This window comes from Papilio machaon, chromosome 12 (assembly GCF_912999745.1).
Source record: "Papilio machaon chromosome 12, ilPapMach1.1, whole genome shotgun sequence".
NCBI lineage: Eukaryota > Metazoa > Arthropoda > Insecta > Lepidoptera > Papilionidae > Papilio > Papilio machaon.
This window is the reverse complement of record NC_059997.1, coordinates 7934820-8078317: the sequence shown is the minus strand read 5'-3', so window position 1 is coordinate 8078317 and position 143498 is coordinate 7934820. Positions and strand designations below refer to the sequence as shown.

Genomic DNA, 143498 nt, shown 5'->3' with positions numbered 1-143498 from the left:
TTAAAACTACCGGATATAACTACTAACCATTTACAGCTAGTGGTACAAATCAACTTTTTTATAACGTAACAATTTAAATAAACAAATTCTTTTAAATAAATATTATTGCTCGGCGAGTGTGTACGCGCCGTTAGCTAGCGAGCCTGTAATTCCGCACAACAATAGTCAGTAATAGCTTTCTTTGTGTTGAAACTCAAACTGCTCGCAAATTTTAATCATGCATTGTATGACTAACGCAATTCAAACTATACGTTTGTTAAGTCTAGTGGGCGATGGTATATTGTGGGAGGTGACCCGTTACAGTACAAGTATTTTTTTATCGAACCTTACAGACTTAACAGCGCATATAATCGATCTCAAACCATTTTATTCGCGCCATTTTTAAGTAAAGTTTTAATTCATTTTTTATACCAGATATTGCCAAACGAGTAAATTGTCACTTGGCATCGTTAAAACAGCGAAGTGACCTCAATAGACTTCTGCGATAAATTGGAAGGAAGCAGATGTTTAACTTTAATGAATTTTTTAGAAAAGATCGGATTGATATGATGACCTGGATTGGGCCTCTGGCACACACAATAATCAGACAAAACTGGGCATTACTTCCACTTGACTCCTCCTCTGTGGGGTCGTTGTATTTTACCCTTCGAGAGGGTCATTCATGGAGCAGCTAATGCAGCCTCTTCTACTGTTAAGGTTGAGTAATATGAAAAATTAAATTTATGCTTTTAATACTCTTTTATATTACCTGTTGCTGGAATATAAACAAGGAACCGAACTCGCAACATGCCACGACATTTATTGCCTTCATTCAAGTTCCTGTTTTGTAAGTTTATAACAAGGAACATTAATAATGTATTAAACTAGTAGTACATATTAGTCACAAGTTACCGAACGTTTTACCTACTCAAACCCTCAATCGTACTGGATTTTATAACGCGCGTTAAAAAAGCGTTCAACTAGAACGAATGCATTACCAAATATATCTGTCCCTACAGCAGCGTATTTAAAACGTGACGTTTTTTGTCACGCTTTATTGCATTTTGAGCACTGGACGAACGGAACAAGATTGATTTTAAAGCGTTCGCTGCTCGAGGCTGCCAACGCCGTGTTATAACGCGGCGTAAAAAAAGCGCCATTAGAATATATATTCATACAAGAATGTGAAGAGGAAAAGTATTTGACGAGGGCAGGGACAAATAGACAAAGGAAATAACCTGTTTCAAATCAGAAGAAGACGATCTCTTCTGATCATTAAATATACACAACAGATCTGCAACCTTTAAATTTGTTGTATACGTCTAATTTACTTCTAGATAATTAATTATAATTATTATAACCCAATTTCGCAATCTCAACTGCATTACAAAACTAATGTACATTTTGCCATATATCTATATACTAGCTTTTACCCGCGACTACGTCCGCGCGGAATAAAAAAAATGCACACAAGATAAAAAAGTTCCTATGTCCGTCTCCTAGTTCTAAGCTACCTCCCCATCAATTTTCAGCTAAATCAGTTAGACCGATCTTGAGTTATAAATAGTGTAACTAACACGACTTTCTTTTATATATATAGAAGATTGGAACACGAACTTTGTTAATATTAAACAGTGTTACAAATATCCCCATTCAACAAAATCATCTATCAAACCTCGAATCCAATTTTTATATCCATCACAAGGATTTATATCCAACTCCGAGAGCGCCCTTTCTCCAAAATGAGCGACATCATCCTCTCTTACGAATTGAAAATAAGACATATAAATGCCTGTCATCAGACCATATTCAAGTCGATCTTTGAAAGTCTGTTCGAATTGTTGCCGAGAAAATACATTTTCAACGTCGATTTTAAAATGTTCCAGAAATTTCTTCAAAGACTCATAGTAGAGACTTTTCAAATGATCCATATATTTCTTTCTAAATTGTCTATCGGTTGCACTAAATATAAAGAATAGAAGATCATTAATTGGACATCCGTAATATATCAGTTGGTAGTCCAAAACTATTACTTCGATTATCTCTCCGTTCTGAAAAAGATAAAGACATAGATTATTTACTTTTAATTTAAAATTACAGCAGCATATATCTTTATTCTATTACTTTAATATAAATACCAAAAGTATATTTAATTATCAGTTGTAAAGTTGTTGATAGAACGATCAACTTTAAAATATCTCATCTATATATAAAAAAGAAAGTCGTGTTAGTTACACTATTTATAACTCAAGAACGACTGAATCGATATGACTGAAAATTGGTGGGCAGGTAGCTTAGAACCAGGAAACGGACATAGGATAATTTTTACCCCGTTTTTTTTTAATTATTTTTTATTCCGCGCGGACGGAGTCGCGGGTAAAAGCTAGTCTATATCTATATATATAAAAGAAAGTCATGGTAGTTACACTATTTATAACTCAAGAACGACTGAATCGATTTGACTGAAAATTGGTGAGCAGGTAGCTTAGAACCAGGAATAGGACATAGGAAAATTTTTACCCCGTTTTCTATTTTTTATTCCGCGCGGACGGAGTCGCGGGTAAAAGCTAGTTTATAATAAAAAGGAAACATACTTACTAGTTTCTTCGCCATAATATTTTGTGGTTTATAATCACCATGACACAATACTTCAATAGGGGAACAATCTAACATATACTCTTGTAAATTACTGTGCATTTTCGGTACTAATTTCTTAACTTTATCTTTCAAAAAATCACTTTCTAAAACATCAATAATTTTACTACACACGTTTGTTATAAAAATATTCCAATCAGCGTCAAATATCATTTGCTGTTTTCTACATTTAATTAATGTTTCATAATATTCCGGAATTCTATTTTCAATAACGAAAGATAAACCGTGAAACTTTGCGAGTTGTTCTACAGTTAATTCTGCTAATTTTAAACTCATGCCGTCATTTCTATTGTAAATTTCAAATCCTTTTCTTGCTAAATTTTCTAATATTATAGCTTTTTCATAACTTTCATTGTATCCTTTAGGTAGATTAAACTTTTCATTATCAGGGACATTTACTTTATTTTGTAAATCAACAATGATATTAGCAAGTTCGTTATAAAAGAATACCTCATTAGAATAAACGTTTTCAATTGAAATAATGCGTATCTTCTTCAATACTTTTGCTTCTTTTATAAACAGATTGGTCTCTTTGTAGCCATCTTTAGTTATTCCGGTAATATCAACTTCATATAATGTTCCCAAAAAGTTACCACCTTTGGATGAAATTATTCGTTTACTAATTTGACATCTATCGTAACCTTCTTTCTTGATAATCCTTATAATTGCTTCTTTTAGATCGTTTGAAAAATCACTAAGAGATATAAAATTATTACACGATTTATTGGAATCGTTAATAGTATGTATAGACATTTTCACACGTAAAACAAACAGTAATATAGAAATACAACTCAGTTACAAATAAGACGTTAAAATAAACTAACTATGTGAGGTAATGGGTAAGTTATTTTATAAAAGGTTTCAAGATTTATCAGATAAGAGCATAATAATAACATCCTTTAGCAAACTATGCATTATCACTTGATTTATTGACTATCTATATGAATATGCTGTTGAAATGCAAAATCTACAGTACGTATGTACATATGTACAGACGCCTTCGTTCGCAATGTTCCACATACAGAAAAAATGTACTTCACCTTCGCATCAACCCTCCTTACAAATAATCTATTACCTTAATCAAATCTAGACTAGATCAAAAACAGTATTTATAGCACGTTTATACCCTTGATATATTTTATGGCCTTTATCAATTTATGTACAAGTCATTCAAATGTAGAACACCGCAAACTACTTTGACTGTACTTAGCATTTTCTATACAACTAATTATCTTATACTAATACATGAGGTTGCAAATGTATGTTTGTTTAAATGCAAACACATCTCAGAATTATGCAGACTCATCTTCCCTACACATCTACGGAAATGTACTGCGACAATTTCATATCAAAATATCAATATTTAAGCTCAGAAAATTTATGATTTTCATTAAGATAACGAGCATGATCAACTAAACCAGAACCTTCTGAATTACATACAATCAAAAATAAATAGCGAAATAGGTTCGTTTGAAACAAATTATTTCTTTTTTTTTATATCATAAGGTAGAAAACGAGCAAACGGGCAACCTAAATGCGCCGCAATAGCGAGGCGACCGTTGCCCATAGTCATCCGCAAAAACAGATGCGTTGCCTACCTTTAATCTCCTACCAACGTAGAAGGGACGCACAGAAAGAGGAAATTCGTCCCACTTCCGCCTTCGGCCTAATTTTAGTCCTCTTTCCCTTCCCATCCTTCCCTAATAAGAGAAGGGTGGGAAGGGAAAGAGGACTAAAATTAGGCATCCGGTACCACACTCATCAGACGAAACACGGAATTGCTTCCAATTTACGCCTGTAATATGTAATTTGATTTTTTTTTAATAAAATAGAGCTGTAATATACAAATTAAACAATATATTTATCTCCAGAGATCCGGATAAGAACTTCATTGTTATTTCCCATTAAGAAACGCAATAATGAGTTGAAAAAAATCCTAAAATCTATTAAGCAAAGAAATGAACCGTTGTTGGGTTTAGAAGATGCCGACTAATACGTCATTAGGGCTCACTAGTATTATCCTAACGTTTTTTCTTCCACTAAATGCTTTCTTATCACTAGGGTTGCCACATTAAAGTAAGTGTTACGCCTTTTTAAAATATGTACATATGTATTTTTAGTAATAAATCATACACAAAATTATCTTTTTTTAAATTTAAAGCTTAACCTCTGACACATAAAATAATAACACACAGAAGTTTTACCCAACAACGGAATTTGTTCACTGGCAACCCTGAAAAATATACCCAAGGGACATTATCGGCTTGCTAATTCGGTTCGTGATTTATACAACCGGATCGATTGGCGCGGGATTAGCAAGTCGCGGATTACCCGCCTCCAAGCACCCCGGGGACTCCAGGACTCCGAGCATTTGTACCAAGTAAATAGCATCTCAATCCCGGCCGTTCGGCCATTTTCATTTTAACCATTATTACTCTATTGAGAATTGTTATTTTGAATCCGTTAAAGATTTACAATGTCTGAAGAAAAGGAACGCCTTTGTTCTTTATTTGAATTTATGTTTTTTTTGTGTTAATGGCTTTAATTGTTTGAATGATGAAAGATGATGTTTATTTATAAGTTCTAACACTTTAAAGTATAAAAACTTGGTATATCCCCCGACTCCGCCCGCTCGGAATTAAAAAAAATACTTAATAAGGGGCCTATGTGTTCTTCCAGACTATGTTCAACATCTGTGCCAAATTTAATCAAGACGTTCCGGAGATACCTTCAAACAAACATCTATCCATCCATCTTAACATTGCCATTTATAATATTAGAATGATTAGCTTGTAAACATGCAGTACAAAAAGCTTGAAGTCCGAACTAAAACAAGCAATATCTTAGAAGACATTAGACAGGAATACGTGCAATTACAACGTAATTGTTAGTTATTACGCTCGATTAGTTGCCAGTAATGCGAAACAACTTGTAGTTACAGTTTTAGTCACAGTGTAAAGAACATATAGAGATTACAATGTCTTAACAAAACCTTTATAATTTTCTCATGCAATAAAAGAAAAATAAGTGAAAATTCGCGACATACTCACGTTGCAAAAATTAACAAAACAATTATTACTTGTATAATATTACTCGTAGTACTAGTACTTAGTAGTACGAATTAGTATTCGTACTACAAAGGTTTTTATCTTACTATTATAAATGCAGATGTTTAGATGGATGGATGTATTGACGTTTGGTACAAGATATCTCCCGAACGGCTACATGCATCTCTATGAAATTTGGTAAAGATGTAGAACACAGACTGTAGAAACACATTGGCTTCTAATTTAGTTTTTTTTAATTCAGCGGAGACGGAGTCGCGGGCGGTAACTAATATTATAAGTTATCGATGGTGACTTAATATGCCACTCTATCTTTAAATAATCTATGCATAGAGTAATAGAGTAATTAACAAAACGCATATTTGTACTGCTACTAGTACTGCCCGGCCGAGTGCAAATATAATTAATTAAACAACTCTATGGAGTATCGTAATCTTTCACATGAAACTCTAGAACTTAAGACATTTAATATGTACAAACTTATTGACGTGTTATACTTAGTGGTTTGAGTGCCGTTATTTGGCAAAGAATTAAGGTTGAAAGGTACCACTACAAAGGACAATTTTCTATACACTTTCTCTAATAAAAATAATTACTAGACGAACTATATAAGATGCGAGGCTCTTTAGATTTGGTGCTCTACAGTTAATCAATTCTTTTGTCAATATTAGCTATATTTCTTTGTCATACAAAAATAGAGCATCAAAAGATTCAAGTATCTTTGGTAGGATTCTGTCTAGTTTGTATTGTTCAGGACAAATAGTTACATATAACAGTCGCTTTGTGGATATTGCGGTTCAGATGATGCTGTATGAGGATGGTTGTTAAGAAATTGAAGAAATCACTGTAGTTTCTTTCCTACTGAAGTATTTACCTACTCCATATTGGTTTTAAGATTAAATACTTATAACTTATATTCTTAATAACTTATTTACACAAATATAAATAGAAAACATGTTAGTTTATATAACGTACGTTGTTATAGAAATAGTATAGCGTCAGTGGCTCAAGGGTTACTCACTTGACTCGTAATATACAGGTCCTAGGTTGGAATCCCACCATGTACCAATGTGTTTTACGATATTAAATTTTTCATATGTACGTTTATCTACAGATACAGAATTATATGCAACCTGCACATATCTGCGAAGACATTCAAGGATATTTGTGAAGTCACCCAAGCTGCACTGGACCAGCATGGTTGACTATGGCCTAGTCACCTCTAACTTAGAATAGGTTCAGAGACTCTCAGTGGGGACGTATAGTGAGCTTGATGATGATAATGAAGTTGTTACAAAGGTGATTTCAATAAAATGTATAATTTAATACAAAAAAACCTTCTGTAAATTTGTTTACCATATACGTAGCGTATCTGCCGTAAGTGTACAAAAAAATATTTTAAGTCGTAACCTCAAAGAGATAAGTCTTGTTGTAAATTGTGAAACATTTACAAAGTGGAAATGCGTAATAAGGAAAGCGGTACTCGTGTATGTATCTGGCCGAAATCAACGGAGCGTTCAAACGAAGCCGCGCAAACGAGGTACACATTTTTCACTCCCTTCCCCTGCTCGTCACCTTTGGGGGTGCGACTTGATTAAAAAAACACGGCTCTATATTTCGCATGAGATATTTATTGGATATTTTAGCAGGATTGCAGGAAACTAAGATTGATTCCAATGAACTTTAAAAATAGATAAGCCCGAATATACCTACCAAATAGAAATAACAAAACACCACACTCTAAAATCGGAAGCCTAAAAGTTAACTAGACTTGTTGTAGTACAGAGTAAGGGTTTAGTAGAGACTATGGAAAAAATACTATCAGGGATGTGGTATGTTTTAAATTTAATAAAAATAATATCAGTATTTGATCCCGTGAGTTCTGTACTCCCTCACTAATCGCGTCTCAACATCGGTTGCCCGAAATCAAAACAAGATTTCCATCGAATAAATATTATGAGACGCGGAGTTTGCTCACATCGCATCCACGCTAAAAGGTTTTCGAGGACTCTTTAGACTTAACGTATGAATATAATTTGGTTCCATAAAGTACTTTTTGATTTATTATTAAATATCAATAAAAATATACCAAATACAAATGTAAAATTGTTGTTAGTTCTTTTATCGTAGTTGCTAAAAATCTTTCACAACTTTTCGCATTATAACCTTAGCAGCTTTTTTTGTTTTTTTATATATTACAAGATGGCAAACAAACAAAAGGGTGGGAAGGGAAAGAGGACTAAAATTAGGCCTCCGGTACCACACTCATCAGACTGTACGCGGAATTACTTCCACTTCACGTCTGTCTTCTGTTTGGTCGTGGTATTTCACCGGGCGAGCGGGCCAATTAAAGCAGCTAAATTGTTTGCTGGAACGAACCAAACTCATTTTCATATCGAAATTAGGTTCGCTTTAGTTCCAGATGTCTTGCGCGGCGATGTGCTACACACCCAAGTGTATAACGAGAAACACAATAAAGTCTTAAAGGTAAAAACATAAAAATATAACATTTATAAAAACCCCACAAACATACACAAGGGACTCGATGCCTTATAGCGGTTATTTTAACGGTTTCACAGACATAAATTCCTCGTCTTCCTGATAATATACCGGAAAATGTTTGAGGTCGGGAAACTGACCAGAATTCCCAACGAATCCCGCGATCCCAATTTAGTTAACTACTTCATTGTTAGTAGTTTAAGTATCTCGCTTATATCAACTTGAACTGGTCATATAGTTTCACCATAAGTTTTAGATTAACAAAAACATCTCTATTTCTCAAATAAAATGCGAGAGATGACAACATGCTTTTGTCACGCCTTACAGCGTTACAAATGCACGTTTTTGTTACTTAAATTAATAAGAAATGTAAAATTAAATTTTATATTTTTTATATAACATCACCGAAACAATTACATTAAGTACACTAACCGTGACTAAATATTATAGATCAAGATGTACACTTTCTATGACTGATAGACACAAAAGTGACAGTAATTAATGACGCAATACGACGATCCGCCACACTGGCGCAGGTGACAGGTGACAGCTGACGTCAATGACAGATGATGCTACAGATTATTAATTACATAATTTAATAGATAATAGCTCGTTAACCAATCTACTTTCTTATAAGGCTTTATACATAAAAGTTGAAGTCCTAAATTTCTTTATGCATTAATGTTTAACCTAACTTAATGATTTCTTTTGTCTAATATGTGAAAATATTATTACATTTCGAAACATTACAAAATACACACGCAGAATCATTAAGTGATCACTAAGACAGACAAGTGTAGATTTAGTATTAGAAACGTAACGTCAAGTAAGTAACCAAATTACTGTTTAGCAGTATATTCAGTATTATTCGTTGCTTTTTAACACGTTAACTGCGGATTGAGGCAGAACAGGCCCAAAGCGTGACTTCTCGCTGGTGCGGCAGTCAAAATCGGGTTGTTTCGCTCTGTGCGGGAGGCTACTAGATCAGTATTTCTATGAGTACGACAGAGTCAAATATATAGAAATGTTTCTCTTGCGATATCTAGCCCAATGTCGTAATTAGATAAAAATGAGGTCCTACAGGCCCCAAACGCACTGAAAATAAATTAATTACGCCTAGTGCGGATTGAGGTCAAATCTATCTCAAAATTTGTAGGCCTCATGGCCGCACTGCACGAAGCGCGGGCGGCGCGGGCGCCGCGCATCCTAGCTTAGTGTTGTGGAAAGTTTCGATAACGTTTCGAGTTTCGAGGACGTTTTGGCAGGATTTATTAAAGATTGAGCGTAGAACTTTATTTTAAAATCCTTAACGTTTTAAACCAATAATACCAAATAAGTCAGATGAAGTACTCATCTGACTTATTTGAAAATGTTTATTGGAGTTATGAGAAACTATGTTGACCTCGGTAAAAATTTTACTTATACCATACAAAACCTAAATTACTGCAACTTTGAATTTTAAGGGGGTGGCCTGTATCTATGATGAACCAAAAGTGCATAAATCGGACACAGAATGTATTTACGAGCCAGAAACACAACACTAATAGCCAAGCTACTATTAACTAATTCTACTTAAATAGCACGATTAATACGTCTTATACTTAATATAATATTCGCACGCACGCACATTCACCACTAACAATACTCAATTATCATCATTATTTTGTTTTGCACATGGGTGTTGCCTTAAAATGTGTGCTCAGTTGTGGATTATTCTTCACTGTTATTTTAAGCAAGTCACAGTTCCATTCGAAGTTTAGTCCATAGTGGCAATTTTTACCATTGTGTGCTGATCATCGTTTTTGTACAGAGAACGTTGAATGTTTTTGCTGATTATTCGCTGAGACGAGAGCAAAAGCTTGCTCTCGTCACACCATGACTAAAATCCAATATTTCAATAACAAAATCCCCTTTGCAATTTTGCCCTTTTTTAAGTGTGGATTGTTTTGCTAATGCTGCAGCATGGGACTTGATGTACCTATTACTCATATATTTTAATGTTATATTTATATTTCTGGTTTACAATTCCAGATTCCTTAATAGTAGGAAGTCTTATCTTCTTTTGGAAAGTTCGAGTTGTTTCTTCGGTGGCCACGGCTGCTATACTGAAATTAGTAACACTAGGTACATACATACATACACACAGACCCACACTCTCACATATGTACTACGCGGTAACGTAAACGCAAACAAGACATATATTAGTATGTTATGCTACTAGGTAGCAAAGTTGATTATTGCGTGCGAGGTGGCATTGTTCAAAGGCGACCTCTACAAGAAAACCGAGCGACCAACAATCATCATGCTCCCTCATACGATGTTTTTCAACACACTTGTGAGTAAAAAAAAAGAAGTAAACGCAAAAACACTTACGAAATCCAAAATAAACAACAAAACTCAAATTAAAAAAAAGGAAATTTCCTTTCCTTTCAGGTATAGTAAAATAACTACGCGCTAGGGCATAATTTGTACCATATATGCCTAAAATCGATGAACGGATAAGTACACGCACAGACAAAGCCACGCACACACACACACAAACACACACGCAGACACACGCGCACGCACAAACACACACACACACACACACACACACACGCACGCACACACACACACAAGAGATCTAAAATATATATTTTATTTCAAGATTTCCTATCGGCAGATGTGCTGATAATTTGTTCCAAAGAGGTGGTCAAAGAAAGCGCTGCGTAGGTTGCTACGAAAAATTAAGATTGACATTGAATGGCACGCAAGCTGCTAAGAAAACTAAAAACATTGTGACTTTTTGTGTCCAGTGTGACAAATCTTTTTGTTTACCATGTTTTAATGAAAAACATTTTCAGTGATTAATACTCAATAAACATTTATCGTAACTACAACTCTCTTTTAATCCCATCACTAGTCGAGGCATTAATTGACCTTCCTTTCAGTGCGATTTGAGGCAGAACCGATGACAAATTTTTAATTTTACTTTATTCATTAACGAAACGTCCTAACTCCAGGCGAAGCTAGATTCATATTATGCACATATTTAAGTTCATAAGAGTGAAGTTTCAAGCAAATATCGTCTAATTTGGAATTTTTAAAAATGTTTTTCGAAAACATAATTTTGTGAGGCAGGAGAGGCCTCAATAGCACTGGAAAAAAGTTCAACTTTGCCACGAACAGACCTCAAACGCACTGGCTGAAAGTTCCGCCAAAATGGCCTCGCAGCTAACGTGTTAATCACACAAGTCAACGGAACATATTGTTAACTTATGTCACACTAATTTATTTTTAAAGATGCCCAGACACTGCAGTTGCATAATAGCGTGTGGTGAGACCTTAATTGAATATAGTATGGCAACATTAATGGCGCTGCCGTCGCTCAGCGGCACGTGTCGCCTGATTGATCAGCGCTAATGTGTTGCCAGCAACAGCCTATATATAGACTATGTTATATTTATTGTCGTATCATTAAGATATTACGTAGACAAATTAGATAACCATTAACTTCCTCAATCCTTAATTTAATTGAAGTTTTGATTGAATATAAACAGGAGGTACAATTTTAGAAACATAAAACTATGGAGTCGTCCGACTTTCCTCTACTCTATGTTAAATAAATAATTAAACTCATTTCTCGTGTTTACATTCATGTGACATGAAAAGTATTTATTATTCAGCATGATAACATATCATTATAATAGTCGCGTGCCCCGTGAACGATGCAACGGAACAATAAATTTTCTAAAGAGAAACTCCAACTTTACGGCGTACGTACCTCCTATTGTTTTCCCGCGTCTTTTGTCATTTAGATGACCGGCTTCATACGACCCCTGGTGTCATACACCCTTCCATACTTTCTAAGTATTCCTCATAGTTTGGTATGACAGTAAGGAGGTCAAGCTAGACTGGTTATATGTACGGCCCTTAAGCGCCCTCTACATTGAGCGGGCTAAAGAGGACGTTTGTGAAGGAACGCTGGGGAGATTTTCGAGATATTTCCGATAAATTCCTAGGCTTTGTTAGTTAATTTTTAGTAAGGGATAGTTAGTTGAGCTAAGCAACGTCTTAAGGAAAGGACTTGCGCCAAGGACTGCGTAAGTGTGGTACCATTTTGCTTACGAAATAATAAAAGGTAAGTAAGTGAAGAGATTTTATAATCTACATCAAGATTTAGTCCCGCTATCGTACAACAAATCTTACTAATATTATAAATGCGAATGTTTGGATGGATGGACGTTTGTTTGAAGGTATCTCCGGAACGGCTCAACGGATCTTGATGAAATTTGGCATAAATGTAGAGCATAGTCCGAGAGAACACACAGGCTTCTTAGTAAGTTTTTTTTTTTTTAATTCCGCGAGTACGGAGTCGCGGGCAACAGCTACTTCTCTATAGTTACAAGTCAAAGTCTGCTGTAACAAATCTTCGACTTACCGATCTTGAACAGAATTAAAAAAAACTAATGCCATAATTTACGACTGTTTTACAGAATAGGGTGATTAGATTTATGACATATGACACGCAAACAAGCGATCAACAATTCATTAACTAATTTATGAAACAAATGAATAAATTAAAACGACACATTTGGGTGTGTTCTGTATTTTTACTACAACTAAATGGTTAAATTGGGAAATAAGCGAAGAAAAATGTTGATAAATCAAAAACTAAAGGAGCACAACGTAAAGACTTTTCACCTGAAATTTGACAGATAATTTGAGTAGATCATTTGTTACTAGAAATTTGGAGCAAATCTTACAAATATAATAAATGCTAAAGTTTATAAAGATGGATGGATGTTTGTTTGAAGGTATCTCCGGAACAGCTCCGCGGATCTTAATAAAATTAGGCACAGATGTAGAACATAGTCTGAACGAACACATATGCTAATTATTTTTTTAATTCAGACGGAGGCGCGGGCGACAGCTAGTAATTGTAATTCACAAAGATAAGGATTAGTTGAGAACCTTTTCAACGTTAGTGGATGTATCAAAACATTGCGAAGTAACGCAAAAGGTATTAATCGTCGGCCAGGGAGCAACTCTCGATGTGCTGCACGTATGCTGGCTCGGCAGGACGTGGCTACGCGACACCACCCATAGACCACTACTATTGGTATGTTAAGAACTCACTCTCAACTCACTTGAAAGACAGAACGAAATTAAAAGGAATCGAAGAAGGAATTCAACATTGTAATCGATCATTTACTTAGTTATAGTACTTTATATCAATTTTTTTTTTTTAGGAACTGTGATCTAATACCTAGTAAAATTTGAACCTAGCCTTATAGCGCGTCTTATAAACATCGAACATAACATGAAGTTGACAAAATCATGTACAACTCTCAACAATCACAATAACACACTTTATTTTCTTTCAATCGCAAAATAATGTGACATTATCGAGTTTTAATAGTATATGAGATAATTAATTGGGCTATGAAGCTGACGCCGCAGCTGGCACCCCACGGCTGGGCTACGCAGGTCATCCATTTACTTTCGCACCACCGTCTAAAAAGGTTATTTATTAGAAAAAGTTCGATAATCTAGTGGCTAATTATTGAGTTTTTGGATTATTTATCGCACGTTTAAGTTTTAAATTATTACAGAATTAGTAGAACGCAAATGAATATCACTTCTTACTAATACTATAAATGCGAATGTTTAGATGGATGGATGGATGGATGTTTGAAGGTATCTCCAAAGCAGCTCAACGGATTTCGGTGAAATTTGGCACAGATGTAGAGCATAGTCTGGAAGAACACATAGTCTACTAATTAAGTCTTTTTAATCCGCGCGGATGGAGTCTCGGGCTACAACTAGTACAAAAGAAAAGTAATCGCAGAATCAACTTTCGTAACAAACAAACAAGTTGGGAGTTTTAATAATACTTAAGAAATGCTTGTAGTTTATCCGAGAGAATAATTCAGTTGGTATATTATTGTACGAGTAGTTTCATCTAAATGTCGCGTGTTGATAATAAACAACATGTGCGAATTTCATTAACTAACAAACAAATCTTTAGTATGTTCTGGTAACAATAACAGTCTGAAAATATACTCAAAGACACACTATAAAACATCTGTGTCTCTCGACTTTTGTTATATTTTTCCTTCTTCTTACACTAAACTACTTATTACGTTTGTTTTCTCTAATCTGGTTATTGCTTAGTATATGTAAGTTATTTCTTATCATATTAAGATCATAATAAACTTAGCGAAAACTACATAAATACTTTTTTTATAATACCAGTACAAATTAAAATTCAGTCGGATTCTTTTACCAGATACGTTACCTACCTACAATCAATGTAGGAGGAGACTCACAAAAAGAGAATATATTCCCTTCCTATGCTACTTCTCCTCTATCAAACCCCCATCATCTTACCATCCTTTGGTTAAAGGACAGGGTGGGAAGGAAACGAGGACCCAATATAGGCCTACGACACACTCATTTGACGAAACGCGGAATTGGTTCCACTTCACGCTTGTCTTCTGGTGTAGTCGTGGTATTTCACGGAGCGAGCCGGCCAATTCTTGTTACAGATGTTGTTGCTGATGTCTACCACTGTTCGCCGGTTCAGCTAAAGGCAAGGTTGCATCGCCGAATAAAAATAATAACCTTTTTAATGATATTTCCATTCGAGCTTAGCTTAAAAATTGCAGCTTGAATATTAGAGAGCATTGTAAGAAACAAAAGTGATGCAGCATTTTAAACGCGCAGCCGAATTGCAATTTGGCGCACGTCCGGTCACAGATACATGCCTTCACCATAAGCTAAGGGAGACTCTACTACGAGTTTTCAAGATTTAAACTCGAACGAAAAATCTTCGTTTTCTTATTGCAATAAAAGAAACAATTACACTACATCGTGATATAATGGTGCTTTAATTGTATAATATTAACTTACATTAACAATACTGTATTAAAATAATTATAATTTTAATTTAGGTATAAAAAAAAATTATGTATTTTCATAAAATAATCACAGAATTAAATAATTTACCAAACACAAAAGAATATAGTAAAGTTGTATCTAATTTTATAAAACAAATGTACATTTTTTTTATTTTTCGATCGAGAACAAATAGTTGCACTGATTAATTTGGCAATAGCTGAGTGTGCGTCTCGCAACCCCTAGCGCACATGAGCCCTCTGTTTGTCCCAAAATAATAATTACATTCCCCAGTTAATCCCTAATAATTAAATCGCTTCTTACGAGAGGGATCTAGTTCAGGATGTTTCTAATTTAATTATAAGATTAACTGCTTTATATAAAATAAAATAAATAATCCATAGATGCAAATAGATTAAGTGACAAAAAGGTTTTTAAACGAAAATATTAAGACAGAGTCACAGAAAGGCACCTTGCACTACTAATTGCAAAAAAAAAATGGAGTCAAACAGCTTTTTTGACATCTTCGTACATGTTTATTACCAAAAACAATTGCATAGTGATTACCAAACATAAATTTGAAATTATTCCAAAATATGAAATACTAGCTTTTACCCGCGACTCGGTCCGCGCGGAATAAAAAATAGAAAACGGGGTAAAAATTATCCTTTGTCTTTTTCCTGGTTCTAAGCTACCTGCCCACCAATTTTCAGTCAAATCGATTCAGCCGTTCTTGAGTTATAAATAGTGTAACTAACACGATTTTCTTTTATATATATAGATGAATTTTAACAATATTTCAGAATAAGTCACTGACGTTTAATAACCTTTTACATATTTAATATCACAACATACTCGTATAAATCTAATACTTTACCCGGCGACATATAGATTCTGCAAAGATATATTGGAATTGAAATAAAATTTAAAATAGACCTCCTTATAGCCCGGATCCAAAGCGAAGATGAATTTCAGTGATGTATCCCTTTCTATCACAATAAATCTCTCGATTTGTTTGAGGCCATTAAACAAGCGTCGCGATAAACTTAATTTTTGTTTAGTATTTGTAACTTTATTACTGTTTTGTTTAAAGCAAACATAAGGTTAAATATCTTTATAAGTGATTTAAAAATGCTCTAAAATGGGATTTAACTTTCTAAACTCAAAGTTTGATGAACAATGAAGCACATGTTACCAACTTTAATGTGGTGATAACGAAATTTACTAAGCTTTACCAGTTATTTTATATTTTAAGTCTCCCAAACCTTTGTTTTCGTGGCCACACATGGCTGAAGTCGCTTTCTCCGTGCGGAAATCCGTCTGTCTGCGGCCTGTCTTTAGAAATCGCTTTGAAATATTACCAGAGTTAATGTGAATGCTCCGATTGAAAAAAACTATTCGTTCAGAAACAACGTAGGCATTTGAACGTGTAGCAGATAACTTTAAAATATTCAATGGAGCAAATAACATCGTTTTTTTAATAACTTTCTTTAAATGTTGTTCAGTCTGTTTTAATAATGGGCAAAAATTTTATTCTACGACAAAGAAAAAATTAAAATCAGTTTGTCTAGACAATGTTCTATGACATTTTTTTAAACTAAACTTAGTCAATTAAATATTTCATTAAAACTTTGTCAACTAAACTGTTAATAAAATTTAAATTAAAAACCTTTAGTATTAAATATAAGTGTAGACATACGGAATGTCTTTAATTAAGCATGTCCAAGCGGCCGGCAAGCCCCGGGCGATCTCAAACTTTAACAATTTGCATGTTATGAGCCAACTTACCCTCAAGTCAAAGCAACGCAACTCGTAGCTTTTTAACTTTTTGTCTCATGTTAAATATTCAATCGCCACAAGCAAATTTTAAACTGAATGTTTTACATTAATTATGTAAAATAATAGTAATGGGTAATAGCGATAAAAATCCATTTTTAATTCATCTTCAATTTTAGAGGTTATTTTTATTTTCCCAAAATCATTCATAACTTTTGGAACGAGGTTCCTTATCGCGCGTTGTGAAAGGGGGCTAGACGGAAAAAATTCTTACGAAAAGTTGTCACGACACTTTTTGCTATAGTAAGTATGTTAACGACGAATGAGCGCTACTTCACCATGGCAACGATGTGACAGTATATAACGAAAATTCATAGAAATAAAATGTACTTCTTGTGAAGACTTAAGTTTTTTATTCATAGAATAAACATTGGTTCCTTCACTAATTAATCGAAAGGAACTTCGTTCCATCAGGGTGTCCCTTGACACCTCTCAAGTTATTTTTTATAGAAAAGATATCCATATGGAGTATGTAATATATTTTCAAGAAGAGATATAGAGGATTTTAAATATTGAAAACAATATTTGACGTATAAGATAACGGTGTATGATACAATCTATAGATCTTGGACTGGAAATTTAAAAAAAAATTAAGGTTAGAAAATTAACATACATTTTTTAATGATATAGCACAATAGTAAATAAGTAATGCAAGGTATTTCTTTTATTAATAATTTATCAATAAATAATATGAGTATATATTATATGTTTTTCTACAATCAGAATGCTGAGCTGATTTTGAGGCAATCTACAAAGTGTTAGTAAGGAAGCGACACAGACGCGCGACGTGACACGAAATAGAAAATAATTTAATTTCCTTCCACGACGTCTCGCTGCATTTCTCTTATCAAGCCGCTATACATTGAACAAATTTCACTTTAAAATATAATAAACAATAATCTATATATCTATATATATAAAAGAAAGTCGTGTTAGTTACACTATTTATAACTCAAGATCGGTCGAACTGATTTAGCTGAAAATTGATGGGGAGGTAGCTTAGAACAAGGAAATGAACATAGGATAATTTTTACCCCGTTTTCTATTTTTTATTCCGCGCGGACGGAGTCGCGGGTAAAAGCTAGTTTGTAATATAATTAATATTTATACGAAAATCACAAGCTACATGTACATTTCGCGTACCTTAATTTCAATATTGGACATCAGATCAATTTATCCCTTTATACCAGGGACATTCATTATGCAGTATGAAAAAATTGTAACGTAGGAACCATGGGGAGTAAACGCTAATGGCAAAGTCAAAATTATATGATGGCACGTCTATGACTCCATTTAACACTTCTTTAGAAAAACTGCACTTACATAAATGATCACAAAGGTTAAGTATGAGTGTGGAGGAGTACACCAGTAGAGGTAGACCTAGAAAGAGATGGATGGATTGCGTGAAAGATTACATGATCAAGAAGGGGGTGACAATGAAGGCAGACAGATTGATTTGGAGGACGGAAACCTGGTGCACGACCCTACGTAAGTGGGACAAGGTCAAGGAGATGATGACATAAAGGTTCACAATCTGTGTAAAGAAAGGAAAGTTTGGATAATTTAGTTTTTAAAATCTATATTTTATATTCTGAATTTCAGAGAAAATGGTTTAAAAAATGCATTTCAAGAAGTCAATACAGTATAAACAATTCGAGTTTTCCATCATCCTTTTGTATTTTAAAGGTAGATAAATATTTTCTGCAAACCACAGAATTCACTATTATCCAAGTCAGTGGGTTGTAAGTTAGAATTCTTATGTAAATTGTATTTTCCGGGATCGCTCTTTTTACTTTGCGTATTCCGAGCACGTGAGCCAATCACGCGCTTCTTGATTCCATGCTCCATTCCAAATTGAGAACATTAATCCAAAATGGCGCTGCAAAAATAAGATGGCTAATATTGACATATTTCTTAACATGTTAGAATTTTTTAATAACAATTTTATTTCATTTAAGCTTTTTTAATTTATTTTTTGCTTTTGCTCTTTTTTATTTTAGCTAAGAAAAACCATATGATAAAAAAACCTTTGACTTAAAAAACTGCTCAAAATGCACATAAAGAAAACTTTGCATAGACACAACTGTGGCATCGTTTCGTGAACGACAAAAGTTATATTTTTGTGGATCTCCTTTCAAACGTAAAAGACACCAAAAACCCATTTCTAATTTTGACATAATTGACGGTGATGATACGAAAACAATTGTCACAAAGATTCAGTAAACTAGCAAGTTATCTTTAGCTATTATTAAATAAAACTTTTCCATACTTTGCTGGTTGTAATGTACTAACATATTCAAAGTTCAAAAGCCGGAGAACAATTAGCCGAAACTTTGACCATTTGCATGTTAAGGACAAAGTTCCTCGGGCGAGCATCGATTCGCCTTATTAAAATATTTATACCTTACAATCTCGTCCACTGGACAACTAGAATTTATTAAATAATAGCGGCGGTCCGAGACTTCGTCAGCACGAAAATTAAAAAAAATATCATATAAATAAAATATGAATAAAATATATAAATAATATATATAATATATAATATAATATATAATATAATATAATATATAATATAATATAATAATATATATAATATATAATATATATATATATATAATATATAAATAATATATATAATATAATAATATAAATAAAATATGGATGCATCTGCTACCTTCCAGTCAGCCGTTAGGAGATCTGGAATAAACGCGACGTTGCGGACAGACAGATATTTAATTCTTTTTTTTAATTTAAATTTGTTTTTCACAGTAAGTATCGCAAAAACAAATGTGTAGTTTTTTTGCTATAACATACAGTCACTCAGATTTTATTAATTATATAGATACTTTGATAAATTTTATAAGATTTTATATTAGGAACGTAAGTAATTACTAAAAAAACTCCAAACATTCTTTCCATCTGAATTTTATATCAAATTCTCCGACGTGACACGATGTGTAATCAAAATTGAGAGCGAATAAAGCCACATTCAATCTGCAATTCATTGGAAATTCACATAAAACTTTCGGCGTGAAAAATAACCTATTTAGCATTCATGTTGCGCGCGCTGTCATTACAATCGAGCACGTCGTCGGTGTTGCAAGTAAAAATAAACGTTTGTGGTAATATTGGATTTAAAATAATAAAATAAGTAACGTCAAAAAATTATACACGAAAGATTTTAAGTTTTAAACTGATAACAAAATCCAGATGGTACGGTTTTTAACTGAGCATATAGTAAAGACGTTCATCATCATCACCAGCTCACTATAGGTCCCCACAGAGGGGCTAAGAGCCTACCCTAAAATCTTAATCTGAGCCTAAAATGACTACCATAGTCAACCTAGGACCAAGTATTCTATTCTATTCTTTCAAGAAGTCTATTCTTTATCTTAGTAGTCAACCAGGCTGACCCAGTGCGGATTGGTTGACTTCACACAGATCTTCGAATTTCTTCACAGATATGTGCTGGTTGTATCACGGTGTTTTCCTTCACCGTAAGAACGTCGGGTAAATAATATATATAAGTAAATTGACCTATCGAAGTAAAGTCGAAAAACATTGGTACATGGCTTAACCTCTGAGCCACCGGCGCTCTAAGTAAAGAAGTTGCATTAAAGTAATTAAACCAGCCTCAAACCGTATAAAAATATAAAAGTACAGTCAGCTTCATAAATATAGTGGCAGTCAAGATATCCAAATATATAGGAACACCTAAAGTGATCAATTATATAAGTACAACCAAAGTCATCAAATTAATTGAAGCATCCACTCTGCTCAAAAACATCGAAGCGTTCACATCGTCATAAATATGAGTACATTCAAAGTGCCCATAATTATAGTAACAGACATAGCGTCAATAGTAACGAAGCATCGAAAGTATGCAAAAATATCGTAACATTTGACAAAATTGAACTCTATCTCTATTCACTTAAGATACACTTTGAAATATACTACATCTGTTAAATTCATTTGACGCTTTGTATCAACATAATAGGTTGTCCAATAAGTTCGTTCCGATTTTCAATAGGTATTTTAGAATAGACCCGAATATATTACAATTATTGAAAACATATGACATGTTTACATAACACATACATACTAAAAAGGGTAACTTCAGCCATATTTTGACAAATGGTAAGACACGATTCGTTCTTTTCTATCAGTTTTATAAAAACTGATTGACTTAATTTTTGCCGAAATACATAAGACGTTTTGCTATAAAATCGAACAAATATAATTTAAAAGACGTATGCCAAAACTTAAGGGCCTTTAAAATTTCCCTTAAAAATGGGCACGAACTTATCGGACAACCCAACATTTTTCTTCTTATTATTATAACGCTTAAAATTTATAAATTTACGATACATGACAGATACCTAATCTATATATATAAAAGGAAGTCGTGTTAGTTACACTGTTTATAACTCAAGTTCGGTCGAACTGATTTAGCTGAAAATTGATGGGGAGGTAGCTTAGAACTAGGAGACGGACATAGGAACATTTTATCTTGTGAGCATTTTTTTTATTCCGCGCGGACGAAGTCGCGGGTAAAAGCTAGTTAGTAATATCAAATTTTACTCTGTCACAATATGTGCTAGTTTCAGTGTTTTACTATTTTCGCCGCAGTACGTTAGTTTAATGGTTCGAATCCCAGGCTTACAAGGTTTTTATTTTTCAATATTATCAATCACATATAGAGCTTGATTTTTTTAATGAAAAGGAAAATTCTGGTAATTTACTTAGAATATGTTTTTTACTTAACACAAACAATTTTAAATTTTTATTTTTGGGGTATTAAATATTTAAATAAAATTAATAACGATTAGGTTCGGCCATCTCGAGATAAAGCGAGTGGGCGGAGAGTGTTTTCACTTGTCATTGCGGACATTGAAATTGAATTCTACTCCTATATCCATATCCTTGAAATACACTTTGAAAGTATACAACTTCTGTTAAATTAATTGACAATTTGTATCAAAATATTTTTCTCTTACTGTTAGGTATCTTCAGTCCGGTTGCAGTAGAATTTTCCAAGCATAGATTAATTACACGTATTCGATGTCGCCTGTGACAGTCCGCGCGGAATTAAATGACGAAACTTACAATAACAAACGTGAACAATAAAAAAACATGCTAATGATGTCTCGGTTAAAAAAAGGGACAAGGAATATTGTGGTTCCTTAATTTTTAAAGATGTCGAATAGTAACCAATAATTGTTGCGATAAAGTTCAATTTTATATAACGCTTTGATAATAAAATAAAAAACCTTAAAAAATATAAAAATAAGTTTGGGATTCGAATCGCCAAAACTGCGTATTACAGCGAGCAGTTAAGCCATAAGGCCAAACTGGCATATATGGTGACAAATTAAAATTTGATATTGCTTATCTATCTAGTATCTGTCATGCGGGACGTAAACTTGTAGTAAATAGCAAAAAATGTTTTGATATAAAATGTCAAATTAATTTAACAGATGTAGTATATTTCAAAGTGTATCTTAAGTGAATAGAGATAGAGTTCAATTTTGTCAAATGTTACGATATTTTTGCATACTTTCGATGCTTCGTTACTATTGACGCTATGTCTGTTACTATAATTATGGGCACTTTGAATGTACTCATATTTATGACGATGTGAACGCTTCGATGTTTTTGAGCAGAGTGGATGCTTCAATTAATTTGATGACTTTGGTTGTACTTATATAATTGATCACTTTAGGTGTTCCTATATATTTGGATATCTTGACTGCCACTATATTTATGAAGCTGACTGTACAATGCTGAAAAGAAACTAACAGTGAAAATGTTGTTACATTAAATTGTAATGTACACTTTTAAGAATAACTTTAATCCATACATACGACAATAGTTAAATTGAAATGTTTGGGCAAGGTTACAATTTTTTGTTTTTTTTTATAAAATTCATTTAAAATATAAAAGATAAAAAAGGTAAAGTTGTTGAACGTTCAGAAATTGATTCTGACGTTTTCCATATTTTCATTTGCACGTTTGCACTTTGCGCCGTCTGATTGAAATAAGTAAATGCTCTCTCATATTCCTTAAAGTAATCTTCTATGTTATATAAAAGGTTTACAATTATTGATAAATAAAACAAAATTTTACAAAACCAAAAAAGTGTAAGTGATATAATTTCCGAACGTATAAACGTCAAAATCAAAATTTTATACTGCGTGTGCTTTCAGCCGTGAACTTTCAAAATTTCACGTTTTCACGTTGTCGTAGTGTAAAGTTTCATAGTGTAATCGTGATTCATTTTTTCGCATTCATCTGTGATGGCTGGGAAGCTGAATAAATTTGAAACTCCCAGCTCCGCGAGTTCCGATAGGTAATTCGTGTGTGTTAATCTAAATGTTATGTTTGTTTGTACAGCTGGTTAGTGTCAACAAAATTTCGATTAAAGGACATTCCTAATCAGTATGAGCTTGTTCTTCATACCGTACGTCCGGTGTACATATACGGAGTGAATCAGTGTTTTATAAAAACTGAATTTCGTAACGCTAAAGCGTAACACCACCTGAAAATATAACCTTCTCATCCATGCATTGTGATTTATTTTTAGACGTTAGTTTAGTACATTGACGGCTTGCTTCGCGCTGTGAATCAAACACGTGCTTCTAATCCCCGGTGATCTTACACACAACTAGATCGCATTTAAGAAGTCAAAAAATTAACAACCATGGAGGCTGCTTCATTGATCGTCCCGAATCCGTAAGAGTTTTCCAAATTTTTGGTTACGTCCTTTGCACAAATGTACTGCACAAAAACTCAGCGTTTGTGGTAAATAATAAACAAATATAAAAAATATCCACCTTCCAATATTATCGTATTATCACAGAAGTGAGATATCTAAACAAATTTTGCAAAAGTACATAACAATGTAGTATATTTGACCTTGTATAGATAAGAAATAATGAGACAACAGACAAACAGATATGATAAATTCATAGAATAGGCAGCATACAGTGATAAAAATAAACAAAGGTGTTGTGTTGTGAGCAATTTTTTAAAATATTCTTTTGTCAACAAAAAATAAACATATTGTAGAGAAACTGTAAAAGATTTGTCTGAATCTATCAATCTGATGTTATTTCATAATATAAAATGTAGAAGACCTTGATCTCTGCCTACCCCTCTGGATTATGGGTGTGAGTTATTGTAGGATATGTGTGAGTTCTGAAGTATTGTTATTGTAGACTTGAGGAATACAAATATTTAGTTTTAATGTACATTTTTCAAATAATAGTGGTAGTGATAACCCAACCAACAATTAAGAATCTGTAGCCAGAAATGAAGGAGGCCTAAATTCAGCAAAGGTTTTTAACTAGCTGATGAAACACTAGAGAAAGATTATAAAACATACTTTCTACTTTTAATTGATGTTACATAATACTTTAATAATTTATTCTGCACATTTCAATGTAAATGCATACCAATTATTCTAATAGCCATTGCTAACTAACTTATAAATGCCTTTTAAATTCACTTTATTAAAATACTACTTGGATTATATGTAAAATTTAGCCTATAAAATGTTTATTGGTAGAATACTAGCCTACCAGATTAAGTACACTTAAATTATATTATTCATCTGAACAGAAATATAAAATACCTGACCATACTACAAAAAAATCTTACTAATATTTTAAATGCGAAAATTTGGATGTATGGATGTTTGCTAGAAGATATCTTCAGAATGGCTCATTGTATACCCTCAATTAATTTTTTTAATTCCGCGGATGGAGTTGCGGACAACAGCTAGTATAAATCTTTGTAAATTTATAGAAGATGATTTAATGAAGAAAGCAATTGAGGTATCAGGTTTTCTCTTTGCCTGGTCAAGTTTAAAGTAACAGATAGATTGACTTTCCTAATCCACATAGATAAGATAATCTAGTGGTATTTCAAATATCATAATAGTCTTTTCATGTATTGACGAGTAATCGAGGTAATAGTCAAACACTTTTAAATATCTAGATTTAATAAACATTATCATCTTACTAATATTATAAATACTAAATAGGTGGATGTTTGTTTGAAGATATCTCAGGAACGGCTCAACGGATCTTGATGAAATTTGTAGAACATAGTCTGGAAGAAAACATAGGCTACGTATTACATTTATTTTTATTTCCTCGCGGACAGAGTCGCAGGTGACAGCTAGTCTGATTATAAATGCATAAATGCAACCAAGCTTTTTACATCAATTAACTTAGTCTTTAATAGTGGACAAAAATATTTTGCCTGAAATTCTTCCAACTGTTTTAGATAGCCTAACATAATAACCACCTTACCTGGGATAAGATGTAATAGATCTGAGATGATAATAATCAAAAGAATGTTATGAAAACTTTGCTAATTTTTTACAAAAGCAATGATTGAATCTAGAAAGATATAATCCAAATAATTTATTGTACAACAAATGAATTACAGTCAAAACCGTTTATGGCAACATCGTACCGGTTAAATTGACCAAAATCAAAGGTCCTGGCTGAATGTTATTACATATCTTTCCTATTAATACCTGTCACCGGTTGTTACAACTATCGGTTTTTACGACTCAATATGAGTAGTCCCTTCGATGTCGTTATAACAGATTTTGACTGTAGTTATAAAAATTTTTTATTTAAGTTTCTATTTGTCATAAATATAAAGATTTCGTTTTTCATATCACCAGATTATTTCACTGCAAGGTCAATAAGACAAGGAAAGTGTTAACAAACCTTGGCACCAAATGTTGTGACACATCACATTTAACGACGGATATATAAATATTTCCTTAATTGAATAATTATAACAATTTCTCTTTTATGTTTACATACTTTCATTTTTTTCTATAAACATCTTTGACACATACTTGCCTACTGAGTTCATTATAATATGTGAAAAATCACAGTGACTTTACTAAAGATTATAGCAAGTATAGAACAATTCACTTATTCAAGCTGGTGAACATAAATCAAACTAAATTACATGGGCACTGTAGCTCTCCACATTAACCATGATTTTCTTAAACCAAAGTCCCCATTTTAAACATATGTTATCTCTGATTTGTCAAAGATAATGACAGGGATTTCACACAGAGACTTTGATTTTAGAAACCAATTGTTATTATCTAAAGAGTCTCACAAAATCCTTGTCACATTTGTGTCTATGCCTAAGTAGGTTTCACAAATGTTTTGACAGAACTACAGTGCTAATATGTAACTCTGGTGAGTGGCCCGGTGGCCATATAACTTTCGTATTAACAGATTCACTTTCCATCCATATGTAAAACTTGGTAATGTATGTTATTAAAAAAAATAATATGTTATTTTGGTTGTACATACTCTTAATAAGTTATTTACGTAGAAATTTTATTAGGAATTTATATATGTTAAGTGTCATATCTGTAAAAATTTTATGATCTTAATTTACTGTGTCTCTCAGTTACCATGAATGTCCAATTACATTTGTATCAAAATGGCAAGTTTTACAATGTACCTATAGATTCACAGTAATATATTGTTGCAGTGATACGGAGCTGGCGTTAGAGCTGAGTGAGCAAGTGTTTCTTGATGAAGAGGACTACTCTCGTGCCCCGGCCTCGCCCACCACAGTACCAAATGTCCGATCTTACCGACCACCTTCTACAGGTATTAATAAATTAATTTATATATAAAATTATTTCAATATAATAAATGTGAATATCTAAAATGAGCTGTCTGTTTTAAAAAACATTTTGACTTCTACATACTTTTAAAATGTACTGTACTATTTTTAGGTTTTTTTTGTAACAACTATTACAAGCTTCAATAGGCGACAGGAAAATAAACGGATACATTTCCTATTGCCTTTCTCTGTCAATTAACCTTGTTATCTCTACAAAAGACCCTGCTTTTTATATCTCTATATGTCAATGTTATTTATAAAGCAGGTCGGTATCGGACACATCACATACGGATTATTTTATTATACTACGTCCACTGTTTCCGCATTAATCGGAATGCCGATGTCATTTTCATACGGAATTTTTTGATTATATACGTGTGCTCGTGAGAATGAAGGAAAGCGAAGAATTCGAACGCATCGCGGAGGATACACGGAGTTCGCGGAGCGTCAACCGCTCGGCAATCCGTATGACGTCACCGGTACGTTTCGAAAATGCGTCCGATGCGTCCGATACTGACATGTGGATAATTAGCATAAAAGTTACACTTTTTACGCATCCTTATTAATATTTTCTAGAATTAAACCACAATAACAATGGCGTCTAGCCAGCAATAACATTTCGATGAATTCATCATATGAATGAATCATAGAACCGGAGGCCTAATTTTAGTCCTTTTTCCCTTCCCGCCATTTTCTTATAAGGAAAGCATGAGTAGGGGAATTGCCAAAAAAGGGAATGCATAGGAAGGGGAAATATTCTGTTAATGTATATCCCTCCTACTTTGATTAGAGGTAGACATCGCATCTAAAATTCCTAAGTCGCTTTGCTATTTCGGTGAATTCAGAAGGCTGATCGCTCCTTTGCCGCCTTATGATATAAAAAAAAACATCATCACTTGATGAATTTGTATATTACAGTATTATTGTTATATTTAACTTATTATATTTTCTATTCATTTCTATCATTGCTTTCTTACAACAGCCTTCGTATTTGAATTGACGACGGCCTCTAAATTTATTCGATACGATTTAAATTACCGACACGAATTCAGTCGTCCATTATAAAATGGTGCGAAAACAGTGTAACTTTCCGCGCCTTTTTTGTTTATTTGACCGTTTTGCTTATTCTTAATTTAAATATGCAACAGTTGTCATTTCTCCCGCCGGAATAGTCATAAGTGAGTAAAAAGAACATTTTTTAAATATATAAGCTAGAAAACATCAAATATTTTATGACTTTTAGGTTATTTAGTTTGAAAATGTTTTTCGTTTTACTCCCACATTACTAAGTGAGAGATTTGTAGTTATTAATCATATAATATGGCATTAATTTTTGTTATAATATATTTAAAATTTTGTGTGAAAGATACGTCATTTCATAATTAAGGGGTTAAACAGTACAATACAAAAACAAGTTCCATCCCACTAATATTTTTTATCTCCTGTCTTACTCATCGAGTATGTCTTCACAACCTCCTCAACATGAGCATCAAATGAAGGGCTTCACGAACAGAATATGGTACACCATAAAAAATCCAAGATGGTCGCCGTCACAAAATGGCGGATGACATATTTTTATATAACCATTTACCTCAAAATGGGTATCAAATTAAAGGATTTGAATACTAATAAATGGTAAAATCCAATTCAAAACATTAAATATAAACTTAAATATGAATTGCTAATAGTAGATATGTTCGTATAAATATAAAATAATAATAACCAGATGAATCAGTAGCACTGAATGCTTTAATTTAGTACACAATAACCTGACCCCATTTCTGTTAATTTATTACATTTTCTTTAATTGATTTTTGCATTTATTGGCTTCTATAAAGAGAAACCTTAAAGTAAACGCTTATGAAATACTAGCTGTCGGCCGCGACTTCGTCCGCACGGAATAAAAAAAAACATAATAAGTAACCTATGTGTTCTTCCAGACTTTGTTCTACTTCTATATCAAATAACATCAAGATTCGTTGATCCGTTCCAGAGATAACTTCAAACAAACATCCATCCATCCATCTAAACTTTTGCATCTATCTATATATATAAAAGAAAGTCGTGTTAGTTACACTATTTATAACTCAAGAACGGCTGAATCGATTTGACTGAAAATTGGTGGGCAGGTAGCTTAGAACCAGGAAACGGACATAGGATATTTTTTACCCCGTTTACTATTTTTTATTCCGCGCGGACGGAGTCGCGGGTAAAAGCTAGTTTATAATATAAGTAAGATTTAGAATAGCTATTGAATAGTGAACCTTCACTTAGTTACTAAGTGCTGTGCCATTATAGTACTTAGTTACTAAGTTAGTACTTGGATAGTTACTGTAACATCATGACTTTAGTTTCCTCGTGAGTGTAGAACTAAGAGTGAGTTGTTTTGGTTATTTGAAATCGGAACACTTTATTTTTTTTTTTACGCTCGCTAATGCTTTTATAGTGAGTTTTAGACTTATATTGCTATTTAGTGTACCAACAAATACGAACCGAGATTTTTTTTTTATTTAGTTATTTGTGAAGAAGATTTTCAAGGTATGTTGTGGTGTAGTGTTTTGCTATTTTTTATCACTAATGCCCTTCAACTATTCTAATATAGCATACGCTAGAAAAATACAGTCGAAGTGATCCAAGTGTCCTTTTACTTTTTCAACAATTATTGTCAAAATAACCTAAAAATAATATTTATTTATAACTTACTCTTAATTCACTCTTTAATGTATACATATTAGTAAAAAAATATGTGAAATCATTCGGCAATTTTTAGTTATTTTAGTTACAAAAGCAAGTCATAAGGAATTGTGAAAATAGTCATTCAAAGAAACATGGATTTATATGTATTTTCTTAGCAGTGCTTCTTAAAAACTCGCCAAGTTTGTTCTGACGTCATCACATGCTCAAACTTTTCTCCGAATCACATTGTAATGCCAGCAATCGTACATTATATCTTTGTAGTTTCTTAGAATTTTTTACATACACTTTGTGACATGTCGTTTACGATATTTCAGTAGTGAATAAAGAATTTATTTATAACTTTATCTAATAAACAAGAAATGAAAACGCAAAAAAAAATACTGAATAAACACGTACGTATCTTATTTTGTTCAGATACAAAATAGTTTATATACTACAGTGTTAGTGCTTCGAATAATGTTCGACATCCCTCAGGCTCCAATATAGCTAAGTCACCGCGTGCTCGCCGCGTGCGCACCGCGTCGATGTCGCAGTCGACGAAGCGTACGGCGGCGGAGAGTATACTGCACGCTGACAGGCGCACCATCTACACTGCTGGTCGCCCGCCATGGTACAACTGCACAGGTGGCCAAGAGGTCGAGCCCTTCCTCATAGGTAACCTCATATCACCTCACAAAATATAACCTCACCTAGTTTAACCTCACAAAACATGACCTTCGAAAACATAACCTAACTTGAATCATAAATATTAAATAACGTTTTTCTATTGCAGGTATCTGTGGCGCTAGTGCCTCAGGAAAAACTACAGTCGCCGCCAAAATTATTGAATCTCTTAATATACCCTGGGTCACCATTGTCAGTATGGACTCGTTTTACAAAGTAAGTAACAACCTATTAACCTTCATATACTTCAACTCTGAACTTAAATTTGTAAAATATATTTAATGTAATTTTTGCAAATTAAAAAAAATTCTTTCCATTCATTTTGAAATGCAATGTTGCCCCAAAATTGTGATCCACAATCGACAATCATTCGGTCGTAATCATTCAATGTAATGAATGAAACAGAGTCAGTGGTGTGTAGGTGTTGAACGAGAAGCAGCACGTGGCTGCGCAGCGCAATGAGTACAACTTCGACCATCCGGACGCTTTCGACATGGAGCTGCTGGTGAAAGTGTTGCAGAGGCTGCGGGAGGGCAAGAAAGTAGAAGTGCCCATATATAACTACGTCACTCACTCCCGGGAGAGTCGCACTGTGAGATAAATACCTTTTAACTTGATTATTTGTACTTTAAACTTCTTAAAGTGTCTTCGCGATTCCAAAATCTTGAAACGTTTTGTACAAATTGTTATCACATTGCTGGCATATTTTCGGTACTTAACCCCTGCGAAAAGTAAGATCTTACTGTATTTAAAATTCTCTTAATTGGTTGCTAATAAATCTACAATAAGGGAGATCCTTAGTGTAAGTTTAAGAATGTACACTAAAGTAGGTCAGTAAAAGGGTACAATGTTTGTGTTGTATAGAAAACGATGTACGGCGCGAACGTGATAATCTTCGAGGGCATCCTGGCGTTTTACAACGCGGATGTGGTGCGCATGTTGGACATGAAGGTGTTCGTTGACACCGACGCTGACATACGTCTAGCCAGGCGTCTTAGACGGTAACACATCTCACACAATCTCATCTTCAGTTCTCTTACTGACATCCCTCAATCATTCCTTTCCAATCTGTTCTCGGATATGTAATTTTTATATCATAAGGTGGCAAACAAGCAAGCGGCCTTAACTACGGTTGTGATGACGGTGGAGGGGATACGTAGAAAGATATTTTCCCTTCCTATGCGTTCCCTCTTCCGTCAAATCTACTTCCTCTAACCATCGCCAACAGATTTCGCTGGCGTCTACCATTATTTTCACAATCCCTTTCAAGTAAATGCTTAAAGAGATCTTTAATTGGAACCAATTGATGACGTACAGCAAGTGTTTGTGTTCTTCAGTGACATAGTGCAGCGCGGGCGCGAGCTGGAGGGTGTACTGAAGCAGTACATGACGTACGTGAAGCCCGCCTACCAGAACTACATAGCGCCATGCATGGCGCACGCCGACATCATCGTGCCCCGCGGCGGCGAGAACAAGGTCGCCATACAGCTCATAGTGCAGCACGTGCACAAGCAGCTGCAGCTGGTGAGTGCTCGTACACACGGACACGTACTTGTACACACAGACAACTGAAACTCTTTAGATATGTTTGTTACAATTTCTTATTACCATTGTACTGTATTACACGTATGTACGTACACAAATACACACGCAATATATATTTTATTTAGTGTACAATACAATAAAATATAAATGAGTGAAATGTGTATGTATGTGTGTGTGTGTACAGCGCGGGTTCAAGGTGCGGGAGAAGTTGGCTGTAGCACACATCGGCCAGCCGCTGCCTGACTCTCTCTATGTACTGAAGGACACGCCGCAAGTAAGATAACATCGCTGCCCAAACACATAAATTCAGATGCATTACCTATCTCTTATCATCCCCTTCTTTGAGTCCCCTTCTCCGTTAAATACACTTACCCTACCCCATACGAGGCCAGGGTGTTTCACTTTGGCTCAGTCACCCCTAACTTGGGGTACGAGACCCTCAGTGGGAACGTATGACTGATGATGATGAACCTACTCGTCCTTTTCTTATAAGAAAAGGGGTGGGAAAGTAAAGAGGACTCCTCTTTCTCAAATTAAGCCTCCGGCATCACACTCATGGTGGAATTACTTCCACTTGACACCTGTCTTCTGTGTGGTCGTGGTTTCCACCGGAGGAAGTCCATTCGTCCAATAGATGTTGATTAATAATAGACCGAGATATGTATTGTTTTTTTTATCAGGTCCAAGGTCTCCATACATTCATCCGCAACAAGGATACGTCACGAGATGAGTTCATCTTCTACTCGAAGAGGCTGATGCGTCTCGTTATAGAGTTCGCGCTCTCCCTGCTGCCGTACTCCGAGCTGGATGTAGACACGCCGCAAGGATTCACATACAAAGGTATGTTACTAGCTGTCGCCTGCGACTCCGTTTGCAATGAATTAAAAAGTCTTAATTAAGTATTCTTTCAGACTATGTTTCATATCCAGGCCAAATTTCATTCAGATTTGTTGAGGCGTTATGGAGATATCTTCAAACATCCATCCATCTAAACATTCGCATTTATAATATTAGTAAGATTTAGTACAATTACTATTTTAACAATAGCAGACGGTAGATTCTAGGAATACTGTTGCACAAACGACAGACGTCAAGTAGAAGTAATTCCGCCTACATTCTGATGTGTGTGTTGCCGGAGGTCTAATTTTAGTCCTCTCTCCCTTCCCACCTCTTTTTTATAAAGATACAATGGGAAGGGGAGTGGATTTGATGCAGGATCTTAATATAGGCAAATATCTGTCTGTAATTTTTTACGCTATTTTGTTTAATTCTGCTGATCACTTGCTCGTTTATCACCTTAAAGTAAAAAACCTAATGGTCGCCTATTTTTCGAAATTCGACCATAATTCATAGTTAAACATTTATCTCATTAATAAAAGCTTTGTTAAATTTCTAATTTTACGTTCTTTGTTTAATTTCCTTAAAAATGGGTACAAAATAAGGACAAGTACAAAGTAACTTGGTGTTATTATCTGATCTGATAATATGTGAACTTGAAGTCAGTCTTTTTAGTGATTTTGGTAAGTATACAAACGAAAATAAACTGTAAGCCTTTGTAATTAAGGTCGCAAATGTGACGTGGAGAAGATCTGCGGTGTGTCAATCCTCCGCGCAGGTGAGACAATGGAGCAGGCTGTGTGCGATGTCTGCAAGGACATCCGCATCGGCAAAATACTCATACAGACCAACCAGCAGACTGACGAACCTGAGGTCAGTTGATATATCGGTTATAACGACCAATAATTTATATCTCCATTGGATTTCCTTCATAGATTTTTCTTAAGCGTTTGATATGGTTGATCATCACTAAATGCAATACAAACTTGTTTAACTTGAATATTTCTGATTTAAATTATTATACTTAAGTTGTAAGTAATGTTTGTTTTTAAAGATTTAAATATTTATTATGTTAAGATAAGTTTTTTAAGGTTTTAAGTTGAGACTTCCTCAGGGTTGCATTTTAGGTCCAATACATACAACTATACTTTTGCTGTTTCCTCCTTTCTATTACTTCAAATTAGAAGAATGTATTGATGGATTATATGAGAAATTACATGTATAGATATAAAAGTAATACATAAGAAAATATATAGGTCTTTTATTAGGAAAAGGAGCTTAAAGTTTGATTTTTGTTATAGTTATACTATTTGAGATTACCGAAAGACATAAAAGATTACCGCGTGATCTTGATGGACGCGACTGTGGCCACTGGAGCTGCGGCCATCATGGCCATCCGTGTCTTACTTGACCACGATGTCCCTGAACATAACATCAGCCTCGTCTCTCTGCTCATGGCTGAGATTGGTGTCCACTCTATTGCCTACGCCTTCCCCCAGGTCAGAAATTAACTAGAATCTAACATTTCTATATTAATTTTTGCTATTTTTGTGGATTTTAAATTTGAGGTTATAATGTGACTAAATTGACAATTGAGTATTCCTAAGATAATTTTAGAAACTGTACAAGAAAATATATAATACTAGCTTTTACCCGCGACTCCGTCCGAGCGGAATAAAAAAATAGAAAACGGGGTAAAAATTATCCTATGTCCTTTTCCTGGTTCTAAGCTACCTGCCCACCAATTTTCAGTCAAATCGATTCAGCCGTTCTTGAGTTATAAATAGTGTAACTAACACAACTTTCTTTTATATATATAGATGTAGCAAAGTTCAAAAGCGTAAGTTCACTTGTAATCTGCATGTCCTGGGTTCGAATCCCGATATACCGATGTATTTTTAGATTTCAGACTATGTTACCAGTTTAAATAAAGGTTTAAATCATTTGTATTATTTAAATCTAGGTAAAAATAGTAACATCTGCATTGGATCCGGAGATAAATGAAAAGTTCTACGTATTGCCGGGTATCGGCAACTTCGGTGATCGATACTTCGGTACTGAGCCACCGTATGATGAGTGAGACGACGATATATAAATGTGATGAGTGCGAGCGAGATGGATAGCAATCCAGTGACGTCACAACTGCTTCAGGTAATGCGTCTTGTGTTTTTCTACTGTTAAAGGACTTTTATTTATAATATATTGTTTGTCTCCGTCTTTTATTTAGCAAATGAAAGTGATGTCAATATTTTATTTATTTAAAATTTGAATCACAAATTTGAATCTTTATGAAGTTTGTCGAATGATTTTTAAATAACTTATATTTTATTACGTCTCGAAGTTTTAAGCGAAAACTTTTTAGTATTTTTAATTTTTAGTGCAATTTTTTTTCTTCGTTTTAGTATTTTTCTTTAGTTACTAAAATGTTAGCTTTTTAATTTAGCATGCAATTGATTTATGGATTTTATTTATTTGACGGTAATATTTAAATTAAAAGGAAAAATTCACTTAAAATTCTCTTAGATTATTTACTGCAGATTGTTAATTTAAAAAATTGTCTTTTTTCACCTATTTATCTTAAAATAATCATGCTTTTAGTAAAAAAAAAACATTTTGAGAAATTCAACTCTAATACATTACAAATAAAGCTGATTATCAAATAACCGAGCCGCAAAAATAATTTTTGATATAAACCAAAATGTATACCCCCAAATTATATTTTATAATAAACCAAAAAAAAAATCCAGCAAAATATTGCATGCTGAAATAGACTGAAAAATTGACTTAAAACTGTATATATTTATAACAAATTATATAAACTTAGGTACATAAGTTAACAAAATGTATTGAATTTCTAGTTGAATCTAGAAAGTGTGCACAGAATTTAATTTCTAGAATGATCTAGTTATTTTTAAATGTTCTTTTTTATGTTTAGGTATTTATTATTTTGATTTCTAAGAGTCAGACTAAATAACTTTCGACATTTAAAAAACTACTTATTTCATATACAGTGTAAACGCTTTATAACGAAACTCTAAGGACTGAACATTTTTTGTCGTTATATAGAGTTATCGTTATATGGAGTGAACAAAAAAACAACCAAATTAACAAGATAACATAACATAAACAATACAGATAATAAATATTTACTGTCTACAAATATGAACACATTTCTTCGTAATAGAGAATGCTATAAAGAGTGTTTCAATATGTGGGTTTTAACGCAAACCAATCAAGTTGCGCTCACTTCAACGTTACAGGGAGTTTATTGTTATAATGGATAACGTTATAAAGAGTTTACACTGTATTATAAATGTACCCACAAAAAAATAGTTACAAGTAAATCTTGGTGCTTTTACATAATAAAAAATACGTTTTTTAGATTACAATTTAACTTTTTAAAGTTATTCATTCCGTTAACACAATACTGCCATTTTACAGTATTTTTTTTATTTACCGTCAACATTACATCTCTCTGATGTGAACAAAAATGTTTTTGCGTTGAATTTTTAACTATTTGCTGATTCTTGATAAACTCAAGGAATTGTAACTTATTACTTAAATAAATTAAAAAAAAAAACAATATTTCTTTGGTCGCTTATAAGCTATTTTGACAGCTGTCAATGTCATCAATTAGGGATGTGAAGTATTACTATGACTGGAATATTATTTGATTTTCAAAATTGATTTTATATTAATTAATTGCTGTCAAGTTAGCATTTTTTTTTTTTGTAAGAGCAACTTTGTATAAAACTTCATTAAAATGTATTTATTTTAAGTTAATATTTTTAAGTCATAAGTTTTAGTTGTAAGGATAATTTTTTTTTTCGACGCTTAATTTATCGCTTAAATTATTTGGTTCCTAAAAACGTTTTCAAGTTATGTATGTATGTAAATTTGTATAGAAATTCGATAGGAACTTTTTTAATAATATTTTAATTCTTGATTTGAGTTATTTTGCTCAAGTTAATTGTCTTTTATTTGGCATTTAAATATATATACCAAATTTTCAGTGATTTCAGATTTATATAAAAAATTTAATGATTTTTTTAAATTATTTCTGTATAACTCAATCGTAATGTAGTCCCATTGTATACAATATTTATACATTGTCTAATGTATTGCACAACCAATACGTATTGTATTTTAAATGTATTATTGTATAAATCGCTGTGAATAAAATTGTAAAAAAAAATGTATTGATGGAAAAAATACACAAAAAATTTAACTATCTGAATATATGCAAATTAAACTTTAAAAAATTGAATCTGAGTTTTTTTTTTAATTCATATATTTTTTTTCTACTTCCTTATTGATTATTAATAAATAAAAGTACAAGATTTTGGTTATAAAAAATATTTTTTATTACCTTAAATATGCTACAAAAACATCCAGATCATTCTAAAAACGACTGCCAACAACAAAAATAAAATAGGCAAAGGGAATTTCTTTTCCCTGACGCTAACTAAACCTGACACTTCCCCTTTCTTCAAGGGTTGCACGACTCCCGCCATCTTTGGCTTGTCTATGGGCTGCCCGACCATAGAGAATTTACTCGCACTCATTATTTTCACTGTGACCATTTTGCCCATATATTTATCCTCTTTAGGAACTAAAACTTGTTCGTAGAATTCATTATGAGCTACAAAGTAGTTCTTATCATGTGATATATCTGTCACGAGAACTTCTTGTACTTCTCCAACTTTGTGACCATACGGTTCATATGAACGGAAGAAATCTGACAATTGTTTGGTACGTTTTTTCACTTCCTGTCCGGGGACCTGCAAAATTTTTATTAGATTATCACTTTTTATATCTATACTAGCTGTCGCCCGCGACTCCGTCCGCGCAGTTAAAAAATGGGGGGGGGAGTTATGAAAAATGTTGGCCTATTCTCAGACCTACTAAATATGCTCACAAAATTTCATGAGAATCGGTCAAGCCGTTTCGGAGGAGTTCAGGTTCGAACCCCGTGACACGACAATTTTATATATCTATATATATATATAAAAGAAAGTCGTGTTAGTTACACTATTTATAACTCAAGATCGGTCGCACTGATTTAGCTGAAAATTGATGGGGAGGTAGCTTAGAATTAGGAGACGGACATAGGAACTTTTTTATCTTGTTAGCATGTTTTTTATTCCGCGCGGACGTAGTCGCGGGTAAAAGCTAGTTTATAATAATCCTTCGAACAGATTGATCACTTTTTTTGTTTGTTTTTTGAAATAACAATATTTTGTATTTATCTATGAGATTTCTTAACTTTATATCATCAATTCTTAATAATATAAATGTGAAATTTTGAATGGATGGATATTAATATGTAAATCCAAAACAACTAAACGAATCCTGATAAAACATGGCACAGAAATTCTTTTCACTTTTTAAAAACATAGACTACATTACTAAGATATTTAATTCCACGCAAAGCCGCAGGCAAAAGCAAATCTTACTAATATCATAAACACAAAAGTTGAGATGGATATTTGAAGATATCTCCGGAAAGGTACTTGATGAAATTTGTCACAGATATAGAAACTAGTCTAATAGAACACATAGGATACTTATTTAGTTTTTTTTAATTCAGCACAGAGTCGCGGGCGATAGCTAGTGTTACATAACAGATAATTGTAAACATATGTTTCAAAATTATTAGTAAGAAAACATTTTTTATATATAACTAGCTTTTACCCGCGACTCCGTCCGCGCGGAATAAAAAATAGAAAACGGGGTAAAAATGATCCTATGTCCGTTTCCTGGTTCTAAGCTACCTGCCCACCAATTTTCAGTCAAATCGATTCAGCCGTTCTTGAGTTATAAATAGTGTAACTAACACGACTTTCTTTTATATATATAGATATAGATAAAGTATAACATTTAACTGACCCTGGTCATCTTGGCTGCAGGAGTACCAGGTCTGGGGAAGAACTGGTTGATGAAGAGTGAGGGGAACTTGTACTTTTTGCAGAGTGTCATCGTGTCCTCGAAGTCCCTCTCAGTCTCCGTGGGGAAGCCGCAGATTATATCTGTGGCTATAGTCATACCCGGCACACTGCATAATGCATAAAAAAACAAGCATTAACAATAAAATTACACAAATTAATAATAACTTCATTAAAAAAACAAGCTATTTTTTAAAGAAAAAAAAATAACACAATTTTATAAAAAAAAAACAATATTTTTCAACATATTATGTCAAAGTGAGATCGTGACAAAACATACAGAAGTTTTATATCTTTAAATGGAAGTTAATTTCTATTTAAATATTATTTTTGTCAATAATAATACTTACTGCTCTCTGAGATATTCAACAACTTGTTCAAAGTCAGCCCGACTGTACTCTCTCTTCATGTCTGCAAGCACCTGGTCACTGCCCGACTGCACCGGCACATGCAGGAACCTGCAGTAAACTTCCTGCTTCAGTAATATTAACCTCACAATCAAAATCTATATTTGATACCAAATATAATTATTCAATTGCCCTCTAAATAATTAAAGATATTTGTTAAAAAGGATCTATGGAACAGCTGAAAAGATCTTGCTGAAATTTGGCAAACATGTAAAACATAGTCTGGAAGAACACATAGCGTACTAAGTTTTTTTTTATTCCTCGTGGACGGAGACAGGCGACATTTACAAGTTAATGCTTCGACAGTACTATCAGGGAAACTAGCAGTATTCCATATTAAAAGCGAGTCGTTTAAATGTTTCGTATTCATTGAGAGGACTTGGAACAACAAGTTGCTGCATTTTTTAGATTGTTTATATGAAATAAGTCAATACAGTAGTACACAACTAATCCCTTTTATGAGTTTGTCTCATTGTAAAGAACAAGACAATTTTTATTTAAGGAGTACACCACAAAATGCCCCGACTGTACTTTATGGTGACTGGAATGATGGAAGATAGATTAATCTGATGGAAAACTTTGTTTACCCCAACATAGAGTGGGATAAGAAGGTGATAACATACTTGTAGACCCTGGGATGATGCATGATGTCAGCCACATCTGGAAGATGCTCCAGAATGTAAGGTGGGTTGGTCATGCCGAGCCGCAGCCGGCAGCCCGCGGGGATGACGGTCACTAGCCGCCGCAGCAACGCCGGCAATGACGTGCCAATGTCGCGTCCGTATGTACCTGAGAGTGAACAAAAACTTCACTCAATCAAGTATTAATATTTAAAACTAGCTTTCACTCCGTCCGCGCGGAAAAAAAATAGAAAACGGGGTAAAAATTATCCTATGTCCGTTTCCTGGTTCTAAGCTACCTGCCCACCAATTTTCAGTCAAATCGATTCAGCCGTTTTTGAGTTATAAATAGTGTAACTAACACGACTTTCTTTTATGATTATTTGCTGGAGAGTAAGTCTGACATTTTTTGTTATGCTTTTTTTAACACTCCTAATAAATTGCAATTCTCCAGTAATAGGAAGAAAAACTGAAAGCTTTAAATATGTGGCGCCAACTTTAAATGTAATCTGCTATCTGTCAAAATTATTAAACATCATTTGAGTGGCTTAAAAAAAATAAGTTGCTATGAGTACAGTCTATGGTACTTTGTATATAAAATAAAGTTTTTTTTATTTGTGATTAATTGGAAATCTATTGTTGGCAAAAAGGAGTTTTTCTCCCATTGATTTGATCTTACGAGCTTAGAATTTGAACATTGAATTATTATATTTTTATCTAAACATTAAATATAATTTTAGTACATACCGGTATCCTCACTCGTCAACCAGATCTCAACAACTCCCTCTGTAAAAGATTGCCGAGCCCTCTCCACTATTTCTTCGGGTGGATAACTTCCTAATTCACCTCGAGCATGTTTGGTCTTACAGTACGTACATTGGTTCAAACATCCCGTGTTGATAGGTATAATCTCTATCAGGGGGTTTTTGCGAACTTTAGGCAGTAAAAGCGATGCCCCTCCCGCTTTTCTACCTTCTCCAGTTTTCTTCTGTCCGAATAGACGGACTGTGTGTCCTGGAAAAAGGTAAGGTAAGAAAAATTAATTTTTCAATACGAAAAACTAAATTCATTGATGAAATTGACTATCTCAATATGTTTTCTTTGAAAAATGTAGCGTTTAACTATAAATTAGAGCTTTAAAGGTAACCAAAAAGTTGACAATAAACATTCTTTCCTGTCCATCTCTGCTTTGATATAAAAGGTGTTAATTCAATTAAAATTATGTAATACTAGCTGTCGGCCGCGACTCCGTCCGGAAGCAATAAAACAAAAACTTAAGTAGCCTATGTATTCTTATAGACTATGTTCTCCATCTTTGTCAAATTTCGTCAAGATCCATTGAGCCATTCTGGAGATACCTTCAAACAAACATTCCCATTTATAAGTACGATAGCAGTCGCCAGCGACTTCGTCAGCGCTTTAAATTCTTTAACCAGCTACCTTACCGACAAAGTACTGTCAACTTCGCCCTTACAGACAGACAAATATTTTACTAATAAGTTTGAATAATATAAAATACGTCCTTGAATTCTTTTGTTTAATTTTATTCTGGTTCACTTTACATCCACAGAGAGTATGCTTGTCTTATTATTGTCGCATTATTCAGGTCAGGCTTATATCTACCTTTAAGAGTCTCCTCCACAATCTCAACAATACGATCAATCTGCTGCACACCAACCACGCTGAGCCCCTGCAGGTAGGGGGCGCGAGGAGCACCCTGCGGTACACACCCAGCCACTACCACATGGATACCGCGGCTTCGGCCTGACTCTATCTCATTCCTGAAACAAAACAAAAAGAATACCAACTAATAAAATCATGCAACAGATGTATTAAAGAATGCAATTCATGGAGGTATAAACCAAAATAACATCTATAACCAACTTGAAATGGTCCTCAGCAGGGCTCTTGACAGTGCAGGAATTAAGCAGCCAGAGCTGTGCATCCCACTTGTCCTCCGTCAGCGGGTACCCGTGTGCCGCTAGCAAGCCTGCCATGTACTCCGAGTCGGAATTGTTGTGTGCACACCCCCATGTCTTTACATAAATCTTTTGTGTTCCTGAAACAGTTTTTTTTTTTTTGGAAAAGCAACCAATGTGACATATTTACATATTATTACGATGCAAATATATTATTTATGGATTCATTTGTTATTTCTGAAAATATGAAAGAAATAAACTTAGGTTACCTGGTACAACACTCTCTAGCACTATCTTTTCAATTGGCTCTACATTCTTTTCCACTTGACGTTTTTTGGATCTTACATTTACACTTTTTCTGCTTGCATATCTCTCTTTAGGAGTTATGTCCTGAGAAGATATTAAATCTTCAATATCATCAATAATTTCACACACAGCACCTGGCATTTTGAAATGTTGACATTGTTTTTTGACTTTGACAATGACATAAGAATGACACATTGTCTTTTTCTAACGTTAAAACAAGTTAGACAAGCAGCCAAGGTAATAATTGTATTTAAAGATTTAGTTAAACACTTGAAAAGTCTAGCCTAGAGCAAGAGAAATTAAATAATAATCTTAATTAAATAATAATAAGGTTGGTCATCCGCTCAATCGTCTTGATACTGTTACGATATTATAACGATATTTAGTTACTTTTTAGTACAAAGTAAAGTAAAAACATACCGTGGTATTAAAAGAATCATTATAATTTACTAGGAAACTAGAATATACCGTTAAGATAATAAAACACAGAAAACAAAGAACAAGTGGAATATTTTATCGCGCGTAAACCCATTAATTTTTAACAATGTAACGTAACAGACTATCGTGATAGTAAAATGATGCATAGTGTTCTCTACAATTTGATAGCTAAAATATTAAATAATAAAAAGTTTTTAATGTGTTAACTTGAAGGATTTTAAAATATACAATAAATGCAATATATATTTACTTGCACTATTATACGAATTAAACAAAATTAAAATATATCAGTTAGTACTACCACTTCAACCTTTGCTTTAAATTACTGACAAGAATGGCGCGAAAATAAGGTGATGCGATATCAAACCGAACTTTAAGAACCAACAATGATATAAAACGCATAGTGCTGTGACAAAAAAATTATATCAATGGAACCCCATTAAAAATCGACACATCCGACTAATAATAATAGAATCATTTAAGTTTACCAATTTACATTTTGCGTTTAATGTAATTCGTAACCTCTTGTGGTTAAGGACTGTTTTACAAAGAAAAAGTTTTGTTATACTTGTATTATTTTGACAATACATCGTACAGCTGCCGTAGTTAATAGTAGCTATACCTTTGCCCTTGCACTTTCGGTTTGTTGCTATTCATTTTAAAAGGTTATCTAAATTCTAAAGGCAAACTCAGGTTTTAATTTTAAGTGAAAAAAAGTAGACTCGTAAGTGCTAACTTAAAGCTGTCGGTTTCTTTTTTCTAGATTATTTTATACGCCTAATACTGAGACTTACCTTGTTATCCCGTCCATAAAAATTACAAATCTACATCGTAAAAGATTTTTTACGATGTAGATATTATATCTTTAGGTTTTAATAAACTTAGCAGATCCTGGATTCGATTCTGCGATAAGCTGTTTTGACCCAAACATAATAAAATATATAACAAAATCACGCTTTACTACTTTCTACTAAACTCCATGAAGCAGCTGCTGCAATCTTAAACAATTAAAATGGGAGCACTGTAAGTAATCTATATATATAAAAGAAAGTCGTGTTAGTTACACTATTTATAACTCAAGATCGGTCAAACTGATTTAGCTGAAAATTGATGGGGAGGTAGCTTAGAACTAGGAGACGGACATAGGAACTTTTTCATCTTGTGTGCATTTTTTTATTCCGCGCGGACGGAGTCGCGGGTAAAAGCTAGTATTTAAATGTATTCTAGTTTAATTTGCCAAGCGTGCGTTCAAGTTTCAAATCCTACCACTATAAACACCATAGCAAAAGCGTTAGCAGGACATATACATGCAAATTTAATTTAATAGACCAATAAAATAGATTGGCTGAATGATTGCCACCAAATAATTAGAGGGAGAAAACGGAGTGAATAACACTTCACTCTCAAAAATTAATCAATTCTTTTATACTGTACAGTTACAGACAATGGATTATTTATGTATTAACAAAATAAACACAAATTTTAAATACATTTGTTCGTTAATATTTTAATGATTATAAAATTTGTTTGTTTTATCTTAATAAAAAATATTAATTAAATGAAAAAATACTTTTTTCGTACTGGCATCATGCAACAACTTCGCTTGCCTCTTGCTTAATAAAAGTGAAGTACATGTTGTACTATTATTATTATAGAATCTTTATTCTTTTGATTTAATTTTGAATTGTCCGTACTAATACGCAAATATGGCTCCCATATTCTGTTTCGAAGTATAGCAGGGGCGATGTATTCAACGCTACGAAACGAGTAACGAACACGGACTATTCAAATCACTCAGTGACGGAACGTTTCTTGACTACGTAGGGAGTGTTGTTGGTTACTTGTTTATGTGTGTGTGAACTTTAAAAAGTTTTGTTTACGTGTTTTGTGATTGACTAATGTAAGTTTATTTTTTACGATCGATTTTACTTTTATTTTATTTTTTTATTTTTAAGGATAATAATTGGGTGTAGTATTTCTAATTAATAGTTTACTTATTAATGTTTTGATTACTATATAAATGCACTTTTGGATTAGATAGTTACAAAGGGTTGTATTGATTAAATTGAATAACTAATTTTGTTTGATTAGTCTTATAATTGTTGATGTTGATATGAATTTAATATACCTAATAATATTTAGTTTATAAATTTGATTATGTTTTGAAATTTAATTGTTAAAATGGAAATTCTTACATTGCAGAATTAGGTGATATATTCGCAAAGCTTGTAGTTTTATGATTGTTAGTCATTAAAAATATTTAATTTAACGAGTAACTACAGACGGACAACATTATTCAATATGCTATTGTTGCAAACATATCAATAGGCTCACAAAATATAATATAAATAGCTATACAATCTATAATTATTATTAAATTTATATAAGAAATGTTTTTTTTTAGTAATACCGCCATAAATAACAAAATATTTCACTAGATTTATACCATATTCTTGTGTCTATCGTGTTATTTTAAACTTAGTTATGGTTTAAAATTTCATTGTTGTCTTAAAACGAACGTTTGTGGTCCCTTTGACTGGTAAAAAAAAGGTCTCGCGTCGCACGCGTCATCGTCTATTGCTCTTTTCGACCACCTGTTTTATTTTCTAGATGACTTTAAAATTTTTGGCTCCAAAAAAACGTTGGAATAATACAATACAGAAATTACATAGATATTTGATATAAAATATGAGTGAATAAAATAAATTCAATTTATATTCTAGTTGTTCCTTATTAATGTACGATACGACGACTATTTTATTTATAAGTGTAGATTTCAGTTAAACTATGAGTTTGTAACATACGCAGAACTTAACTGTTTAATACAATTGTGCGCTTCTGAATATAGTGACAAAGCTTTCTTTTTCAAGTATTTTAAGGTTAGTAATTTATCAAACATTATCTTTCACAAAAGTCCCGTGAGAGATTTTATAACCTAAATATTTCTGCACAATCCTGATAAGAATAAATACTACGGCACTTTGCCTTAACTTTTTAGTACCTTAATTAATGTTCTATTTGTAGTCAAGTTTCACTTTCAGTTGTTTTTTTTATCACTGACGTGTGAACATCACAAATTTGCTCCATATCAGTAATTTTCAAATTTTTAAATGCATTTAAGCAATTGTTTGTATTTTAAAATTTCAATTAATTAATCTATTTGGCATAAATGTTACCGATCAAAAGTTCGTAATTGCAATCGAAAAACGTTGTGTATTTTATACAGAGATCGACTAATTTATGTAATCGGTTTCATACAAAGTAAACAAAATAATTCCAATATAAGATCTGATTGAGATCTATCCGATAAATAAAATTGGAAATCGGATATTGGTTACGGCTGTATTCTTATATGAAAAGAAAAGGATGTGATATAATCTGCCTTCTCTGGGTACACGTGGGAGTAATTGTTTATTGAATTTTTACACACACAAAATCGTATTCAGAGAGCTGTTAACTTCAGCATGTTATGTTTTCTGAACAGTATATCTCAGGTCAGGCGATCTTTCAACCCGACCCGCTTAAAATCAGCGCAAATTGTGCTCTAGTTCACTCTATGTGCTAACTTGTGGATAGCGCACAGTTTATTGTCCGATTTATACTTCCTTTATAAAGTGAAATGTACTTTTGGAATACTGGGCAATAGTTCATTGGTTAAATGCTCTTACGTCATGGGAACTGAATTCGAGTTTCAAATGAGGTTAAATATGTGGAAATTTTATATAAAATCTATCCTCCGGTTATGCAGTAGTCTGTGTCCTTTACCCTGTCGCCTTATACTTGTAACAAACATCTTAAAAATTTCATTATTAATGTTGTTGCTCATATGTTTCATGCACAATTTAGCTAGTTTTCTGATAAGCTGCAACTTGATGATGTCAAAAGATTGCATAAAACATGAAATTTTAACCTAACATTAATTTAACTATTGGATGAAGTAATAAATTTTCTCTTCGTGTAAATAATATCGCTAGATATTTTATATTTGTCCGACAAACTTTCCTATGATTCAACGTATATACATGTACTAACAAAGTAATTTGGGTTACGCATCTATCTTGATGTAAGAACACATTAGGAAAGTGCTATATCTGTATAACTGTCAACAAACACGTCATCTTACTTCTTACTAATATTATAAATGGATGGATGTTGGTTTGTTTGAAGATATCTCCGGAACGGCTCAACGGATCTTGATGAAATTTGGCACAGATGTAGAACATAGTCTGGAAGAACGCATAGGCTACTTATTAAGTTTTTTTTTTTAATTCCACGCAAATACAGTCGCAAGCGAGAGCTAGTATGTAATAATATAATTTTGAATGTGTGTACATCAAAACGAGGTGAATATAAACAAGAAGAAGTAAATCCTTTACAACGTAGTATTCAAAAGAATTTTCGTTAACAAATCATTAATTTTATTAGTGTAGTATAATAATTATAGTAAACTAGCTTTTACCCGCGACTCCGTCCGCGCCGAATAAACGGGGTAAAAATTATCCTATGTCCGTTTCCTGGTTCTAAGCTACCAGCCCACCAATTTTCAGTCAAATCGATTCAGCCGTTCTTGAGTTATAAATGGTGTAACTAACACAACTTTCTTTTATATATGTAGATATAGATACTTAATTTACGAACGAAAAATCATTCAATATCGTGGTGTAAAAACTTGTATTGTGTCTATTCACTACATGACTACTGCTCACACCATTTTACGATATGTCCTAACTGAATTCCTAAACATCTGGATCGATTTCGATACAACGATGCGAGTGTAAAAAGCTCCCGAGATGATAAAATTTGATTGATACGAAGAACAAGTTTCACGATTCTTTTTGCCAGATTTGATCTATTTGCCAGATATTTCACTTTCTATTTTTTCTACAAAAAAAAAGTATAACTTTGAATTTAATATAGCACATCACTTTAATGTGAGAGTCGAATCAATTTTCGACCTACTTAGTAAATTGGGCTTGATAATAAATGTAATAATCATATTGCCGTTAATTTCATAAACAGTAAAGCTAACAACAATTTAGAGTCCAGACGCGACTGTCAATAAAATAGACTAGAGAAACGTCACAGCAACATAAACAATTGTCTATGACCCCGCCATTGACAGCTGGCTGATATAACGACGCTTAGATTTACGATGAATAATTATCCTATTTGTCATCTGTGCAAACATAACGTATTGGATTTTATTGGGTACGCGGGAATTTGTACATAAATAAATCATTAGATAACTTTAACATATAAAAATTAATATTAAAGCTAAAGAGTGAATTAGGAAAAAAGGGATAAAAGTTATAGGTCTTCTGGGATTAATCCTTAAAAATATTGAATGACAATGACGTAAAATGGTTGGTCATATTCAATATTTATTTATCATGTGTAAAACTATTTTTTACTCATAAAAATGAATAATGCAAAGAACTGGCACATAACAAAAAAATAACGAAAAAAAAACAACTGTCACATTATCATTAATGGCGGGAATCGGTTATCGGTTAACCCTTGCAGTAGTGCAATCACCTTGTCACACATTAGATAAATAAGCGAGAAATCGTTAAACGTCGTATGCAAAACGACTTACGTCAGTACGGATCCAGCGAACTAATTGTAGCGACGGCCTAAGTGGACTAGATATCTTTAATTAACGTACACCTACATCCACTATACTTGTGTAACATTTATTAGCGCATGTGCAATAGACAACGCAATTTGTTTTTTTCTACAGCCTTATATTATCTTAAAATAAATAATAGTATATTCAATCAAAAATAACTTGTAGTAGATCGTAAGAATTCGTTAACATTTATGATGTTTTGAGTAATACATTCAAATTGGATTAGACGTATCAGTAATAGTATTAGTTTATTTTATTATAAAACTAGCTTTTACCCGCGACTCCGTCCGCGCGGAATAAAAAAAAATAGAAAATGGGGTAAAGATTACCCTATGTCCTTTTCCTGGTCCTAAGCTACCTGCCCACCAATTTTCAGTCAAACCGATTCAGCCGTTCTTGAGTTATAAATGGCGTAACTAACACAACTTTCTTTTATATATATAGACTAGCTGTGCCCGCGACTTCGTCCGCGTGAAATACTATTTTGGGTAGCATTTTTTTTGGGCTAATTATTTTATTTAACCAACGTGCTATGCTTTGATGTATGTAGAAGAACATAGAAAGAGGTGTGCCCGGACCGCGCCAAATGTAGGTCCTGGGTCTCTGCCTATCCCTCTGGGTTAGGCAGTTGTAGTTGTGGTTTTTACTTAAACTTATAAAAAATGAGAAAAAATATAAAACTTACAAAATATTCACATAAACATCTTCCCATACAAACATTCATCCCCTATTCCGTTTTGTTACATTGCAACCTTGAGGGTAAAAGTTTTACAAATTTAAAATGTCATATTTATTTATATCAAATCAGCAGCCTAAAAAATAAGTTTAAAGCTTCTAACTGTAAAAATGACGATACTTCCATACAAATTTCCACCCTCACTTTCAGCCTCTTATAACCCTTTTTTCGCGTTAAAAAGTAGGCTTTGTCCTTCCTCAGGCTCTAGACTAAATATTGGTAAGGGTAACATCAAAACATATTAAACAAAACGTTCACCAAAACCTTACATATTGCCTAACAAAATTTCATCCCCTATTGATATTTAGCACTATTGGGGGCAAAATTTTTACAAAAATTTAATTTCCTATTTATTTATATAGAATTAGAACCTCAAAAATAAGTTTCAAGCTTCCAACTGGAAAAATGACGATAATTCCCTACAAACTTACACCCCACGTTCAACCCCTTTCAAACCCTTTTTCGCGTTAAAATGTGCCCTATGTCCTTCCTCAGGCTCTAGACTAAATATTGGTAAGGGTAATAGCAAAACATATTAAAGAAAACATTCAACAAAACCTCACATATTGCCAAACAAAATTTCATCCCCTATTGTTATTTAGCACCCTTGGGGGTAAAATTTTACAAAAATTTAATTTCATATTTATCTTTATCAAATTAGCAGCCTTGAAAATAAGTTTCAACCTTTCTACCTGTAAAAATGGCGATAATTCCATACAAACTTTCACCCCCACTTTCAACACCTTCAAACCCCTTTTTCGCGTTAGAATGTAGCCTACGTCTTTCCTCAGGCTCTAGACTAAATATTGGTAAGGGTTACAGCAAAGCATATTAAACAAAACATTCACCAAAACCGAATATATTGCAAAACAAAATTTCATCCCCTATTGTTATTTAGCACCCTTGGGGGTAAAATTTTTCCAAAAATTTAATTTCATATTTATATTTATCAAATTAGCCTTGAAAATAAGTTTCAACCTTCTACCTGTAAAAATGACGATAATTCCATACAAACTTTCACCCCCACTTTCAACCCCTTACAACCCTTTTTTGCGTTAAAATGTAGCCTATGTCCATCCTCAGGCTCTAGACTATCTGTGTAAAAAATTTCATTTAAATCGGTTCAGTAGTTTTTGCGTGAAAGCGAGACAGACAGACAGACAGACAGACAGACAGACAGACAGAGTTACTTTCGCATTTATAATATTAGTAAGGATTAGAACCTCAAAAATAAGTTTCAAGCTTCCAACTGGAAAAATGACGATAATTCCCTACAAACTTACACCCCACGTTCAACCCCTTTCAAACCCTTTTTCGCGTTAAAATGTGCCCTATGTCCTTCCTCAGGCTCTAGACTAAATATTGGTAAGGGTAATAGCAAAACATATTAAAGAAAACATTCAACAAAACCTCACATATTGCCAAACAAAATTTCATCCCCTATTGTTATTTAGCACCCTTGGGGGTAAAATTTTACAAAAATTTAATTTCATATTTATCTTTATCAAATTAGCAGCCTTGAAAATAAGTTTCAACCTTTCTACCTGTAAAAATGGCGATAATTCCATACAAACTTTCACCCCCACTTTCAACACCTTCAAACCCCTTTTTCGCGTTAGAATGTAGGCTACGTCTTTCCTCAGGCTCTAGACTAAATATTGGTAAGGGTTACAGCAAAGCATATTAAACAAAACATTCACCAAAACCGAATATATTGCAAAACAAAATTTCATCCCCTATTGTTATTTAGCACCCTTGGGGGTAAAATTTTTCCAAAAATTTAATTTCATATTTATATTTATCAAATTAGCCTTGAAAATAAGTTTCAACCTTCTACCTGTAAAAATTACGATAATTCCATACAAACTTTCACCCCCACTTTCAACCCCTTACAACCCTTTTTCGCGTTAAAATGTAGCCTATGTCCATCCTCAGGCTCTAGACTATCTGTGTAAAAAATTTCATTTAAATCGGTTCAGTAGTTTTTGCGTGAAAGCGAGACAGACAGACAGACAGACAGACAGACAGACAGACAGAGTTACTTTCGCATTTATAATATTAGTAAGGATGTTTAAACTATTAATAAAATCAGCCGTTAAGTAATTCTTAATTAAAATGAAATTCAATGCATCCTCGCGTGACGTTGTAGTCTATTTTAAATTGATAGAATAATAATCATAACGTCTTGTCTGTTGTAACCATTGTTTGTTTTCATAAACTACATGTTAACGAACAAAATGCTGACATGTATTCATCGTAGCAGTTATTGTTACTTAAATTATTTTAAACATATTAAAACAGTCTTATTACGTTATTTGCAATATTGAAACTAAAAGTTAGGAGACCAATATTTTTTTCAGTCCAAGCGAAAATCTATATATATAAAAGAAAGTCGTGTTAGTTACACTATTTATAACTCAAGAACGGCTGAATCGATTTGACTGAAAATTGGTGGGCAGGTAACTTAGAACCAGGAAAAGGACATAGGATAATTTTTAACCCGTTTTCTATTTTTTATTCCGCGCGGACGGAGTCGCGGGTAAAAGCTAGTTTGTTATAAAATTTAAATTTATTGCCAGCAACAAAAATAATACAATCTCATGGTTAAAACAAATATTTAGAAAACACATTTTTTCACAAACAAAACAACGTAATTAACATACGATATAATTGGTTAACACTTTGATCTATGAAATCTTCAAAGCGTGTAAAAATAAATTAATTATACATCAAATAAGTTCATTAACGTTTAACTAAGTTCGTTACAAGGTTATTATTGTTTCATCTTATTTATTCTATATTTAAGGTTAGGATGTAGTTGTAACAAATTGGTTATCTGTGCAATTGCGAAAGCGCGGGTATCTTTTTCTATCTGTAAACTTTTTTTGGTCCATTCTATTTTGATATGACGAGAAAGAAATTATTGTCTATGCTTATTTTCTGTAAATGTGAAAAAATCGAATGCTTTTTGGTCATAGCCTAGTGACGTACTGTTAGACCAAAATATTTACTAGAGGCGTGATCTGGAGCTCTCGTTTGAAGAGATTGATTCATCGGGATACTAAAATACAAGCACTTGTGGCGGCGTCCAGCGCTATTGCGTCAGTTTGATCGCAGACCTGGTTTTTGTATGAACTATTTTATTGCGCTTTTATGCACCTAAATGGAGAAAGCATGACCTTGAAATAGAATAGAATGAGAGAGGAATAAATCACAAAGTATAGAGCTCTTGGAATTAACCGTGAATTTCAAATAGCGTAACGATGTAACTGCAAAATTGTTTAATTATTACTGTAAATTAAGCAAAAAAGCTTGAATTTTACCGCAAACCTGATTTTGAAATCTTTTATTTTATTTTAACAGTAATTTCTTAATTTTTCGTGTTTATGTTGAATCATTTTAATCTTACTAGTATTAATTAGTATGCGAAAGTTTAGGTCGATGGATAGATGGATGTTTGTTAGAAGGTATCTCCCGAACGCCTCAACGGATCTTAATAAAATTCGGCACAAATGTAGAACATACTCTGGAATGACATAGACTACTTAATATGTTTTTTTTTAATTCCGCGCGTACGGAGTCGCAGGCGACAAGTAACAAGACAAAGAAATAATTTGTGGAATTAAAGCTTTTGGACGACGACCGTGGTATTTTTTTCTTCTTTATTTTAGTGTATGTAACTGGCCACGTACAGCCGTACAGCACAGTTAAAGAGCAACCTCATTCGTTACGCCTGCCTTTGACGTAATCCTCTCAATTGGGATATAATAAAAACCGTATCGAATTTGTTTTTGTGAGTGTTCCGCTCAAACTTCGATATTCGAACTGAAAGTGTGTTAAGTGTACTACCATTATAACTTCCTTTCTGTAAAACACTTTAGAGGTTATGTTTTACTGTTTATATTTATTAGTTTTCGGGGAATTGTGTTTAAAGCTATTCATTTTTTGTAATCAAAAAGTTGTAGAGGCAATATCAACTAATAGAATACCAACTCTGAACATTAACGGATACCTTTACCGTACGAAAGTAAAAAAATTGTTCTATTCATTCTTGTTAATGGTTTTATGGACTTATTAACTAGCTGTCGCCTGTGACTCCGTTCGCGCGAAGTTAAAAAAAACTTAATATGTGTCTATGTTCTACATATATGCCTAAATTTCAACGAGATTCATACAGCCGTTCTGGAGATATCTTCTAACAAACATCCAAACATTTACATTTATAATGTTAGTAAGATAATTTGTGCTTTCGTTGTACTTACAACTCAATTACACAAATATACTGTTTAGTAATAAGTAAGGACTATAATTAACCCATCCTTTACCTTCTGATACAGTCAAGTACATAAGTTATTTATGTCTAAAAACAAACTATTAGGAAGGAGCAAGACATTCACTGGAAGCCTTGACCGCCCACGCATACTAAGTGCGTGACTTTTATACCACATAGTATATTGGTCACCCGTCCGCCTACGACCGCCTTGCATTTGTAATATTTTTTCTTAAATCTAATATTTTAATTTTAATATATAAAATAAAGTCGTGTTAGTTACACCATTTATAACTCAAGAACGGCTGAATCGATTTGACTGAAAATTGGTGGCCAGGTAGCTTAGAACCAGGAAACGAACATAGGATAATTTTTACCCCGTTTTTATTTTTTATTCCGCGCGGACAGAGTCGCGGCTAAAAGCTAGTCTATGATAAATAACACTAATTATATCCTCATTGAGTTAAATAATGAAACATAAATAAACTTAGGTTATAGATGAATTATCTACATTTAAATTACCTTTTATTTAAATCTTCGAAATACAAAAATTCATATCCGTCACATTTCTGTCACTTGTAAATGTTGCTGGCCTCTAGTACCACTAGCTGTTTCCACCGCGATACTGTCCACGACGAATTAAAAAAAAATCATAATCGGTAGCCTATGTGTTCTTCCAGACTATGTTCTACATCTATGCCAAATTTCAGTGAGATCCGTTTAACAGTTCTGGAGATGCATAATAAACATCCATCCATCCGTACATCTAGACATACGATGATTGGCGATTTTTGTTGACTTCTAAGAAAATGACAGAAAGCAACGACTAACCGTCTTAAATAATTAATGAGGAAGATATATAAAGCTGTTCTCTTTCTACAATGGAAGGGTGAGAAATTGAAATTTGTCAAATATAATTCATATTTCGGTATGTGTGATATGAGGTGTACACAAACGTTAGCCAGATAATTATGGCAACCAAACAAAGCGGTCAGGTTACAAGCCAGTTAGCAAATTAATAACGACAAACAGAAACCACTTGATATGGATTAGATTGGCATCCGTCATTACTTTCAGTTTGGGTCGACACACGTTTAAGTAATCATATACGAGGGGAGGTCCAAAAGTTCGCGGAATGGAGGGGATGGAGTGGGGATAGGGTAGCTCGCTTAGTGTCATACTAATTGGGCACTCATAATTAGTATATATATAACATTTCAACCCTATAGTGCCATTCGTTTACGAGTACTCGCCTGCTGAACAAGTCAATCCGGAAGCAAACTGCAACTATGGAGAAAATTGAACATCGCGCTGTGATAAAATTCCTTACCAAGCAAGGAAAAAACGTTCAAACCATTTTAAATGAAATGGAAGCCGTTTATGGAGATCAGTGCCCTGGTAAAACAATGGTTTATAAGTGGCATGGTCTTTTTAAACATGGTCGAGATTCAATTGAAGACGACTCTCGCTCTGGGCGGCCAGCTGACGCCACCACATCAGACATCGTCGAAAAAGTCGAAAAACTTGTACTCGAAGACACACGTTTGAAGAAGAAACAATTATCTGCATTTGTTGGAGTATCAGATACAACTATTTTGCGTATCCTGCACGACCACCTGGGCATGACAAAAGTCAGTGCAAGATGGGTGCCGAGAATGCTCACGCCGCTTCAAAAACAGCAGCGCGTCGACGCGTCTAAGCACTTTTTGGAGTTGTGTGGAGACGAGCCCGTGCAGATTTTGGAGCGGATTGTTACTGGAGATGAAACATGGGTTCATCACTTTGAACCTGAGTCCAAACAGGAGTCCATGCAATGGCACAAAAAGGGTACACCACCTCCCAAAAAATTCAAGGTGTCAGAATCGGCGGGAAAGTTGATGGCCACTGTTTTTTGGGATTGTAAGGGAATATTACTCATTGATTATAAAGAAAAAGGTACCACTATAACCGGAGAATACTACGCACTCATATTAGAAAAGTTAAAGGAGTCAATTAAAGAAAAACGTCGAGGAAAATTGGCCAAGGGTGTGTTGCTTTTGCAAGACAACGCGCCGGTTCACAAGAGCCGAGTTGCCATGGCTGCTCTGCACACACATGGGTTCGAACCACTTGTTCACCCACCCTACAGTCCAGACCTGGCTCCTAGCGATTTTTATTTATTTCCAAATTTAAAAAAAGAGCTAAGGGGAAGGAAATTTTCCGACGATAATGAAGTGAAGGAGGCAATTTCGGCCCATTTTGAGGCCAAAGACAAAAAATATTTTTTCGATGGTTTAGAAAAATTAATTCATAGATCGAATAAATGTATTAGACTTAAGGGTGATTATATTGAAAAGGAAAAATAAATTTATTGTTATATTTCATTGACAACCCTTTCATTCCGCGAACTTTTGGACCTCCCCTCGTATATTAGACGAAGCGATAATTCCTACGTATATAGTCGAATGTCAAAGAGAAATGGTGGGCATTGAAAAGTGGTACATAGATTATGCTTTCTGTATTGTTTTTTTTAATCTCTGTTAAAACAGCCAGTAATGTTAAAGGATCGATATGCACATGTTCATGCCTTTATTTAGTTTAGCAAATGTTTTTTGTAGTTACTAATAAAAGTCTAAAAAACCTTAATGCAGTGGCGGACTTTACTTTACGCGGATACTTTCTTAAAAAAGAATTTCATAACGTTAACTGCTACCAAATCAATTTTTTTTGTTTATATGAATTACAGCTGCTTCAGTTTTGAAGAATTTTCTAGCAAAAAAGTACACAAAATATGAAAACTCTTCTGATATAGTGACCTATTGATGTAAAAATTACATACAGCGTGCGTTAGAAGATTGGCCGTGACCAAGTCTAACCATCGTGTCCTTGTCACATCGACTGTAGTGACATCTGTCATTAAGTATAGGATTAGCAGCAGTTTGTATGCAGATGGCGGACGACCGCGTAATGACAGCCTTGAACATGTCCGATACTTATGCTCTTAGTCAGAACAGTCAGAAACCGAACAAAGGAGATTTAAACAGTAGAACAACCAGTCAGATTACAAAGCGAAATAAAAATGACTGATCCAAACAATGTTGCCAACATTTAACAAAAAAATATTTCACCTTTAAAACAGCTATCTAAATGTGCAGTTCAAATAATTTTTTATTTATCTTCAAAGCATTTCACCGCTACAAATAGGCACAAGTATCATATTTTCGGCCAAATATCTAACATATAATTTTAACCCATACATCTAAATGTTCGAAACATCTCTCAGCCACTCCCCCATCCTTCCCCCAATTCCCCGTACTCTACAGTTATTTGTGGCCAGTAAATTTTGGACAGTGTACCGAGGGTGTCAAACAAACAGCTAGCGTTAGCCGACGCTTATTTAGGGCAAGACTGTCAATCAAAATACGTTACTCTGGCAGAAACATTATAGACATGTTAGCCCGAAAAACTATTACTGTAATACCCCAAAAATATCCTTAGACACTGTTTAATTAAACACGTGTTTAAATTCTTTGCCTTACGCTGATTAACATTATGGACGTCAACGTGGTTATTCGCTTCACAATAAATATATATCACCACACTGCTTTCGATATAAGTATCTTTTCTTATAAGGAAAGGATGAGAAGGGGAGGGATTTGATGGAGGAGGAGATGCATAGTAAGGTTAAATATTCTCTTTTTGTTCGTCTCCTCCTTCCTCCTTAAGGGTAGGCAACGCATCTGCAATTGCGAATGTCTTTGGGCAGCGGACGATTCGCCATTTCGGCGAATTCATGTGGCCGCTTGCTCCTTTGCCACCTTGTAATATAAAAAAAGTACTTTATTACTTATTGATAAAGATCTCATTACGCAAATCTCCTTATAATAATGATTCAATAGCCATGTTTAATAGTCCAAAATCGCGCCCAGTGTTATCGTCACTATATAAATAGGTTGACTTATGTTTAAGCTAAAATATATTTGGAACACTGTCTAACTTTTTTATGATAAGGTCCTTAATGTTTGCCACCAAAATATACGAGTTAATTTATTCTTAAGAACACATATCTGAGAAGAAATTCAATGATATGTGTGAAGTCAACTAACCCGCACTTGGCCAGCGTGGTTGACTATGGCCTAGTCACCTCTAACTTGGGGTAGGCTCCGAGCCCCTCAGTGGGGACGTATAGTGAGCTGATGATGATGATATTTTTCAGTGCCGTATCTAACTGTTTACTTAACACTAAAGTTTACATATATTGATGTTTGTTACCCCCATAACCACTGAAAGAATCTGGATGAAATTCGGAACAGATTACAGTTTAGAACAGAGCATAGGCTACTAGTTTTTTTATTCCCTGCGTATAAAATCGCACTCTTTTCTAGACTAGATTAGAAATAACTGTATTATTGTAGTTTTTAATGTATTTCTGATTGATATGGTGGAAAGAGCAATTATGTCAGTGAACAAATGGACTACGAACATCGTACGAGGAAAAACTGATACGGACACGTATGATTTCACTTGCTAATGTTATATAGTAGTTATAGCGCATCTAATGAATCCGGATGTAAACCGTGGAGTAAGACAATCTATGTTATTTAAAAGCAATTGCACGCAACTCCGTCTGCACGGAATTAAAAAAAACTTAATTAGTAACCAATGTGTTCTTCCAGATTATATTCTATATTAAATGTCTGCCAAATTTCATTAAGATCCGTTAAGGCGTTCCGGAGATAACTTCTAAAAGAACATCCATCCATCTAAACATTCGTTTTTATAATATTACCAGCTGTCGCCCGCGATTCCGTCCGAGCGCAGTTAAAAAAATAATAAAAAATAGATGTTGGCCGATTCTCAGACCTACTGAATATGCTCACAAAATTTCATGAGAATCGGTCAAGCCGTTTCGGAGGAGTACAGGAACGAAAACTGTGACACGAGAATTGTATATATTAGATTAAGATTACTATCTAAATAGCTAATAATATCTATTATTATTAAATCTGTCTGTCTGAATACATATATCTGTCGTTAACGATGTGAGAATTTAATCTAATTAATACAAAAGGAAACTTTTAACAGGTTGCATACTTTAACCGTAAGCTAAAATTAAATGAAACGCATTTCGATGCAAAAACAAACAAGGAATTACAAGATCCAGTTACGTTTGTTTACTTACTTAATCAATATGAACCGATTTCTTTTGTTTCAGGTAAACAATGTACTGACACGAAGACGGAAACCAGATCTACGGCTGGTAGAAAAACTTGATTAATAAGAAGAAAGTTCACTAAAGTTCAAACAATTAATAAAAATGACTGTCATCAATTTGAATCTCTTAAACGTGGATTAATAAATGTCAGTGGCGCTAGTGTAGTTACAGTATAGATTAAAAAACAAAGATGGAGGATTTAATTCACAATTCGACTTTAGACACAATCTATCCTCGGGAGGCGACGATATTGGCTGCGGTTTGTGCCTGCGTGTTCAGTGCTGTTGGCGTATTAGGTGAGGATATTTATTTAATCTCCAATAATATGCACAATAATTTATTTTATATCAAAAGGTAGCACACGAGCAAACGGCCGCTTGGATTCGCCGACATAGCGAGGCCATTGCCCATAGACATCCGCAAATGCAGATGCGTTGCCTACCTTTAATTAAAGGAGAAGGGGACGCACAGAAAGAGGATATTTCCCCTTCCTATGCATCCCCTCTTCCACCAAATCCACATCGCCTTCCCATCCTTTCCATAATAAGAAAAAGGTTGGAAAAGGAAAGACGATTAAAATTAGGCCTCCGGTACCACACTCATCAGACGAAACGCTAAATTGCTTCCACTTCACGCCTGTCTTAGGCACAAATTTGATTAATTAATGATGAACTCAGATTCTTTAATTGGTCGCTAAGTTAGAGCTTTAGTGTAGATTTCATATTTAATCCACATAAGCATAAGTTATTAGTTTTTAGTATCTGTCACTAGGTAAAAATAACTGTGTGTAATAACACGCTTTCACGACCCTATTTTATTTGAACCACCGTTATTGATAACAAAATAGTCCTGTATAGAGATGCCGTTATTTTAATATTCACTGCCATTAATTTTAAGCCAGTACGACAGCCAATTCGTCGTGGGGACGTCCTCATTTCCTTCCCCATAAGTTTATTTTATTCTCCCCTTATTGAAATATACTGTCATTTCTTCACAATATTGAATGAAATTCGGCATTTTGTTAGGGATAAATGAAGCAAAGAATAAAGATTCCACCAGAAAGCACCAATGTGCTGTTGCAATTGTTTTGAAGCAAAAATAATATACTGACAAACATCGTAGTTGCAAACCTGCGCTTTTAGAGTCTTGGGTATTGTTAAAAAAGTAGAATAAAAACTTTTTAGACAAGTCAAAAGTTATTAAAACCAGTTTTTAAATGCATACTTTTGAATCCTTATTCTATAAAATATTTAAAGAGATATGAGGAAAGAAATAGTGGAATATTTAACGGTTTTTTTTAACACGAAGTCCTAAAATATACAGGAAGATAATATGAATCACCAGAACGGATCAATTGTCGCATTCGAGTAAGGCGTGATAATCGTTCAAACGTTCAACATCTACAAACGGTGATTATTTTGTTTACACAATCGATTTATACACGTTGATAGCATCCTTCATGTACAGTAACCATGCATTATTAATTCTTACCAGGATTATCCTTTTTTGTCTTATAAACCGATGACAGTTAATTAAAGATTTATTGATGTTTAGTGGACGAAATTCTTAAAAGAAAAAATCTTTGTAAAGAAAGTCGTGTTAGTTACACTATTTATAACTCAAGATCGGTCGAACTGATTTAGCTGAAAATTGATGGGGAGGTAGCTTAGAACTAGGAGACGGACGGAAGGATAGGAACTTTTTTTTATCTTGTGTGCATTTTTTTTATTCCACGCGGACGGAGTCGCGGGTAAAAGCTAGTTATTTATAACGAGTAAGTAGGAGTATAGTATCTTTCCTTTTGGCATTTAACTCCTAACATTATGAGAATTTCTGATACTATCTAGTTTTCTGCAATTGCAAAACTTGTAAAATAATCTTCTTAACACAGTTACGTTCTACGATTCAATACACTGTAGAATTCTGTCGTACATTTGTATTAATAAATATTGCAGTCACTTTCATTCTTTTTGACAAAACAGAACAAAACATTATGTATGAATTCAAGACAGCGGTCGATTTTTCGGTGAAAGAACTCACTGACCAATATGTTATGTCTCGATTTTATCTACAAATCATGGTTACAGTAACATAGCGTTGCTCCATCCACATTGGAGGGAAGCGATGATATGATATTTGTTTACACCGCGCCATATTGTACCAGGGTGTCATAACAACGAGTGGTTTCTTTGAAGAGGCAATGGATATTTTATCGCATCACGCCATAACGCCCCTACGAGCGAAATAACCTCGGAAAGAATTCGCGTTCATAAAGAACTTTTTAACGTAAATTATCTATTAATAGATTTGTGTTTAAACATGCTATACTGGAGTTTAAAAGCTGTTTATATCTTTACTAGCTGTAGCTCGCGACTCTGTCCGCGCGGATTTAAAAAAACATAATAAGTAGCCTATATATTTTTCCAGACTATGTTCTAAATCTGTGCCAAATTTCATCAAGATCCGTTCAGCCGTTCCTGTGATACCTTCAAAAAACATCCATCCATCTGTACATTAGCATTTATAATATTAGTAAGATTCTTACGTAAGACTATGTAAGCTAGCGACTGTTTAATTCGCAAGTTTACAATCAAATTTCGAGTAAAATTTTTAGTGGAATATTTCGAACAAGTTTTAGTGCAATAAATTTTAACTCAAAGATATTTGAAATAATTGTATGTCTCTAAACTCATGCAAAACATATCTTAGTTTTAATCCATCAAACAGTTGTCTACACGTATCATATTTCAATTAAAGGTCAATATACACTAGAGCATTTTCTCAAGCATTTCTTTGTTATGTAACGTTCTTACGAATAATATAATACAGGTAAAAGCATAGCTTCCAAAGTACGTCTGATTCGTGAAAAGCGGCTCATTGTTTTATTACAAGTAAATGCTGTAGTATATACCCACCTTAACATGCCAGGCAAATATTAATCTCACTCTTTCTGGTATTTTTAATCTATATTCTACGTCTAGTTTTGCTTAAAAAGCGCACATTTTTATTAACTCTGTCCAAGACATTAATGTATAGTGATGTTAGATGACAAAACGGCATTAGAAAGCGATCGCAGGAACGTTAACACGATATAAAACTCTAATATAAGTGTCTACAACTAGGGATGTCTAACATATCGATAAGTATATCGATAAAAACAAAGTACATTGAATAATATGTATTTTGTTTATAATTTTGAGTCATATATTTATAGAAATATTACGTTATTGTATTTGTTTACAGATAATATAATATAATGTCAATTTGCTGATAATTTTGATGATATCATGGATTAAGTCATAACCTGATAATTACAGATGTCGATATTTTAAATTTCGTAACATATGCATTATGCATCTATTTAAGATAGAATAATAATTAATGTAATTGAGAATGTTTGGATAGATGGATGGATGTTTGTTAGAAGGTATCTCTAGAATGGCTTAACGGATTTCTATGAAATTTGTCATAAATATAGGTCTTATTCCATATAATGATAATTTTTATGACAGCTAGTTCAATATAACCTCCATAATAACAACGAACGTAACTTTAGAAATATCGACATTTATCGGTAATGTCACATCCCTATAGAAAACGACTCGTACCATCGATTCGCTGCATTTGCAGCTGAGTAAACAAACTACGTCGCTACATAATGAGATCTCGCGAGATCGAATCCGTAACGTTTTTATCATAGCGTTCTGTTTATTATCACTCCGTACGAACGTTCTTTTGTGCGCTATTTATTTTTACGGGAGAACAACTTGTTACGATGTATTCAACACTTTTATACGTGTAAGTAAAATCTAGACGTTACATTTTGATATAAAAAAAAACTATAGAAACTATTTGCCCACGTCATTTTAAAAATCTGAAGGTTAAAGATAAAACTTATTTATTAAGCAGTGTTTATTAAGAGACGGTAAGTTCATAACTTTTTTTTTGGTTAGTGTGGACAGAAGCATGTCTGTTTTAAAGCTCGCATGGATAAGTCACGTTTGGGACAAAAATGGGTCACAAACTGTTCAATGTATGCGTGTTATAACATTTCTACGGAGGATCAGAAATTCATTTTATAATTGACTAGCTTCTACCCGCGACTCCGTCCGCGCGGAATAAAAAAAAATGCACATAGGATAAAAAAAGTTCCTATGTCCGTCTCCTAGTTCTAAGCTACCTCCCCATCAATTTTCAGCTAAATCAGTTCGACCGATCTTGAGTTATAAATAGTGTAACTTTCTTTTATATATATATAAGAAGATAGCAGATTATATACTTTATTTTTGATTGAAAGAATGTTTTAACAAATTCAAGGATGCAAAGCATTGACGAAATTCACTTTAACATACTAGGAAAACAAAATAAATTTGGACCAAACTAATAAGTTTGGGGAGATTTACCCGATTTCATGGTAAAAGTAAGGGTGAATAACATTAGGGTTGCTGTTAATTCATCACGATGTCAATTTGATGTCCGGAACAGACAGGGGATCGGAGGGAAGGGTCAGCCGGACGCAACAGACAAACAACATCGATCATCTGAAATGGGAAACCAGTACAGTGAACAAAACAATGGTTTCATAGAGTGCGCTAAAACGGATACTGTATAGGTCATTGTTTATAGAGCGTCGGTTGCTCAAGGGTTAAGCGCTTGACTTGTAATCTGCAGGTCCTGGGTTCGAATCCCGCCATGTAACTGAGTTTTTAAATTTTCGTTTTACATATGTACATTTATCTGACGTTCTTACGGTGAAGGAACACTTCGTGATGTAATCTGCACATATCTGAGAAGAAATTCAATGATATGTGTGAAGTTGACTATGGCCTAGTCACCCCTAACTAAGGGTAGGCTCCGACCTCATCAGTGGCGGCGTATAGTGAGCTGATGATGATATACTTTACGAAACGAAAACTCTGAATACCCCTTTTTAAAGAAATTGCGTGCATAGATGAACTTGTTTGATACAGTTAATGTGGTGTTTTCGTCAAATGACCAATGTCGACCAATATTTTACGTAATACCGGCATCGTAATCTTAATACGTTTATTTATAATTAAATTCGTGATAGATCCTAAAGTCCTCACCCAATGACGTCTGAAAATGTGTTATTGAATATAACTTTGTTATAAGGAATAAACTAGTGCTTTATCATGACGTTACCTGTTTTATGTGGTCAAAATCGTGCTAGCCTAAAAGTGTCTATTTACCGTATTTTTCAGAGCCCATACGTCCAAGACCTAAGGGTCATACTTGATCATTGTTGTTGTGTTATTGTTCTAAAGCTATATTAACTTCCTTTACATATAAAACATTCGATAAAAAAAACAAGAAAGCTTTTACATCATAAACAACACGTAACATTTATAAGAAAAATAATATTATTGTGCAATTGAGGAAATCTCCGGCGTAGCTATAGGTCCGTAAGACTTATTACATCCGGTCTCTTGAACTGTGGGGAAAAAAAATAAATCATAGCAGCGATAGACCGGCGCATAAATTTATGATATTTTATTACTCGCATTCAACATTATTATAAACGGCGTGAATAAGTCACGGTTTTAAATTTAGAACTGGTCAGATATAACCTCCTTTATTACTAGTTTTGACATTAATGAGCTTGGATGTAGTTTACTAGTGTTAATTTTACGACAATGCAATTCGAGCATCAAAGTTTCTCTGACTCGTGGCAAAAGAGAAGAAGAAAGTATAGTACATCTACAACTCACAAGGATTTAAAATTATAAATCCTCTTACAAGCAAACCCCTAACAACAGGGAACATTTAAAAAAGTTATATGAATTTACTAATGTTAAATTTTATTAGTAAAATATACTTTTAACATTTACTGTTTTAGTTAATAAAGTAGTTTTGTTTCAATAATTTGTTTTTTTACCGTGTCTTTTTTATATTATGTCTGTGTTTGTTTTCTTTTTAATTTGTAAATGTTTATTCCATAAAACTGGCCAGTGTGTCTTTAACCCGATAATACCAAAAAGGTTGGTTGGTTCGAATGTAAATACTTCTTAATATTGGCAGGTTCGTACGTCGATCTTTATTTAAACTAATAGAGGAAAAATAAACTCATTTCTCGTCGGGTGGTTACATAAAAAAGTAATGTTTATATTCGTAGTGTATTTTTGTACGGCACGCCGTGTGCTTTGTTGTGGCAATAAATAATTATTTTACAGCCTTTTTATTTCGCTATATGCCATATTTATTTTCATTTTTGAATATGCTGTGAAAAAAATTACGTGGGTACACAGAGATCACCTTAGGATTAAGCGAGTACAATTAATTCCAGTTGTCAGTAGTAAAAAAAAAATGATAGCATTTTTACTACTCTCTGCTATTATAACTACTGATTAGTTTTAAAAAAAATAGCTTAATACGAATTTTACGATTTCTCATCTAAAAATAATTAAAATTGTAGAACATAACAACGGGATAGTTCGGGACTTGGATGGGAGTAACAATTACTCAAATTTTCAATTTAAATTGATTAAAAAATGTGTGAAAGAAATTCAAATAATATTGATTCAAATGACTACATATAATTCTCTTAAATATAATAAATTCTTAGTCAAATGTTTAGGAATCCATAGCTTATGCGTGCTTAAGTACTATTATATGAATGTTTCTAAATTCCAATCCAATCGGTCTCGATCGAGTTCAGATAGCCCCCGCAGCACAAACAATAATTGTACGCAATTATGAATACGCGATGGTATAATGACTTTTGTCAGTGTTACCATGTAAAAAATTAAAATTTACGGATTTCATTAAAAAAAATATATCACATTCACATGTTACAAATTGTTGAAGAAATTATTTTTAACTTAATGTAATTTATTGAAACTTTTTTATATTTAATAATATTTCGATTAATTCTTTTTAATTTGTATTCAGTTTTGTTATTGAGTCGTCAAATGACAAGCTTGACCTTCACTCAACCATTAACCAATTACTCAATTTCATGTTATTAATTATGTCGTATATAAAAATAATTAAATATAGATAAAAATAACAACCCAGCGGTGTGTATCAATTAAGTTTATTGCTCCAACACAATTCCATTTCGCAATGTTTACCTTTCACTTTTATATCCTCACCAATGGCGTTATTACAGTATATTTTGCACGTGTTTGACACACCATACTGTGATGTAGGATATGTTATTCATTAACTTTGGTGTTATAAATTATCTTTGTCCTTCTAATCTTTTTTAATTGAAGCATGATAGAGCCCAGACCTATTTTGATTCTTAGAGTAATTAAATTTATTATACTATTACTAGCTGACGCCCACGACTCCGTCCGCACGGAATTAAAAAAAATAGTGGCCTATGTGCTCTTCCAGACGCATCTTATATATATATAAAAAAAAAGTCGTGTTAGTTACACTATTTATAACTCAAGATCGGTCGAACTTATTTAGCTGAAAATTGATGGGGAGGTAGCTTAGAACTAGGTGACGGACATAGGAACTTTTTTTATCTTGTGTGCATTTTTTTATTTCGCGCGGACGGAGACGCGGGTAAAGGCTAGTTTATAATATTAGTAAGTTAATACAGATGATCGAATTATAAAATAAAATCCCGCTTTGCTATTAAATTATGGTAACATGAATTTATACTTTTAACATACGTAATCTACATTGAATGGCGGCTTGACATTAAAGTTGGTATTGTTCATCTTGTGGGATCGCTGGCGTATTATAATACGGATTTAGTCCAAGGCCCGAACTACTTCCATCTGGCTTTAAAAATTTAATGAGGTTCCCCTGCATTTATGATTTTTTCTACATATTAGTATAGTAGTCATATACGTTATGTATAATAATTATAAGTATGTTGATATATATCTAACTAGCTTTTACCCGCGACTCCGTCTGCGCTTAATAAAAAAGATGCACACAAGACAAAAAAGTTTCTATGTCCGTCTCCTAGTTCTAAGCTACCTCCCCATCAATTTTCAGGTAAATAAGTTCGACCGATCTTGAGTTATAAATAGTGTAACTATCCATTCTTGTAAGGCTTAGCCATAAGTGTTAAATTCCATGCCGCGCCATGTTGTAAGTGCACTGTGTCGTATTCAAGGTGTTTTTATAAGGGTTTCCTTATTTTATTATATAAATTTCTTTTCTCTTCCAGGCAACTTCATAACAACGGTGGCTCTACTGATGCACCCAAAGCTGCGCGGTCACGTCACAACAATGTTCGTGCTGTCACTCTGCGTCTCCGATCTTCTCTTCTGTTCTATTAACCTCCCTTTGACAGCCAGCAGGTAATCATAGACAACAATACATTTTACAAGTAAGTCAGATGTTCATGCACTTGGTATAAATAGGCTTGTTTGCATTGAGTTAGAAGATGTAAAAACCTTTAACGAGAATTAAATTTATTAACACTAATCTACCATAGTGCATTTTAACGTAGATATATTTATTTAACTTCAATATTGTTGTTTAGGTACATAAAGCAGCAATGGACGCTGGGCCCGCGTTTGTGTCAGATGTTCGCTTTCGTGTTCTACGGCAATGAGGCCGTCTCACTCTTGTCTATGGTCGCCATCACCATAAACAGGTAAGACTTTTCCCGAGGTAAAACATCGCCATCGCCCCAGTTCTATTATATGGAATTGTAATTACTAAAGACATAAATGTCTCTAAAATTATACCTTATTCAGTCATACAAGAATTTTATCGTGAAACTTAATATTGTGCTTTGTAAGCTATACTTTATACATATTTTTGATGTGAAACATCTATAGGATCACTTGTAAACCGAATTGTTAGCGTGGCGACGCTTGCCGTGGCGACGGGTCGCCACGCTATACTGAGGTATACATTATTATTATAATAATTATTATAATTATTATTATCATTTTTATCATTATTGTCATTGTCATTATTTTATCATTATTATCATTATCATTATTATTATTTATTTAATTATAATATTTTATGCATATTACTTGTACACACATGATGTTTCATATCTGGCAGGCGTCCCATGACGGCTCACAAGTTTTTTTTAAAATACATCTTTCTATTTTTGCATAATTTCAAGTATCTTCAAGCATTTATAATCTTATTTTAGCTAATATAATAAAAACTAAATGTCCAAAAAGAGAAATCCTTTCATACAGTTTTTGTTTTTAAAAGACGTGGAAAGCCGCAGAAAGATAAAAGTACGCGATGTTTATATTACATCATACAGTAACTCAGACAGCAAAGCAATCAATTAAGTTGTAAAAAAAAAGTAGTGGCAACACTGAATTTGAGTAATAAGAGGTGTGAACAAAATTACAGAACGTATCTTTGCTAAGTGTGTTCGATGATTTAACAGAATTAAATTAAATTAAATTTACGGCTTAACTGTTCTTACAGCTTACGCAGTTTTGGCGATTCGAATCCCAAACTATATTTATTTTTACATTTTTTAAGGTTTTTAATTTTATTATCAGAGCGTTATATAAAATTGATATATATTATCGCAACAATTATTGGTTTCTATTCGACATCTTTAAAAATTAAGGAACCACAATATTCCTTGTCCTTTTTTTAACCGCGACATCATTAGCATGTTTTTTTATTGTTCACGTTTGTTATTGTAAGTTTCGTCATTTAATTCCGCGCGGACGCTTGGAAAATTCTACTGCAACCGGACTGAAGATACCTAACAGTAAGAGAAAAATATTTTGATACAAATTGTCAATTAATTTAACAGAAGTTGTATACTTTCAAAGTGTATTTCAAGGATATGGATATACGAGTAGAATTCAATTTCAATGACCGCAATGACAAGTGAAAACACTCTCCGCCCACTCGCTTTATCCCGAGATGGCCGAACCTAATCGTTATTAATTTTATTTAAATATTTAATACCCCAAAAAAAAAAAAATTAAAATTGTTTTTGTTAAGAAAAAAACATATTCTAAGTACATTACCAGATTTCTCCTTTTCATTAAAAAAATCAAGCTCTATATGTGATTGATAATATTGAAAAATAAAAACCTTGTAAGCCTGGGATTCGAACCATTAAACTTACGTACTGCGGCGAAAATAGTAAAACACTGAAACTAGCACATATTGTGACAGAGTAAAATTTGATGTTACTTACTAGCTTTTACCCGCGACTTCGTCCGCGCGGAATAAAAAAAATGCTCACAAGATAAAAAGTTCCTATGTCCGTCTCCTAGTTCTAAGCTACCTCCCCATCAATTTTCAGCTAAATCAGTTCGACCGATCTTTAGTTATAAACAGTGTAACTAACACGACTTTCTTTTATATATATAGATTAGGTATCTGTCATGTATCGTCAATTTATAAATTTTAAACTTTATAATAATAAGAAGAAAAATGTTGGGTTGTCCGATAAGTTCGTGCCCATTTTTAAGGGAAATTTTAAAGGCCCTTAAGTTTTGGAATACGTCTTTTAAATTATATTTGTTCGATTTTATAGCAAAACGTCTTATGTATTTCGGCAAAAATTAAGTGAATCAGTTTTTATAAAACTGATAGAAAAGAACGAATCGTGTCCTACCATTTGTCAAAATATGGCTGAAGTTATCCTCTTTTAGTATGTACTAGCTTTTACCCGCGACTCCGTCCGCGCGGAATAAAAAAATAGAAAACGGGGTAAAAATTATCCTATGTCCGTTTCCTCGTTCTAAGCTACCTGCCCACCAATTTTCAGTTAAATCGATTCAGCCTTTCTTGAGTTATAAATAGTGTAACTAACACGACTTTCTTTTATATATATAGATGTGTTATGTAAACATGTCACATGTTTTCAATAATTGTAATATATTCGGGTCTATTCTAAACTACCTATTGAAAATCGGAACGAAATTATTGGACAACCTATTATGTTGATACAAAGCGTCAAATGAATTTAACAGAAGTAGTATATTTCAAAGTGTATCTTAAGTGAATAGGGATAGAGTTCAATTTTGTCTAATGTTACGATATTTTTGCATACTTTCGATGCTTCGTTACTATTGACGCTCTGTCTGTTACTATAATTATGGGCACTTTGAATGTACTCATATATATGACGATGTGAACGCTTCGATGTTTTTGAGCAGAGTGGATGCTTCAATTAATTTGATGACTTTGGTTGTACTTATATAATTGATCACTTTAGGTGTTCCTATATATTTGGATATCTTGACTGCCACTATATTTATGAAGCTGACTGTACATATACCCGAGAAAAATTCTATCCCCAAACCCAATTTCAATTACGTATATATTACCCTACTTTAATGCATTAAAATACTCACTAACAACAAACATATGATAGTTTGTAAAGAACTCGAAATACTTAGTTTAATAAATGACGTGACGTGTAAACTATACGCCCGTATGTCACGCATTAAAATCTCCCGACAACTTAAACTAACGGGTTATGATGGCAACATACCATTTAACTTCAAAGTGCGTCTATTGTTGTTTGAAAAGTTGCCCGAGTTAAAGGATCCATTTAATGTGTCGGCTGATTTATACAGATCCTTTACGATTATTGAAACAAAGTAATAAATGTCAGCTTTATTTACTACTCTTTTTAATTACTTTTTCTATTCATGATTTTTTTTAAGGTTCAATAAATCTATTAATTATTTTTTTGCCTTGGTACGCAATTTCCGGTTTATTTATAAAGAAACTAGCTGTCGACCGCGACTCCATCCGCGCGCAGTTAAAAAAAACTTCATAGGGGTAAGAAAAATAGATGTTGGCCGATTCTCATACCTACTAAATATGCTCACAAAATTTCATGAGAATCGGTCAAGCCGTTTCGGAGGAGTACGGGAACGAACATTGTGACACGAGAATTTTATATATAAGATAATTAAATAACCAATACAATTCAGTTTTGTAACACCTTTAGCAAGATACATAAGAATTAAAATTTGTGTTAATAATTCAACTTTTATTATAGCTTGGCTGAAAAATATTTTTACTTATTGTCTCCGGTCAGAAAATTTGATTACACTTCGTCTGAGAACATAAAAATGTTAAAAGCCGGATGAGGAGTGACGCGTCCCAGACGGCGCTCTTTGATACACTTCATTTCCTTGTAACCAATTCCCTGACCGAATTTTGTTGTCAATAAATCTTTCAATATATTAAAAGGCAGACACACTTACTTATTTTAATTTACCCCATCAAAGTAAACACCGCTATAAAGACTTTTGGACACTATGGTTTTTATTTCTTGTGAAATACAAATGTAAAAATTATCATACTGTAAATTACTACAGTTCGAAAGTTCTCTTTTTCTGCTAAAATAATTGCATTAACCAAACCAAAATTAAAATAAACACCTCAGTAATTAAAATTACTTATCGCTTTTTTAAATAACACTTAAAATATGAATCATACTTTCTAATCTCACAATGCATAAAGAAAGTTATTAATTATCTGTACCACAGCGGTCTATAATTTACACTGCAATATGTCGGTAAAACAGAGAGAAAACTGGCAACATTGCAGCACAACTGTCATTATGTTTAATGCGCGGGAAAAATAATTTCGTCTTTTAATTTGACGCATGCACGATAGTAAGTTTTTCATAGACATTGCATGACCACAGAGAACGTAAGTATTACTAATAAGATTTTTTTTATTATTTTACATATATAAGAGTAAAATGAATCCTTACATTTTGCTCCATTATTGGCTTACAATAAGGTACGCGTTCATTCCAGTACAAATGAAGTATTGTAGAATCGATCTACCAGTGTTGTTATGTTTGACATGCAAATTTCCTATTTCACCAACAACACAATACATCTTTTGTTACGACAGTCGATACAGGATCGTGTAACAGCATAAATTGTTACTGTGAGTTGCTGAAACAGCTGTACAGAAACATATTGTCATCGCAACAGAGATGGAAATATCATTTTGTAAGTTTAAACCAAAAGTAAAATAGTAAAGTGAGTTTGCCATTTTCAATAAGCTATCGTGTTTTGTCTTTATTACACTTACAGTAACCTATATATTACATACAGCGCCGGTGACTCAGGGGTTAAGCAATTGACTTGTAATCTGCACATCCTGGGTTCTACCCCGCCATGTACCAATGTTTATCGATTTTCAATTTACATAATATGTATCGAGTCAACCAATCCGTACCGGGCCAGCATGGTTGACTATGACCTAGTCACCTCTAACTAGAGGTAGGCTCCGAGCCCCTCAGTGGGAAAGTATAGTGAGGTGATGATGAACCTGTATTTTCCAATGTTTTTTTTTTACGTTTGCCTCACGAATTTCCATCCATCCTTACATTTAAATTAACGTAAAATACATCTTATTTTAATACATTATAGATAGACAATTTTTTTTTCTTTAAATAGATCGGTATTTATTTGACTAGTAACGTACCAAGAATAGTCACAGCATTTGAACATAATTTACGTCTGTCGACATCTGTAAACTGAAATTATAACACAACACAGAGCAGCGCGTGGTACAAAATAAAAAAGAACAGCGAATATATTTACAGATAAAAAAATATCATCTTAAAAATTATGAACTAACATCTTACTAATATTATAAATGCAAATGTTTGGATGGATGAATGTTTGTGTAAATGTATCTCCGGAACAGCTCAACGGATTTTGATGAAATTTAGCATAGATATAGAGCATAGTCTGAAAAAACACATAGGCTACTAATAAAGTTTTTTTTTTGATTCCGCGCGGACGGACTCGCGGGAGACAGCAGCAATATTTACTCCTGATTTGTTTCACTTTAGTTTTTTAACAAACATAGCAATTTCATTAAAGAAAAGGTATTTTTAAAAGTCAATTATAACCGCGAAATATTTTTGTATTTTCTTGACACAATTTTTTTTTGTTTCGACATTTGAAAGGAAGCCCACAGTATTTTTAAGACTTTTTAAAGAATACATTGAAAGTAAATAACGGATCTTAATTCATCATAGCATTAAAATCCTACATCTTAAGTTAGAATAATAGTTTTTCAGTATAAAAACTTCCCGCTACCGCTTATATCTTACGCCGCTCGTTCAACCATAAAAATAAACGTGGTGTCTTCAGAGAGCGGGTCAGTATCCGGAGCACAAGGGCCGCTTGTTCTGCCCTCAGTGGTAACACCGCTATGCCACATGCCCTTCATGTACCTTCAGAATTTTATTCTTCATTTATTAAATCCGTGATATAGAATTACTTTGTTCTTATTATACCGTAAGCTATAAGTCCAAACAGACTGCAAAATCTTTGTAAGAACTTTGAATCTTTGTAACTACAATGTTCGCAAAGGAAGACCCTTGTTTTTTCCATTATTAAAAAAATTACAAAAACTAACATAAAATAAGAATAATAATATACACTTGTTTATAAAATTAACTAGTGATTAAATGCGTGTTTAGATTGCGTGTGGTGTTGCCACATATTTATCTTATCCCGAGCAAACAAGCGCTTTCCCACGCCGCTGAGTGCTTTTCGAGCACCGATAACGTCGCGCTGTGATTGCAGCGACAGCGACAGCGCTGGAAAGAGAATTATGGCTTAATCAAGTACATTATAAGAAGAACGAATACAATTAAAGATGAATTTTGTCTGCGTTAATTGAATCAAATAGAACCTAATTACTCATATTTAAACAATATATAAATTCGCTAACTTTATCAAATTTTACGTCTCTCGTGAAACACTAATTATTTCTAATTGTATAAATAAACATGCTTATTTTGATTGTTATCAGGTACACGTTGATAGCGTACTACGACATGTACTCGCAGATCTACACCAGCACCAAGATATGGATCCAGCTGCTACTCATCTGGTTAGTCTCCTTCGGTCTCATGGTATGTACCAAACTCACACATTACATTTGGGTACGCACCAACCTCATACATATCAATATTCTGCCATGTCCTTTTGCCAGATAAAACATTGTACCTTTTTCTTACTTTCTTTTAACTTCTGCACATATTCTAAGATAGTAGTTATTACTTCCACTATTCAAATGTTCTAGTCGTGTCTCAACTTACCCGTCTATTTGTATGTAAACCATCAATAAATCAAATCCATTTGATTATTCATTAAAACTGTCCAAAAGCGACAATCAGATAAGACAACCATGCATATCCGTGTTGCACTGACACGCACGAAATTATTTATAAGATACTAGCTGTCGCCCGCGACTCCGTCCGCGCGCAATTAAAAAAAAATGGGGGGTGGGGCTATGAAAAATAGATGTTGGCCGATTCTCAGACCTACTGAATATGCTCACAAAATTTCATGAGAATCGGTCAAGCCGTTTCGGAGGAGTACGGGAACGAAAACTGTGACACGAGAATTTTATATATTAGATTACGCTTCTAATAGCATTGGTAATGCTTAATGAATATAAAATGTCTATAACTTAATAGAAACATTAACAATGATTTTTTTTTATAAAGTAATGAATTCAAGTGGTCAATCATGAATATTTGTGACAATCTTCGTATCGACTTCGATAATTATGTCAAAATTAGTATGACATTTTTAGTGTACTTTACGTCCGATGCACTCGATGACGATACGATGGCGATTGTTAATGAAAGCCGGTTATATGCTTATCAATATAATATCAAAATGATTTTACAAAGGTTTACAAAAATTATAACGTGTAAAAAATATATACGACGATGTGCAACTAATTCTGCCGGCTCAATGCGCGGGCGTCGCGGCGGCCAGCTCGATCTTCCCGTGCATTTCCCCCGCTCGCCGCGCCTCCCGCCACCGCTGTTCACGCGCTCGATGCGTGAACATCCTCCGGCACGTTGAAAGCCTTAGCTTTCAAGAAGTAGAAGAGGTCGACGACACGGCTCTCTCTGGTTCGTTGTCATCTTTAGATTCTGAAGTGGGGAGAAGACATAGTTTATTTATAGCCCTTCGTATAATGCCCCTCGAAGTAGTGACGTCAGCCACCCTACTGACGCCATCAGCCCCTGGGTAGAGGCGGCACACGCGCCCCATCCGCCATTGTAATGGCGGTAAGTTCTCTTCCTTTAGTACCACCACGTCCCCGCAGGAGAGTCCTTGTTGCCCGATGCGCCATTTAGTGCGCTGCTGCAACTCGGAGATGTACTCCCGGCGCCATCGCTCCCAGAAGTGCTGCCTTATTTTCTCAATGAGCTCGTATCTGTTTGGTCTAGTAGCAGTGATGAGCTTCGTTGGAATAGACGTAAGTGGTCTCCCAATTAAGAAGTGGCCTGGGGTTAGAGGAGAAGGATCAGTACAATTGGACGAGAGAGGAGTCAGCGGACGTGAATTAAGGATAGCTTCAATTTGCGTAAACAACGTTGCTAGCTCCTCAAACGTCAAAGCAGCATTTCCAGCTACACGTTTTAGGTGAAATTTTGCTGATTTAATTCCGGCTTCAAATATACCACCGAAGTGGGGGGAATATGCGGGACTAAATACAAAATTAATTCCTTCAGAAGTAGCATAATCACTAACAGACTGACGGCTGGATCTAAGCAACCTACCTAGTTCATTTTTTGCACCCACAAAATTCCTGCCGTTGTCGCAAAAAATCTCATGACATTTACCTCTACGTGATATGAAACGCCTTAGGCATAAAATAAAAGCTTGAGTACTTAGTTCACTCACAAGTTCTAAATGTATTGCCTTTGTACTGAGGCAAACAAATAGACATAAATAACATTTAGTGATACGGTTACCACGACCTTTCCGGTTACTAATCATGAAAGGTCCAGCAAAGTCAACTCCACACGAGTAGAACGGAAAACAAGCATTCGTACGCGCTTCAGGTAAATGACCCATTATTGGCTGCATTGTATTCGCTCGTAGGCGAACGCAAACAATACATTGTCTAACTACTTGCCGCGCTAAACATCTTCCGCCAATAGGCCAGTACTTATCACGCACTGACGCTAACAGCAGCTGCTGACCTGCGTGGAACAAACGTATATGTTCATTAATCATTAATAACTTGGTAAAATGATGTTTTGAATCTAATATTATAGGATGTTTCTTATCGAAATTATAATTTGAGTTTCCTAAACGACCACCCACACGAACTATATCGTTTGAATCTATAAATGGAGTCAACTGCAGCAATTTATTTTTTGGTGGTAATTGCTTTTCTTGCTTGAGTAACCCAATTTCAAATGAAAACGATTGTAATTGGCATTTTTTTATAAGTAGCATCACTGAATCATTTATTTCATCTGAGCTTATAGGACCTGAATATTTATGTTTGTTTTTATTACAATTGTTAACAAAACGTAACACATACGCAAATGTTCTGCTTAATTTATTGAAACTGGAGTACCTTTTGAAATCTATAAATAAACTACTGTTATCCGAATTGTCTACTGCAGTTATCAACGAATGTACCTTTAACTCAGGTAAGTTTTGAACCACAAAAGAATTCTGTGGCCATTCAAAACGTTCCTTCTTTAGGAAAGAAGGACCCTCCCACCACAAAGAAGAAGGCAAAAGGTCTTGGGGTTCGATCCCTCTTGAGGCCATGTCAGCTGGGTTCATATTCGTAGGTACATGTCTGTGTTCAAAACCACTTGTTAGCTCGTTAATTTCATTAACCCTATTGCAAACAAACATTTTTAGATTTCTTACATCAGTTCTTAACCATCCTAAGACAACTGTCGAATCTGTCCAAATAGTTTTATAAGTTATGTTAAATCGTAATGACTGTATAATTTTATCACATAATCTAGCTCCCAGCAAAGTACCGAGTAATTCCAATTTTGGTATAGTAATAGGTTTTAGGGGTGCAACTCGTGCCTTTGCGCATAAAAGTCTAACCGTAACCTTATTTTCGTCGTTTATTGACCGTAAGTATACACATGCGGCATATGCTTTCTGTGACGCATCCACGAAACAATGCAATTCTATTGACATGGGGTTATCGCAAAGAACATTTCTGCTAATTTTAATATTAGAAATGTAGTGCAAATTAGAAATAAATTTTAACCACGTATCTAAAAGGTTTTGTGGTATGGGGTCGTCCCAATTTAATTTAATGACCCATAATTGCTGTAAAAAGATTTTAGTTTTAATAATACATGCACAAATTAATCCCAACGGATCAAATATTTTACAAATAGTAGCTATTACAATTTTCTTTGTGACAATTTGCGGTGGCGATTCCACCTTCGAGGGAAATTGAATAATGTCTAGTTTTGGAGAATAATTTAAACCTAGCACGCTGGATTCTTTAGTCAAATCTACCGGGTCGAATACGCTATCATCACAATCAAGCGCCTGCAAACAGTTAGTACGAATCTTTCTTAAAGGGAAACATGCTGAATCCAAAATTCTTTTGACATTTATGTAAATGTGTCGTAATTCACTTTCACTATTCGCACCTGTATTCAGGTCGTCAATATAAAAATCATTTTTTATTATGTTCGCGATAGTGGCGTCATTACACTCCTTAGCTAATTGCAATAAACATCTGGTGCTCAAAAACGGAGCGCTGGCCAACCCGTACGTTACTGTATTTAATTGTAGAATCTTTAAATTATCGCTATTTGGTTCCGTACTAACCGATGCATCCCTCCACAAAATTAACTGTAGGTGACGTTGAGATTCATGCAAGGCCGTTTGTCGGTACATTTTCTCAATATCTCCTAAGAGAACAAATTTGTGACCGCGAAAACGCAACAAAATTGAGAATAGATCAGACTGCACTACTGGACCTACAGCCTGTATGTCATTTAATGACTTCCCCGAAGAAGTTTTGGCTGAGGCGTCAAACACTACTCTTAATTTCGTCGTTTCAGAGTTCTCGCGAAGTACACAGTGATGCGGTAGGTAATTGCCAAACCGTGGGCGATCTACTTCATTTAAATGACCTAATTCCCTATATTCATCTATAAATCTAGTGTATGACTCCTTAAGTTTCGAATTTTTATTTAATTTTAATTCTAAATTTAAGAAACGTTTTTTAGCCATAAAATATGAATCACCAAGACTACTTTCGGGTTCCTTTAAGGGCATACGGACACAAAACCGACCGTCGGATAAGCGGGTCGTGTTTTCTATAAAATCAATTTCACAAAACTGTTCCTCTAAAGAGTATGTTTTTGTCTCTGTAGGTAGTTCTTCAATCTCCCAAAACTTCTTCAGGGAATTATCCATATACGAAAACTGATTGAAATAACAATAGACCTCAGAGTTGGATTGACTCATACCGAGTGGGCCAGCTATCAACCACCCTAATTGTGATTCTTGTAAAGTAGGTTTATTAGACCCTAACTTAATTTGATTTGTACCAATAATGTTCCAAAATACGTCAGCCCCTAACAGCATATCTATAGTGGAAGGCTGGAAAAATCTTGGATCTGCTAGTTGTATACCACACGGAATATCTAATTCGCTAACGTCTATTTCGACGCTGGGTAAAATACCTGTTATCGTTGGCACTAGTAAACAAGAGACTGGAGTACTAAATGTCGATGAACAAGATTGAATCTGGACTACACACTTTCCTGAAATGTTAGTTTTAATATTATTAAGACCGCAAACCATTAATGTTTCACTAGAATTCTTACTGAACCCTAATTTCTCTCTCATAGTTTCGGTTAGAAATGACGATTGACTACCGGTGTCCAATAACGCTCGCGCCTTAACTTTTTTATTGTTCAACTCATTTACGATTTCAACCTGCGCCGTACACAACAACGTATGAGTCATCGTCGTTGCCGATAACGTAATCGATTCATTTTGTTGACTGTTTGCATTTTGTTCTGAACAAGTATTTATGTTATCTTTATGAACCAAAGTATTGTGTTTACCTTTACATATTTTACAAGAACCCTTTAAACGGCACTGATAATTATTATGTCCACTACGTAAGCACTTAATGCACAATTTTAAACGTTTTACTTCGCACATTCTATCGTCATAGTTCATTTGTTTGAACTTCGGACATTCATAAACAAAATGGTTCTGGCTACAAACTACACATTGATATTTTCCCGTAATCGCATCCGAAGCAGCCAAAAAAGATTTCACCTGTCTTTTATTTTGAGAGTGCATAAAATTATTATGTTCCTGTTTATCGGATCTATTGTAATGTGTTGTTTCCAAAATATCTGCTCTATTACGTAAGAACGAGTAAAATTGATCTAACGAAGGTAAATCCGATAGACTATTCTTATATTCTTCCCATTTTATACTAGTGGTGGAGTCCAACTTTGCTGAAACTATGAATATCAACAAGACATCCCACTGATCAGTAGGAAGCCCTAGAGTGTGCAAAGAACTCAAGTTTTTAGATAAGTGATCAATTAAATATCGCAACGCTTTAAACGATTCTTTTACAATTGGTTCAATACTAAGTAACGACTTAATGTGGTTATTAATTAAGATATTTTTACTATTATAACGGTTACATAAAATTTGCCATGCCTTTTCATAATTGTCAGCGGTAAACTCAATTGATCTAATGACGACAGCGGCACTATTTTCTAAGCTTGATCTGAGGTAGTGATATTTATTAATTAATGGAATCGAGTCGTTTTTATTAACGAGGGAATCGAAAGTGTCCCTGAACTCGAGCCATTTCAAATAGTTCCCGTCAAATTTTGGCAAATTGATAGTGGGTAACTTTATAGAATTCATGGAATGTGAACATTGATTGGACATACTTTCGTCATGTAATGATCTCCTTTCTAAATTCACACATTCAATCAATTCTTTAGCCGTGGAAAGAAGAGAAAAGAATTGTGATTCAATAAAATCCCGCTCAGTTAACTGTTCATCGTCATTTGAAGAGAGTAACTCAATATCTGATTGTATAACGTTAAAATCCGACATTAATTCCTGAAATTTGTCAACCCTCAGAGATATTTCTTTGAGTTGAATATTGGTAATCTTTTTTGCACCCGCCTGGGTTAAACTATTAACATAATCTTTAAATTTTGTTAGCCTACCTTTGATAATGCTACGTCTTTTGGCGAGCTCTTTTAAAGTTTCCTTTCCTTCCATGGCTAATTAAAGAAATTAAACAATTAAGCAATGAACTAGGCAAGATAACGAAATAGTCAAACCAGTTATACTCGTAAAGGTTCCGTCGCAGTGATCCAGCCGCCTTTCCGCAGCCAATAATGTTAGCACTCGGATGCTTGATGGGTTCGCCGACCACAAGACAAGCATGAGAATATCTGTAATTTACATAAATGGGTGACGTTAATTTTAGTTGTGAGAATTTGGTAAAAAAAATTTGTTTTAATTTTACATTTAATTTACTGTTTATTTTTGGTATCTTATATTTATTCTAAATATATATTGAATTATTAGTATTTATGGTAAGTATGTTAAACATATACGGTAGGTGTTAATAAAATTTTATTCTTGAAAAGAAAAATAGAAATGCGATTGTACTTTTAGGCAAGCTTTCGCAATAGCCGAAGCGTAAATTACAAAGAATAATAATACTGCACTTGAAATACTATTTTGTAACGCTTTCGGAGCGGCAAGCCGTACGCAAATCGAATTAGGAAAAAAGTGAGAAATAGTGGGTAGGAATAAAATGCCAACTTCCCTTGGGTATCCCGCCAGACGTCCAGCAGTTCTCAGCAAAGTTTTCACTCCACCAGGGCAGAAGGCAGCATAAGCAGCAACCCAATCTCCTTCCGTAAATTCCAGTAACGGTTATCCGTTATTCTTCGATGTTTATCCGAAGATATATTATAGAATTGAGTCGCGATTGTACACGGTCGCCACTAATGTTAATGAAAGCCGGTTATATGCTTATCAATATAATATCAAAATGATTTTACAAAGGTTTACAAAAATTATAACGTGTAAAAAATATATACGACGATGTGCAACTAATTCTGCCGGCTCAATGCGCGGGCGTCGCGGCGGCCAGCTCGATCTTCCCGTGCATTTCCCCCGCTCGCCGCGCCTCCCGCCACCGCTGTTCACGCGCTCGATGCGTGAACAGCGATTGTCACAATTAATAACATGACTTTGAATTTCTTAACAGAATGAATTTTATTCGTTGAAAATTTTTATAACTTTTTTATAAGAATTACCTATTAAATCTATAGGCGAATAATAAATAAAGAATAGAAATAATTCATTGAAAAAATATAATAATTTGTCAACAGCTTTGTAAGTAGCTGCCTTGTAAAACTTTTACGTTGTGTCTTAAATATTCCAGTAGTATGGTTACTTGACCGATAATATCAATTTGTTTGTATACCATTCGCTTATGCCAATCGCGTCCCAAGAATCTATCTGAATACAAAATCTTACAGTTCAAGTATTAACAACAATGTGTGTCCGCCATATTGTAAAAAATTCCGAACGCAAAGATAATTAATTAAGAAAAAAAAAATATTAGCGGCCAATTAGTCAGCGGTACGCAACATTCCCATAAAATGACGACTTCCCGTTTTAGAATCGGAGACTAAACAAATAAATTAAAAAGTCGACGACATCCTTTTACATTTTGTTAGTCACATCGTAATGATTCATAAAAGAAAATATAAAAGCACGAGACGGCGTTAAATGTGCGTTTCCGAACGCAAGTGCTTCGATTGTGAGTCAAGAGGCCGGACGGTAATTAAAACTTGCTCTGGATTAAATTAAAAACAAAACGAATGTCAAACGCAACCCAACATACCTAATATGGAAGGCAACGAATACGACTAATTTTAATTTAGCATTCACTTAAGAAATGAAAAAATCCTAATACAATTTTTTTAATACAATGTTCAGTGAACTATATTATAGAGGTTTTTATTCAAAAAATGGACAGTTAATCTTGTCCGTATTATAATAATTTGATGGGTGACGTAAAAGCTCGCATCATGGATATGAACGGTCAAACAAACACGAGGGCGGGAAGTCGGAATTGGTTCATTGCACCGCCATGGTTATGATACACGTTTAATTGTCCCGAATTAGGAAGCATCCGTGTTGTTTATTAGTAAAGCTAGTCGTGCATTTACATAACTTTTTATTATTATTTGATTTTAGTACATTTTTTTACTGTTATATTTCCTGCATGGTTTAACTTTTTTTTTTACAAATTGATGAATCATATTTGGCTTCATTTAACACTCAATTGTTATAGCTTGGATGGAAAACTTTTTTTGATAATTGCTTGTGTCCTAAGGTGTGAAAGACCCTTTCGTCTATATTGATGAGCCTTATACTCATCTTTCTAAGGGCAAGATCCAAGCATATCTGCATGTACCTTTCACTAATGAGATTGAAAAACAAACTCTGAGATCTTTCTAATTGCTTATTATTTTAATAACGCTACTTTGAAGATAATTACTTCCTACTAATTAATACAAATTAAGACTTATTATTTTTAATAACACTTATCACAATTTTAAATTGACACATTAGCGCAATAGAGTGTGAAAAGTTACGAGGTGTTAGTTAATTTATAGCTGTCATTTAATTGCCGAGTATGTGGGCATTTGTCGGAGAGTGGCAACAATTCGGCTCAATTGTTTCGTTCGGTCGTTACCGAATATAGAATATAGTCGTTACTAGCTGCCTGGATCGTGCGTTTTATAGTATGTTTTATTCATAGCTGTCATCGAGTGAGGTCTAAACGACCCGTACTGGGGGTTCGTGTATTCATTTGTGTATATGTAAATCAGTTGAGACGTAATTGCCGCGTAATTTAAACGATTAAAATATGCGGGATGTATTATTGTTTATTAGGATACAAATAAATAAAGAGTGATGGTGGAAAGTTGCTCATGGGTTCGATGTTAATTTCAAAATAAAAAATATTTTATTACTTTTAATAGACTTTCATAATATTTTTAATTTAAATAATGCCGAAAACAATCCAATGTTTATTGTGTGCCCGCTGTTTTATTTATTAAATATTTGTTCAGATCCCTCCCCTGCTGGGTGTATGGGGCCAGCTGGGTCTGGAGCACGACACATTCTCGTGCACGATCCTGCCGAAGGACGGACTATCTCCTAAGAAGTATCTATTCGTGTTCGGGTTCGCGCTGCCGTGTGTCGTCATCATAGTCTCCTACTCTTGCATCTATTGGAGAGTTCGCGAGAGCAAGAGGAAGCTCGAGGGCCGCAGGTGTGTATGTGGGTGAGCAATCAATTTGTTTACCACAAATAATATTGTTTATGGTGGGAGGAAATTATGTTAACACTGACACAGAACTGTCACAACAATAACAAATGTTGCCAGACTTTAGTAAGCAGAGAAATAGGTGTGAAGGGGAACTTGGGGTACTATACTATTTAAAATTAAATCTCATATTTTGTGAGGTTATGACTCATGATACTTCCTTCTGATAATTCGTAATACGAAATTATTACCTGAATTAACTCTTTTTATTTACAGCAAGCTGAGCGGTCAAACTGCAAGAGAAAAGGAAGAAGATTCCCGCTTAACAACTTTAATGCTGACAATATTCCTCTGTTTTCTCGCCTGCTTTCTTCCTCTGATGATAATGAACGTCACCGATGATGGTATCACTTATCCCTGGCTTCATATCATAGCCTCGATCCTGGCATGGGCCTCCAGCGTTGTCAATCCTCTCATCTACGCGGCAACCAATAGACAATATAGAGCGGCATATGGCAACCTTTTGAAATTCTGCAAAAACAATCCAGTGACAAAAAGAACGACATGGGGAAGTCGAACTGTAGGACATTCCTCAAATTCGCCAAATTATGGGGAAAAAAGAAATCCATTAAATAATCAACCGACAAAATTATGAATTTAACTCATTTTAGCTTTTGTAAATATTGTAAATTATTTTGTATTAATTATCACACAATATACCAATAATGTAACCAAAGGCAAATTAAATTATTGTGAAACCAAACTTCTATACGTAGACCAAACACATTAATTTAAAAATGATTTAAATTACAAGTTTATGATTATTTTAATCAAATTAAACATTAATTTACCGTAAAGATATTATTTAAAATATGTTTTAGGTACTCCAAATGCTTATTGACAATTTCCGTGCTGAATTAAAAAAAAAGAATGTCAAAAATTAAAAGAAAAATGTTGATTAAGCAGTTTTGATTTTATATCATATATTAAAGGTGTTTTTTTTCCTAAATTTGCATTTTAATAAACCGTTTGTAGACTATCGTTATGCTATTTAGTAAATTAAAGAACATTCCGTTATAGGTTAGAATTCTAACAATAAACTACCAAATATTTATAATATATATAAAACAGACTGACCAAAAAACAATATGTTTCATACTTGTTCTTATTTAAGTTATTTATAATATGAGAAATATTTTACGTTTTTCTTTTATTCTTAAGTTGATATCATTTAAAATGATGATTAGTAAAAATTCACTAAACACTTCAATTCAAAAAATACGAAAAGAGCTCAGGTATTATTAAAACAATCGACGCATCTGTTAATTTTGTTTTTTTAAACACATTTTTCACCTAAATCTTACACAAATATTTTAAACATAACTTTGCCAAGACTGATACGAAAAAGTCAATTAGAAATTAATTATAATAATTGTATTTAATTGTAACAAATATAACCAGCAATCATTATTTACTTCAATAGAAATAAATATTTTATACGTATAGGTTATATTGTAATTTATTTCTAGTAATTAATGTAAATCATACCAAAGGTAAATAAATGTATTTGTAAAAAAGTTTTTCATTTTTTTAATACCTATTTTAAATCGACCATTGTCACCTTGATCTTTATTTACATACTAAAGTTTGACAGTGTGAAAGTGGTACTGTTCGTATGAAAGATAATCATATGAGAAACCAATATTTTTGGTCAAAGCCTTGTGGCGTTTCCCCACTGCGCAGGTTAACTGCGCATGTCCGATGATAGGCGGATAAGATGTCATTCAGTTGGAACTAGACAGCTAGCTAGTAAGGTGATGTTATGTATATATATGTAAATAAAGCTTTGGAACAAATGTGTCTTTAGCCTAATCTGTATTTACCATTGATCTCTATAAACGGACAGGCTATAAACTGTTGTATTTTGTGCGTATTTGATTTTCGACATTTTGGCGCTGATAGTCGCGGTAGATAGCAGTGGTAAGGATTGGAAATATTTATAGAGATACAAGCTAGGACCGAGTATATATTCTTATATATTCTTCATCTGAGGATACAAGTAATTGTCGGGAACTTCAACAGACGCGTTAAAGTCAGAATGAAGTATAAATTGTCATTTCCAAGCAATTATCTATCCATTTATAGATATCAGTGGCATTTACCCTCTACATGCCAAAGCACAAAGGTAAAAGCAGTACTTGAAGTCGAGCCATACAATAAGCAGAACGACAGCATTAATTGATGTCACCACACATAATTATGTCCTGCATCCCGTGAACCTGAAAAACCTAATTCAATATAGTACGATTATTGTAGTAAGTAATCATATTTTAAAAACAATATAAAATAGATAAGCCACTTTCATGAAACCTTAATCAAATTTTAAGATCTTACTTGCAGTATTGTTAATAATGAGAGAGAAACTTTAATCAAAGGCGGAATGTCACGATAATAAGTTCTTTCTTTTTATATTGAAAAAAAAAAAAAGTTTTTAGAACAATTATGAAATGCTTCAGGAAAAATACAGAATACTATTTTACAATTTTCTGGCTAATTTTATATTGAAGAATAGTAACACTGTTCAGTTCAGTTCATTGTTAATGGTAACACTGACTTGATTGTCATTATCTGTTTGCGAGTGACAACTGCCAAGTGCTCCCTAAATTAAAGATTTTGGAAATTTGAAGCCACAACATGGCAAAAAGAATAGCACAGAGCTCCGTGAACTGGGCAGCGCTGGCAGAGAGGGTGCCAGCAGAGCAGAAAGCCCATCTCGCCGCTTTCAAGATCAAGTCCGATGGTTACCTTCGTAGGTTAGTATTTGACAAGAATGTTACATAATTTTATCATGTATTTAATTCAACTTTTTTTACCTTTAATGCGAATACTCTTTAAATTAGACTAATATCTTACAAAGGCTAGCATTTAATTAATCATAATTAAGCCAGGAATTATTATTCCTCGTATGATTGTCATACGGTATGGATTCAAGTTAACTATTACTTGATGAACGGCATTAAAATAATGCAAAATATAAGCATGACATCAGAGGTGAGCTTATTAAAATCTATCAATCAATTTTATAAACAGTGGTCATTAAATTCATTGGTACAGTCAGCTTCATAAATATAGTGGCAGTCAAGATATCCAAATATATAGGAACACCTAAAGTGATCAATTATATAAGTACAACCAAAGTTATCAAATTAATTGAAGCATCCACTCTGCTCAAAAACACCGGAGCGTTCACATCGTCATATATATGAGTACATTCAAAGTGCCCATAATTATAGTAACAGACATAGCGTCAATAGTAACGAAGCATCGAAAGTATGCAAAAATATCGGAACATTTGACAAAATTGAACTCTATCTCTATTTACTTAAGATACACTTTGAAATTTACTACATCTGTTAAATTAATTTGACATTTTATATCAAAACATTTTTTTGCTATTTACTACAAGTTTACGTCCCGCATGACAGATACTAGATAGATAAGCAATATCAAATTTTAATTTGTCACCATATATGCCAGTTTGTCCTTACGGCTTAACTGTTCGCTGTAATACGCAGTTATGGCGATTCGAATCCCAAACTTTGTTAATTTTTTCCTTTTTTTTAAGGTTTTTAATTTTATTATCAAAGCGTTATATAAAATTGAACTTTATCGCAACAATTATTGATTACTATTCGATATCTTTAAAAATTAAGGAACCACAATATTCCTTGTCCCTTTTTTTAACCGAGACGTCATTAGCATGTTTTTTTATTGTTCACGTTTATTATTGTAAGTTTCGTCATTAAATTCCGCGCGGACTAAGTCACAGGCGACATCTAATACGTGTAATAAATCTATGCTTGGAAAATTCTACTGCAACCGGCACTGAAGATACCTAACAGTAAGAGAAAAATATTTTGATACAAATTATCAATTAATTTAACAGAAGTTGTATACTTTCAAAGTGTATTTCAAGGATATGGATATACGAGTAGAATTAAATTTCAATGACCGCAATGACAAGTGAAAACACTCTCCGCCCACTCGCTTTATCCCGAGATGGCCGAACCTAACCGTTATTAATTTTATTTAAATATTTAATACCCCAAAAATAAAAATTTAAAATTGTTTTTGTTAAGAAAAAAAACATATTCTAAGTACATTACCAGATTTTTCCTTTTCATTAAAAAAATCAAGCTCTATATGTGATCGATAATATTGAAAAATAAAAACCTTGTAAGCCTGGGATTCGAACCATTAAACTTACGTACTGCGGCGAAAATAGTAAAACACTGAAACTAGCACATACTGTGACAGAGTAAAATTTGATATTACTTACTAGCTTTTACCCGCGACTTCGTCCGCGCGGAATAAAAAAAATGCTCACAAGATAAAAAGTTCCTATGTCCGTCTCCTAGTTCTAAGCTACCACCCCCCCATCAATTTTCAGCTAAATCAGTTCGACCGAACTTGAGTTATAAACAGTGTAACTAACACGACTTTCTTTTATATATATAGATTAGGTATCTGTCATGTATCGTAAATTTATAAATTTTAAGCGTTATTATAATAATAAGAAGAAAAATGTTGGGTTGTCCGATAAGTTCGTGCCCATTTTTAAGGGAAATTTTAAAGGCCCTTAAGTTTTGGCATACGTCTTTTAAATTATATTTGTTCGATTTTATAGCAAAACGTCTTATTTATTTCGACAAAAATTAAGTCAATCAGTTTTTATAAAACTAATAGAAAAGAACGAATCGTGTCCTACCATTTGTCAAAATATGGCTGAAGTTATCCTCTTTTAGTATGTATGTGTTATGTAAACATGTCATATGTTTTCAATAATTGTAATATATTCGAGTCTATTCTAAAATACCTATTGAAAATCGGAACGAACTTACTGGACAACCTGTTATCTTAATACAAAGCGTCAAATAAATTTAACAGATGTAGTATATATCAAAGTGTATCTTAAGTAAATAGAGATAGAGTTCAATTTTGTCAAATGTTCCGATATTTTTGCATACTTTCGATGCTTCGTTACTATTGACGCTATGTCTGTTACTATAATTATGGGCACTTTGAATGTACTCATATATATGACGATGTGAAAGCTCCGATGTTTTTGAGCAGAGTGGATGCTTCAATTAATTTGATAACTTTGGTTGTACTTATATAATTGATCACTTTAGATGTTCCTATATATTTGGATATCTTGACTGCCACTATATTTATGAAGCTGACTGTACAAAAGCAATAATTCGAAAATAATATAGATCTCACATATAACAAATAAACAAGCTCTTAGTAACAAGAAATTGTTACCATTTATGCCTCCTATACAAATTAAATAAAAAAATGTTAATCAATTTTTGATGAAATATAATTTTGACCTTAAAAAAATATTCCAGAGTGCTGGCCAACCCGCCGGAACCTCCAGCGATCAACTGGAGTGTGTACAAGCAGTCGGTACCCATCCCTGGCATGGTGGAGAACTTCCAAAAGCAATATGAAGCCCTCAAGATCCCGTACCCAACAGACACCATGACTGCACAGGTTGATGCCCAGTGGACCCAAGTCAAGAAAGCCATTGACCAATTTGTGCAGCAGTCCAACGCAAATATTGCCAAGTAAGTGTTAAGAAAATATGTTATTATAATAATTCTCTTTTCTCATATTTAACTATTTTACTATTCATAAATTAAAAAAAAATCTTTGTTAGTGTTTATTTATCTCCCAAATACTAGGAAGAATTACGAAATTCTGTATCACAAGATGTTAAAACTCTTTCAGCTTTGAGAAACAAGTTGCGGAGATCAAGGCTCTGTTGCCATACGACCAGATGACGATGGAGGACTTCCGCGATGCATACCCTGAGCTGGCCCTCGACCCTATCAACAGGCCCACTTACTGGCCCCACAACCCTGAGGAGCAAGTGGACTATGTTGACCCGGAGAACAAGGCAGTTGAAGCACAACACTAAAATGTTCGTAACTTGTATAATGTCAAGATATCAGGAATCTAAAGCATATCTACATACTGCTTCGGAATACAGGTTTTCTGTGAGTTCCCACTGCAAAACATCTGTATTTAAATACTTGTCATCTTATATTTCTTTAAGAAACAGGGATAATGTTTTTAATTAGATGTTTTAGTGGTGGAAATGCAGTTAAATACTGTTTTAGTCTTTCTGAGCTGAATAGTATCTCAACATATTTTATGCTATTCAAAATTGTTTCTTGACATTGTACAAAGTTCTTTATTTGAAGTGTTTATGCGATTGTAATTTATGTTGTAGGAATAAAGTGAATCAACAAATTATATTATTGTTTTCTTTTAAAATACACAATTTTATTGTCATATATGAACACATATAACTATTGTTTCTAAATTAATTTAAAATATTATGAAAAATTATTTAATTTCCTATTCAATAGCCATGTGTAAATCAGCTCTGAATCAATGACTATAAACTTGAACCATTGAGCTGCAGTACAATGTAATTGGCAGCTCACAGCTCATCGAGATTTACTATAACTATGCGAGTCGAAGAGCCGCAAGCTGCTACACATATGAGCTGTGTTCTCATCCGCAGATCACAAAATTTAGTCTATTTTAGTTATATCTACTAATCAAATCTAGTAAACTTTAGGAATAATTTCTCTGACCTTAAGAAGTCATGTAAATAGACAAAAAACATTCAATTGGAAAGAAATATAAAAAGCAAATCCATGAAAAATATAGCCATTTTTTTATGTAAAAACTTTGCATTAATCTAACTTTTAAATGCGCATGTTTAGATGGATGTTTGTTTGAAGTTATCTCCGGAACAGCTCAACGGACTTTGATGAAATTTGTCACAGATGTAGAACATAGTCTGGAAAAACACATAGCTTATTACGTTTTTTTTTAATTACACACGGACATAGTCGCGGGCAACAGCTAGTATTATAGTAAAACGTACATGAAAATAAAACAATGCAATAATTAAATGTAATTTATTTGGTAAATTGCACATATTCAATATGCAGGGACATTTTCAACTGTTACAATAATGTAGGAATGTCTAACTGATCTTTGCATACATTAAAATTTCCACTACCATGATTTAAATACATTCGACATATTGACAATGGATAAATTTGTATAGATAAATTATACCTATTTTTGTATGAAAAAAAGAGAAATATAGACCCATACAATGAATACAGTTACATATTTTATGAGAAGTAACTATATTCAGACCCATCTAATGAATACAGTTACATTTTTTGTGAGATATAACTATATTCAGACCAATCCAGTGAATATAGTTACATATTTTATGAGATATAACTTTTTACGTGAATTTGACATACAAAGATACTATATTGATTGTTTATTAAATTAAATTGTGTTTTTTATACCACATTTTAGAGGTGAATAAAAATATATATTTAAAAACTTGAATGTATGGAGAAGCATTCGTAGTTTTACTATTTTTTTTTAAATTATCCAATTACTTAATAAGCTTAAAGTAGTTAATATTACTAACTACCCACATATTTTTCTAGATTACTAGATCAAATTTGTAGACAAAGAAATGTCTATATTATTTATAGTTACTAGAAAGAAAATTCAACTTAACCTATAACGAAACATTACTAATATATTAAAAAAAAAGCATTAAAGAATCTATCTCAGGTTTTTTTAAGTCGGCTACTAAAAGGTTATTTTTCATATGAAAGTGTGTTAAGTAAAAAAAATATATATATAACGTAAAATATAATTTTCCCTACAAATAAAGACATAAAATTACATTAAAATGAAATTTTACTACGGATGCACTTTTATACCAACTTATACTATTTTTCAAAGACAATGTTGTTATACAATAGTTACGTCAATGTAAACTCACCTTTATATTCGACTGCTGAAACTTTTAATATGGGTTCTAAATAAAATAGATAAAATAAATTTATTTAGAGGTTGGCGGTGGTTGTGAATACATATTATAATATGAAGTTGGCGGAGGAACGCTAAAGTTTTGATTCTGATAACTTTGATCTCCATGGTTGAACCCGCGGCCCCTGCCCCTACCACCTCCACGGCCCCTGAAGGACCCACCTCCTTCTCGGTTGAAACCACCTCCTTCTCGGTTGAACCCACCACCTTCCCGGTTGGCGAACTGTCTTGAATCAGACTGACGTGTATTGTATCCCTCTTGCCGGGAGAAACTAGTTCCCTGGTTATAATTATTTGAACTGTTCTCATCCCAACGGGAACCTAATATGGTAAAAAAGAAACTTTGTTTTTTAATAACAAATTCAATAGATTTTAAATATTACAGTAATATTGTATGTATGATGTTACCTCTGTCCCCGAACCTGCCGCCGCGACCTCGTCCCCTGCCGCGATCAGAGCGACCACGGTCATTGTCATCACGATCACGGAAACGGTTACGACCTGGCAATTTTTTTAACACATCTAAAATACTAAAACTGCGATTTATCCAATTTAAACATACATACATTACGTTATTTAATTTAAACAATTAATAAAAATAATTATGAATAGCTACAAAGGTAGAGTCTAAGAATATGCATAAAGAAATGAACTTTTTTAATATTATAAGATGTCTAACGGCCACTTAAATAATGAAGCAACCACTGACCATAGACATCCACAACTACAGTTACGTTGACTAACTTTTTAATCAACAGAGGGAATGCACAGAGTGAATACTTCCCCTAACTATGCATCCCCTCCCCTATCAAATCAACTTTTCCATCCTTTCCATATAAAAAAGGGTGGAAAGAATATAAAACTAAACTTATTTTTTTTATATATTACAAGGTGGTAAGCAAACGGCCACATGAATTCGCCGAAATGGCGAAGCGACCGCTGCTCATATACATTCACAATTGCAGATGCGTTGCAATCAACGAAGGAGGAGACGCACAAAAAGAGAATATTTAACATTCCTATGCCTCCTCCATCAAATCCACCTCCCCTTTCCATCCTTTCCTTATAAGAAAAGAGGTGAGAAGGAAAAGAGGACTAAAACTAGACCTCCGGCAACACACTCATTAGATTGTAAGCGGAATTACTTCTACTTGACACTTATCTTCTATGTGGTCGTGATATTTCAAGAAGCAAAACCCAAAAAAGGTTGCTAGCATTAAAATCACTGTATATATGAACATAATGTATTAACAAACAAAATATATAGACAATACATACCATATTTCCCTTTGAAGCCCATACCGCACTGCGCCAGCTCCAGTAGACGAGGATTGACCACTTGGTTGGCCTCCTGCAGCACACACATCAGATCCTTCGCCTGAAAACATTGTATTCAAACATATGTAGTACTAGCTGTGCCCGCGACTTCGTCCGCGTAAAATTCTGTCTTCGGATAGAATTTTTTTAGGCTAATTATTTTACTTAACCGACGTGCTATGATTTGATGTATGGATGTAGAAGAACATAGAGAGAGGTGTGCCAGGACCGCGCCAAATGTCTAAAATATTCCCAAACAAAATTTGATCAGCATCCTTGAAAGTAATATTTTTTCAAACGTTGAATTTCATATTTATTTACATCAAATTAGCAGCCACAAAAATAAGTTTTAAACTTGTAACTGTAAAAATGACGATACTTCCATACAAATTTCCACGTACACTTTCAACCCCTTAAAAACCCTTTTTCGCGTTGAAAAGTAGTCTATGTCCTTTCTCGGGCTCTAAACTAAATATTGGTAAGGGTAACAGCAAAAAATATTAAACAATACATTCACCAAAACCTCACATAATGCCAAACAAATTTTCATCCCCTATTGTTATTTAGCACCCGTGGGGGTAAATTTTTTACAAAAAATTAATTTCATAATTATTTGTATCAAATTAGCTGCCTTAAAAATAATATTCAAGTTCTAACTGTAAAAATGACCACAATTCCATACAAACTTTCACCCCCACGTTCAACCCCTTGCAAACCCTTTTTCGCGTTAAAATGTGCCCAATGTCCTACCTCAGGCTCTAGACTAAATATTGGTAAGGGTAATAGCAAAACATATTAAAGAAAATATTCAACAAAACCTCACATATTGCCAAACAAATTTTCATGCCCTACTGTTATTTAGCTCCCTTGGGGGTAAAATTTTTACAAAAAATTAATTTCATAATTATTTATATCAAATTAGCTGCCTTAAAAATAAGATTCAAGTTCTAACTGTAAAAATGACCATAATTCCATACAAACTTTCACCCCCACTTTCAACCCCTTACAACCCCTTTTACGCGTTAAAATGTAGCCTATGTCCTTCCTCAGGCTCTATACTAAATATTGGTAATTATAACAGCAAAACTTATTAAACAAAACATTCATCAAAACCGAACATATTGCCAAACAAAATTTCATCCCCTATTATTATTTTGCACCCTTAGGGCTAACATTTTTACAAAAATTTAATTTCATATTTATGTATATCAAATTAGCAGTCTTGAAAATAAGTTTCAAGTTTCTATCTGTAAAAATAACGATAATTCCATACAAAATTTCACCCCCACTTTCAACCCCTTACAACCCTTTTTTCGCGTTAAAATGTAGCCTACGTCTTTCCTTAGGCTCTAGACAAAATATTGGTAAGGGTAACAGCAAAGCATATTAAACAAAACATTCACCAAAACCGAATATATTGACAAACAAAATTTCATCCCCTATTGTTATTTAGCACCCTTGGGGATAAAATTTTTACAAAAATTTAATTTCATATTTATCTTTATCAAATTAGCAGCCTTGAAAATAAGTTTCAATCTTCTACCTGTAAAAATGACGATAATTCCATACAAACTTTCACCCCCACTTTCAACCCCTTACAACCCCTTTTTCGCGTTAAAATGTAGCCTATGTCCATCCTCAGGCTCTAGACTATCTGTGTACAAAATTTCATTTAAATCGGTTCAGTAGTTTTTGCGTGAAAGCGAGACAGACAGACAGACAGACAGACAGACAGACAGACAGACAGACAGAGTTACTTTCGCATTTATAATATTAGTAAGGATTTACCAGGATCTACAAAACTGTCCATCTTCACTGAAAAAAACATTTGTTAGAACAAACTTGACTTAATGGACATAAGTCATAATTTAATTGTCAATCAGTTTGTTCAAATTCAAATTCATTTATTATATACTAGCTTTTACCCGCGACTTCGTCCGCGCGGAATAAAAAAAAATGCACACAAGATAAAAAAAAGTTCCTATGTCCGTCTCCTAGTTCTAAGCTACCTTCCCATTTTCAGCTAAATCAGTTCGACCTATCTTGAGTTATTAATAGTGTAACTAACACTACTTTCTTTTATATAATATATAGATATATTTTTACAAAAATTATATAATTTTCATATAAAAATATACAATTCAGAAACACATACATATATCATAAGTGAATTACACAAAAATTCCTCTACGCAATAGACATCACTTTCAAGCAATAAATTATACAATCCCTATTTAAATTGTCTGATATTCAACATCTCTTCTCTGTCTTGTTAGTCATAAATGTCATTTATCAATCATTTCATTGTCATCTTGTCAATGATCAGTTCATCTTTTAATCCTTACTGACTAATATTATTATTATAAAAGAGAATATTTGCATGAATGTTTGTTTGAAGTTATCTCCGGAACAGTTCAACAGATCTTAATGAAATTTGACACAGATGTAGAACATAGTCTCGAAAAAGACATAGCTTACTAATTACATTTTTTTCTGAATCCCGCTTCAAAGAAATAGCAAGAGAATTAGTTATATTTCGAATTAGAGGTTACACACTTAGAGTTGGAGGATTAGTGAGATTAGATTAGTGTTACCTTAGCGGAGTTTGATGGTGTGAAGAGTGTGTAAGCGGTGCCTGTATTCTGAGAGCGACCAGTACGACCGATGCGGTGCACGTAGTCCTCAGAGTTATTCGGATAGTCATAGTTTATTACAAACTTGACGTCTTCCACATCTGTCATACATACATACATATATACATACAAAATTTTTTTATATAGACAAAAATACTATCTGCTTTAGTACAAATACAGAAATTAACATCTAAACAATGATTACTATTGAAAAACCAAAAATGAAGAAATTAAAGCAAAATTAATTTAAAAAATAGTAATTTTAGAGCCGAAAAGATAAGTGAAAGAAATAACTAGGAGTAATTTAATTCCATTATAGTTGAAATCCTTAAAAAACAACAACAAAACATCAATCCATTTACCTTAATACATTATCTCAGCAGACGATGGAGACAGCTGGAAATAACTGTAAATGCCCGTCAGTGGTTCCGGAGTGTTGTAGGCCAAGAGTCCAGCGGTGTGCTTTAAGTGCTTCCTACACCTCGTATATACATACATATATATATACGTCGTAATACTACGTCAGGTGGCGTAGGGCAGGCCCTTTAGTTTGTTCATTAAATCTCTCATGACACATTACCCAAGCATTTTTATCAAAATTTGGTCTCATTATAAAATTATCAACCAATCATTGAAAATTTATTATAATTTTTGCATCAAATATAAAGACCCGGAATATATTTAATTTATAGAGGCTGCATGCTCAAAACACAGTGTGCGCTGACAGATTGACTGTCATTAAATCATTATATGATGATTCAAATCATTGCAATCATTAATATCGTATCATTATTAAATGATATCAGCAACACACCGCACGACTAGCCCATATTCTCTGCATGCGCCTCTGAAATAAAAATAAATATGCATAATAATGCCGAGTCTACGTCATGGAAATTTATTTATTTAGATGCATTAGAGAACCTTGTACAGATACATTCATGAAAATATAACAATATCCAATACAATCCTATTAGAATTTTATAAAATATATAACTTATCTTGCCTTGCACATAATTTAAAAAAAAATCTAAGTTATCTTACAATCGGATAAAAGAAACTAAAATGATATCAGTAAAAAAAACTTAATATAAGATATTATCTTTTAAATTTATCCCGAACAAAATATGTAACATTAGTGAAAAAAACTACTACGTTATTCATCATATCGTGTTAAATATTCCTTAGGATAAGTAATGAAATGGTAACTTTAAATAATTACTTAAAATTACCATTTTCTTACCTTTTCTAAGTTTTTTTTTTTTTACAAGGTCCTCATCGATGTCTAAAAAGAACATTCCTAATGGTTAGGGCCATTGCTTTGTCTAATAATTAAATTAACATATTCCAATATTCACAATTAATTAAATTAAATAACTTATTTTATTAAATATTTACTTTTATCATAGTTTTATATATAAATGTACATAATTAGAATCCAGTAATAATTTAAATTTGTAATTTATTATTTTAATATCTTTTATCTGGATTTATGAATACTGGAACAGATTATTATTTGTGGAAATTACTTCCAAACAATAAACGAAAACATCCGACTGTACAGAAAAAAAATCATTAATCTTGGATTAATGATAATTTGTAAAATAATAAAAAAATAATTATTCAATTAGCAGTATTCATGTAAATAGGAGTTTTCGTTTAATTTGTTTTAGTTTTCGTGCGACCACTGGGGGCACATATTGGGTGCACAATCAGCAATGGCATCACTACCTTACTCTACGCTCCTGACTTTCTCTTAGACCTTAAAAACACCCCGGGTAACAGCGCGAGATGGTTTAGCACCTTTCATATAACTAGACACAAAAATACCTCGCAACTGTACGTACTGAATCTTCTGTTTGATGCCGTTTTGTAACAAATTATTTCTATAGGCGGGATTAAATTCACCACCATTCCAACAGCATCTCAATTTTATTTATTTTTTTAATAATACACAAGGGTGGCACAAACACAAGATAGTCAACTTCTGGGCAATAACAGTAACTACATATTTGAACGTAACGTTAATATTTAAAATGTCCCCGTATATAATAAATTGAAAAACTTACCTAGACCTCTAGCGGCGACGTCCGTGGCGACCAGAATTCCGCCTGTAGACATACGGAATTGACTGAGTACGTAGTCCCGGTCCTGCTGGTTCTTGTCCCCGTGGATAGCTAGCGCTCGCCATCCGGCTCGGTTTATTGTTTTTGTTATATCATCCACCTAGAGGACATCGGCAACAATCACAAAATAATGATTCCACAAAATTAGACTCGCCTTTTTAAATAATAAAAGGGCAAATTTTACAACACTACAATTTAAAAATATTATTAAACAACCAGAGAAACTAGATCCCTTTGGAAAGTCAAAAAATAATGATAAACATTTTTTCTTTTTTTTTAGAAATTACCTTTCGCTTTGTCTCTGCAAATATAATAGTCTTGGTCTCCTCTTCGGAGGATATTTCGTTGAGCAGCGTCAATAACTTCTCATTTTTCTCCCATTCCTCGCACACATCAACTATTTGCAGGATGTTATGATTGGCGGAGAGGGACAGCGAGCCAATGTTGATCTGGATGTAGTCATGTAGAAACTCCTCGGCTAGATTCTGCACTTCTTTGGGCCATGTCGCTGACCACATTAGTACCTTGAAGAAAAATAATTTTAAGTTGTTTTTTTTAAAGAAAATTAAACTTACTTCCACACTCAAAGTCATTAAGTGATCACTGAGATTCCCAAAGTGTGGAAAACGTCACAAATTTTACAAGTTTTAGACAAATCTACAGTCTTGGTTGCTATAATATGTAAAGAGAGAAAGATCTTTCCTTTCTTTTTATGATATGTACTATAAGCAATGTAATTTTAGGCGTTTAATATATTTTTTTAAATCCTGGCTAATACCTGTCTGTCAGGTCGAATTTGCTCAATGATCTTCCTGATCTGTGGCTCAAAGCCCATGTCCAGCATCCTATCCGCTTCATCCAACACAAGGTATGTGCAACGACGTAAGTTCGTCGTATCTATACAAAGAAAAACAAAAAATTACAACCTTTCCATTATTTTATTTTGGGTAAAAATATTACTAAATTAACTTAAATGCAACGAATTTCAACTTCATTTAAAATTTTAATTAAGTAATAATTATCTCGGTATCTTATGAAGAGAATTAAAAAAAATCCAATACATTTTGTTCAGTACAGTTTGGTTCACATTCCACAGTTAATTTTAAAAAATGAAGTATTACAACTGTAAAACAATAAAATTAAAGACAACCCAAAATTATTTCATAAAAAAAGCTATTTCCAAACCTTTTTCCAAGAAGTCAATCAGTCTTCCTGGTGTAGCAATAACAATTTCAACACCGCGCTCCAAAGACCGTCCCTGCGGCCCTTTAGGGGCACCACCAAAGATACAAGTGTTCCTAACTTGAACATTCTGACCAAAATCTGTTGCCACCTAAAAATAAAACATAACTATTAAAAAAATATAAAAATCAAAATAGTTGCTACAATAATAAGCTTGTGCTGCTAAAAAAAATCTACAATCTACTTAAATTTAAAATACATTTAAAGCAAAAGATAAATAAAGTTGGAATAAAAAAATACAAAAACTAAGCTAACAAATAATAAATTACAGCAAGTTAAAATATTGAACAAATGGATTCTGTATTAAGATTTTACAGATGTTTTTTTTGTTGACCTTCATCACCATCAGCTCACTATACCTCCCCCACTTGGGCTTGGAGCCTATCCTAAGTCAAGAGTGGCTAAGCAGTAGTCAACGAAGGTGGCCCAGTGTAGGTTGGTTGACATTACACATATCTTTGAATTTAATAATTTTTTTATATAAGAGAAAGGGCAAACGAGCAACGGACCGCCTAAAATTATTTGATCCGATGCCCATGGACAACCACAACGCCAGAGGAATCGCAGATGCCAGCCTTTAAGGAAGGTATACGCTCTTTTCTTGAAGGCCTCTAAGTCATAACTGGAAATACTGCTGAGGACAGTGTATTCCACAACGCTCCTGCCTAAAGTAGAAAGTTTCGCGAAAACCTAGTTGTTTTGAAATGCCATCCATCTGATATGTGCAGTTTACATCAAGATGTTCACTATAAGAATGTCAAATAAAAGAAAACTTTATAAGTAGCCTATCTGTTCTTCCAGACTATGTTCTACATCTGTGCCAAATTTCATCAAGAACTGTTGTGCCATACCAGAGATACCTTCAAACAAACATCCATCCATCTAACTAAACATTTGCATTTATAATATTAGTAAAAAGTAAGATATAGTGTGGTGGTGAGAAGATGGTGGAATTGGAACCCACTATCAACTTTCATGTGATAAAAATATTCTAATGAGACTGCTACATTTTACATTATTTAAAACCCAATAATATAATTTTAATACAGAATCCGAAAGAAAAATATATGAATAACAAAAAAAAGCATTGGAAATAAGCAAAAAAAATTAACCCAAAGTGCTGAAACTAATCAAAGGTTACGTTCAGAAACCGTACCTACTACAATATTAATTTAGAATTTTGATATTATTGGACCATAAACTCTAAAACATTTTTCTATAAAAGGTTTTCGAACATAGCCTGTCAGTGTTGCTAAGTTCTACGGTAATTAAGATTAAAATTTGAATTTACTATGTCGCAGTCGTTGGGATCCGTCATGTCTGCTGCGGTCCCGTTCATTGCAATCAGAGCCTTGTGCGTGATGGAAGATAAATTACAGTTTTATTTTTTTTATACTTAAATCTTAACAAGTAATATGAGAACAGAGTTAATATAAAAATGTAGTCAATTTACATAAGATCATTATTATGCTTTTCTTAAGTATTGTTGATGTTAATTTTCAAATTGTTTTTTTTTCATAACATCAAAAGAAATATTAGTTTACGGCTAGCTAGTATGTTAGTCTTATTTAAAATTTGCTTAAAAATGCACAAGGCTCTAAGTCTAAAACATATTTTATTTTAACCAGCCAATGAATTTCAGATTAAGACTATTTTTTATTTATTTTAATTAGCAATATTATGAATGGCAAATGTAACACCTACTCATGTAAATAGTCTTTTATGATTCCCTAAATTATATTAAAGGTAAAAAAAAATATTAGTCTACAAAAATAAAATATTACCTGTTGAATTTGTTGTGCAAGCTCCCTGGTTGGAGCCAGCACTAACACAATGGGCCCTTCATCTCTCAGTAGCCTCGGCTGATTGATAATATGCACTATGGCTGGCAAAATGTACGCTAATGTTTTTCCCGACCCTGTCTGAGCAATTCCCACCAGATCCCGTCCAGACAATGCTATAGGCCAACCTTGAGCCTGGATAGGAGTTGGATGCGGGAAGCCTTGCTTTAAAATCTCTTTCATAGCATAATCTGGAAAACCACCTTCTTCAAAGTACATACTGGGTGCTGGCACATCCCTACCTTTCACCGTAATCTGATTCTCACTGCGATATGCCTCGATTTCAGCAGGCGATCGCCTCTGCACGTTCGGATGGGGAACATAGAAGTTTTTCTGGAATGGTGTCAGTGTAATTGACTCCCAACGTATTTTCCGTAAGTTGCCACCGGGTTGATCGTTTTTAAAGTTCCTGAAATCTTCTCGACCACCACCGCGGCCTCCGAATCCTCTACCTCCCCTGCCCCCGTCGCGGCCGCGCACACTGGACCCGAAGCGGCTGCCTCTCTCCTCTGATCTATCGCTAGAACGGCCACCGCGAGACCCTCCCCGGCCGCCACCACGGCCGCGGCTCATTCCACGACCTCCTCCACGCCCACCACGTCTGTCGTCATACCTAACAACAGTTATAACATAAAATATACATAACAACTAAAATTAAATTTGTAAAACTCAACAACTTACATTTTAATAGGTGAATATGAAATTTAAATCACTGTTTTCCTTAGTTATTTTGAAGTCACTAATATCTAAACAAATTTTTTAACTACTTGTATATTATTTTACCTAATTTCTTACTAAAATAATAGGAATAATTGGCGAAGCTTTAAATTTTAGTACAAGTTACTAACAGCCGCCATATTTTTTAATTAATTTACGTCACAATAAAAATACTTCTCTTTGGTATTTCTAATGTTGCTAGCTCCTTTTTTTTCGATGGTGACGTGTCTTCCCCAATAAAACCTATTTTTTTTACAATTTTTTTTAAATTTATAATTAACACAATTTGATTTTAAAAATATTTATAAGAAGTAAAAACTAAATTTAGATGATTACACAATAGGACAACCGAAAAGTAAATTTAATTACAAACGCAGTCTATAAACAGAAACAGAAAGCGATTCATGAAATATTAATTGTTATTTGACTGAAATGTAATTTTCTCTTAATTTAACGATGTTTAACAACATGCGGTAATTAGTAACATTTTATTTAATCAATATTGTTGTTAACCTTTTTAGTACTGTATTGATCAAACTTATTTATACGAACTACGGTAGAACTGAGTCGTAAGATGATAAGTTTATAGTAAACTTAATTTGTAAATATGAATTCGTCGATACCAGTTTTTGAAAAACCTCATCCAAAAATCACCGTACTAGATTGGACACGAAATATTCAAAGACTTCAGAATGAGGCTAGAGTGCGTAGATTCGAATCGTACGAACTAAGACAGAGAGCAAATCAACTTCGTAATGAGACCTCCGTTACTACTTATTGGGATAACTACATGAATAATGAGCTATTAAGGGACAGGTACAAAGCTATTTCATGTGCACAAAAAGTTAACAAACAGCGTAACTAAAACTTATTTATAATGCTTGTATTTTTAGAATATTCGAAGTACAATCTTGGCGTGAGAAACAAAGGTTTACTCGAGAATGTGTACGAGACGAAGTCAGAGCTTTAAGAGAGGAAAAGAATTCCACGGAGCTACTTTTAGAATATTTGCAAGTGCCGTTGATGGTGGTATCTCAGTGTCTCACAAACAGAGACCAAAGAGTCCCTCCTGAATTAACTACAGATCAGTTAGGTGAAGAGTTAAGGAAGGTAAAAAAATATATAAATTAGATTTTTCGTTAAATATTAACTTATAACCTTATCTTTATCTACTAATTTAAGAACGTTTTGCTCCATTGCGCAAAAGAAAGATATTTGGGACATCACACTAAGTGGGATGCGGCTCTATCCTGCAGCTATCACAATAATTGCAGAAGACGCTTTTTTGAATAACGAAGCTACGCTTCTTTTTAATTTATAAACTTCTAGGAACTCCACATAATAGAGAACAGCAAGCGCGTTTTAACTGACGTTTGTCACATGGGCTGGGAGAAGATAAAGGAGTTACAGAATGTTTTCTGCAGACTGGATCGAGAGATACAGAATAAAGACGAAACATTGCAACTGGAATACAATGTTAAAGATTTGAATAGAGAATGTTCAAATATATCGTATCAACTTGACCCTACGAGAATTCCCGCCGAGTAAGTAATACCATAACTAAAAATCGATCAGGTTTTAACACAGTTCTCATATAATTCAATTGTTTGGACATACTTGCATTTAAACATTTCTCTTCGTATTGTCAAATATTTTTACTGCAATGAAACATTTACACTATCGTACTTTTTGATGCTGGGTTTCCGCTGCTGAAACACATAAGCACAAAAAAGGAAGAGTTTAATGTTTTATCCACGTTTCCTAATAGAGATCCACCCAATGTTGATATTTATATCGTCGATACTCCTTTCATCTAGATCAATGTCTGAAGAAAGCTACGTGAATTGTATAGAGAATACAATAAAAATCGCCAACCAGTTGATGACAGAATCCAAAGAGCTAAGAGAGACAATGTACAAGAGTAGGGAACAAGCCAAGAATCAGATGTACGCACAGTCGCAGGAAGTTGAGATGTTTATGAGGAGACGTGTCTACGATATACAAAGGGCTAGGAATGAAATGGAATGGCAAAAGACTAAGGTAACTAGGTTCGTTATCGTCGAGTTTACATTGTAAATATACCGCACAATAACATATTATTAAAAACTAAATAAAAACAGGTACATTTGTTAGTCCTATCATAGTTAATCCAGTGTAGATATCGACCAATTTCAAGAACTTCGTCTTTAGTGGGACTGGGATTCATTTATTTCTCTGATTGTACATATGACATTTTTATAATTATTTCAGTTAGAAACAAACTTGCAAAAGGTAGATAGAGAGATAGAGTGTCTGCGAGCTGCGGTCGCGGACAAAATAAATCCGACAAAGTTGGTCGAAACAAGATTGGAGATGCGCACGCGAAGACCGGTACTCGAAAGAGTTCAGGTAAACTTCAATATACGAAATTATTTAACTTTACAAATTAAGAATCGATCAGTGCAAAAATTAACCCAATGTATGTAAGTTACAATGTTTTACTTTATGTTACACTAGCTTTTGCCCGCGACTCCGTCCGCGCGGAATAAAAAAAAAAAGAAAAGAAAACGGGGTAAAATTTATCCTATGTCCTTTTCCTGGTTCTAAGCTACCTACCCACCAATTTTCAGCTAAATCGATTCAGCCGTTCTTGAGTTATAAATGGTGTAACTAACACGACTTTCTTTTATATATATAGATTAAATTATTTTAAAGGATAAACCGATGCGAGGACTGATAGAAGAATATGAAAGGATCCATACAAGTTCTAGTTTGTTGGAGAAAAAACTGGAAGACGCATTGTAAGTTTACTTTAGTAATTACTTAGAATAATACTTAAACTAGTTATGTTTCTATAAAACTAATACAAAACTACTAGTAACACATCTTATTTTGTACCAGGACAACATACCACGGAATGTACAACCACTATCAGCGCGTGATCAAAGACTTGGAGTACAAGAACCAGGCTCTGGAGACGGACAGGCAACTGATAGAGATACGCAAACCATTACACGCACCAAACGAGACAGAGTTTAAACGCAACATCGGATACTGTCATCTAGCGGATGAATTGGTACCAGAATAAACTCTATGTTCCTGAATACTCTATGATTCAGTGTTGTCAACTAACAGAAAATAATCTGCAGCTTTTTAAAGTCAACATAGAAACTATGAGTTGTTTTATTAAATTGTAGTCTTGGAAATGTTAGTTTTCACAATTATATGCATAGAAATATAAGATGGCTGCTGTTTAGTTTGCAACTAATTTTACAATTTAGAGCCCTAGTCAGATAAAGTACAATATGGTTTTTCTTATGGGTAAAAAAATAAAACGTTAAATAGTATTTAAACATTTTTTATTTTTTATACTGAATAATTAAATGATAAACGTATATTACAATGTTGACCTGAATATTAATTTTAATCGTGGATATATAAATAATGTAGATATATTATGTTTTAAAAACAATATAATAGTGCATCTTAAATAACGATTAAGTCAAAATTATCTACGAATTTGAGGATTATAGGCATAAAAAAATGTTTATGCACAAACTATTTTTTTTACTATTTAACTTAATAATATATATATGAAAGTGAATAGAATAAAAAAATACTGGGTTAAAACTTAAGTTTAGTGAAAAATTAAGCTTATAGTGTGGAATACAAAAATAAATATTAAAAAGAAACAAATGCGATCAAATAATACCCATGGATTCGATAAGCATGATATAAAAAAACAGTATTAAATTAACATTCTTAAACTATATAATATACGAACAAATGACAAAATAACTTTGGCGGGATTGTGACACGTTTTAAATGCACCATAGACAATTTGATATTGTCGGTAATGATTTTGGCGGGAATTGTGACATTTTGAACACCATAGACAATTGGAATCTAAGATGATTGTAATTTGAGGTTTGAAGTAACGCTTTCGTAAGCTTCGTCTAACAAATTGCATATCATAGAGATATTTGTGTCGTTCAATTTCCTACTGGAAGCCAATCTTATGGAAGGTTCTGGACATTTGATCTCCGCGTCTCGTAAATACGCCGCCACCGCGAAAGCGACGCCTTTTTCCATACAGTAATTTGCAATCTTCCTTAAATATGATTGTTTCATACTGTTATCTGTTATGTCCGCATTTTTGAGGTAAATGTGTTTTACCGGTGAAAGTTCGTTACCTCGGAATGTGAAATGTTTCAATTCAGCCAGTGCCCTAAAAAAAAAATAGATATCCACAGTTTATCATCTCTAATAAAACAGAGACAATATGAATTAATTACACGTGTTTTTTTGTGTAATTTTACGGTTAAAGGTAATGAATACGGCTTGCAAATATTTTATACATATTTTTTTTATAGAACATTGACAAAAGCGGTGTAGATAACACGCATTAAACTTGTGTAACAAAAAATAATAAAATTTTTATTACAATTTCGCAGTGATAGTATAATTTTATGACATACTAGCTGTCACCCGCGACTCCAACTAAATTAAAAATAAAGACATAAGTAGCCTATGTGTTCTTCTAGACTATGTTCTACATCTGTACCAAATTACATCAAGATTCGTTGAGCCGTTATGTAGATATCTTCAAACAAACATCCATCCATCCACCCATCACAACATTCACATTTATAACTATAACTTTTTTTTTCATTATCCTTAAGTTCTTGACCAAAATAATGTACAAAATGAATAGCTTAGTGAATATAATAATTATGAAATAATATATAATACATTACTTGTTAAGTTTCTTGGAATTTTCATCTAGTTCTTTGAGTATGTCTGGCTTCTCTTCCAATATGTCTAGTGCAGTGATGGCGGCTTGCGTCAACATAGGCGGTAAGGAAGCGCTGAAGCAGTAACCTGAGTCAAATAAATTATGTATTTTTACTACTTTAGTAAGTTTTTTATACGCACAAAGTTTAAATATTTAAATAGAAATTGTTAGACAATACAAAACTTTAGGTGTAAGTAATGGAGTCTGTGGGAAAGTTGACAGATCTAACCAAGTCCGGAGAGCCGCTGATGTTCTACAATGAAATGCGTGCCGGCGCAAAAGCCCCCGATGGTCGCGAACGAGTGCTCCAGCGAGCCCACAATCAGATCAATCTCGTCCCGTGGTATCTTCAGGTGCTCCGTAATGCCACGACCGTGTTTACCTAATACCTGTAGACGACAGATAAATAAAGTTAGAAAACTATGCCAACAATCTATACTCAACACTATAGATACTTTATGGTTTAAAAAAAGTTATCAATAACTGTGAACAAAACTAATGAGAGGTAATTCCTAAAATTCTTACCCCAATAGTTAAACTTTCATCCAAGATAATCCTCAATTTGAATCTTCTGGCTAGTTCTACCACTTGTTTCAATGGACACATTTCGCCAGTATTGAAGTATATAGCCTCTACCACGAGGAAGGCGCGTCTCTTCGGGTTCAATTCCTTCTTCTGTGCGGCTTCCGACAGCATACGTTCAAGGTCGCTGGCATCGTTGTGTTTAAAGTAACGGACAGTGCTTCGAGAAGCTTCGATACCTTTTTGTATAGCGAACCATACTGCTTCGTCACTGTCAGAGAATTCGATAGTCAGCGATACATACTGGCATGTAAGTAATGCTCTCAAATCGAAAAAAATTAATCTATTTTTAAATCAAAACTTCCGAATGCGAAAAATAATATTTGTACTAATATTTTTTTTAATCTATAATTTTGACAGATTACGGTTATTGACGCGGGTCCATATTTATGCTGTGTAAGGTCGAATACTTCAATTATTTTCAGACGCTATGGTAGTAGGTGAGTGGAATGAGCTATGCGTCAATATACTTATCAATTCTACCTTACTTAAAAGATAAGGTACAAGGTCAAGATAACCGCACCCCCCTTACAACCTATTTCGTTCAACTTTAACTAATTAAGAGGTAAATTACAATATATGATCCAATTACGAAATTTCTTATTATCAAGTTATTATGGAGACCTTTAAAATCAGTCAAAAACTGAACTATTCAAAGCAAAGTTAGCCGTAGAATTTAACAAGAACAAATTAGGATCATTTCGAATATAGGTCAGATTGAATGTTGCAAGGTTCAATTATCATTATTAAATATTAATTGGAGTTCAAATTATATTAGATACATCTTTAACAAAGTAAAATACTAAACGAAACAGACTAAATAAAATACAAAAACATAAAGACGTTTACAAACCGGAAAGGCGAAAGATAAAGTTGTCGAAAAACTTGAAGAGCAACATTTTTTAAATTGTGTGATACAAGTTCTAAAACGTACGTGTTTTTTACCTACATAATAAAAGAAAAATACTTTTAAAGTGTATCATTGCACTTATGGATTTAATAACTCAGACTATTTACATTTAAAGAAAAAAAAATTAGTTATAATGCATATTTGATTTAGGTTATTGTCCGTGCGGAATAAAAAAATGTAATAAGTAGCCTATGTGTTCTTCCAAACTATGTTCTACATCTGTGTCAAATTTCATTGATATCCATACAGTCATTCTGCATATACCCATCCATCCATACATCTAAACTTTCGCATTATATTAGTAAGATAACTTCATTTCTAATAGTATATATTATTTTATTTGTATAATAAATTCTTTTTAAACATATTAAGTAATATTTGTTTTAAATATATATTAAACAGGAAAACAAAATAAATGTATTTACATATAATTTACATACTTATGTATCAATAAAGTATGTGATTAAGTAAATAATGTATTCATTACATATTATTTAGATGAATAAATTTTAAAATGGAAACTTGAGAAATGATGTAATCAACTAATAATATGCAAAATAATTTAATGGAAATCTTAAAAATAATAAGTTGGAATAAGTTTATTTTAGTAAACTAATTAATCATAGATCAAATGTTGAAGCTAATAATAATAAAAATTAAATATAATAGTTATTTACAGACATAACTGAGCAGTTTTTTTGTTTATTTTATTTAAAGACTAGCTGTCGCCTGCAACATCGTCTTCATGGAATTAAAAAAAAAACATAATAAGTAGCTTGTGTTCTTCCGGACTATGATCTACATCTATGCAAAATTACATCAAGTTCTGTTGAGTCGTTCCAGAGGTACCTTCAAACAAACATCCATCCATCCATCTAAACATTCGCATTTATAATATTAGTAAGATTGTAGTCTACAAAAGGATTAACTTTATTAAGTTTTCATCACCTAATTTCCATAAATTATAACTATAGATTGAAATGAATTCATATTAAAGATGTATAGACAAGATTTAAGCCAACATGAATTAAACCAAACTGTTCTATCAAATACTATAAATTATGTCCATTATATATTCCATAACTTAGGTACATAACTAGTATTTGTTAGGTTAGGTTACATTGGTTTTAAACTAATAGTAGGAAAACATTGAGACAATGTGTGTTAAAGTAAATATGTAAGGAAAATATTCAGAATCCCATTATTTATCATATAGGTTTAAGATAGTTTTCCTGTTTTGTTGTAAACTTACGCAAATATGATGTCACCCTTTTTGGAGTATGCAGGTATTGCACTGGCTATTGTAGAAAATCCATATGAATATACACAAGTCTCCTCTACTTCTAGAAACTTAGCCAAACGTTCCTCAAGCTCTAAATGCACATCTATGGTGCCATAGAAGCCTCGAGGACCACATGAGCCCACTCCATATTTGTGAAGGCAATTTATAGCATTTTCAAGGATTATTTCCTCTTTTTCAAGGCATAGGAAACTAGTCGCACCGACATTAAGTACGTTTTCATCTATTTTGCCCATCAATGGTGGCTCTTCACACTCAACTTCGTAAGGTACCAGAGGTATTGGATTCCATTCTATGCGCTCCTCAGTCATAAGTGGATCCTTATATTTTTTAGTTTTTTTCGTCCATAAGAAGTAAGTTGAGACAAGAATAACTTGAAGTGCAATGAGGAATGTCCACCAACTCATCTAAAAAAGAGAAAATTATATTTAACTCAAAATGAATAATTCGATTGGAAAAGATTCACCGCTTTAATTTTTAATGGTTAATTAAATTTTAAAATACATTTTTAACTGCTTACCATATCATAAATATCAACTAAAATCATTTTTGTAAAACACTGGTATAGTTCTGTAATCAATTACAACTGGATCACACCACCTTAACCAACTACTTTTATTGAATTTGAAACGCTGCTGCATTGCGTAGCCGTCAATGTCAAATCGACCATAGACCATTACAATTGACAGTTTCTCTTGTTGCGTTGCTATGATACAAAAAACGATTGCATCGAAATAATTTTTATATATGGTAACAAATTAATTAATCAAAACAAAATTGACAGCGATATTGTCAAAATTGTGTCAAAAATATTTTATACATTGAGGTGAAATGTAATTTGTTTTTCTAACATAATATTAAATTATTGACTAAATTCATAATGAATTTTAGCGGAACATTGAGAATTAATAAATTCGCATGTTTTACATTACTGTTTATTTTGTTTGTGATTATTTACTGGCGATCAAACGGTGGAGCTTACCCGACAGACAAAAATGAAATTATTAATTTAAAAACATTACTAACAGCTGCTATCCATGCTGCAGAATATGGAGGGAGGAAAGTGTTGGAGGGTACGAATCGGGATTTGAATATTAAAAGCAAAGGGAAGACGAAAGAAGGTGTAAATGATCCTGTTACGGATGCGGATCAAGCGTCGCATTGTGTCATGTTTTATGGACTGAGTAAGACGTTTCCGAAACTGACAATTGTATCGGAAGAGCATTCTATAAACGATCGTAAGTGTGAAGACCAGGAACCATTCAATACGGACACACCACCCCCTCAACATCGTATGATCGAAGATATGAACAATGAACTCGTGTTTGCTAAAGATATTACAATATGGATAGATCCTTTAGACGCTACTAAGGAATATACAGGTAACTCTTCTACCTACGACTCTAATTAAAGTGTACACAACTGTATTTCCCCCTCTCTGTTGAATATAAATGTAGGAAATTCATGTTACTGGCTCATTGTGAATGGTACCAGTCTTAGGTCTGCTAGCGTCAGGGCCCAAGATTACTCAAGTTAATGTCTATGGTTTATCAATATGTTCTTTGTAAATATCACATTTTTATAATGTTGTTTACTGATTCCAGAGGGTCTATATCAGTATGTGACAACTATGGTCTGTGTAGCATATAAAGGCATACCAATTATTGGTGTAATTCATTATCCTTTCCCACCGGAAAATCCTCAGACGTACTGGGGCTGGCTTGCGAAGAAAACATCAAGTAATGTTGCCAATGTTGCTCATGTAAGTATTTTTCACGGTGTTTGTCTTCTGTGATAATTATTAGGTCGTTCGGAAAGTCATTTCGTTTTTATTTCTATGTTCATAATGCCTTTAACAGTTCCGACTGACCTTCCAGAATGTGGTGCATCTTCATCGAAAAAACACGAATCCTAAGTTGAGAAAAAACTAAATTACTTTCCGAACAATCTAATATTTTTTATGTTAGCTTTGTTCAAGTAGATTGACATAATGATCAACATTTTTTAAAGCCACTGTTGAGTGTCTGTTTTATTTGTCAATAAAAATGGTAATAAAGTATAAATCTTTTTAGCAAGAAGAATATAAAGAAAATCCTAGAGTAGTTGTGTCAATATCACATCAAGGGAAAGTATCTGAAATGGCTAAAGAAGCATTCGGTCCTAAGACAACCGTAAGCAATGCTGCAGGCGCTGGTTATAAAGTCATGGGAGTTGTTAACGGTACTTACGATGTTTACCTTCATGCTACAGCTATTAAGAAATGGGATTTATGTGCCGGAGATGCTATTATACGAACAGTAGATGGTAAGATGACTACCGCTAAAGGGGATTACATTGATTATTCACCGAATGCTGATGTCAAGGTGACCGAAGGTGTTCTTGTAACGAGGTACGACCATGAATATTATTTAAGTAAAATATCTAAAAAGTTATAATAAAGCTGTGTTTGTAAGGATAAGAGACATTATTTGGTTGTTTTAACAAAACATAAATTATTTAAGGAGACATAATTTTATCGTGCAATTACTGACTCGAATTGATTTCTGAAATTGAATTTTTGAAAAAATATATGATGTAGCTCTCTGGTTAAAAGTTAAACCAACTTAATAATTCTTTTATCTGTTAAAATTAGGATTTTACAATTTGCATTTTAACATTTCAATCATCAAGTGAGTGGATGATGATTAATTTGTTTTTTGACTTGCATTCTGTCTTTGGCAATAATTTTTTTATCATTATTAAGCATTATACAAATAAAGCTAGAATATCAGAACTCATTAAATTTTTTCAGTGGACCTAACACGAATATTTGTTGTGATCACCATCGTATCGTTAAAATTTGTGTACATCAAAAATCTCATAGTAATCTTACTAATATTATAAATGCGAATGTTTACATGGATGCATGGATGGATGTTTGAAGGTATCTCTAGAATGTTCTGCATAGTTCTCGCTGAAATTTGGTATAGATGTAGAACATAGTCTGGAAGAACACATAGGCTACTAATTAGGTTCTTTTTAAATCCGCGTGGACGGAGTCGCGGGGTACAACTAGTTTAACATAATTATCGACGACGATACGAAGGCTATTGTCTCTAATATTCGTTATTGGTCCATTTTTCTTTTTGGAATGTTTTGTGGCCATTTGGAATGAAGAGGCCATGTTCAGACATGTCTAAGGGAAACATAATCTCTTTTCTCATCCTTTAATTTTTTTTTATAATTTATTTATTTATAATATAGTGTTAACTTTGGAAATACAACTACATCCCACAAAACTATTTAAAATAGTTTGACTGTAGGAATAAAAATTATTTTTAAATTTAAATTAATATAAAATAAAAGTAAATAAGTTAATTTAAATTAAAATAAATTTTTATATAACATTTTTATTGGCCAAACGAAATTGTTATATTTTAATCTGCAACTTTTTGACAAAGTTTTCCATCACAGTAACAACTTGTAGGTTAATTTACTATAGAGTGTGTTCTATTTTAATTTCTTCACGAGAAAGATGTATAAATGTAACAGATTTTTAACTTATTTCTATATTATAAGTTAGTTTCGCTTAAACCCCCCCTCCCTTTGTATAAAAGGTTGTAAAATGTGTCAATTGTGTTGTAATGTCGTATTATCTCATTAAATATTATACAGGATGTTCAGAAATAAAGTACTAAATAGTAACATTATATTTTAATGTGAGGAATCTTTGGTTGTTTGTAAACTGTGTTATCAAAGTTGTAAATATTGTAAATGATTTATGGTTTTTTGTAAATAAATTAATCATACATTTATTTATAATAATTTTTGAAATTTTATTTTCAATTATTTCAGAAGGAATAATAAAACGCATACTTGATACTATTTTATTACAATAAATAAAGCATGAAACGGTTTGAAATTACAATTTTTGACGGTTACACGGGTTAATTGTTACATATAAAGTTAAAACACAGATTTTTTAATTATTAAATTTTGATAAAGGAATGTATCAAAGGGCTCATATTGCCGCTATTTTGCAATAATTATATTTGGTGTGGAAATAATTGTACTTGTAGAATCGTTTATTTACTATTCAAGAATTATATAAAATATCCCTCCTTCCTTGTTCGGGTTCCTCTACTTTATTGGGGCACTCTAACATCGTTTCTAAGAATGTTGTGCCCCGATCAAATGTCACTTACCAATTGCCAATATAATGAACATAAGAAATACTTTTTAACATATAAATACATATATAGTTTACAAGTACAAATATTTATATTCTATGTTCGTCTATAGCTTTTTAGAAATAAAAAAAATCATATATTATACAAGTACATAAGCCACAAGAATACTGGCACAAATAGTAACTATAGTATTTCACTGCTGTTACACTCGTAAAATCAAGTGTAACGGCAGTGGAATTCTACATTAATATTGGCTAATTTATATGTTTCAAATTAATACAGTGTAAATAGTTTTTCATTATGAAATAAACTGCAAATTGTATGCTTTATAAAATATACTAAAGTAATATTGTGACATTTGTAAGAAAATTTAAATTAAAACAAAATTATAATTTATATTATTTGTAGTTGTTAAACAAATATTATTTATATTTGTTATTTTCTGGGATGAAATTAGACAAAGGCTTCAATGATAGTCTAGATTTCTAATGGTACAATTTCCATTCAAAGTTATTATAAGAAAAGTGAAATATGTTGAATGTAATCTTTTTATACAAGACAACAATATTTAAATGATTATTATTGGTAAGAGAAAATTAATTTAGTTTTTTTTCTTTTGAAGGACCAACTGATTGACACTTTTTCAAAGTGACAGTGACATTAAAAAAGAAAGATAATTGTGGAAAAGAGACAGACCTTTTCGCTCTCTCTCTCTTTAGTTTCGTTCGGAAACTTTTTGATTGTCATCAGTTTTGTGACATGAAAATTATGACCTTATCATGTTTAAAAAGTCATACTTTTTTTGTGTGACATTTATCAGCTAAATATAAATCGAAATTAGGAACTTTTTCATCCCAGAGTTGCACGAATCGCCATCAAATCTCATTTAAAAAATAAGTTACAACTTAGAATGCTTAAATTTTTATTATTCTGTAAGCTTTGTGTTTGTCTTTTTATTTGCAAGATTATTTAAAGATGGAAAATAATTACGTTTTAATATATTTAAAAGTGACTAAAAGAATAGCAGTAAAGAAGCATTTGCAGCATAAATGGTTGAAGTTTTTAGCGATTTTTGTCATTGTAACGTAACAAAAATATGCCTTAGGCAAACTTTAATATTAAGTCGTAACATTTATATACGAAATGTCCATAAATTTAGTGTAAATAATACGCATTATGATAAATGTGAGTGTTACAAATTGATTAAATTAATAAATCGATACAAAAAAATCGATGTTTAAGAAGGAAAAAAATGCGACAAACTAATAGATCTATAAAAAAATATATACAAATAAGTTGACTGATAATTTATTCGTATAGTAAAAGCAGTACCATTTTATTTATAACCTATTACACTACTTACAATGTATTTTATAATTTAGCACAGTTAAAACCGAGCCCGTATGCACCGACCGCTTTTGTTATTTAAAAAAAAAGTCAGAAAATGAATAATCTTTAATATTTGTGCGAATTGAAATGAAGTTATCGTTCTCTATGCTCTAAAAAAAAAACTTGACAATTTTTATATGGCAACCCTATGTCGTGTTAAAACTTTTCCACTATTTTTTACATGACAAAAATTTGGATTGATAAATAAATTACAATAAAAGGATACAATAATGGACGGCTTATTAACTAAGTTTAAAGAAATTTTTAATTATTATAATTTAATTTCTGAACGCAACTAAAAGTGTCATAGATTAAAAATATCTTAAAACAGTAAGCTTGTTACGACTTCTTTAGATTGAGAAGTGAAAATATTCAGCCTAATGTTGCTGCTATATTTAGGGTAGAAAAAGATCACCCAAATTTAAGCTAAAGAAATCCACACGTAAAAAATAATTTATAATTCGTAGTTTTTGTATAATGTCAATGTATACAAAAGCGGCCGGCCGTTGGGGGTGACAATTTAGTCTGGCCGGTGTCGCGGACACACGCACAGTACACACAGTATATACATAACATTTCATGTTAAACCATTTTGTATCGTAACTCTTATCACATATTTGAGATTTTAACGTCCATTGCTCGAAACAGCAGCGCCGTCATATGGGTTTATACTGAATCGTCTGGAAATCACACAATTGGTACAACAAACTGAATCTTAAACTGTAAATTAATTATAAAAAAAAGCAATAAACCCGATAAACTATAAGTTCTAAGACATTCCCGAGTAAAAATGACACTTGGATCGTCAAAATCAACCGTCTAACGTGAGGTCAAAATGATGAAATCCAATTTTTTTGTACAAACTTATTTCTTTCCCCGCCCCCTTTGAAAATCAATTATATTTCAGAGCCCCCTAATTTTTATTCAGCCCTAAAACTTAAAAACCACAATTTCATTACTTTAATTAATTTCAATGCCCCCCCATTTTTTGGGCCCCTTATCGCCCCATCCTAGGTTTCGAACGCCCCCAAGGAGGCGTTATCGCTCACTTTGGGAAACACTGTATTAGTATTTTGACATTCATACTTAAATATAGTCGAATAAACGAGAGGCCACAGGATTGCGATATTTTCTTTCTTATGGAGGTTGTTTGTCGAGATAGAACTATGACTCTCGCTTATCCAGTTTTGACTGTACTTGCTCAGTTTAAATAATTGTTACAACACTTAGTACTTAACACGTTTCATACTACAACGATATCTTTGTATGAGAATGAAATCGCCATCGTGTTAATTATCCTACGTAATTGCATTACAAAAACATAACGGCCTAAAAGTGTTGAAATGCGTTAAACATGATGTATTATAGATTTTATATTGCGAGATAAGATTGTGATTGGTCGGCGAGATAAGATAACGTACTGAAATCTAATGTAAAAATGTACGATAGAAAAAAAAATTACGTTACAAATGTGAAGTCAGTTTTATAAAATCTCGTCTAAATGGAATAGTCAAGAGATAAAAAGCTATGGCTATTGGCAAAATTTTGGTTCCTTTGGGAATTTATTGAATTTTTTTTTTATATCACAAGGTGGCAAATGAGCAAACAGTCATCAGAATTCTTTGAAATAGTAAAGCTATTGCCGTCTATAGACAACCAAAATTTCAGATGCGTTGCCTACCTTTAATCAAAGGACAAAGGAGACACACAGAAAGAGGATATTTCCTTTTCCTATGCGTCCCCTCTTTCGTATAATCCCGGAAGGGGAAAAAAAGAAAAAAGGGGGGGACTAAAATTAGGCCTTAAATGATTTATAATGAAGAGAAAAATGTATAAAAAATCACGTACCATGATACCACCATTTTGTTTTTTTAGGATTTTTACTGCAGGTTTTCACATAAAATGAGTTATCAGGCGGTCGTTTCTGTAAAAGAAAAAAAAGAAAATGAAAAAAGAAATGTGTCTTTAGACTAAATTATTTACGTAAAGATCGTATTATATCATTCGAAAAATTATATTTATCGCTCTATTTCTATGGTCACTATGTGATGGAAAACATCGTGCACATTTCTACGAAGAAATTCTCCTCTTGGGTAGGCTCCAAGCCCCTCAGAATTAACGTATGCCCTGACAACGATTGTTCCCTGTACCTTTTCCTTGCAACTGCTAAGCATAGATACGATGGAGAGGCAGACGGATTGCACGGACAGCGCTGGAGACCAGTCATCCGTCAGGATAGACAGACAGATATGCCCGTTGGAGTACACGTGCGGATGAACCGGTATGTTATTACCCACAAATGTCACCTGTAAGGCACCAATATATTAACAAGAAACTTGACGACCATCTGAAAAGATAGTAACGCATTTGCAATTGCTCTGACGTTCTTGCAAACAATCTTGAAGACGGATATGGATAAAATTCGTAACAGAGATAGAATACAGTCTGGAATACATAGACGAAGTCGCGGGCAGCGACTAGTTAATTAATAAATACCGATTACAATCATGATAAGACGGACTAGTGAAGCAAGACATCGTTTTGGTATGTAATGTCATTCCAAATTAAACCTGTCATACTGCAAAGCCAGTTTTAATCTTTCGAGTGTCGCAAATTGAATGAGCTCATCTCATATCCGCGGATTACTCGGATCTGTTTGGTTTTAAGGTTCAACGACCTGACAAAACAACACGTTAAATAGGCAATTTGATTTGCAATCCTTTTAAAAGATTTATATCAACTATAATCTTGTCAATACACATATAAACCCTCATTATATTTGTCCTTTAGCAGTATAATTACAGTAGAGAGCAATTGACATAAATCATTGGAGAGGACACACTTGTAAAAGGCTGGTGCATACTGTTGTTATATTCCTCTTCAAAATCAATAACATTTTTATTATTCATATCATAAATAAAACTTTATTTTTCAGGTTTATTCGCAAGTAATTTCTTGAACTATCATGAACACTTTCGTAACAATGGTATTAAAGCATTGGTGTTTCTGCAATTTAAGAGCGTCGGTGGCTCAGGGGTTAAGTACTTGACTTGCAATCTGCATGTCCTGGAGCGTCGGTGGCTCAGGGCTTAAGTACTTGACTTGCAATCTGCAAGGGTTCGAATCCCGCTGTGTACCAATGTTGTTTTTCGATTCCTCATTCATCATTTCCTCATTCATTCGATTCATTTATCCGACGTTCTTACGTTGAAGGAAAACATCGTGATGCTGCACATATCTGAGAAGAAATTCAATGATATGTGTGAAGTCAACCCGCACTTGGCCAGCATTGACTATGGCCTAGTCACCGCTAATTTAGGGTAGGCTCCGAGCCCCTCGGTGGGGACGTATAGTGAGCTAATGATGATGGTTACTCGCGACTCCGTCCGTGAGAAATTAAAAAAAAACTTAATAAGTAGGTTATGTGTTCTTCCAGACTATGTTCTACATCTAAGTCAAATTTTATCAAAATCCATTGAACCGTTCCAGAGATACCTTCTAACAAACATCCATCCATCTAAACTTTCGCATTTATAATATTAGTATGTAAGATTATTGTTCATGAATATTAAGAGGACAATAGATAAAATTATATTCATTAGTATATCAGTACAACAATTAAAGTTGTATTGAATTGGTGACTACATCCATTCTATTTATAACAATGATAATTGCCCTACAACACTATTGTAAAATTGTTAATTACTGAGAGAATTAGTTTCACACTGTAATGTGTTACACACGAGGACAGTACGTCGAGATAGAGCAGGAGACAGTGCAGTACTGTAGATGAACATACACCTACTGTTAATATAGTTACTGTGACACAGTCATACCTTGACTATCTATTTACCTACATATCCTTTAAACGAACTTTATTTAGCTTAGTTACAAATAAAAATAAAACAAAATTTAATTAAGATCATATTAAATAAATAACATTAATTAATAACTCTGAGGTTTCCGAGATTGGAAGGAAAAACAAGGAAAAACTTATAATTTGCCTACTATTTTTTTAAATAACAAATAAAACAAGACAAATTAAACTTTTATGTTAACAAATTACTTTGATGTTACAAAATACATGAGCATTTAAAGATTTTTATAGGAGTAAATAAATTTTGTGTCTTTTACTTACTGGGGACCTACTTATTATTTCACTTTTAAGTTTAGTTACAACATTGGTGTTATTTATTTCTGATTTGTTATATAATCCAAGACTTTCATCTATGTATATGTCAACTACAATATTCCTAATACATACATTATAAATACTTTCGAAGGATTCAGTTACGCGTAAAAATGTAGGGCGCGGCGATACGAAAACCACAAATGGAGTACATTAACCTATACACCCTAAACCACACCTACAAGTCAGTGGACTATAATTAAATTAGATTAATTTGGTCAAATATGAAATGGTTATTAATTGAATTATTCAATAAGTCTATACCAAAGACATTCAACATATATGAATAGACAGGACATTACGAACCAAACCATACTCTCAAAAAAATGTACCATTGTTCAAATTTTGGCTGTCACGTCTGACACTGGTGACAAATTAGTACTGACTATTACTAGGATTCAAATATTTGAAGGATACTAACGTCCACTCTATAACTAGTATTGCATTTAAATCTCTGGTCTGTATGCATATACATTAAATGGAAAGTGAAACTTGAATGAGACTTCATTTACACTAAAATAACAAAACACAATTATATTCCTTTGAAAAACATATCTTATATATATAAAAGAAAGTCTTGTTAGTTACATTATTTATAACTCAAGATCAGTCGAACTGATTTAGCTGAAAATTGATGGGGAGGTAGCTTAGAACTAGGAGACGGACATAAGAACTTTTTTATCATGTGTTTATTTATTCCGCGCAGATGGAGTCGCGGGTAAAAGCTAGTCTCCTAATATTTCATGTATGGAAGAGTAGTACATACTGTGCCGACCTGTACAGAAAAAGGCATGTTGATGTTTTTTTGATCCTTACAAATTAAAGCAATATACATCTTCAGTCTGCCCGTTCAGTCTGTTTGTAGTATGGATACAGTATGTATTAATCTTCTATCAGCCGACACATTCTAAATTCACTCCTTATTCATATCCTCTTTCATACAACAAACATAATAATTTAATTATAAATAACACTCACCTCTGGTGAATCAAATGGATATTTATTTGTAAATTTAAATTGAAGTACAAATTTTTCTCCTTCATATAATGTTCCGGGAACTCCTTCCATGTGAATTGTCCATCTGAAAATGATATATACATTAGAAAACTTTGAATATCAATATGTTCACTTTTACCTTTTTTTTATATCAAAAGGTGGCAAACGAGCAAACAGCCACCTAAATTCGCCAAAATAGCGAGGCGACCGTTGCCCATAGACATCCACAAATGCAGAGGCGTTGCCTACATTGAATCAATGGAGAAGGGGATGTAAAGACAGAGAATATTTCTCCTTCCTTTGCGTCCCCTCTTCCGCCAAATCCACATCCCCTTTCCATCCTTTCCTAATAGAAAAAAGGGTGGGAAGGGAAAGAGGACTAAAATTAGGCTTCCGGGACCACACTCGTCAGACAAAACTCAGATTTACTTCCACTTCACGCCTATTTATATTTTCAATTATTATTTTATATTCAATTCATTTATATTTTCTAGTAGGTATTCAATACAATCAGCATGGTTTAACTGGTTTAACTAAGGCTTAATGAAACCGGTAAATAAGGTAGGCTTGAGTCCCTTGGAAGGGAGATAAATGAGCCGACAAAAACATAAAAAGGTGACCTTAAAATTAATAGAGTAATTTGTCTTAAATTTTATATCTCTCGAGTTTATTATTGATGATTAATTATGATAGTGTTTTTACATTAGAGGTATTAGCTTTTATCAGTATGAAGGTAATTATTTTCAATTAATATTATGCACTGTTCTTGAGGATGAGTAAGAGGAAAAGTATTCAATTAAGAGACAAAACAATTTGTCTTAGATTTATTTTGTTCTGGTGAAATTGTTAATCTTTGTCAATAGTGACATGTTTGTTTATATACCGAATTATAAAGCAAAGTGAATTAAAAATACAATGGCCTTATCAACTTAATCAATACATAGGTCGTAATTTATTTCTATAAAGTAAACATTAAATCAATTTTCAATAAAAGATGATTGTAGAGTTAATATTAACTTAACACTTATATTAATACGTTAGTTAAAGAGAGAAACAATACGTACAATGTTAAATTTTGACTAGCTTGGTCTCCGTCGACTGTAACACCTGCAGGAGGTTCTTTCATAAGAGCCATAAGTTCTTTCTGTAATCTCCGCTAAAAATATGAAATGAAAATTATTTACTTATCGATTTATGACAATATAAGAGCTAATGATACGAATGTATCATTAGCTCTTGACACGAAACATATTTCGACACAACAAAAATAATAGGAATTTGAAAGAAATCTTGTGATTGATCTGTCAAAACAGCTGTGCCATAACAAAATTATGGTGCACTTAACATATATTGGAGGAAAGGAAACATAACACATAAGTCGATGATAAGTGGTCTCTTTAAAGCTAACCGAAAGTCAACGTAGACGGTATCATTTTGTTTAATTTTACATACCTCCGACGGGGACATAGCCGCCATTATTCCAGTTCAAACCAAAGAGCCAAAGAGTATATAATTATAAATAATAAGATTGTACTTGTACTTCTATAGATTGAAACTTGGATTGAAAATTGAAACGAACTCTCGCGAAAAGAAAACAGGGTTGCTACACCATATACCACCACTTAAAAAATAGTGACAAGAACAAAGATTTACAATAAACTGTGCAAACTGCAACAAAACCGAAGTTTTTCTAGCAACGCAGATTGAACGCAGATAGAAGAATAACAAGTGATAAAAAATGTTTATTTTATTTTATAATCTCACATTACACAAATCACTTATAATTTAAAAATATTTTATTTGAATATCATTCATTAGGGAGGTAATTTCCTATATAGTGCCATAGACGTTGAACAAGTTAGGTTTTTTTGTGAAGTTGGATTTAGAAGTATCAATAAGTAGGTAGGTGTAAAATAATTCTAATTCTTAATGTTACATGATGCTAAATATGAAGTCCTTTTTAATAGTATTAGGCAGCAAACGAGCAAGTGGCAAGCGGCCACCTAAATTCTCCAAAAATAACCGCTGCCCATTAACAACAGCATGCACAGGAAAAAATATTTCCCTTTCTCCTCTCCTCCATCTGATAATCCCCTTTCCATCCATTCTGACATGAAAAGGACGAGGAAGATAACTAGAATTTGGCCACCGTCACGCATCCTTATCATACGAAACGCAGAATTACTTTCACTTCATGTCCGTTTTCTTTGTGGTAGTGGTATTTCACCGGGCGAGCGGGCCAATTCTGCTAAAGCCGATGCCATATATAGGCTTCTAGAGTAGTACCCAACTTGCGATGGTAGAATTTGGCAATACTATTCATGGGTTAGTAATTTTCCAAAATCTTACAGTTTTAGTTCTTTTTTAAAACTTTGAATAGGCGAGGAATATGTGTGCGTTATTTTTATTACTTTTTCGTATCAATTTATTTATGTTAATAAATGGGTAACACAGTGAAATAAGACAAAACCTTTAATGAATATAAGGTTTTAATAAGCTAAAATTAACAGTTATATCTTTTGGTTACATTACATACATTGACAAAGACACTAACAAAAACTGATAGACAATGACATTAGCTTATGGCTGATAGTTTCAAGTAAAAAGTTTACATCATTCTCCCGCGCTATTTTAAAACATAATCTTTTAAAAATTCTGGTATTTTACGGACGCGGTCAGATCTACGAAGTGTTGGCTCCGACGGTGGTGATGATGGTAACTCGGTCTCTAGCTCTCTGCTATTATCAAGTTCCACAGGTCCCGTTTCATTAGATGAAGGAATCTCGAAGTTCTGGTCCTCTGTTTCCGGAAGTGGTTCTGCGACATTATGATAATCAGTAGTGTGTTCATTATCTATTCGCAGATCTACCCCTTCTGAACCCAATGGTGCTAGATGACGATTCGACACCGTTGTTTCTCGGCCATCTGGGAACCGAATGTATGAAAAATCAGGATTACTGTGTATCAATTCAACCTCTTCTACTAATGGCTGATATTTATTTGTACGATTAAATTTCTTCATCAAGACTTGTCCAGAATTTGTAAGCCACGATGGAACAGAAGTGCCGTTAGTAGATCTTCGTGGGTGTCTAAACATTCTTTCATGTGGAGTGCAATTTATGGCTGTACAAAGTAATGATCGAATTGAATGTAAGGCTTGTGGTAATACTTGCTCCCAATTTTCTACCGAAAGATTCTTCGTCTTCAGCGCCAAAAGAATCGTTCTCCAAAGTGTAGAATTCAATTTTTCTACTTGACCGTTACCTTGAGGGTTATAAGCTGTAGTTCTACTAGTGGCAATACCTCGAACATGTAAAAATTCCTGTACTTCGGCAGAAAGAAACGCAGTTCCGCGATCTGAATGTACGTAAGAAGGCATGCCGAATATCATGAACAAGTTGTTAAGGTGTTTGATCACTGTTTTCGAGCTTACATCTGAGCATGGGAAAGCAAACGGGAATCGTGAAAATTCGTCAATTACGGTAAGTATGAATTTGTTATTATTGTTTGTTGGAACTGGTCCTTTAAAATCTATGCTAAGGCGTTCAAAAGCAGCCGTCGCTTTAACAAGTTTCCTCTGGTCATCAAAGTTATTTCGGAAGAATCTAGGTTTTACTTCAGAGCAGGTTCGACAAGATTTTGTCATTGTTCTGATTTCTTCAATGGAATACGGTAGGTTTTTAGAGCGAACCCAGTGAAACATTCTCGTTACTCCTGGATGACAAAGAGCCTCATGCAGCGAGAAAAGTTTTGCAGTACGTGTTTCTACAGTGGCACAAATTCGGGATAGTGCATCAGCAGCATAGTTCTCTTTCCCCGGTCTGTATATAATATCGTATTTGAAAGCAGAAAGTTCCAGTCGCCATCTTTGAATCTTTTCATTCTTTATCTTACTTGAATGTTTCATATTAAACATAAAAGAAACCGAGCGTTGATCAGTTACCAACTTAAAGTGTCTACCAATAAGGAAATGTCTCCATTTCTTCAAAGATTCAACGATCGCGTAGGCTTCTTTCTCAATAGCTGAATGGTTTCGTTCGCTTTGAGTCAAAGTCCTCGAGAAGAAAGCTACAGGTCTACAATCTTGCGTGAGTACTGCCGCAATAGAATGGTCAGATGCGTCAGTTTCGACTGTAAAAGGTATTTTTTCATTAATTGCATGGATAGAAGACTTTGCGATATCATTTTTCAGGCCTTCGAAACATTTAATTTGCTCGCTTGTGAGCGGAAAATTTGTCGTATTAGCAAGTGAGTGGATCCGTTCAGAAAAGTTTGGAATCCACTTAGAATAATGTGCGAACATACCGAGTGTCCTTCTTAAGGTCGGTAAATCGCTTGGTGGAGGCAAATTAATCAGTGGCTTGAGTCGCTCACTGTCAGGTTTGATTATGTGGTTTTGAATATTATAGCCTAGAATATTTATTGAATCTTGAGAAAATTTACATTTTTGTATATTCAGTGTTAAACCGTATTTCTTTGCGGCATTCACAAAACTTTCTAAGTTATGATCGTGTTCTTCAAGAGTACGGCCACAAATAGTTATATCATCAAGATACGCATATGTGTTTTGAAGCTTCTCTTTTCTTATAATCCAATCGATTGTTCGTTGGAAGCTCGAAACACCATTTGTTACTCCAAAAGGAATACGCCTGAATTGGTACAAATTTCCCAGCGCTTCAAAAGCGGTAAATTTCCTTTCTTCGGGTAGTATAGGTACTTGATGGTACGCGCTTTTCAGGTCTATTAGGCTGAAAAATGTATTCTTTGCCACTTTCGAAACTAAGTCCTCAATGTTTGGTAAAGGGTACGCGTCGAGTTCCGTGAAACGATTAATTGTCTGAGAGTAATCAATCACAAGGCGTTTTCTATGAGTTTTGCTTTTTGTTATTAGGACTTGGGCCCTCCATGGTGATTTACTTTCTTCAATCACCCCTTCTGCTAAAAGATTTCTGATTTCCTCTGTAATAAATTCACTATCCTCTTTGCTGTGCCTTCGAGATTTAATAGCAATAGGTTTACAGTTGGGAGATACATTCGCAAAAAGCGGTACAGCTGGTACTGATGCTTCAGCCACGTTACATACTTGAAGTGGATGTTTTGGCCCACCGAAAGAGAACTCTAGCGATGAATGTTCTTCGAGGACGTCATGGCCGATAATTATGTCAGCACAAAGATTTTTCACGATAAGAAGATTCACGTTATCATATGTATGATTTCCGATTTTCAGAGTTTGCAAAGTTTGACCTTCTACTTGTGAAGTATGATTAAGAGAGGCCATAGAAATAGTCTGATTGCAGGATTTTCTTTTGAACCCGCATAGTCTTGCAAAACTGTCATTTATAAAACTGATGGAGCTACCGGTGTCGAGAAGTGCTTCTGCTCTTATTCCTCGAATATAAGCGGGTACAGTAGCTTTACGTAATGAAGAAGGTGAAGCTGCAGTGATACAAGCGGAAAGATCTTCAGTCCTTTCTACCATAGAATTTATAGGTTTAGAAGAGCTTCTGCAAACAGTGGCAAAGTGCCCCTTCTTGTTGCAGAGCTGACAAGTCTTTTCAAATGCAGGGCAGTTCTTACGAGGATGTATTTGTCCCCCACAAAAGAAACATTTTCGACGTCGAGGATAATTAACAGAAGAGCAGGTCTCGTCGTGCTTAGTTTGTGGTTTTGGAGAGACTAATGTTGGTTCTTTTGGGGAAACAACATTTAAAGACAGAGTATTGAAGCTTTGGGAGTTGATCTCTGCAGTTTCTAGAGAGAGTGCTTGGTTGTAAGCTTGATCAAGTGTTAGAGTTAAGTTTTCTAAAAGCCTTTGTCTGATTTTATGCGATGATATGCCGGATATGAAAGCATCACGCACGCTATCGTTTTTGTTTGTTTCTGCATCAACAGTCGCAAAGTCACAATCTTTTGAAAGTAGTTTCAAAGCTTGTAAATATGTATCAATACTTTCTTCTGGTCGTTGTTTCCTTGTTGCTAACATGTGTCTAGCAAAAATCAGATTTTTTGGTTTTACATACAGTTTTTGCAGAATAGTGATCGCTTCTTCGTAGTTCGTAGCTTCGCTTATATATGTATAGATATTTGGTGATATATGATTTACTAAAAGCTGAAACTTTATGCAGTCCCATTTTTCTGGCGGAGGAACCGACTGTGCATCTGTTTCTGGAGCGGTCGGTTTCTGCACGGAAATGAAGCTTTCGAAAGTCTTACGCCAGTGTATCCAAGCTCTCGTACCAGAGCTATCTGACGGGTCGATATCAAACCTTTCAGGGCGAAGATATTTGTCCATGTTGCTTGATTTTAGCTTATTAAATTGAAATAAGACAAAACCTTTAATGAATATAAGGTTTTAATAAGCTAAAATTAACAGTTATATCTTTTGGTTACATTACATACATTGACAAAGACACTAACAAAAACTGATAGACAATGACATTAGCTTATGGCTGATAGTTTCAAGTAAAAAGTTTACATCACACAGTTATCAGGGTAATTTTTAATTTTGGGTAATTAAATATTTTATGGCAGCATCGTGCTTGTCATTGTCACCTTTGTCATAAAAAGCTAGTAGTTTTAATTACTGTTTAAAATATTATGAAGCAAGTTAATTTGTATTCACTGTTTCATCGGTTATTACTTAATATATTGAAGTTAAAGAACACGCGATTTTATTTCTTTAGTGCTATTTAAATACTGCGAAGTTAGCATTTGGTTTATGTCTCAGTTATTATTACTTAATTTTCGCTATGGTTTCTTATCCAAAGAAAACATCAGCTGAGTGGTTTATTGAACAATTAAATGTTGAAAATGCAAAATTATTAGCTTTTGTGCTTGTGCTAGGTTTTATTGGGTACCATGGTATTTTACATCTCCGATACGGTAAGTTCTTTTGTGGGTTCAAGTAATACGACTATTCTAGCCTTGTAGCTGATCTACCAATCCGGCGCATATGCATAAGCGCTGCGGCTTTGTGCCGGTTAGTAAGTCGAAAATAACCTTTGCGTTATAAAACAAATAATTTCTATCAATTTTAGAAAATGCTTTGACACTAACTTTTAAAAAAGTAGATGTGATTATTAGTTCTTTCAATTTTTGATACATGTTTAAAAACATGTTTGACATAGTTTAAAGCATGTTTTACAGTATTTATAGTTTTGTGGTGGTTTTTTAAGTAAGTCTATGTGGTTATCATCAATTTGTCTTCAGGTCCTGACTCCTGCACATGGTTGCTTACATCAGGGCGCTACAAAGGTGACCATGAGTGGCAGCCATACGGATGTATGTTACACAAATACTCTAAAACGTAAGTTAAATTCCTTTACATTAATATTGTTGAAATATCCATCTATTAATTAACATGTTAGTTAACTCATAGTAGATGTGTCTATAATATGCCAAGATATTTTATAAATACGTCTTACAATTTTACTAGTAACGTTTTACAGTGGTAGATCCCACAACAACAATATTAATTGGGTGCACGAATGGACCGGGGCAACCAGTGCAATACCACGACCATGCAGAAGACAGGCCTGAAGTGGAAGCAATTCCGCGTTTCTTCTCATGAGTGTGGTGCTGAAGGCCTAATTTTAGTCCTCTTTCCCTTCCCACCCCTTTTGTTATTAGGATAGGATGGGAAGTGGATGTGGATTTGGTGGAAGAGGCATAGGAAGGAGAAATATCCTCTTTCTCTGCATCCCCTTCTCCATTGATTAAAGTTAGGCAATGCATCTGCATTTGCTGATGACTATGGGCAACGGTCGCCTCGCCATTTTGGCGAGTAGCCGTTTGCTCGTTTGCCACCTTTTGATATAAAAAAAATTCGTCATATTTTTTTAAAAAAAAATATAAATGCATTATTTGATCATTTACTTTCTGCACCAAAGTGGGTATTTATAAATTAATGTAAAAATGTAAATTTTGTATAATTGGACATGATGAGGATCTAGTTGTTAATATTTTGTCCGTCATAACAAAATTGTTAGAATTATTACCATATCAATGTTGATTTGTTTCTAAATTTTGTAATATGTAAATAGTAATTAACTTATTGTGACTTTATTACAGAGATGCAAGACGATGCTTACGTTACTTAGCTTTTTGGGGCAAATATAACAGTTTTGCGTTTATCGGCGACTCACGACTTGAACAATTGTACGAGTATTTTATTGGTAAGTATAAATATATTAATTTTGCATACCAATGTGTTATTTAACTGTGTTACAATATTATGATTATTATAAGAAGTATGTAATCTCTCAATTGATGAAATTTGGCATAGATGTAGAGCAGTGATTGTCAAACTTATTTCTTTCACCGCCCCCTTTGAAAATCAATTATATTTCAGAGCCCCCTAATTTTTATTCAGCCCTAAAACTTAAAAACCACACTTTCATTACTTTAATTAATTTCAATGCCCCCATTTTTTGGGCCTCTTATCATCCCCTCCTAGGTTTCAAACGACTCCAAGGGGGCGTTATCGCCCACTTTGGGAAACACTGATGTAGAGCATAGTTTGGAAGAATATGTAGGCTACTTATAAAAAATATATGATGTTTGTATTTTTAAAAACTATGATTCACATTTGATTTTCATACAAATTTTTTACTTACAGGGGTTCTCAAGACTAGATCAGATTTGGACTCATCATATTCAACGATAGACCACCATATGCCTAACTACACATATGTGGACAGCAAACTGAAACTGTTTGTCACATTTATATGGAGTAATGATGTCTCTAAGACTATGGTCGAACAGTTCCGAGCTTGGTAAGTAACTATCCTATTTTGTCTTTATAAAGTATTGGCTGTCGCCCGCTCGGAATTCAAAATACTTAATTAGTAGTGATGCAACGGAAGTGTCTTAGCGGAACCAGAAACGGAAACAGATGTCAAAAATAAATTTTAGCAGAAACGGAAACAGAAGCGGATGCGGAAACAGAAGTGTAAATAATATGAAAAAAAACATATTTACAATTTTTTTTTGGTAAAAACAGTTTGTATTCGTTTTTAATTTATTAAGGCATTGGATATCTCCATTGGTTAACTCCAGCAAGAGAATCTGATTGTTTCAAACAACAGCAGAAAATATTACGCGCTTAAATTAACGAAAAAGTACGTAAACAAACAAATGCGACAAGTGCCGAAAGGCCGCGCACGGACTGTGCGTCTCGCGCCGCGCATTTGGATCTCTCAGAAGTCGTAAAGTTCCGTTTTATCTCCGTTATAAAAGTTGCGGAAACAGAAGCAAAAACGGATGTTGAAAAGCGCGCGGAACTTCCGCACTTGCGGAAACGGAAACAGACATCCGTTGCATCACTATTAATTAGTAGCTTATGTGTTCTTCCAGACTATGCTCTATGCCAAATTTCATCATTGAGCTGTTCTGAAGATACCTTTAAGCATCCATCCAAACATTAACATTTATAATATTAGTAAGATTTTTTTGTCTCAGGCAGCGCTCGGATCGACCACCATCAGTGATAGTGGCCAGTACTGGTCTCCAGTTGGTTAAGAACCGGAACACAACTGATGCTGTATTGGAGGAATATAAGAGGAATCTTACACAATTAGTTCAGCCTATAGATGCGCTTGCGGCTCGCGGTACTCAAGTATTGTGGAAACTTCTAGAACCTGTTGACACAACACTCATAAAAGATGATGTGAAGATCAGTAATCATGATATTGATGGATACAATAGTGCTGCGATGGAGGTGAGTATATTAACTTCTAGCTTTTGCCTGCGACTCTGTCCGAGGGGAATTAAATAAAACTTAGTGTCCTTCCAGACTATGTTCTTAATTTCAGTGAGATCTGTTGAACCGTTTTGCAGATACTTAGTAACAAATATCCATACAAATATTCATAATTATAATATTAGTTAGATTCATCTTTTTTTTAATGAAAAGGTGGCAAACCAGCAAACCACCTGAATTCGCCGAAATAGCGAAGCGACCGTTGCCAATAGACATCCGCAAAGCAGATGCGTTGCCTACCTTTAATCAACGGAGGAGGGGACGCACAGATAGAGGACATTTCCCCTTCTCATACGTCCCCTCTTCCGCCAAATCTAATTCCCCTTCTCATCCTTTCCTAATAAGAAAAGATTTGAATGGAAAGAGGATTAAAATTAGGCTTCCGGCATCACACTCATCAGACGAAACATATTGTTAACATCTTATATTGCTGTCTAACTTTTAGAGTACAACTTACTGTATGACATTAAATTATGGTGTCATAGACACAATTTAAGTGGAAAGTATTTTTCTAATGACCTTTTCTAACTATTGGTAGAATATATTTGGTACTTTACCTTATCAGGGACTACTTGTTTGCACCTTTTTCTAGATACTCCGTCACAGCGAGGCGCGTGTGTGGGGCGCGGCGCGACTGGTAGCGGCGGGGTCTGCTGGGGGCGAAGCCCTGACGCGAACGGCGTTGAGACACTGCGCACAGATCCTGTTAAACATGTTCTGCAATGACCACATGAACTTCAATGATGGCTCGTGCTGTGCTCAGCCGGAGCCCTACACACAGCTGCAAATGCTCACATTTGCATTGTTCCTGCTCTGGTGAGATGTTACAAAGATTTATATGTTACTTTCAGACTGTTTTCAACATCTGTGCTAATTTTCATCAAGATCTGATGAACCATTCCGGAGATACCTTCCAACAATCCATTCATTCATCCATCCATCCAGACTTTCGCATTTATAATATTCGTAAGAGATGCCAAAAATGAAGGAACATGTCAATATTTCTATATCTTACAAAAACATATCATCTTGCGGATAATCGTGAAGATTTTTGCTGAAGATCAGCGCTGAGTGGTCCAGAGAGAAGCACCCAGCATACAAAGCTGAGGGAAGACTCAATCCGGTCAGCATTGCAACATTATCTATATATATAAAAGAAAGTCGTGTTAGTTACACTATTTATAACTCAAGAACGGCTGAATCGATTTGACTGAAAATTGGTGGGCAGGTAGCTTAGAACCAGGAAACGGACATAGGATCATTTTTACCCCGTTTTCTATTTTTTATTCCGCGCGGACGGAGTCGCGGGTAAAAGCTAGTTATAAATATTTCTTTATTTATGGTGCAAAAGATTAAATTGTATTTATTTTATTATATTCATTTTATCTTTATAATGTGACAAAAAATTCCTTCTTCTAGCGCAGTCGTTGCCAGTTTGAGATACTTGTGGCGTTGGTCTCAGAGTATAAAGCAGAAGATGGATGGCTACGCGCTGGTGAACCAGGCTACGGTGGTACAGCCACCTTCTCCCGTGCTGGCCCTGGCTAAGCTCGGCATGATCATGGCATACTTCTACCTCTGCGATAGAACAAATTTCTTCATGAAGGAAAACAAGTATTACTCGGAATGGAGTTTCTGGTTGCCCGTTGGATATGTGTTTGCATTGGGGCTGTTCTTTACTGATGATTCAAGGTCAAGTAGGTGAGTTTTTATTTTATATATTACTAGCTGATGCCCGCGACTCTGTCCACACGGAATTTAAAAAAAATATATAATTAGCCTATGTGTTCTTCCAGACTATGTTCTAAATCTGTTACGAATTCATCATCCGTTGATCCTTCAAACTAACATCCATCTAAACTTTCGCATCTGTAATATTAGTAAGATAAGGTTGCGAATGAACAAAAGGCGCTATAAGCTTCGCTATTTCGGTGAATTCAAGTGGAATTCGCCAAAATAGTTAGGCGACTGCTCCCCAAGTAGTAGATGATGAAAATAAATATTTCTTAATGATTGACTTTGAGTGTACTTTATTAAAAAAAAAAACATTAAATTAATAAAGATTAGCTTAGTATTGTTTTACAGATGTACACATTATGTTATTATTTCAGAGTTTTACACAGAAATCAAACAGACGAATGGAAAGGTTGGATGCAGCTTGTTATCTTAGTATACCAAGTGACGGGAGCGAGTAAAGTCCTTCCTATATACATGTTAGTGAGGGCATTGGTCTCTGCTTACCTCTTTCTGACGGGCTATGGTCACTTTTACTACACATGGAAGACGGGAGACACAGGCCTGGTCAGATACTTCAGGGTCATCTTCCGACTGAATTTCCTGACTGTGGTCTTATGTTTGACGATGAATAGACCGTATCAGTTTTACAGTTTTATACCGCTTGTGTCTTTTTGGTATACTTTGGTAAGTTTATATGGTTTTTGATAATATTAATGGTCTATTTTAGACAATTCTTGAACATTTTATTGATATTACATTATCATATTATATTATATATATTTTATACAAAAAAAAATCGTGACATGGTATATGTTAAAGATAATAAATGAAAGAAAAAAAAAATGTTTTACGTCAGTTCGTATAATAAAACACTAATCTAATGTATAAAGTTAAACCTGGATAAGAGTATATTTTTCTCACTTAAAAAGGTTCTCTAAAATCCGAGTTTCTCGCTCATGGAAGTTTCTCTCTAACCCGAGTTTCTCGCTCATGGAAGTTTCTCTCTAACCCGAGTTTCTCGCTCATGGAAGTTTCTCTCTAACTCGAGTTTCTCGCTCATGGAAGTTTCTCTCTAACCCGAGTTTCTCGCTCATGGAAGTTTCTCTCTAACTCGAGTTTCTCGCTCATGGAAGTTTCTCTCTAACTCGAGTTTCTCGCTCATGGAAGTTTCTCTCTAACCCGAGTTTCTCGCTCATGGAAGTTTCTCTCTAACCCGAGTTTCTCGCTCATGGAAGTTTCTCTCTAACCCGAGTTTCTCGCTCATGGAAGTTTCTCTCTAACCCGAGTTTCTCGCTCATGGAAGTTTCTCTCTAACTCGAGTTTCTCGCTCATGGAAGTTTCTCTCTAACTCGAGTTTCTCGCTCATGGAAGTTTCTCTCTAACTCGAGTTTCTCGCTCATGGAAGTTTCTCTCTAACCCGAGTTTCTCGCTCATGGAAGTTTCTCTCTAACCCGAGTTTCTCGCTCATGGAAGTTTCTCTCTAACTCGAGTTTCTCGCTCATGGAAGTTTCTCTCTAACTCGAGTTTCTCGCTCATGGAAGTTTCTCTCTAACCCGAGTTTCTCGCTCATGGAAGTTTCTCTCTAACTCGAGTTTCTCGCTCATGGAAGTTTCTCTCTAACTCGAGTTTCTCGCTCATGGAAGTTTCTCTCTAACCCGAGTTTCTCGCTCATGGAAGTTTCTCTCTAACCCGAGTTTCTCGCTCATGGAAGTTTCTCTTTAACCCGAGTTTCTCGCTTATGAAAGTTTCTCTCTAACCCGAGTTTCTCGCTTATGAAAGTTTCTCTCTAACCTGAGTTTCTCGCTTATGGAAGTTTCTCTCTAACCCGAGTTTCTCGCCCATGGAAGTTTCTCTTTAACCCGAGTTTCTCGCCCATGGACGTTTCTCTCTAACCCGAGTTTCTCGCTTATGGAAGTTTCTCTCTAACCCTAGTTTCTCGCTTATGAAAGTTTCTCTCTAACCCGAGTTTCTCGCTCATGGAAGTTTCTCTTTAACCCGAGTTTCTCGCTTATGAAAGTTTCTCTCTAACCCGAGTTTCTCGCTTATGAAAGTTTCTCTCTAACCTGAGTTTCTCGCTTATGGAAGTTTCTCTCTAACCCGAGTTTCTCGCCCATGGAAGTTTCTCTTTAACCCGAGTTTCTCGCCCATGGACGTTTCTCTCTAACCCGAGTTTCTCGCTTATGGAAGTTTCTCTCTAACCCTAGTTTCTCGCTTATGAAAGTTTCTCTCTAACCCGAGTTTCTCGCTTATGGAAGTTTCTCTCTAACCCGAGTTTCTCGCCCATGGAAGTTTCTCTCTAACCCTAGTTTCTCGCTTATGGAAGTTTCTCTCTAACCCGAGTTTCTCGCTTATGGAAGTTTCTCTCTAACCCGAGTTTCTCGCCCATGGAAGTTTCTCTTTAACCCGAGTTTCTCGCCCATGGACGTTTCTCTCTAACCCGAGATACTCGCTTATGGAAGTTTCTCTTTAACCCGAGTTTCTCGCTTATGGAGAGAGTCCGTCGGGAGTGGATAATAAATCTCGCTTATAGAGGTTTCTCTGTTTCGCTTCGACGAAAAGTGAACTTGAAATTATAGAATGTATGTTTTTTTCAGGTATTTGTAATCTTCGCTCTACCACCACATATAAATCAGTCGTCTACTCACACAGTGGAGTCCAAACCATATCAATATTTATATATAGCGCTGAAGATAATTGGTCTTCTGACAATAGTGACAGTGTTGTATATGAGTGAGGTGTTCTTCCAGAAGATATTTGTGACGAGGCCGTGGAAGGCTCTGTTTGTGAACTCGGATGATGATATCCACCAGTGGTGGTTTATGTGGAAGCAAGATCGGTGAGTGATTGTTACTTTATATGTAAAATGTTCTTTAAATTGTTTTTTTTTTTAATAATTATTGTTTAGTAGAAGATATTTGACACCATAGACAATCAATATGGTTTTTTTAAATCATATAATATTACAAAAATTTTCGAAACAATGATTTTCACAAAACTATTTCGTATTATCCTACTTTGTTATAAAACTAGCGGTTGACCGCGACTTCTTCAGCATGGAATTTAAAAAAAAATGTAGTCTCTGATATGCTCGCGTGCATCAGCTACCTTCCCGACAAAGTCTCGTCAAAAGCTGTCCAGTCATACAGAAAAAAAAATGTGTATGAAATGTGATTTTTTTTTCTTTACATTACAAACAGACATTCCAATTTTATTAATATGTACAGATATCACTTCATTATCTTTAAAATTTTCACAAAATGTATGGAGAATTTAACATTTCTTCTCTTTGATTTTTTTTATTGTTATTATTTTAGCTTAAAAATATTTATATCATTTTACCAGGTACTCTATGGCTTATGGTATAATATTTGCCACAGCATATCTCCTCGCTCAGCGCTACAACTTGCTGGATGACAACAATCACAGCAATCTGTTCACACCAGGTTTGTCTCTCACCGCAACATTGTTGGCTTTTATAGGCATTGGTTCATATGTCACATTCACATTCCTCTGTAATAATACATTTGATTGCAATGAAATTCACAGCTACGTATCATTTCTACCAATTGTCAGTTATATTATATTAAGGAACGTCTCCGGAGCATTAAGGACTAAACATTCTAATCTATTTGCTTGGTTTGGAACGATAACATTAGAGTTATTTGCAAGTCAGTCACATATATGGCTCGCTGCTGACACACATGGTGTCTTAGTATTAATACCGAGTGCACCGATACTTAATCTTATCTTGACATCTTATATTTTTATATTTACTGCACATGAAATACATAAGTTGACATCAATAATACTGCCATATGCTGTACCTGATGATTGGCGATTGGTTTTGAGGAATTTTGCTATATTTTTAGCTATTTTAGTACCTATAGGTATACATGATGGGATGTTTTAAGATCCAAGGTTCATTTTTAAGACCGCTTTTGTATATATTTTATAGTTTTTTTTCTTTGTGTGCGATAGTCAGTAGTGGTACATAAGTTGGAATAAATCAGTACAATTGTGTTAGTACATTATTTAATTTTCTATATAGAAACATTCCGTGTTATGTTTCGAAACAAAATGTTCATATTGTGGCAACACTTTAGAAATTACTGAAATTTCAATATTATTTTGTAACTTGATTAACCAAAGCGATTATAAAACTGAGAACTTTTTTTATTAATTATTTTTGGTTAAAGTACTTTTGTCTTCAATAGTGTGGCAAATTTTTCTGGCCCGGTAGGCAAGAGTTAAGAAAAAATTGGCCCAATGTGACATGTATATTAACTGGACATAAAACTGAATTTATTTTTCAAGCATATTGATGAAAGAATGGTATACCAAGAAAAAATTTGTTTTAATACAACTTCAAACTTGTTTTTTTAAATTGATTAATCTATCCTGTTAAAATCCAAATGCTTCCTCAGCAAACATATTTTTAAAAATACAAAATCTTTTAACACAAATATGCCACTTACCATAAACTATTTTTTTTACATTTGTCTCATCTCTACATATTTTTTGGCATTAGGTAAGACAGAATCTGTATAAGAGAGAGTCAAAGTCACTGTAATATTTTTCTCTCTAACCTTAGTTTCTCGCTTATGGAGGTAGTTTGTTGGACCTAACATACTCTCGCTTAGAGAGGTTCTCGCTTATCGATGTATTATATTATTTGTAAAATAATATAGGTACTTAATAAAATTGTGTAAGATTTTTATTTTTGAATGCATAATATATTTCAAATGATTCTATACTATTGGTCTATAGTTCGGTTAAATATCAAAATATGTAGTTTGCTAGAAAGAACATCTCGGTAACAAAATGTTGTTACTTTATTTTTTTCATCAGCATCTCTTTTGTATCACAGTTTTAAATAATCAAACTATGGATATGTTCACTTTATTTCGTTTTATGTTTTATTGATAATTGTATATTTGGATTATGTAAATATCAAGCGAATAAAATGCACTGTGATTTTAAGACTTTTAAGCTTTGGATAATTTATTGTTTTATTATCTGTAATAAAATATTAAATAGCCTAGAATTTAGTTTTATTTCTTTTCTTTATGACAGTTTTCTTATGCAAATGAAGAGAATAATCGTGGCCTGGTCACCCCTAAATTAGGGTAGGCTCCTAGCCTGGGTGGGGACGTCTCTCGAGCACCGTTACTCTTAAACGAGGTTTAGGCCACCTCGAGCCAGGTGAAACTGTAAATACCTCTGTAAGGCAAACGGTGAATACTCAGTAAAAAAAAAAAAACGGTGGGGACGTATAGTGTGCTGATGATGATGATCGCAGGTACATAAGACAGAAAAAATATTGCAGTGAGTGAATACTGTGACACCATGACTCTTATACTGCTAAAGCAGTGCTTAAGAATCACTGTGAGTGTAACTGAAAGACCAATAAAAGTCATTTTAACAAGCAAAATTTATTATTTAATAATTACATTGTTAGTGAAATTGATGTTTATAATTAAAAAATATTATACATCTTAAATTAAATGGGAAACTTGTAAAACTTATCAATATTCGGTTAATTATCGGAAAGTGAAAAATATACATATGTATGAGAAAATATTCATATACAGATCACAGATAAAAAATATATTAAAAAAGTTGCACAATAGGTTTTTTATTAAATAAAATGCAGATGTTTAGTTTTTCAACATTTTTAAATCACGTTAACATTATTCCATTTTTATTTTCACTGTCCAACATAGTCTCTAACGCTTGAATACATAAATAAATTAAAAACAAGTTAGTTACTATAGTAAATAACAGAAATAAAACAATTTATTAAGGTTAACCGTGAAATTCTACTGACGAAATACCTGTATGAAACTAGTCCATCTAAGGCCTTTCATACACAAGGCAACATAACGTGGAAAATTATCTACGAAACCTGGCGATTTTTTTCAATGCAGGATACAGTTGCCATATATTCGCTATCGCTGTGCCTGTTACTCAGGTTTTAACACAAAAATTTATCATTTCTGATTGTAACTAAAAAAAATATATGTGGATGGATAAACCCTGAGCTTTAGATGCAGATTTATTGCTGATAAAGACCCTTTTAGCAACAACACTCGTGTGAACAAACCTTTAGTACTATCCGTTTAAAATTATTCCTTTCATGTCTATGATTTAGTTTTTTTTTAATTTATAAATATGCCGCGACAAATAGTTACAACCGTCTTATTTAAATAATACGGTATTCAGTTTACAAGAAAATTTAAAAAAATTGCTTATTTAAAAAAATTGTATGGTTTTAGGTAAGTATTGCTTTCATACATTATAATAAATACATAAATAATTTGATAAATCCTTTTTTTTTATTCACACTTGTCACAAACTTTTCCCATCCCATTTTATTGTAACGTGACTATTTTGAATGTATTAACTAGGCAATGTAATACTTATTTAATAACTAATAATTAAATTTAATAATGTATATATATTGCTTATAATAATTAGGTGCGTTCATAATTCTAAATTCTTAACATATCAATCAATTTAATAATCGGTAATATTTCAATTTTTAAACACAAATTCGACATCGAAATGATTTTTAGGAAGTTCAATTATTCACATATCAGTTATACGCATTTCCTTAGGACTGATGAGAAACTAAACCACACTAAAATGGAATAAATAATATTTTCCACACAGACAGAATAGAACAGAGAAATCCCATACGCGCTCACATTCAAGAAAAAACCAAGCTATTTAAGAGTTAAGTTTAGAAAATCAGTCTCAATGAACAGGCCTTTATTACCATAATAACTATAAGATAGTACTTTATTTTACATTTGATGAATCAAGCTATGAACGCTAAAGAATCTAATGAGACAAGAAAGATTTGCCATGAGGAAGCGATTAAGGCTAACTTTTTTTCAAGAATCTACTTTTTTCTAAATGGCAACATTAATTCATGTGAGAATTGAAAATTCGGGCATTTCGATAAACGATGAGGATTAAAGGCAGTTCATAATCAATATCATTTATTTTATAAGATAACGTACACACAAGTTAACTTACACATCGAATATAACACGGAAGTAACTACGCTTGGTTCTTATGGCCGCTCCAGACGCTTGGTATTTGCTACAAACAACCACAATTATCAGACACGTGCCATATATCGGACACAAACGTCCAACACAAATAGGCATCCCCAGGTTTGTCAAATCATTCTTTGATTTGTGAACAAAAACCGCCGATCACTAGCACAAACAGCGAACACCAAACAAAAACAAGCAAACACCAAACAAAAACAGGCAAAAACCAATCCTTACGTTCATGCTTTTTGTTTGGTGTTTGCTGTTCGCCGTTTTTTGCCAAGCGTGCGTAGCGGGCTTTAGACAATCAGACGTCAGTCTTTGCACAGTCGAATCACATTTGTTTTATTGCTGAGACTGTAACTAACATTATTTATGAAACATTCGTAGTAATAGATTAGTTTTTAAAATTATAAAAAATGAAAATTACAAGCTTGAAATATATTCTCGTAAGTTTGTAGAAAATAATTGACAATGTAAGACAAGGTTTAATTATTTCATGTATAAAAAAGTAAATTAATTAAATGGCGGCAAAACAATTACTGGCAAGAATCGTTTCACAATTTCTTGACAATTTATCATTATCTGTGTAACGATAAACTTTGTTTTTACGACCAGGTGTAAAGTTTTAAAACAAAAACAAAAATCGAATCGTAAAATTTAAACGAATCGTTACTTTTAATCGTTTGAATGCTCTAATAACGTTTTTATTTAGAACAATTAAGATACTTATTATGAGTCTACGTATCGTTGCAAATATTCTATTGGTGCGTATTTAACATGTAGTTTGAATTATTAAATTCTAAACTACATTCTTAAAATATAGTGCTCATATAATAATATATTAAACATATTATGTTACGTGGTAGTTGTGCATATGGTATACTCATTTTTTTGGGCCTTTCATTTTTATATTTAAACTTACATACTAAAAAACTAATACTTTAATATAGTTAAGAACAAAAAAAGAAAGTTTTCTCTCTTTTCCCGGTATTTACATTAACAAACAACTTGTTTATGTATTTACAAGATAGCAAAAAGTGCACAAAAGATAAAATTCACAAAATATGTATTTGAGCAATACTTTTAATATATATATTTACAAAACACTCACAAAGTTTTTATTACAATAGCAAAAAGAAGTAGGATTTAGGTTAAACACAAAATTCTATTTGTGTTAGCGTGACAAGAAATAATTCCGAGAATTAGTTTGATCTGTGTACCAGCTTATATCCGCTTAAATAAGAGAATAAATCTTGGCATGGACTTTTAAGGTACCGTATGTAAATGGTTAACGGATATCACGATATATTAATGAAAATACAAACGTAATATATAAACAGCACTAGTTCAACAAAGATAAAAATATTTTCGAGAAGTGGAGGACAACGATCTACTACTGCTCTAAGAACAAGATTAATTTCTAGAAAATTTTGTTATTGCTATAAGATAATTATTTACATCTTCAAGCCTTTTCTAATAGGTGCGTTCTAGACACTAAAATTAAAAATAAATAAAAAATCAAGTAACATTCTACTGTATATAACAACTACATTGCATCACTTATTTTTAAATTTATCACAATTAGATTAGAATATTGTATACATAAATGTCAATATGACAGCTGTCAAAATGCAGATTATAAATGCTGCTTAATAGTTAACCTCAAATCGGTGTAACAGATTTTGTTATTTTTGAACTTGAGTACGACGATACGTAGAGGTACAGCAATTTGTAGACAACAAATAAATTAGTATAAAATAGTAGAAATTTAACAAGATCACAAGTCACCGTAAAACTTAATCAGAGTTGTCGTTCCCCGCGGCATTTAACGTCCTGTTGTCCTCACTTAACAACGATTTGTCGTATCGCCTTTGCCTCATCATTTTAGGTCTCGCGGCACCCAGCAGAGGCGCTGATATCGCGTGGCCTCCCATCGGATTCATCTCTTTCCGTCCTTGCAGCAAAGGTGATGTGACACTCGACGATTCGTCACCTTCATCGTCTGACAGCGCGGGATAACTTTCCTTCATTTTTAAGCTGCGTTCCAGTCGACGGAGAAATCTGGAATAAACATTAAGTAGTCCCATATATTCGTGTAATTTGAAAAACATTAATCTGCAATAAATTTTTCTGAATCTGTATCTGAGTTGTTGGACAAACCTTATTTGATTGCTTATGGTCCTCAGCTTGTTGACTTTGACCGGCTTACGCGAGTCTTCATTCAGGTCCAAGCTCGATGATATTTTTGATGAAGTATCCTAAAACAATTAGGTTTACAGTAAAACAAATTGTTTGAAAATTTTGCGATGATACTGAAGAGAACAAACAAACATGCGTCCAACGACTACTTACATAATATACAACGAACTGTACATAGAAAGTAAGTACCTACAAAGTATCTAAAATTAGTACGACTAAATGAAATATATGGTACATTCACAAATATAGAAGAAACAACATTTTGCTAGAAATACTGTCATAAATTGTACGTTACTACTGTCAAATACTCGTAGTATTATTTAGTATTTAAATGAAGCTCCCAATTCTGCTGAATCTAAAACAACTCCTCGTTTCATAAGCCGAATATTCTAGAAGAAATAGTCTAGAAGATGCAGAAATTGTCAGATGTCGCGTTAGTAAATTCACCTCAGAACTACGGCACTTTTGTCTCCGAAGCAGTTTCCTTTGGCGGACCTCACACGGCTGTGAACATATTGAACGAACAACAAAAAAATAAAACAAGCAAAAATATTTACACAAGGTGCAGTGAATTATTTTCTAGAACCATCCACAAACCTCATCTATTAAAAGATTCTTATTAAAAATTTAAAGAAGTATATTTGTAATTTATTTTAGAGGGAGGTTTGTAGAAGATTTTGTTTTAGTGCCGTATATAAAAATTTGTGTCATTGTTGTGTATTGTGCCTTTCACTATCTTGTGTCTAATTATTTTTTAGTTAAAAGTGCTCTTAAGTAAGAATTTAATAAAAGACTTTGATAGCATTCAATGGGCTTAAGATCGCGTCATTATCACGATTTAAGAAACAAATCTTCAACAGTGTAAGAGTACCCCTATTATACTGGAAAGTTATTTAAAACACAATAATAATAAGTATAAGTAATAATCTGTCGTCAATATACAATAGAAAAGAAGACAAGACAAATATTAATAAACTTGGATAAAGTAAAAATAATCATGATTTTAAAGTTAGGGAAGTTTCCTGCTGACCTGCATTTCTAAATCTGGCGGTAGTCGTAGTTCCCTTGCTGATGCCACAGATGCCACGGAAGCATTGCTCACGGTGTCTTCGGATGATGAGGAAGAGGCCAGCGCCGGCGCCTGCGACCGGGACCGACGTCTGCCCACTTTGCGGCCGCGATTGCAACATGGCACCTGATAATATCAACAAAAAACTCGCATTGACACATCGTCATTAAAACGACGCACTTTGACTTTCCTGGGATATCAAATTATTTACTAATAAACTACAGTTTGTTACTGTTTCGTCAATATGTAATTTGGTAAACATACCTCAAGCAAATTGTGCATTGAATGCGGCATATGAGGAAGTGTTGTTTTAGTTGCGACTGACACATCTTGTGAAACAGTTCTCGTTGTCCGTCGATCTCTTCTTCTGCCAGCTTTTCTGTGCGCATTATTTCCTGCTTTACAGATACCTCCCTTTACACACTCAGAACTAGGAAAATCGTACAGGCCATCTGAATCTGTAAACGGCAGCTGACGTCCATAAAACTGCGGAGAAAATCTTCCCAGGCCCGTTTTATCACTGAGTGGACTTTCACTACGAGAGCTAACGGGGCTGAGCGGTCGGCTGCCGTCAGACAGCAACATCGGTGGCTTCAAGCTCGTTCTTTCATCTAATCCCCTCTCAACACTTATGCACTTCACAATGGAACATTTCGTTACACCACTTGGGGAACAAATTTGAGGTATCTCTAAAGTCTCCTTCAAAAGGACCAAATTTTCCATTTCTTTAGCGCTTGAGGGTACGTCATCAACTCTTTCATCGGTGCCAATTCCTTCGTCATTAGACTCCAGCAGAGGATCATCGGACAAAGTTTCCGAATCGGATCTGCCGCGTCGCCTTTCATTAGTATCGTTACTCGAACCGGCAGGACTTGAATTGGTCTTCATCAAAGGTCGTCGTCTCGACTGAAAACACGATGGTCCACCTCCTGACCCCGGGTCTTCCATTTCTGAAGGACATAGGGGATTGCTCGAACCGCACCGGGACGGACCCGGGCTTGCCATGGAACTGTATCCAGATGATGATAGATTTGATTCTGAAGGAGCTCTTTCCCCGCGAGCGGACATTGAAAATGGACTTAAATAGCACATGTTTCCTGATGGCGGCGGGGGTCTCGGAGAAAGTGGTTCGTCTGATTCTTCGCTAGCATTATAGGTGACTGTTATCAATGGCGGTGGCTGGAATTCTAAATGTGGAGGTGTTCGTCTAGGTGGTGGCGAGCCTGGTGACGGTCGCTCAATCATGAGGACTGGAACTCTTAATGTTGGTGGCGCAGGTGATGGAGAAGACATCTCGCGTTCAGAATCCTGGCTGTGGGTGAAACTGGGAGTAGGTGAATCTGTCACGTGAGTGGACGGCGTCGGCGTGTCTATACTAATCGCTGGCTGTCTTAACTGAAAGAAAAAAAAATATGTTGATGGAAGTCTTTTCAATTTCTTAATATTTAATTGACATTTAATATTTCATTACCTTTAATCTTAAGCCTGCAGTGGGCCGTTCAGTTTTTTCCGGTTTGATTTCATCTAATTCATCTTCACTAGGAGAAAGGCAGGCTGTTGATTCACTCTTGATATCTGATTCCATTTTGGATCTTGGCATTCTTGGCGAAGGTAACGGCGTTGCTAAGGGAGTTGGTAGAGGTGTTGGTAAAGGAGTGGGCAGCTCTCGTATTGGTGATAGGCATTTGTTTATAGTACTCGGAACTTCAAGAAGGATTGAGGGCGGGTGAAGTAGATTGCTTCCTGAATTAGTTGATTTGTGAGCGCTCAACGGATCAAGAACCTGAAAGTGTTAACATTAATAATTAAAACTAGCTAAAATTTGACTGATTATTAACTTTTGTAATTAGGATGCATTTTTTTTTGTTTACCTGAATCTCGATAGTATTGTGAGGTCTAGCAACCGGTGAATCGGGCGCTAGCGAGGGTACGTGCGATGAGGCGAGAGATATGTCGTCGTCGACGGTGTCATCCTGTGGAGACGAGGCAGTTGGTGTGCTGGACGCCGATATTCCGCCGGAAGACGCTCTGGACACAGCGGCGGTTGATGACGAGAAGTTTCGGAACATTGCTAGTATTGAGTCCGCACTTGAAATTTTTGGAGTTCTGATAAATAAATAGTTATTTAATACTATTAATCTGTTACGATTTATGATTACTAGTGTCTACTACTCGTATTATTTACGTACTTACTATTTTTATTGTAAAAAAGTAAAATTCTTTTAATGTAAAATGTAATCTTACCTCGAATACTTCTTTAAGGCAGCATGAGCTAAAGTCAAGTCTAGGCTTGACATAGAGTCGCTGCCTTGATTGCTTGACGTGCTATGTGGAGATCTAACTTCTACACCCGGGGATGGGGGAGTACTCGAAGCTTTAGTCTTAACAGTTCTATCAGCTATGACAGCCATGGGAATAGCGATAGTGTTTACCATGTCTACGTCAGAACTGGAACTCATTTCAGCTGAAACTTTATTTAATAACCTAGCAAAAGTCACTTTCTTTTCCAGCTTTGGGTCCGAAATGTGCCTCATCGATGGCGATGTCGATGGAGTAGAACCTTCACTGGCAAATGATGTGTCTTTATTATCTATGCCATATTCAACAAAAGCTGGTGCACTTTCAACTGTGCTTAATGTACGCTTCTCCGACATTTGTATAAGCTCTCCCATTGTTATCTTTTTTGAATGATCATTAGCGGATGCTGGACTAATCAACTGTTGAAGTATTTGCTTTTTCTCTGCTGCGTTTTTCTTTGTAGGAGTTGAATTGTTGCGTTTCTTACGGGGCGATGGTGAACCTATTTAGAAATAATAAAATTTACCGTACAAATTATGTTTGTTGAAAAAAAGGAACTAACTACGAGAAGCACTTGATACAACACCGAATGTTCATAACAACACTACACAATATCAATAATATCGTTAAAAGATTCTTTGACAACAATTTAAAAGGTGAAGAGACCAGTATCATGCCTCTTATCTGATCTCTCGCTGAAGGGATTGGTGCATCTAATGGAAGCCAATTCTTTAGGATTAGTGCTTTTAATTAAAATCATATTTAAAATTTAACACATTTGCCAATCAGTGTTTGTGTCGTTTGTAAAGTGTATTTTGTATATATCTACATTTACATTAAAGACAAAATTTAAATGTATCGTAGTTTTGCTAATGAGATTCTACAGTAATAAATGCACTAATAATATATTTGAAATCAAGTAAGCATTTTTTTTCATGGCTACACACCAGTAAAGGACAATGCTGTGCGATTACAAACTAAAAAGTAAGTAAAGAGTAATCAGTTGTAATCCGTTTCGTGTATAAGTTAATTATTTCAGTAAAAGCATAACAAAGTCCAAAAGCATGCTAAAGCAGACACACAATCTATAGATCCAGAAGTCATATTGCCGAGTCCATAAAGAGAAGAAGGAAAGTTAAAAAACAAAGAAGTTTAAAAAGAAGAACCAATTAGAATTATTTAGGCTGATAAGAAGACTAAAGCAAAAGACAATGTAACATCTGGAAGTAACATTTGGACGATCTACAAAGGTGCTAACGAAGGAAGGAAGGAGCGACTACGTAAGAAATGCTTGAGTGTCAGTGCAGAGTCAAATGTGCACACATCGAGAGGCCTCATGGGGCGGCAAGGAGATCGCAACAGTTATGGTCGGC

The 143498-nt window shown here is 33.8% G+C and overlaps 14 protein-coding genes across 19 annotated transcripts; 6 read left to right on the top strand and 8 right to left on the bottom strand.

Moving 5' to 3' along the window:
- Positions 1 to 1616: 1616 nt before the first annotated feature.
- Positions 1617 to 3387, bottom strand: LOC106709140. The gene is made up of 3 exons (XM_045680364.1): positions 2859 to 3387; positions 2578 to 2720; positions 1617 to 2030 (listed from the first exon to the last, which is right to left on the bottom strand). The coding sequence occupies exons 1-3, from the start codon at positions 3385 to 3387 to the stop codon at positions 1617 to 1619; spliced, it is 1086 nt and encodes a 361-aa protein (XP_045536320.1).
- Positions 3388 to 23118: 19731 nt separating this feature from the next.
- Positions 23119 to 34482, top strand: LOC106709141 (uridine-cytidine kinase-like 1). Of its 2 annotated transcripts, XM_045680172.1 has the most exons (13): positions 23218 to 23262; positions 23497 to 23645; positions 26448 to 26569; positions 29757 to 29936; positions 30055 to 30161; positions 30367 to 30537; positions 30810 to 30946; positions 31283 to 31469; positions 31675 to 31764; positions 32171 to 32330; positions 33055 to 33200; positions 33629 to 33826; positions 34291 to 34482. In XM_045680172.1, the coding sequence occupies exons 2-13, from the start codon at positions 23614 to 23616 to the stop codon at positions 34405 to 34407; spliced, it is 1647 nt and encodes a 548-aa protein (XP_045536128.1). In that variant the 5' UTR covers positions 23218 to 23262; positions 23497 to 23613; the 3' UTR covers positions 34408 to 34482. The 2 variants fall into 2 exon arrangements, with proteins under 2 accessions (XP_045536127.1, XP_045536128.1); XM_045680171.1 differs by lacking the exon at positions 23497 to 23645 and having other exon boundaries at positions 23119 to 23262.
- A 2224-nt stretch (positions 34483 to 36706) lies between these two features.
- LOC106709142 (threonylcarbamoyladenosine tRNA methylthiotransferase) lies at positions 36707 to 41692 on the bottom strand. The gene is made up of 8 exons (XM_045680249.1): positions 41488 to 41692; positions 41184 to 41358; positions 40923 to 41080; positions 40047 to 40313; positions 39303 to 39468; positions 38623 to 38730; positions 38217 to 38382; positions 36707 to 37108 (listed from the first exon to the last, which is right to left on the bottom strand). The coding sequence occupies exons 1-8, from the start codon at positions 41663 to 41665 to the stop codon at positions 36707 to 36709; spliced, it is 1620 nt and encodes a 539-aa protein (XP_045536205.1). The 5' UTR covers positions 41666 to 41692.
- Positions 41693 to 43722: 2030 nt separating this feature from the next.
- On the top strand, positions 43723 to 82646 carry LOC106709138 (protein trapped in endoderm-1). Of its 2 annotated transcripts, none has more exons than XM_045680242.1 (7): positions 43723 to 43862; positions 57792 to 58087; positions 65944 to 66076; positions 66262 to 66375; positions 72528 to 72630; positions 81673 to 81887; positions 82146 to 82646. In XM_045680242.1, the coding sequence occupies exons 2-7, from the start codon at positions 57982 to 57984 to the stop codon at positions 82522 to 82524; spliced, it is 1050 nt and encodes a 349-aa protein (XP_045536198.1). In that variant the 5' UTR covers positions 43723 to 43862; positions 57792 to 57981; the 3' UTR covers positions 82525 to 82646. The 2 variants fall into 2 exon arrangements, with proteins under 2 accessions (XP_045536198.1, XP_045536199.1); XM_045680243.1 differs by having other exon boundaries at positions 43725 to 43862; positions 81673 to 81875.
- LOC106710902 lies at positions 73433 to 79229 on the bottom strand. Its single transcript, XM_045680244.1, has 2 exons — positions 78853 to 79229; positions 73433 to 74022 (listed from the first exon to the last, which is right to left on the bottom strand). Exons 1-2 carry the CDS (start codon positions 78956 to 78958, stop codon positions 73607 to 73609), a joined length of 522 nt encoding a protein of 173 aa, XP_045536200.1. The 5' UTR covers positions 78959 to 79229; the 3' UTR covers positions 73433 to 73606.
- A 1829-nt stretch (positions 82647 to 84475) lies between the features above and the next one.
- LOC106709145 (ATP synthase subunit d, mitochondrial) lies at positions 84476 to 88096 on the top strand. Its single transcript, XM_014500855.2, has 3 exons — positions 84476 to 84682; positions 87281 to 87499; positions 87663 to 88096. The coding sequence occupies exons 1-3, from the start codon at positions 84564 to 84566 to the stop codon at positions 87850 to 87852; spliced, it is 528 nt and encodes a 175-aa protein (XP_014356341.1). The 5' UTR covers positions 84476 to 84563; the 3' UTR covers positions 87853 to 88096.
- Positions 88097 to 89670: 1574 nt separating this feature from the next.
- On the bottom strand, positions 89671 to 99821 carry LOC106709151 (ATP-dependent RNA helicase dbp2). 2 transcript variants are annotated; one of them, XM_014500863.2, is made up of 11 exons: positions 99654 to 99821; positions 98916 to 99585; positions 98423 to 98482; positions 97075 to 97222; positions 96668 to 96786; positions 96177 to 96413; positions 95833 to 95989; positions 93725 to 93864; positions 91092 to 91191; positions 90222 to 90314; positions 89671 to 90134 (listed from the first exon to the last, which is right to left on the bottom strand). In XM_014500863.2, coding segments are annotated over exons 1-11 (2034 nt in total). In that variant the 5' UTR covers positions 99656 to 99821; the 3' UTR covers positions 89671 to 89826. The 2 variants fall into 2 exon arrangements, with proteins under 2 accessions (XP_014356349.2, XP_014356350.2); XM_014500864.2 differs by lacking the exon at positions 98423 to 98482.
- Positions 99822 to 100296: 475 nt separating this feature from the next.
- LOC106709149 (tektin-B1) lies at positions 100297 to 102756 on the top strand. The gene is made up of 7 exons (XM_014500859.2): positions 100297 to 100505; positions 100583 to 100799; positions 101019 to 101233; positions 101507 to 101729; positions 101940 to 102077; positions 102384 to 102469; positions 102570 to 102756. Exons 1-7 carry the CDS (start codon positions 100297 to 100299, stop codon positions 102754 to 102756), a joined length of 1275 nt encoding a protein of 424 aa, XP_014356345.2.
- A 607-nt stretch (positions 102757 to 103363) lies between these two features.
- Positions 103364 to 107908, bottom strand: LOC106709143 (serine palmitoyltransferase 1). Its single transcript, XM_045680233.1, has 6 exons — positions 107776 to 107908; positions 107208 to 107662; positions 104989 to 105256; positions 104693 to 104852; positions 104426 to 104549; positions 103364 to 103896 (listed from the first exon to the last, which is right to left on the bottom strand). Exons 1-6 carry the CDS (start codon positions 107800 to 107802, stop codon positions 103575 to 103577), a joined length of 1356 nt encoding a protein of 451 aa, XP_045536189.1. The 5' UTR covers positions 107803 to 107908; the 3' UTR covers positions 103364 to 103574.
- A 136-nt stretch (positions 107909 to 108044) lies between these two features.
- Positions 108045 to 109756, top strand: LOC106709147 (putative inositol monophosphatase 3). Its single transcript, XM_014500856.2, has 3 exons — positions 108045 to 108637; positions 108860 to 109017; positions 109328 to 109756. Exons 1-3 carry the CDS (start codon positions 108136 to 108138, stop codon positions 109688 to 109690), a joined length of 1023 nt encoding a protein of 340 aa, XP_014356342.2. The 5' UTR covers positions 108045 to 108135; the 3' UTR covers positions 109691 to 109756.
- Positions 109757 to 113441: 3685 nt separating this feature from the next.
- LOC106709150 (ubiquitin-conjugating enzyme E2 W) lies at positions 113442 to 119673 on the bottom strand. Of its 2 annotated transcripts, none has more exons than XM_045680227.1 (6): positions 119451 to 119673; positions 119063 to 119154; positions 117981 to 118083; positions 114964 to 115119; positions 114662 to 114737; positions 113442 to 113493 (listed from the first exon to the last, which is right to left on the bottom strand). In XM_045680227.1, exons 1-6 carry the CDS (start codon positions 119472 to 119474, stop codon positions 113480 to 113482), a joined length of 465 nt encoding a protein of 154 aa, XP_045536183.1. In that variant the 5' UTR covers positions 119475 to 119673; the 3' UTR covers positions 113442 to 113479. The 2 variants fall into 2 exon arrangements, with proteins under 2 accessions (XP_045536183.1, XP_045536184.1); XM_045680228.1 differs by lacking the exon at positions 119451 to 119673 and adding an exon at positions 119234 to 119390 and having other exon boundaries at positions 119063 to 119156.
- Positions 119674 to 120624: 951 nt separating this feature from the next.
- LOC123721530 lies at positions 120625 to 124290 on the bottom strand. The gene is made up of 3 exons (XM_045680363.1): positions 122304 to 124290; positions 121959 to 122129; positions 120625 to 120923 (listed from the first exon to the last, which is right to left on the bottom strand). The coding sequence occupies exons 1-3, from the start codon at positions 124288 to 124290 to the stop codon at positions 120625 to 120627; spliced, it is 2457 nt and encodes an 818-aa protein (XP_045536319.1).
- Positions 124291 to 124692: 402 nt separating this feature from the next.
- On the top strand, positions 124693 to 133736 carry LOC106707379 (N-acetylneuraminate 9-O-acetyltransferase). The gene is made up of 10 exons (XM_045680202.1): positions 124693 to 124880; positions 125208 to 125304; positions 126069 to 126172; positions 126616 to 126772; positions 127458 to 127716; positions 128351 to 128574; positions 129178 to 129459; positions 129870 to 130179; positions 132090 to 132331; positions 132838 to 133736. The coding sequence occupies exons 1-10, from the start codon at positions 124748 to 124750 to the stop codon at positions 133403 to 133405; spliced, it is 2376 nt and encodes a 791-aa protein (XP_045536158.1). The 5' UTR covers positions 124693 to 124747; the 3' UTR covers positions 133406 to 133736.
- Positions 133737 to 138213: 4477 nt separating this feature from the next.
- On the bottom strand, positions 138214 to 142401 carry LOC123721447 (serine/arginine repetitive matrix protein 1-like). 2 transcript variants are annotated; one of them, XM_045680194.1, is made up of 8 exons: positions 142072 to 142401; positions 141699 to 141933; positions 141299 to 141610; positions 140092 to 141222; positions 139789 to 139953; positions 139206 to 139262; positions 138720 to 138817; positions 138214 to 138620 (listed from the first exon to the last, which is right to left on the bottom strand). In XM_045680194.1, exons 1-8 carry the CDS (start codon positions 142359 to 142361, stop codon positions 138356 to 138358), a joined length of 2553 nt encoding a protein of 850 aa, XP_045536150.1. In that variant the 5' UTR covers positions 142362 to 142401; the 3' UTR covers positions 138214 to 138355. The 2 variants fall into 2 exon arrangements, with proteins under 2 accessions (XP_045536150.1, XP_045536151.1); XM_045680195.1 differs by lacking the exon at positions 139206 to 139262.
- Between the last annotated feature and the right edge of the window lie 1097 nt (positions 142402 to 143498).

Excerpts from the sequence above, each read along its gene's own strand:
- LOC106710902 (XM_045680244.1), bottom strand. The coding sequence starts at position 78,958 with ATGCTTGTCTTGTGGTCGGCGAACCCATCAAGCATCCGAGTGCTAACA. Across the intron at positions 74,023-78,852 it reads AACCTTTACGAGTATAACTG|GCCACTTCTTAATTGGGAGA; the intron begins GTTTGACTATTT and ends CTCTAACCCCAG.
- LOC106709138 (XM_045680242.1), top strand. The coding sequence starts at position 57,982 with ATGGAGGATTTAATTCACAATTCGACTTTAGACACAATCTATCCTCGG. Across the intron at positions 58,088-65,943 it reads CAGTGCTGTTGGCGTATTAG|GCAACTTCATAACAACGGTG; the intron begins GTGAGGATATTT and ends TTTCTCTTCCAG. Across the intron at positions 81,888-82,145 it reads GGCCGCAGGTGTGTATGTGG|CAAGCTGAGCGGTCAAACTG; the intron begins GTGAGCAATCAA and ends TTTTATTTACAG.
- LOC106709142 (XM_045680249.1), bottom strand. The coding sequence starts at position 41,665 with ATGCCAGGTGCTGTGTGTGAAATTATTGATGATATTGAAGATTTAATA. Across the intron at positions 41,359-41,487 it reads GCTAGAGAGTGTTGTACCAG|GAACACAAAAGATTTATGTA; the intron begins GTAACCTAAGTT and ends AAACTGTTTCAG. Across the intron at positions 40,314-40,922 it reads TGTGGAGGAGACTCTTAAAG|GACACACAGTCCGTCTATTC; the intron begins GTAGATATAAGC and ends ACCTTTTTCCAG.
- LOC123721447 (XM_045680194.1), bottom strand. The coding sequence starts at position 142,361 with ATGAGGCACATTTCGGACCCAAAGCTGGAAAAGAAAGTGACTTTTGCT. Across the intron at positions 141,611-141,698 it reads ACAATACTATCGAGATTCAG|GTTCTTGATCCGTTGAGCGC; the intron begins GTAAACAAAAAA and ends TAACACTTTCAG. Across the intron at positions 138,818-139,205 it reads AAAAGTGCCGTAGTTCTGAG|GATACTTCATCAAAAATATC; the intron begins GTGAATTTACTA and ends TAATTGTTTTAG.
- LOC106709151 (XM_014500863.2), bottom strand. Across the intron at positions 96,787-97,074 it reads GATTGACTTCTTGGAAAAAG|ATACGACGAACTTACGTCGT; the intron begins GTTTGGAAATAG and ends TTCTTTGTATAG. Across the intron at positions 91,192-93,724 it reads CACCATCAAACTCCGCTAAG|GCGAAGGATCTGATGTGTGT; the intron begins GTAACACTAATC and ends CAATGTTTTCAG.
- LOC123721530 (XM_045680363.1), bottom strand. The coding sequence starts at position 124,290 with ATGGACAAATATCTTCGCCCTGAAAGGTTTGATATCGACCCGTCAGAT. Across the intron at positions 122,130-122,303 it reads GACCTTAAGAAGGACACTCG|TCGAAACTGACGCATCTGAC; the intron begins GTATGTTCGCAC and ends TACCTTTTACAG. Across the intron at positions 120,924-121,958 it reads ATGGAGACATTTCCTTATTG|ATGGCCGAGAAACAACGGTG; the intron begins GTAGACACTTTA and ends TTCGGTTCCCAG.
- LOC106709140 (XM_045680364.1), bottom strand. The coding sequence starts at position 3,387 with ATGTCTATACATACTATTAACGATTCCAATAAATCGTGTAATAATTTT. Across the intron at positions 2,721-2,858 it reads ACAACTCGCAAAGTTTCACG|AAAGTGATTTTTTGAAAGAT; the intron begins GTTTATCTTTCG and ends TTGATGTTTTAG. Across the intron at positions 2,031-2,577 it reads ATATTATGGCGAAGAAACTA|AACGGAGAGATAATCGAAGT; the intron begins GTAAGTATGTTT and ends TATCTTTTTCAG.
- LOC106709143 (XM_045680233.1), bottom strand. The coding sequence starts at position 107,802 with ATGATTTTAGTTGATATTTATGATATG. Across the intron at positions 104,853-104,988 it reads ATGAAAGTTTAACTATTGGG|GTATTAGGTAAACACGGTCG; the intron begins GTAAGAATTTTA and ends TGTCGTCTACAG. Across the intron at positions 104,550-104,692 it reads TCAGCGGCTCTCCGGACTTG|GTTACTGCTTCAGCGCTTCC; the intron begins GTTAGATCTGTC and ends TATTTGACTCAG.
- LOC106709141 (XM_045680171.1), top strand. The coding sequence starts at position 23,210 with ATGGCTGGGAAGCTGAATAAATTTGAAACTCCCAGCTCCGCGAGTTCC. Across the intron at positions 30,538-30,809 it reads ACTCCCGGGAGAGTCGCACT|AAAACGATGTACGGCGCGAA; the intron begins GTGAGATAAATA and ends TGTGTTGTATAG. Across the intron at positions 33,201-33,628 it reads AGCAGACTGACGAACCTGAG|TTATACTATTTGAGATTACC; the intron begins GTCAGTTGATAT and ends TTTTTGTTATAG.
- LOC106709149 (XM_014500859.2), top strand. The coding sequence starts at position 100,297 with ATGAATTCGTCGATACCAGTTTTTGAAAAACCTCATCCAAAAATCACC. Across the intron at positions 101,730-101,939 it reads TGGAATGGCAAAAGACTAAG|TTAGAAACAAACTTGCAAAA; the intron begins GTAACTAGGTTC and ends TAATTATTTCAG. Across the intron at positions 102,470-102,569 it reads AAAAAACTGGAAGACGCATT|GACAACATACCACGGAATGT; the intron begins GTAAGTTTACTT and ends ATTTTGTACCAG.
- LOC106709150 (XM_045680227.1), bottom strand. The coding sequence starts at position 119,474 with ATGGCGGCTATGTCCCCGTCGGAG. Across the intron at positions 118,084-119,062 it reads GCTAGTCAAAATTTAACATT|ATGGACAATTCACATGGAAG; the intron begins GTACGTATTGTT and ends TATCATTTTCAG. Across the intron at positions 115,120-117,980 it reads ATCCATTTGATTCACCAGAG|GTGACATTTGTGGGTAATAA; the intron begins GTGAGTGTTATT and ends GGTGCCTTACAG.
- LOC106707379 (XM_045680202.1), top strand. The coding sequence starts at position 124,748 with ATGGTTTCTTATCCAAAGAAAACATCAGCTGAGTGGTTTATTGAACAA. Across the intron at positions 129,460-129,869 it reads GATGATTCAAGGTCAAGTAG|AGTTTTACACAGAAATCAAA; the intron begins GTGAGTTTTTAT and ends TTATTATTTCAG. Across the intron at positions 132,332-132,837 it reads TTTATGTGGAAGCAAGATCG|GTACTCTATGGCTTATGGTA; the intron begins GTGAGTGATTGT and ends TCATTTTACCAG.
- LOC106709145 (XM_014500855.2), top strand. The coding sequence starts at position 84,564 with ATGGCAAAAAGAATAGCACAGAGCTCCGTGAACTGGGCAGCGCTGGCA. Across the intron at positions 84,683-87,280 it reads TCCGATGGTTACCTTCGTAG|AGTGCTGGCCAACCCGCCGG; the intron begins GTTAGTATTTGA and ends AAAATATTCCAG. Across the intron at positions 87,500-87,662 it reads TCCAACGCAAATATTGCCAA|CTTTGAGAAACAAGTTGCGG; the intron begins GTAAGTGTTAAG and ends AAACTCTTTCAG.
- LOC106709147 (XM_014500856.2), top strand. The coding sequence starts at position 108,136 with ATGAATTTTAGCGGAACATTGAGAATTAATAAATTCGCATGTTTTACA. Across the intron at positions 108,638-108,859 it reads CGCTACTAAGGAATATACAG|AGGGTCTATATCAGTATGTG; the intron begins GTAACTCTTCTA and ends TACTGATTCCAG. Across the intron at positions 109,018-109,327 it reads ATGTTGCCAATGTTGCTCAT|CAAGAAGAATATAAAGAAAA; the intron begins GTAAGTATTTTT and ends AAATCTTTTTAG.